Below are 144,179 nucleotides of genomic sequence, written 5' to 3' on the forward strand. Positions count from 1 at the left end.
CACAACTGTGCGTGCGTGCACAGCTAAGAAGACAGCACGTCATCTACTCTGATGAATGAAAAACCTGTTTCCACAGCAGCCTCCACAGATCCGAATAAAACAAGAATCAGAGAGGCTGTGAATAGCCCCGAGGCACGCTGTGCAAGCTGCAATGTAAAGCTCCAGGCTTGTTTTTGAACATTTTAAAGTTTTTTTTTATATAAAAAGCAAATACCCCCTTCCCTCATTGGGTGGGATACCCAATCGAAGGTTGGGAACCACTGGCCTATGGACTGACACAAAGAGAACAAAACAAAAAATCTACAATTCAACAAAAACTGTTTGATGTAAAACATTTTACTAGAAAATGAAGTCAGTGGTAGTAAATGCACCAAGCACTCCAAACACTATGCCGAGTGGAAACATGCAGACATATTCACTCTAGTTTGGCAAAATTCTTATTCACTGCTTTCCTCTTTGACTGCACAAGCTCACAGCACCTTAATACACAGATGGCATATCAAACAACACATTTTAGTATGGTTCATGAATGCATCACAGTATTTTGTGTTGTTTTGGCACAACTGGAAAAATTACTGCAAAGAGTTATATTAATTTTTGTGGAAAGTGCAACAGATAAAAGAAGGCTTGCTGTCACACTTGCAAAGATAGATATGTAGGTAAAATAAATGGCGATTTCATCAATTCAGGCTATCATGCAAAATGTGCATACTTCATGTTTTCTCATAAGAATTAGTTAAGAATTCGCAAGCTAAGAAATACCAGTCTAAATATGACAACACTGACATGGAATGTTGCTTTAAGAGTGTTGCTAATTTAGACAATGTGATTCACCAGTAATACCCTTGTCAGACTGGCAATTTAATGTCAGTTCCATAGAACGACATCTGCATGACTGGCGAATCAGCTCGTGATCTGTCGTGCGTGGAATGCTGTGCAACCCGGAGTGCTGCGCGCAGATTGGCCGATCGCACAAATGTCATTCGATGTTACTGACATTAGATTGCCAGTTCGACAGGGGTATAACGTTGTATGTGCAAAACTTTTTTGCATCTCTGCATGTATGCAGCACATTTGGAAAACAGTCAGTCATCCCTTGTTAGTTGGTTGGTACAGATTGTGGCCTGCCTCTAAATGCATTTTCTGATTGCATTGAATCATACCATTGTCCAGCTAGCTTAATGTTAATTCAAATTTTAAATATATCTAGAACTTACTGGCAGGGAATATTTTGCTTGAGGTGATTTCTAACTGCTAATCCCAGTGCATGCAGTCCTCCAAATGCTGTTCCGAATGTACAATATATCAGTAATATGTGCATGAAACAAACTGCCAACAGAAAGGTGGCAAGCTCAAGGCTCAAAATCACAAGTAATTCATGTTGCTAGTTAATGAAACAAAACTAGTTTCATAGTCATTCAAAGATATAAATGTTCATAGTTAGCACAAACGATTGGTGTAAAGGTCTCTAAAACACATGAATCCTTTCAGAAAATGGTGGTGCCAGTTTAAAGTATGTATGTATAAAAATGGTCTCTAAACATAATACAGAAAAGCTGCACAGAAACACAGTTCTGAGGTGAAAATAAAAGGTTTCACAAGGCTATGATAGGCTACAGAATTTGCAATAGTTTCAGTAACACAATTTTTTTTAAATAGCTCATGTAGAAAAATAAATGTTCTATCCAAAGGATGCAAGCAACAATGAGGCAGTAAAAGATGGGACCATGCCCATATTTTCATCTTGAAATTAATTTATAGCAGCAAATACTGCTGCATCGTAGTATTTACTGATTCACATTGTCAGTTCTTAACATCAAGATGAATATAGCTATTCACAATCAAATATATATTTATATATATATATCTATATCTATACAGGGTGTTTCTTTTAGGCTTTACAGATATGTTTTAAAAAAGCTGTGAAAGCTCCACTAGTGCGGTTTGTGCAGATGAGTCATACGGCCAGGGGAACATAGTATAGGGGCCTAATCGTACCGATAGGTTGAATGATCATCTAAAATTTCTTAAACAACTTTTTAATTAGCGAAAATAAACATATGCTTCCAATTAAAAACTCGTTGAGCATCTTCGAAAACCACTAAATCTAATTTTTATGAAAACTAAGCACTTTGGAAGCATAGTAGTGCTCTAAAGTTACCACTGGTGCAGCAGGCACAAGGATGGCGGTGAAAAAAGTCGCATGATAAGAGACGGAAGAACCGCGCGGGCACGTTACCGCGCCGGTAGCCTTGCTTTAGCTGCACGAGTAATAACTTTAACGCTCCATAGTGCTTCTCACATGCTCCAAGTTTTTCCTCAAATCGACTGATTTAGTGGTTTTGATGAAGCGGAGCAAGTTTCTAATTAAAACCATATGCTTATTTTCACTAATTAAAAAGTTAATTAACATTCTAGTTAACCTGAGGATTTAGTGTAACAATTAGCCCCTCTATAATGTCCCCCTGGTCATATAACTTACATGTACAAATCGCATATGTGTAGCTTTCGTGGACTTTCTTTTTTTTAAAGAAATCTCTAAAGCCTAAAGAAAAAAACACCCTGTATATATGATAACGTAACAACCATAAAAGTATCCAGAAACACTGCACAGAGGGCACAGGCAAGTCAGCGTATGTTTTAAGCGTCTCTCCCATGCATGTTTCTAAAAACTTGAGACCCATAGTGTCAAAAAATTAAAATCGTTTCGTCAAGGTGCAAACCCATAGGCACTGTCAGAGTCCGATTCCACACTTGGAGTCAGGCTGAGCTTGGACTTCATAGAATCCATACTGCTTGAACTGCAAAAGAAACATCCTTTGTTAATGATCTACCTAGCACAAGATAATTTAATTTATTGATTCCTTAAGGGCCCTTTTTCAAGGGCATTACATACAAAGAGGGCTAGCAAAAATAACGAAGCTCAACGAAAACAAACAAAAACATAAGCATAAAAAAAAACAACAAGACACCCCCCCCTCCCCCCCCCCCCTTTTTAGAGAGAGAACCTAAAAAAGCACTAAACAAGAAAAACAAACACCACTGAGCAAACTATAAATAAGACATAATAAAAAAAAAGCAAACAAGAGAACAAAAGAATAACTCACACAGCCGTATATCTAACATCAGAAAGGATGCAAACACAAAATCTAGTTGCACCTGATGAAATATCGAATAACTGAATTTCTAAGAACCTCGGGGTCAGTACACGACACGAGAATGTCAGGAAGATTTTTCCAGTTCACACTAGTGAGTCGTGCTGCTCTTATCAATAAAATTAACTATATGACCATCGCTTTTTGTGGAGATCAAATTCCAGAACCTTATAAGGTTGTTTCAAAGGATGGCTGGCAAGCCCTCAATAAAATCTTTCTTTTGATGATTTGACAGTTTGGGTATTTCCCTAAGACGAAGTCACACTCTTCCCAGGTGCTTGGACAGTTAGTCAATTTTGACTTTCGAAAAAGGCACTTTTTCTTATTGTCTGACAGGCCCGAGAGCCATTGCTTCAAATATGTGCAGTGGGCATAAATTCTTCCACAAGGTCATTAAGTTTGGCCTTACAACATTATACAACATTAAATTTTCTTCCACAGTTCTTGCATGAAAATTGGTTGGATATGACTGGAAGAAAGCTGACAAATGTAGAGTCATAGATTAAAATCTTCTTTATTAGAATCTCCAATTACTTTTCCAACAGATACTTTAACTAAGAAGGGTAGTGACATTGATGGTGTGCAGAAACTTGTGGTCACTGAATTCATTGCTACAGATGATAGACTGAATGAGATCAAAAGAGGATGTAAGGATACTGTCACCACAGGTTGGGCTCTCAAATACCTGAGCTAAGTTAAACAGTAGACATAATTCTAAAAAACCACTGAGCTCCTTGATGAAGTTGCTAAGACAGACGAACATATGTTGGAAATTTAAAATCACCAAATAAAAGAAGGCTTTCTTTTGGAAAATGCTTAATGACATTTTTTTAATTATTCATTTGTAAAAGTAGTCACTACTTAGAGGCCTATACACCAACTCAACTCTCCTACGTCACGCCGTGGTGGTGGCGCGCCGGACGCACTTCCGGTCTGGGGCGGTGGGCAGAAGTTGCCGTGCCAGACATGCATTCCTGTGTTCCTTTGGAAGAAACGAGACAAAACACCTGCCTTCTCGTCAAATGCTGCGATGGGGGCTTTACAAAGAGAGTCTGGGAAGGTTTGAAGATCAGTTTTCATGTGTTTTTGCGCCCTCCGTTCGTCCGAGAACGTCGATAGCAGCCGTGAAAAGGGCAAACCTGACGCTGTCGAACTACGATTGCGTGTGCGGGCCACAATTTGTAGTCGCCAGATGTATTTGCTTTGTTCCAACATGACCGAGAGAAAACCCCCAAGTTGTCCGGACCACCCACGGATTCAGTGCGTCTTCAAATTCACACGACCGCCTGATCGTTCGAACTTTCGTCTGCTCTTTTAAAGTTGTCTGTTTTTTGTCGTCTGCTCGTTCAAACAAAAGCGGCCCGTAGACCAAACTTTGACCCGGTGATTGCAATAAGAAGTAATTGAAGGCCTCAAAAGACTTAAGTAGGCTCGGTGTAAGCAGTAGATACAAGATGTTGATCATTGGTACCGGTGGCCATCACCTACTTGTTACGCTTTGTCTGTTCCCGCTTCCGATTTTCAGTATCGACGTCGATCATCGCCGCTACCTTCTACACTTTTGCAGCACGAGGGTCGTCGCGACCGAAAATAGCTAGAAGAGTCTCATCATGGTTTTGTACGTCCATTCTGCGGCGGTCATGCAAATACATCGCCGCACGTCAAATTATTTGTGCAAAGTTTAGCAGCGTAACGAGCCTTGATGATTTCGCTCAGGCGATTAAAGTGGTAAGACATTGCGATGAGGACGTAGAATCGACAACTCCAACGCGAAAAAGAGTATGCAGACTCACACAGACGCCGACAACGTGACATTCGAATGGTTTGTTGACGCGGGACGTGGTGCGTCTTGCCCGTACTCCATTGCGCGTGCGTTCCAACTGTCGTCTGCTCTTTCAAACTTGGCTGCTTTTTGTCGTCAGTTCGTTCAAACGACAGCGGCTCGTAAACCAAACATTGACCCGGTAATTGCGATAAGAACTAAGTGCAGGCCTCAAAACACTTTTGAAGGTTGGTTGGGGTAAGTCGGCTAAGTGTAAACAGATACAAGAAGTTGTTGATCATTGTTACCGGTGGCCATCACCGACTTGTAATGCCCGATTCTACTTGAGGTTTTCAGTATCGATGTCCACCATCTCAGCTACGGTCCACGCTTTTGCAGTCCGAGCGACGTCGCGACTGAAAATAGCGAGCAGAATCTCGACGTGGGAGTCAGGCTTTAGCGCCCATTCTGCGGCGTCCACGTGAAATGAATCGCCGCAAGTCACATTATTCACGCAAAGTTTTGCCTCGATAGTTTTGCTGAAGCCGCTCAAGTAGTCAGACATTGTTAGGAGGACGTAGAATCAACAATTACAACGCGAAAAAGAGCACGGGGACTCCCACCGACGCCGACAACAACGCAATTCAATGGTTTGTTTATGGGCGACGGCGGGCTTCTTGCCCACCATCCACGGCGCATGCGCGGCGCCGGTGACGTCCGCTAGGGGCGCTCCGGTTTGTTTGTAAACATGAGTTGGTGTATAGCAAGCACCAAAAAGTAGTTTTACTATGAGCAGAACAAAGACATGGGCAAACGAATTTCAAATCGCAATGTAACTCAACTAAAAAGAAAGAAATGTGACTTTTGACAACAATCAGAACACTATACCACACTGACATGTACCACAGGTATAATATACCTACTAAGATTCAGATAGGAGGGAAAAAGCTTGTCATTGCAAATACTGGGTTTCAGTCACGTTTCAGTGAGTACAATATTTGATGTACTACCTTTCGCAATACTACTTACCACCACACTCTTTAACGTGAGCCTGTAAATGTTAGTGAATGAGACAAGATATAGTTATTCTGTGCACTCTCGCTTGGAAAACATTGTTCGGACGATTTATAGGCGGGCATAGCTATGCAGGGCACTCACATCAGTGTCTGAAGACATATCGTATATGAACCATTTGCATGCAAAGCTCATTGAAACAAACTTTGAATGGGTTGTTATGTGGTGCTGCGAAATATTATAGTTTTTTTTCTGAACTAATCAGATGGACAGGGAATAAAGTAAAAAATATTGAGTAAAGCATTAATGTAGCTAGGACTTTTTTTTTTTTTTTGGTGGGGGGGGGGGGGGGGGGGGGAGATGAAGCTTTACAAGTTTTCCCCTAGGAGCACCATTGGAGTGAGAATAAAATAGAAAGCTGACCTTGGAAAATCTAGTACTTTCTTGGATTTCTTCTTCTTAGCCAGACCTTTTGGTGGGGGCATGGTTGAGCTGGCCTGTATAAGATGAAAATGAAATGAAATGAAAATAAAACCACTTCAAAGTAATGTCTGCACATTTCATAGAGGGAAGAGAGTTGCTGGCATTTGAATTTGCCAATCGCAACACCCAGAGTTCACAATTAACTGTTCTCAGACACCATTTCAACTCTGAAAGAAACAGTAAATTCTTGGCCGAAAGCGAAGGCAGAGCATCTGGCATTCAATATGCAACACAACATTATTTGTCCTGAATTAACAGCTTCAGCACTTCATGTCAAATGCTGAAATGGATGGACCTAGGGGACCTCTGATAAGGCATTACAGATTAAAGAAGTTGTGCAAAACACAGCTCTTTGAAATTTAACATAATCATCATTCTAATTTGGAATGTAAAAAAAACACACTGATGCTATCTTTCTAAACTTTTCAAAAGCCATTAAAAAGTTCTTCATAACTGTCGCCCACCTTCCTCGACCTTTCAAAAGTCATTGAAGAAGTGCTTCATAACTGGCTCATAATAAAACTTTACCATTCCAACATTGGTTCCTCTATCTTTGCTTGGATTCCTGTCTTTCTTTCTGATTGCTCTCAATAAGCATTGCAAATAACTCAGTGTCGTCTAATCTAACTTAACATCACGAGTTCCTCATGAAAGCATGCTCGGACCTCTCATTTTCTGAACGTGCATCAACATTCCCCATTTTCTTCTTCCACTATTTGCCTTATTGCCGAGGATTATGTAATTTACTGCTCAATCTCGAACATCGACAATCCCTCATCCTTGCAAACCAACTTGTGATTTGTTGTACATTGGTGTAACAAATGGCTGATGTTCTTGAATGCAAAGAACTTAGATTTCCTCATCTTTTGCCGTCTTATGCCTACAGTATCAACGACACTGCACACAGCATATCCTTGTCTTATAGAAATATCTATATATAATCTGCAAATTAACTCCTTTTTATCCTCAAAAATATGCTCCCACTCCATAGATCACTAAATTGTTCAACATGCCGTAATGCTGTCCAGTACTGCTCCTTGTTTTTCTTATGATTTCACTATTTGTTACTTCAATGTTTCTCAAAGTATTCTGCAGTGTGTCAAAAGAAAACAATTAGTTTTTTGCAAGCTTATATATAATAGCAAACTCAATGAATCAACATTACAGTACACGGGCAAAGGCATCGGAACTATTTGGCAGGTGGGGGGAGGGGGGATGATGGGGGTGGCGGTAGAAGGGTGAGAGCGATTTTCCACCCCCTCTCGCATATTGATTACCGTAGAATACCATGCAACCGCCCCCCCATTCCACATTAAGCACCCATTACCAAATTTGTAAGATCTGAGAAAATATGCACAGTACATTTATATGTAAAAATTGATGACTGGACAAGCGCCCATCCCCCATTTTTTTGCAATTATCTCCAAAGTTTGAGTGGGCGCGCTTGCCCGGTATTTTACGGTACAATAAATTTTTTAAATATCTTTGAGGAAAGAAAAGTGACCCCCCCCCCCCCCCCCCCTTGTTTTGATGCCACTGTATGCGGATGCCATAGAAAGCAGTGTATAAACAAGCAAAGAGTTTAATGTTACTGTGCATGTGCAATAGATTTGCTGTTCCAAAATTTGGTGACTGCATTGGCCAAGTGCCAAGACTCAAAAAAGTCAAATTTGGGGGTTTTACGTGCCAAACCAACGAAGGGCATCTGGTATGCCCCAGCGGAGGACTGAGGATTAAGTTCGACCACCTGGGAATCTTTTGACGTGCAACCGAAAGCTCGGTTATGTGGCGGCACCTTCTCTGCAATATGCCCCCATCAGATTGCGGGCACCTCCGCCGGGATTCAAACCCGCCACCTGGGGATCCGTAGGCCGGCGCTCTGCCTCGGAACCCTCGGGGCGGCCAGTGCCAACACTCAAATCGTTTTGTAAACAATATGCCCTCCTGAATTCAGAACTCGACAAGCACAGACGGTTTTAGTGTCTGCGAAGACCATTTGGGGTGTTATTCCAGGTCTGCTTCATTTTCTGAAACACCAACTGATAGATGTGCATATAGCACAAAGCATTTACTGTTTTCTCGTTAGAAAGAGGACCTGGAGGAAAACTTGAAAAGTTTACAAGATATATTTTAGAGTGTAGTGGAATATAGTTGATACAGTGGCAAAGTTTTGACGAATTATTGATGCCTGAAGAGGCATCACAAACTCCACCTCTGAATATTGTAAATGGTGTCCTTCGGCAACCGTGAGAATCGCCACGGCTACATCAAACAAAAGAAAAACAAAACATTCAATGGTGTCGGTCTAACTTGAGAGTTTGTACATATCACATAGGAAGAATGTGCACTTCTATGTTCATAGAAAATTTGCTAAAAAAATAAAGGCATAATTATATATTTACAAATATCTAAAAAAATTCATAAAATAAACTAGACAAAGTGTGTATATGTATATGTGTATATATATATATATATATATATATATATATATATATATATATATATACAGGGATGGGCAGTATTTCAATTAGAAGTATTTGAAATACATATTTTAAATACTTTGTGTATTTTGCATTTGTATTTAATTACAAATTGGGTAATGTATTTGACGTATTTAAATACTAAAACGTGGGTATTTCAAATACAATTGTAATTAAATACAATTTTGTGGGCGAAAATACATCCCTCAAATTTATTGTCACTGTCCAGAGCAGGAAGAAAACTATGTTTTGCACCAAACGCAGTGTCTCTCAATCAAGCACAAAAGTTTAGTGACTTTGTGATTTTGGCGCTAGTCCAGGGCAAGAATAGTGACGAAATCGACGTTCACAGGCAGACTGGCTAAATAAGTGCCTGTGACAACTTGTGATGCTTTCCAGCCTAATTTCCATCCATATTTTTGCCTGATTTTTGTAACTGGTGCGAGTTGCAACAATAAAAAAATCTCTAGCTAGTGCTGCGCGTCTTGGTCGTATTGGTTCTTTGTTGGTCTATACCAAAATGTGATCGACAAAAAAGCTGCTTGAAGCTCTGTACTTTTTTCACCTCTACGTCCAAGCTGATTACATTTTTTTATGATTATATTTCTATTATGTTACTAGAGCCTTGCACACCAACTCCCGAGTAGGCGATGCAAAATTAAAATGAGATACCCAGAAACCCCTTGCAGGTGCCCTGAAGTCGCTGACGCAAATTTTGAGGAATGTATTTGGAAAAGTATTTGGAGGAGACCAAATACATTTGGTTGTATTTGTATCTTGTACTTAAATGCTTTTTTGGAAATGTAATTAGATTTGTAATTATATACATTTTTGACGAAGTATTTTGTATTTGTATTTCGATACATATTTGCATGTATTTTGCCCATCCCTGTATATATGTGTATGTATGTATATATATATATATATATATATATATTAGAAGCCTAAGTATACTAAGGGCAAGGAATAGATAAAAGGCAAGGGACACAGAGGTAGGAAAACCCTTACCACGTCAGTAACACTGTCAGCAGAGCCCCAAGGCTTGAGTTTCTGCACTCCAAAGGGATATGTGAGGACAGCTGCCGTGCGCTTGACTCGACTGTTGAACGACCCCATGCGCATGAACCCGGCGTCCTTCTCTGAAGACCTGGAGGCTAAGAAAGCAAGAAAAAAAAATAGAAGAGCCACACCGATGAAGCCTGCTGCCAACTGCTAAAACTTTCACCTTAACGCCTTAGATCGCAAAAATGAAATCACACTTCTCACAACTATGACGATCTTGAAACAGGTGTCATTTAAAGGGTAGCAAAAGACAACCCCTAGCAATGCGAAGATATCAGTTGCTGTCGGTGGACTCTAATTTAAGTATAGTACTTGAGTTTTAGACACTACATTTTTGTTGGCTATATCTTCAAGTTGCAAATATACTATGATACCGTTTATGACATACAAAAAAAAAAAGAAAAAGGAAAAAAGTGCACATGGTGCCAACGAATGGAGAGGTGGTTCCTGAAGTAATTCCTTTTCAGAAATCTACATACTAAGAACACAAATCCCACCCACCCTGCCATATAATTATGTATAGTAAGCATTATAACAGACAGACAACAAGCAGAAATGCAACAAAAAGCTATGAAGGCAAAGCAAGAAACCTTCTCCAATTGCCCAACTACCATCATCTTTCATCAATACATGCTCAGTCATTGTTTCTTTAGTCAGTGGTGTCAGAAAAAGGGGGGGGGGGGGGGGGGCTGTCCCATGTCTCGAATAGTTCAGACCCCTCTGCCCTCAGTGTTATAATAATCAAACCGTCAGGAACCAATATTTCTGTTATATAGTATATAATAGTATGTATGACTAACGTTTATTAGCAACTTGCACATTTCTTTTTTGCATATGTCTTTAAAACAGGAGTGTTCACATTAGATAAAAAAAAAAAAACACACTGTATACAAACTGAACAAGTCACCTGCCAAAACCATCTCACTCTTACAACTTACAAATCTAGTACCTATGCCCTGAATAGAGGTTCAGAGCACACCATAAATTATAATAATTCAAGTTCACTGTATCAGTAACTAACACAAGAGTAAAACCCCAAGAGACCATGGAATCCCAAGGTTATAAAAATAAAATAAAAACAGGTTTAGTAAATGTCAACAGGTGCAGTGCAGGGGAAAATCCAGGAACACAGATGCTTCCACCCAACACAAGCATGCAAACAATCCCTGTGCAGACACAAACTAGGAAAAGTTTTGTGCGAGAACACATCACACAAAGCCAACATCAGGAATGACGCAATCCAAGGCTAAGATTGTTAAAAAAACAGAAAAAGCACCCGGGGCAGGAAGACAGGTACCAGACCACTCAAACCTTGAAACTCTTACCTCGACATTGCTGCGTCCTCAGTTTGGTTGGTGCAGCTTCCAATCAAAATATTAAACAACACACTGCTTGGAATCACACCGAAAAAAACTTGGCTAGCATGCTGCCATTGGTTCAGCAAGTTCTGCACAGCCAAGGTGAGCCACAAGGTCTTTTCACTAAAAATTGCACTTTATTTTGCAACAGATGCTGTTTTACACAATCACAACCTCTTCAAGCCATCTTTACTAGAAATTAAAAAAAAAAAAAGACACAGCTCTATAAAAGCATAAAGGAGAGCAAACCATTTGTGAACTTGCAATATAAGACTGCCAGTGTGAACTTTCATGTGTTCCCTAGCTACTTTGACAGGGGTGGTCTGCAGCACACTTAAAACAAGCTTTGATGCAGCAAATGTCTTAAGAGCATATTTCCGAATGTCACAACTGGTACAAAGAACCCCCCACTGAACAGAACCTGCTAAAGCATGTAAAGTTTGCAATAAACGGGCTGCACTACATACAAATCAGTACATAAATGAGTCACGTCTCGCTTATTCAGCACTTTGCAAAGCAAATTTCTGCTTAACTAAACAGCTTTGGCTTGGGGTGAACATGCTCGGTGCTCTTCTAGGCCGACTCGGTTAACCAAACAGCTAATCTGATTTCATCAGAGGACATTAGAGTCTGGATAAATGGGACCTGGCTACATAGAAGACTTCCGCTCAAGACAACAAAGATTTTCCAACACCATCTGGGAAACAGCATGCTAACACTACCTGTGGTCGAGATGTTTGCAAACATCCATCTCTTTTCCCCCAAGGAGACTTCCATTCACTCGACTTAGCTATTCTGACTGCACTTGTTTCTGCCACAAGAGAGTAGCAAATGTGGAAAGACTCCCATAAAAAATGCCCGTCAACACACTAGAGATGACCAGTGGGCTTGTTTAGCGATTCTAAATTCTCCCCAACTGACAGCAAGCTCACCAGTTCTGAAGGAGAAAGTAAGGCAAACTGGTGTGAGATATTTTGCTCAAGGGTGAAGAGTAATGTTGCCAAGGAATGCTTTTATCTTGTTTGTTCAGCTAGAAATTTCCTTGTTCTGAAGCACCCTTTTTGGGATTTTCTTCGTAAAAGCTGAAAGGTGGGCTACAGTGTCCCAAACATTTTTTATACAATAAGATTGACCCGAAAATCGCCACTGTGTCTAATAGCTAAGTGAAGCTTTTCTGGAAAGTATATAACAGAGGTCGCTTTGAATTAACCCGGTACACTTTCCAAGTACAACTCTGTTGCTTTAAAAAAAAACTAGAATTAATGCCTTTCATTCTCATACAGCCAGTTATCATGTAAAGATGCAGAGAGCTTGTTTGAGATATCTGTTCGTTTCACAATTTTAGCAGGTGGATATGACCACAAAGACAGACCTTAAAAAAAAGAAAGCAGTTCCCTAAGGGCCGTGGTTTTCAAAGCCCGTGAAACCCCAGGGGTCCACACGATTCGGGGATTGTTTTACCGGGGACAGGTAAGGCATTGAAGAGGGTTGAAACCGTCGGACCAAACATCCTTGCATCTATGGTTAGTAGAACTCCCACTGGTTGCAGTGCGCTCTTGCTGGTTTCAAGTTGTGAGTGCATTTTTACTACGGCTTTCGTGGAGAATGCATTTGGATGTTTGGATGTGTGTTGCCATTCTGGCTTTCCTCTGCAAAAACTGCAATGTCTGGGCATGTCTGCAGGATGCCAAAGTCAGTAAGCATTATTTATATAAAGCCAGACTGACGACTTCAACTTTCTCCGATTTATGGCGACATACTTTCCTTGGTGTATGCAATATACTGTTGTCATATAAACATATTCACAGGGAGTCCGTGAATGACCCCTAAGATAGTTGGAGGGTCTGCAGCGACAAAGTTTGAGAAGTGCTGCCCTAGGGTGAGATGCTAATGTTTAGGAATTATTTGTCAGTATAAGTAAGATATGTTTTTAGAAATTCTATATATATGCTGAGACACTACGGCACCCATTCCATCTGTCTGCAAATCTGAAAGATCTACATAATTAACATATTCTGCCATAATGTGCCATCTTAACTGAAGCAGACAACAATAGAAGTCAACATGATACAACATAAACATATGCTAAATCCAATCTGCTTTCACACACCATTCCAATCAAATGCTCACAGTATAATAAGATTTCTCCCAATGCTTAGAATTCATGTCAAGTTATTTAGCTATGAAATCACACACACAGGCAGAACATCACTCTATAGCATCATTGCCATTATAATCATGAAGAATTTGATTCATTCAATGACAACATGCCAAATTTTTAACATTTCTTTTTCTGCAACATGTCAGACACTATGAGTTCTAAAAATTTGCTTAACTAATAGCAGCACACAAATGATAAAGAGCGTTCTCAGACCAAGGAGTAGCACAAAAAACATACAAATGGTCAGCAACACAGAATGCAACCTCAGAAACAATTAAAATCATAAAAACTAAACCCCGGCTTAGAAAATGCTAAAAGCACTGTGTGGCCCACATCAAGAGCATGGCTTAAAACACAAAGCAAGTGTCCACCCACATTGAAAAAATTTGTGGACCAAATGAAGATAACTTCTTCAACGCATCAGTTGCTAAACGCTGAAGTACAGCTGAACAGCTAAAAATATGACAGAACTTTGTGATATGGGAATGTAAATACTTTATGACATGGGAATGTATAGTAAAATAGTAATTAGAAGACAATATACTCCATATTGCCTGAAAATGGACAGCACCCAATGCAACAAGCCATCCTGCCCCAATCCAGTGCTGTGAGTATGTCATGTGGCTTCAAGCTCTGCACCTCACTGCACTCAAGCCAAAGGTCACATGACACACTTTCAGCACTGGATTGACTATGATGGCTCATAGCATCTGCTGTGCTTCACCTTACGGTGACATAGAGTATAGAATATGGAGTGCCCTGATAATATCTAAACAATCTTCTGGCCATATGATATGTGAATATTTTACCAATAATTCTCCTATGTAATGCCACTTTTTTTATATAAAATCTGTTAGGTGAAGTGTTTAACAACTCATATAGTGCTTCTAGGTATGTTACATATACACTCTGAATAACAAAAAAATACAAAAAAAAATCAGGCTCGCATAAATAAAAAGAGCCCTTCTATCAGTAGTAACAGTTAGCATACAAATACTATAAAATGAAGATGCAAATGGTGGTATCGGCTTTGAATATGTCTTGAATGCAAGCAACCACACACAGTCTTCCTTTAAACAATGCTAAACCTGGGAGCAATCTGTACAACCCAAAATAAAATTACTGCACCTAAAATGTTTTTCACATCTGATGCTGAGAGGAAAAACTTCAGGTGCAGTAGAACGGTCAACTGTGCACCGACGCTTCCGTCAATTTTGTGCGTACAGAGCACAACAAAGTGCAAACATGCAATTGGTAATCATTCCCATTTCACTCTCGTAACTAAAAGGCTGCCAGCAAAGTCGCTAGTGCAGTGGAATGTGTTTATATGGGGAACCAAACTAGTAAAATGTGGCGTTTGATACCATCCTGTATGACTACAATGTGGAAAAGCACAAATGTTGTGTTTGCACTAACTGGGATAGAGAGTGTACATTATTACTTCGTCCAATCCGTGCAGCCCCTCACGATTCTGTTCTTACGTAGAACTATGTCACGTCATCATACTTGTAACATTCTTTGGTTTGGTTTTGACAGAACATAATACATTTGCATGGACAGACAAGCCCAACTTGAACCAAAATGTTAAAGTATGACATTTTAAAAAACTTTTCAAACAGAACTAGTAGAAGGGACTCTGAGAGCCAAGTGAAGTATCGTAATATCCTGAGATAGCCCACCTAAAATCAAAAGCAAATCGGGTGAAAATAAGGCGTAGGCTAACTTTCGGCGTACGATAAAAGAAGCTGAAAAGTGCTCGTTTTAGATTTTGTGACCTGCAAGACTTGTGATCACAGGAAGAAGCGATGAACCAAATTCGGCTTTCGTTCCCAGTCAGCAATGCTCGCTTCCGCCGTGGATAAGCAACATTATTTCTACCAAGGTCACCATTAGCCAAAGCCCTGCAATTACTACAAATAAACAATGTTTCAATGCTCTTGAAAAAAAAAAGAAACAGAAAATCATATTTAAATTTGTAGTGGGTTATCCCGGGATATTATGGGGACAGGAAAAATATAAATTTAGAACAAGGTGGTATACAGTAACAATACCCTAATACATACATAGGATAATGCAGTTCTCCTTTGTATAGCCCACACACACCACAGCAGAAAGCCGCTGAATATTGTATCAATATGTGCGCGTGCCAATGTCCAAACGTACCGTAAAGTCATTTTTATGAAACCACCTCTCCAATATTCATCTCTTATTTTAATTTTTTGCTAAATACAGTTTACCCGTTTTTTATTACCTATAGACAAACTGCCTCAAAGTTTCGTTATAATACATGGTTTTATTATGTTCTCAAGTAAGATACTACTTTGAACCAGACAATTTAGAATTTATTTATATATTTATTTAAACAATGTTCCCAAAATGTATGTGTGCCAAATGTGCTTGCTCAAGTGCCCTTAGTTTTTGTTGTACCTTGTGCGAATCTCCAGTTTTGAAAGGCCTGAGCTGAGGTACATAAGGTAGGTGCAATTTAAAAAACAGTCCTCTAACTCCATGTTGAGTTTTTCGTCCTCAGGTAAAATTGGAATGTATTATTTGTGCCTCTAAACAAGTTTGATAAATACCAGGTAAGACCTTTTTCTTGCCTGAATATGAAAAAGTAACATTCTCTCGAGCCTAATACCGAAAACGATACCGCTAACCTTGTTCCAGCTCCACAAGTGGTAACTTTAGTGCACTACTAGGTTTCTCACGCGCTGAAAGTCGTTCTGAAAATGCCCGATTCAGTGGTTTTCGATACAGTGAAACCCGTTTAGAACGAACCCACGTACAGCGAATTATTGTCGATATCAAACTCACGGAAAATTCAAATAAAAATCTATGTAAAAAGTATTTTTTATAACGAACAACATAATGGCTATATCGAACTTTTTACCCAGGAAGGCTTCCAAAAACGCGCAAACGATCGTCTTCTAGCCTGTCCCTACCCCCCCCCCCCCCCCCCCCCAAAAAAAAAAAATTAGGAGGGAAAGAAAAATCCAAAAGCTCAAGCCGCAAACAAAATTGACAAAAAGAAGCAATTCAGAAGGGGACAAAGCTAAAAAATACACTCTGCACGCACACACAGAAAAAAAAACGTCATCCCAAAGTGGTTGCTAACGAAGAGACGTGATTCAGAAGAAGAAATAGGCTAAAAAAAACTGCACGCATGCAAAAAAATAAAAAAAAATCTTTCCAGCGTTTTGTTACAAGGTTGAAGCGAAAAGATGAGAAAGAAAGAGAAGCTCTCGCCTTACAACGAACGCATCATTGAAGTTCGTTGTAGATGGTTTTTGCTATATCAAACTACTTGCTATATCGAACTGATCGTAGCGTTTCCTGCTGTTCGTTATAAACGGGTTTGACTGTAACGCTCAGCAAGTTTCTAATTGGAACCATATGTCTATTTTCATTAATTAAAAAGTTAATTAACATTTTAATTAATTAGTCGACTGATCGTTATGATTAGCCCCCTATACTATGTCCCCCTGGCCGTATAACTCACCTGCACAAACCGCACGAGTGTAGCTTTTACAGCTTTTTTAAACAAATCTGTTAAGCTTTAAAAAAAAAACTAAAAAAACAGCCTGTATATATACTCAAAGTGCTTGCATTTAGCTAGAACAAATTTTTAAAAGGGAGGTTGCCCATTGAGTTATACTAAATATCAAATGGCAGAGCACAAACCTTAACTTTAGAAAACAAATTAAGCATATAAACCCAAAGTTACTTTTCAACTGCAAATCATGCACAACTCCAAAAATGTATAAAACTGCATGAAGCTGCCTTTAAAATTAGTTTGGTTGGTGATCTTAATTGATCTGCCTCTTGTCACACTCAAGGATATATTTGCAAGACTGTATCTAATACCAAGTAGCTTCAGAACCAGACTCGACCTGCCAGCGTCCCATTTTCTGAGAAATTGGGCTTGAACCGAGTTCAATGAAAATACAAGGCAAGATCAAGTAATAACCGAAAATAAAAAACCCTTAGTAAATGTCACTTTGTGCTCAATCTCGCAACATGAACATTTTGTGGGACACATGGTTTCTGGAGCTCAATTTTAGTTACTGCCATACTGCTAGGCATTTACATCTGCTTCCATAAACACACAAACAAAATTGAAATGGAAAGAAACATATATGCTTCTGCAGGTATAGAATAGCAAAACTGATTCCTTCTAAACACTGCTATTGATGCTCAAAGCATTACTACTGCCATACTTTGAAAGGGCACGTGGGAGGCTATACAAAGAGAGAACCAAGACGGGGTAAGAATAACTGTACACATTGAAAGAAATAAAACCTTGGTAACAACATTGCCCTCAAGAATACTGCTGTATACCATATGCAATGCCAAATACTCTACAATAATAAATGTTCACCCATATTAAACAAACAGACTTTCTTTTGGCACTCGGCTATATGGCCACATAAAAGAATTTCTATGAATAGGTATATGCTCGATAGACTTCAGCTTGCACGTATGCAGGTCAATGCACAGAGACTGACACAGTTAGCATGAACAAGCCATTGCCAGTTTTTCTACTTACAATTTAAAAAAAAAAACTCATTAATACTTCTGGTGTGCTCAAATATGTTTGTTCAAGGCATCAATTTGAGCTGCAAAATTTGAGGTTCCAATACTCTAAAAAAAAGTGCTGATGTCGTGTTCGCGCTAAGTGTGTCATACAATGTAAATTTTGCAACACAACCTCCATCAGCCAACATTAAAAAGAGGATCATAGAACACTGTGCCAAACACCAAGCAACTGAAGAAGCAAACAAACTTTTTAACACTGTCCCTCTTCCAACACAAAGCAAATTGTTTTTGTTGGTTTTCTAAGCAGACGACTATAAGAGAAATGTGTTTTTAGCTGAACCTTTAAGCACAATTACTAAATCAATAAAGAGAAATTTTATGTCCTTCCAATATTGTGAGATGGAAAGCACTTTGGATCAGTTTAAAGCAACTGCCTTAATCGTTTTCCCCGTCCCGGAACGCTCTCCGCAACTCACTGCCATACCCGGAACTCTACAGCCAAGGCCACCGGCGCGCAGGCGCAGTAGCCGCTTCTTCGTTGCGAACGGCTTAGCGGAGAGGGAAACGCGGTCTTCGAAAACTCCTTAATATAGGTTTAGAGTCAACCATGAAGCTGCAAGCTTCAGATCCTGGCAGTAATAATTTTGGGGCAACCAATCCGTTGTTTTCAAATCCTGAACGTGTTCTAGCACAATGTGTACCTGTAACTTCACCTACAGCAACTTACTGAAAGCCCAGTAGAGCAGACAGCAAAATTAAAAATATTTCTTTAATAAAGTAATCTAAACATGGTAAACCCATACAACCTTCAAAGAGGTATGTGATCACAGTAGCACCATCCACACAACCATCAGGATATTAAGGGGAAATCTCAGCAGAACATTAACAGAGAAAAAAAAAAAGAAAAAGAAAAACAGCTACAATTTATAAGTGAGAGCACAAAATGTATGTGCTCAAGTAAAGGCATGACTAAGAACCGATACCCCTACACTGCAATGAAAATCCTCTTCTATCACAGTGCCTGGATAATGATGATTCCACAGGTGGGAATATAGAAGGTAGAGGAAAAGAAGAGAGGCAAGAATGAATGTGAGTTGTTCCCTGTGAACCGTGTTAACCAGCGGCGCGACGTCACGAAAATACGTCACATCCGCAGCCGCACGACCTACAGGCGCAAAAAGAAGTGTTGGTTTGGATCGCGCTTTAAGCGCGAGACACATGCGCGAAAAATCCATCCGATCCGACGTCCGATCCGGCAGTACGACTGCCTGATCCGAAAAATTTGGTCGCTTCAGACGTCGGATCGGCGATCCGACGTGCGTCCAACGCGCCAGATAGTTGCGCACGGCGGACGGATTGTCGGATGCGTCTAGCCAATGACAGCACAGCTAGCGCGAACGTCATGATGACGTACTGGGTCTGTCGGGACGAACAAGAAAACGGGACGGGCGACGGGAAGCCGGACGCGTGGATCCCGCTGACCCATTCGAGAAAGATGGCCCCGACAAAGAATGCACGCGCTAATGAGAACGAGCTTCTAACTTCGCTCGTGTGAGCTAAACCGTCAATCTGGGACCCGAGATCTATGAACGCGGACCTCCGCTGGGGTGCTTGGATCTCCTAGGAGGAGCCGAACGGATCGTCGTGTCGCATGCAAGGTCGGAAGTGTGTGTCTCAAACTGTCGCGTGCGGCGATTCGGAGCGGCGTTCGGACTGTCGGATCGGACGATTCTGCCGTCCATGTGTCTCGCGCTTTATTTTTAATCGGTCCAGAATTAAAAAAAGAAAAGGTGGGGGAGAGAGAGAACTTGCATTAGGGTTTTTCTAGCCCTGAGGTCAAGTTGGTAACCATGGCGGCAACTAGGAAAAAGGCAAAATGGGTTAATAGCTAATTAATTAAAAATATTGACTTATTTCAACTTTTGGTGGCATAATGTAGTTGGAGAATTGACACTCAAACTCATTATGGTTTAGCAATGACATAAAAATTTGATAAAAAAATTTGCAGTGGGCACTAGGGGCGAGAAATGACATCCTTCTACACGGCTTCAAGCTGAAACTATGCCGGCAAAGGGCATCCGTGACATCAATCCCTCCTCTCTGCACCTGCGCCGCACTGCTGATGTCCCCTGCGCCACGGACATGCGAGTTACGGAGCTGGCAGAGGCTGGAGGGATCAATGACACGGATGTTCTTTCCTCACTTAGTTTCGGTATTAAAGCCATGTAGAAGGGTAAAGGGCAGTCTTGAGTAGTAACGCGTTACTGTATTTTTGTTACTTTTTTGGTAACTTGTAACTGTAACAAGTTACTTTTTAAGAAAGTAACTTCTAACTGTAGTTCTATTACTTTTTCTGAGGTAACAATGAAAGTAACGATGTTACTTTTGTCGTTACTTTTCAGTTCTTTATGAACAATATATCATTGAACGAGTATAATCTAGCTATTTCTTGCACTTTCCAGATTGTCTGTTCCGACATTCCGACATTTCCGTGAAACAATGAAAGGAACAAAATGGCGGTGAAAGAGGGTGTGGGAAAGGGAAACAGGCAGTTGGCATCACTCAATGCGAAGCGCACATGAAGGCACCCTAGCCTTGCACAAACTTGGGAATACGTTCTTTCTCGCGAGTCACGACCAGAATATAGCCACGTGTAGATTTGATGGAAAAAAAGAAGAAAAGAAGAATCTAGTTATCTTTATGCACATGCTTGTACTTTGTGACTGAACACTTACATCTTAGTATCTTAAAACAGTATCTCTGTTGCGTTTCTTTTTTGTTATTTTTTTTCTGCGCACGTTTTTTAATTGGGTGAATCAACCTTGAAACAACAATACACGCAGAGGGTCACTTTGTATGTTTCATATTTTGATTTGCTCCGGTGTGATTTACTCCGGCGTGGTGTCAACAGTGGAGGCAAAATTTACTGTTTGCGCGGGGTTTGTTTCTGGCTTGCCGTGTACTTACTGAAATATGTCCAAGAACTCCATGAACCCAGCGCAACCGTCAACGAGCAAGGAATGTGCTAGTGCTACCAAGGATAGGGATATTGATGAGAACGAAGAACTAGCATGAACGGCGTACAGACAGTATTTTGCTGTGGTGAAGGGGGTTGCTAACAATTTGACCGCAGTATGCAAACTATGCAACAAGGAGTACTCCGACAACAAGCCTTCGTGTTCAAATCTGAGAAAACACATTGAGTTGAATTTTGGACTTTATTATTTTTATAATATTGAGTAATTTTCCAGCTAAACTATAAAGTTAGAATTTACCGCTATGGTGGAAGCCTGACTGATTCCTGTCTATATATTTTTTCTTTCAGACACCAGTTTTTCCTAACTTTTTTTTTTTGTGCTATCGAAAAGTAGCTGAAAAGTAACGTCGTTACTTTTTGAAAGCAACTGTAATTGTAACGAGTTACTCTTTTGTTGCGGTAACTGTAACGGTAACTTTGCTACTTTTTTCTGAAAGTAACTGTAACTGTAACGAATTACTTTTTAAGAGTAACTTACCCAAGACTGGTAAAGGGTGACATTTCTTGCCCCAAAGTGCCCACTAGAAATTTTTTAATCAAACTTTCACGCCACGGCTAGGCTTTAATGAGGTCAAGCATCAAACCTCCAACTACATTATGCCTAAAAAAAGAAAAAAGAAGTTTAGAGCTAACCTTTTTTGTTAATTAGCTTAAAAAACCCTAATGTAAGTTCTTTACAAAAAAAAAAAAAAAATTCTGGACCCACAAAAAAAACATTACCATAAAATCCCGTACAAACGCCCTACCCCGAGAGATCGCCCACTCCGATTTTTGTCGGACATCACACAATGTCCGATAGGAATCGCACAAACCGTGCCATCTGCAATACCAGTATGCGAGACGAGCGAGCTCGCAGCGGATTCCTGCGCTTTTGTCCACGATCTGTGCGTGCAATATCTGCTCCCGTGATACGCAAGTTTGCAGCAGGTTTCCGCTTGTTTATCGCACAGTGAAATGCGAATCTACTGCAGCCGCAATCTGCGGAATCCTTTCCCATTACACAGGAGTTTGCTGCAAATTCTCGCGTGTTTATCACGCCATGAAACGCGAATTTACGGTGTCCTCGACCTGTGGCATTCCGTGTCACGTGATTTCTAATGGGTGCCTCTGTGTTTAACATTAGGTTTTGCTGTCTCATCCCCAAAGATAGCCCACATCCTGTTTTTCACCATTTATCTCTTCATTTTGGGTGGGTGCCCTTACGGGATTTTGCGGTAGATATTGCAGACGGACATGTAGCTGTGGCACTGCATTTAGTACTAAATGCTGGCTTAGGTTAAGCTTGAGCTTACTGCTTTACACCCACAAAAACAGTCAAATCAAGACAAAATGAAATCTTTGAATTTTTTTTTTTTTTAAAAGCCAATTTCCTTTTGATCGCAAATGCAGATTATTAGCCACCAGTTACTATGTTTACTGGGCAGGAGTTGCAACCCATACTTATCCCCACAGCCTAGGCATTCACAGATGATATTTGGCTGAACAAAGTGGATACATTATCAAGGCACAATCTCTCATTAGATCAGTAAGTGGTTGAAAAATCAAGGCACAGAAACGTCAGTCGTCTATTAGTTCTACAGTGCTGAAGCAGCACAACCTAAAAGCAACATGGATGTCAAGTACTTTTTCACACTAACTGAAAAAAGCAAGGACCTTTGAAAGTGAGCGTCAGCACAAACAAAATAAACTCTGGAATTTTCAATGAAGAAAAGAGGTGTCATGAACTGAATTATGATAACAAGAATCTAATACAACAGCACAATACTGATGACATCTGAAACTCAAACAAAACACAAATGTGTTCCCTCCAAATCAAGAGTGCACTTGCAGGGAAGCCATGCTTCACCAGGCCAAGGCCCCTTTCCTACTGAAAGATGGACTTGATACGTGGCCTAGCAGAGGCCCTAAGGCCAACATGGGGTCTCGTAGCCCTGCGGAACGTCTGGCTGAGGAAGGACTGGCTCCGAGAGACGCCCTTGGGGTTAGAGCCCGCTGGGGCAGCATTTGAGGTGGCTGGACCAAGCCCTGTGCTCAAACCAGGGTCCAGCTGTGAGGGAGCATACAGGTGCTTACGTTGTTGAAAGCTCTTGTGGTTTGTGCTTGTCTTGGAGGCTTGCGCTGAGCTGTTGAGGTACTGCGCCGGTTTACGGCCACTGTGATCTCGCACGTTCGGGTCTGCACCTGCAAAGTTTGTAGCAATTACACATTTAGGTTTCATGTTATGGAATATTGTGCTGCTGAAAAATGTTGCATGTATAAAGAAAAATAGAGTTTGAGCTGTACTACCCGGAAAAAAAATATAACAAACAAGACAAAAATTTTTTTTTTTTTTTTTTAACCTTACACTTTGTTAACATCTTGTGCCTGTTAGAAGTGTTTGAACGTCAAGCCATCAAAATGAATGGAAACTTTCAAGTTTTAATTTGAGGAAGGTTGTCAGATTCTAAATCAACATGTTTGAAACCAAACTAATTTAGAAAATCCAAATTAAGGAAACAGAATAAGAAAAAAATAGTTTCTCTGCGATTTGACATTTGTTTTTGTCTCAACAAAATTTAATGTCCCACTTGTGTTTGCATGATATTTAAATGCCTAAGGGAAATAAAAAAACAAGTGATATGCAACCCCCCCCCCCCCCCCAATCTCCCCCACTTTTTGTGCCTCTGCCTATGCAATGGTTCCAATACAAATTGCCAACTTCACCAAGTTTGGCAGAGTTTTCAAAATATATTGGCAATCAAAGCAGGCTAGTGCTTTGTCTTCAAACAAGCTGTAGATTAGAAGTGGCCAGGCTGACTCAGCCTAAGAGCTGCAAATGAAAACTACAAACTTCTAATAGCCACAGGGGGGGGGAGGGGGGGAGCGGGGGCAGGGGGCAAACGTTTGTGCAGAGCAATACACGAAACTCGAACTACTTTCAATCTATCCGAGTCAAAAGCAGTTCAACTGTACTGTGCGTATGGTAGCAGTAGCACAAGACAACCAAACCACAACCTGACTTTCATTTTAAAACATGTTTCATTTCTCTTTTTGGAGAAGTGCTCGTGTAACCGGGAGTTTATGCAGGGAGGGGGGGGGGGGGGGGGGGGAGTTGGGGAGGGAGCCGCAAGCTGCACCTGACCATGCGAAATGCCGCAGCTTGGCCACCCCTGCTCTAGATCATATGCATGAATCGTTGTAAGCAGTGGCGTGCCAACTTGTTTTTGAGTAAGGGGGCAAGCCAGACCCCCCTCCCCCCCCCTCCCCCCCCCCCCCAGGGCCGGGGGGCAGTGCCCTTGGTATCCCTTGGGTGCCGCTGGCCAGTGTTTACCCTACCCAGTGGCGGCTGTTTCAGGGGGGAGCAAAACAGATGCCTCGCCCCCCCCCCCCCCCCCACTCTGAGAACTGGGGGGCCAAGCATTCCCCTTGCCGCCCCCCCCCCCCCCCCCCCCCTTCCCCCGGTTGGTAGGCCCATGATTGTAAATTTCCATCTGCGAGATGATGAAGCTGAAGAAACCGTTTAAAATGTGTCACTTCCCCGACACCGAGCGCAGTACCCCCGCTCATCATGGTGGAACCTCTCGGAGTTTACAGCGCGCCTGAAAGAAGAAATTGTGTGGTTAATGGCTACGCTTCGATTGCAATTGACCGGGAAGAGCACAGCTAACCCCTACGTAAGCAACTGAAGAAGCCAAAAACTCATTAACAAGTACCTGCATGGGCAAACACAAAACTTAAACGAGTTCTTCAACCGTGCTGCCTGGTACCATGAGCATCTGGCTATTCGCGACTCCAGCAAAACGGACGCCACCAAGCGGGAAAACCGGGAACCAGCCGGACCAGGTCGCTCCGTGCCCCTCCGCATCTCTGGTGGCTTTCGCGGACACATGTTGTCGGCGCGGTGGCGAACAATGTGATTGGACGAAGGTTCAAAATTTCTTAAGTTTGTCTGAGTGTTCATTAGTGTGGTGAAGCCTAAGTAGATTGTTTCCTTCCATCACGTGTTTGAAAACCCGTTTACTGCACAACATACGGTCGCATGCTTTTGATTTCTTGGATGGGGAGAAATCACGGAAAAACGTTTTGATTTCTTGTCTGTCTCGAATCAGATTCAAAGTGACGACTACTTGGTAACTGATAAGTGGTTTCTTTATAAGGATGTAGAACAGTGGACTGAGGACGACAGACGAGGTGTTTCACTGGAGGAAACACCAATGTTGCAGTCAAATGAATGGGAAGGTTCGATAGCTGCTTTTCTTGAGTTTGGTTGCGTTCGGTTGGCTTCAAGTTCGGGCCACCCACGCCGGTCGGTGCGTTGGCTATTCATCTTGGCTACTTTTCGCCGAAAAAGCCTCTGGACCTCTCTGAAGGAGTTGGGCTGATTTCGCAATTACTTGATTCGGGAAAACCTGCTCGCTGCATACGATTATTGAGGGAAATTATCTGTTTTCAAAAGGTGGGGGACGAGTTTCGCGACGTTAGACGCTGTCACGGCATTTTGATCTATTGCGCCTCCCAATATTTATATTATACCCCCGTCGAAGCCAGCAGCAATATCCGTTTACAATGCTCAGGTTGACCGGCCACAAAAAATACACATTTTCTCCGTTCAGTATTCGAAGCAAAGTTCAATGCAGAGAGGTTCTGCGTGAATTTCCGATGAAGACTCTTCAGTTTGTCTTGGTGCTGCCGGCTAGAACTATATGGCTGAGTTTAGGTAGTATCTCTCTGTCTGTCAACTATACTTTTATTCAGCAGTTCACCTTATAGCTAGTCAACTAAGTTCATATTTTAACCCGAAGAATATACTAATATCGCTTTAGTGGGACCCCATAGTATGTAATATAATACATAAGCCGTTCGTCAATATGACTTCTCGATTGCTACTAAAACCTGAATTGAAATACGAGTATCAGCTGCTTAGCGGGGCGCCGGCTGGTTAACATGGTCCTTGGCTCAAGAAGCGCCAGCTTAATTTTCGTAATTTTCCTGCAGCCTGTGTTCTTGACCGAGCAGACGACTGGAGCCGATTCCTAAACGGAGGTACGCACAAAAGCTCGATTTCTCGGACAGTCGCACAGTCGAGGCATGCGAGTTAGCTGAAAATTGCTCTCGGTGAAACAATTCTGTAGTGCTCGCCGCTTTCCTTAGGTGATCAAAACTGATTAGAGTCTCTTACCGTCTCTCCGGTGGCCATAGTTTCAGTTTTGAATGAAATCTCCGAAACTAAAGTTTGACATGAAAAGAACAAATAACACCGGGAAAACAAAACTATGCTTTCCAAGTTTATGTGCACCGGCTACACTTCACTGTCTCAGTTCAAATACCTATAAAATTGGGCGTTAAACAAAAGAAAATCTGTTAAATTGAACGCGCCACCTGTTCAGGCCGCCCGGCCGAGCCGACGTGAACTGGACTCAGCCGCCATGTTTGTTTGGTGGTGGTGCCCTCTATAGGTCGCTGGAGTCGCGAATCCACGGCAAATTTACGACACCATCGGGCGGAGATCAGGGGGCCACACATCTGGATGCGGTAAATATCCTAGTCAGAGATGCACTCCAGGCACCATTAAGCAGTGGCCGAATGATATTAACAGCCGTCGAATCTATTTTGTGAACTGAGCTGCACGACAGACGATGAGAGGTCTGTAAAGCAAGGCAACAGACGGAGAAAAGAAATAGCGATTGCGGTGATGAATATCTGCCTGGTAGCTATTAAATAAATGTGCCAGGGTACATCAATAAAAAAAAAAAAGTATTGCGGTACTTTTTTTTTTTTTTTAATGCGAAAGCATTAACTGTCCCTCGGAGCGAGCTGACGTCATTAGTTTGAAGCGCGAAAACGACACATTAAATCCTTTCTCAAAGTGAAGCAAGCTCCCAGCTATGAAACCACGCGAAAAGCCTAGACTGCGGCACCTAGTTTCCCCGAACTAAAGCTAATGGATTTTCGGCTTCAGTCCCATTGGCTGGCGCGTGTCGATGAGGTTCCCACTGGCCGCTGCGTCAGTTTCAACGACCACTCACCCCATGGCGCTGCGTGTCCGTCAGCGCGCCGCGGAGAGCGCGCGTGCTGACCGGCGACAAAAAGTATGCAGCAGACGTAATAAGGGAGCGGATGAGCGGCGTGCAAGCTTTTGTATTCACAACTCATAAGAAGTGCTTAGGTGTACCTCGAGCCTTTTTTTTAAACTTTAATGCTAATTTTTTTTTAAAATACAAAGTTTTTGTTGAATGTGCCTATTGTTTCATGAAGTCTTCATTTTCCAGCAGTCATTTAATGAAAAGATTTTGTCACCGACCGATTTTTCGGACATTGAAAATTCGGACTAGTTTGATATTTCGGACCTAAAGGAGGAACCGTGACATAACCGATAAAAATAGAGCATATTCACGACTGATGTTTCGGACAGCTCGGAAGTCCGAAAGTTTGGTTTTCCGAACTAAATCGTCGCAAGCAATCAGCAGGAAACACCAACAAGAAGTAATCATTTTAGACTCTATGTTGGCTGCACATGAATTGGCTTGGTTTGGCAGCGCTACTTGAGTACTGCTGCGTCTTACCGCTAGGTGACACTGTGCTGTGGCTTTTCTTTCTCTAGCTGCACATTATTACCATCACCATTGTTACAATTTCGCTTTGTTCATCCGCCATTCTGCAGTTGTGGACTTGAGCCCCTTATCTCGTCTCTGGTGAATCGTGTTTTCAGACTAGGCTGACTTGGACGTCATGGATCTATCTGTTCTTACGCCGCTGCGAAGTGTCGTTAAGAAGCGTGGAAATACTTACTCGACCATAAAGCTAGAAAAGAGGGCAGCAATTCTCAAGCTAATAGAAAGTGGCCGAACGCAAGTGGAGGAGTAACCTGAAGCAAGGCACTATTGACGGCTTTTTTAAGCTTGCTTAGACGTAATAAAAGTAAGTTTTTTAGTCTGTTGATTTTTCTAACTGCTTTATTATTCGGACGTTTTTTGCAGTTCCTGCAAAGTCTGAAAAATCGCTTAGCGACTGTGAAGTGCTTAGAAAAGCTGAAAAAGAGCTAGAAAATAAAAGCTTAATGAAGAAAAGTGAAAAAACAACAACAGAAGGGAAAGTTATAAAAATACAGTTTTAATTCAGTTAAAAAATCATAAAATGCTAAACAAAATAATACCAATATTAAAATTATATGCCTCAACAGTTACCAATTAAATGGGTCCTAAGGAAAGTATAGGGTCTACCCTGTCCCTCTCACATGTCTTGAAGAATTCAGAAAGTCTGCAACCTCAATATTGAGCAGCACAATTAAAAACATTGCATATGTGGCCAGGAGGCCCATATTGCCACTACATAATTCCAAAGAAAAAGGCTACCTACATATATCCCTCATCCTGAAGTTGCAGGGGGCCACTAAGAGAGGTGAGGACACCCTAGTTTGTGAGATTCGGTAACTGACTAAGGTTGTAATCACACTGAGTGGGTGCAAAGAGCTACTGGCAGCAACAGCGCCTCTCATTATTTTAGACGTCCCTTAGAAGATCAAAATGCATTCCATTTCGGTGGAGGAGTAGGTCATCTGCTGCAGGCATCACTTGAAAGTTTCCTTCCACAACCTTGTTTTCAAAGTGTTCTGGTTTGACCACCTTCACGTTAGATTAACTAGTTTCGAAAAGCGTGAGGTCAGCTCCCAATTTCCACTCAACTATTCTTTTAAAGTGACGACCATCACCATGTATTTTCCCACAGGAATAAAATTTCAAAGAAAGGCCGAGTTCTAGTCTTCCTTTCTCTTGTTGTCACTGTCAATTTCACTGATTCAGAAGTAACCGAACAACCAAAAGCATGGAAGCAAATCCGAGTTCGGGGAGATGGGTGGTTGAGCACGTTAATGCACTGCAGCTCGGCAGCTGATGACGTCAAGTAGGCAAATATGAGCAGACTATGACATTGTCTGCTGCCAATGCAGGCATCTCTCTAGGTTGGCTACCCTGATATTTACCCCTGAGAATACAAGCAAGCAAATAGCATTTGTGCGTAAAGGAGAAGCATGTTGGTAAGGGTACTAATATGAGGAAGGGACACAGGGACGGACAACAACGACAAGCGACAACTTCCAAATAGCAACAAACATTTATTAACCCGAAGTCTGTCCATACAGGGGTAGAGAACAGGGGGGAAGAGGAGGAACTAAATCAGAAGAGGGAAACGGAAAGGAGGTGGCCTAACCTTCTAGGACGCGTCACCGTTCTGAATGCCAGGAAGGAGTTCCGGACTGAGGCAGCTTATCTCCTTTGCAGATAGGCTGATGGAGGGGGAACCGATCTTGACCTTGCTGTGGTGCATCGCGAAGGCTTCTATTATTTTGCGCCCATACCGTGAACTGTGACCACCGATTCTTTCGGTTGAGGGAAGTCGACTGAACAAGGTCCGCATTCTGAAGAGTGCTTCGCGATCGGGTCAAAGGTGGACTCAGTGACGTTGGTTGCAGCCTTCTTGACCTCATTTGCGTGCTCTCGCAAGTAATCATTGAGGCAGCACCCCGTTTGTCCAATGTATCTTGCACGGCACGACATGGGAATAGAGTAAATTCACTCTTTACAGCAGGGCATATACATAGCTGGTTTCGTGCTTCTTCTGATATGAAGGCGCTGGTCCGGGGTAGCTCACTTTCTTGCAAATGGAAGCTAGCTTGAACTTGTACGAAAACATCACGTTGGTGTTGAAACCGAGAGCGACAGATTTCAGGCAGTGCAACATGTTGTAGATGTATGGGGTGCTGGCAAAGCGGGACTTTAAAGGAGGTCTGTTTGATCGTGGACCCAGAATTATCCTTTTGATGGTAAATTCAATCATGTCGTGGGGGTAGCCTGCCCTAAGAAGGTGCCCGATCTGGTCGGAGGGGCTGGCAGCGCTTAAGTGCTGACAAGACTTTGTTTTGGTGGACACGATAAGGTTCCCAACAATGCCTTTCTTTACGTTTTTCAAATGCGAGCTGCTGAAGTGGAGAACGAGCTTTGAGGGCTTCTGCCCATGGGACCAGCAGACGCCAACGCTGGTGGGGACAATTCTTAATTCGAGAAACTGCAGCACTTCACCCGACGGAATCTCTTTCGTGAACCTAAGCCCAAAGGGCTTAGGTTCACGAAAGAGTAAGAGTAAATTGAGAGTAAATAAATGAAATGAAAGGAGTTTGCCTGAAATACGTTCTCAATGACTGCGGTGTTCGATACGTTGGAATGAAATATTAAATAATCGTCGACGTAACAGAAAACCTTTACCTCGAGAAACTCCTGCTCGAGGATGAACTGAACCTTAGAGTCCACATAAAAAAGAAAATTTCGCTGAGAAGAGGGGTGAGGCAGGATGCTATAGAGACACCCGATTTCTGCAAAAACACCTTACCATCATGCTCAATTAGAGTTGAATGGAGATAAAACCATATCAACTCGAGAAACGCTGACAGAGAGATGCCGGTGAAAGACCTCTACTACAGCCTTAACAATAAGACTCTTCTAGAGTTTGTGTCCGACGCCATCTCATGAGAGGCGTTATTAATTTCCAAAATTCCTCCGGCATCTCCCTGTCAACGTTTCTTGAGTTGATACAGTCATATCTCCAGTTGACTCTAATTGAGCATGATGGTAAGGTGTTTTTGCAGAAATCAGGTGTCTGTATAGGATCTTGCCTTGCACCCCTTCTCAGCGAAATTTCTCTGTTTTATGTGGACTCTAAGGTTCAGTCCATCCTCGAACAGGATGTTCCCGAGGTAAAGGTTTTCCGTTACGTCGACGATTATTTACTTCCATTCCAACGTATCGGACACCGCAGCCATTGCGAAAGTATTTCAGGCGGACTCCTTTGGGCTTAGGTTCACGAAAGAGGTCCAATCGGGTGAAGGGCTGCAGTTCCTCGAATTAAGAGTTGACCCCATGAGCGTTGGCATCTGCTGGTCTCATAGGCAAAAGTCCTCAAAGCCTGTTCTCTCCTTCAGCAGCTCGCACTCGAAAAATGTAAAATACGGTGTTGTTCGGACCCTTATCGTGTCCACTAAAACAAAGTCCTGTCAGCACTTAAGCGCTGCCAGCCTCGCCGACCAGATCGGGTGCCTCTTTAGGGCCGGCTACCCCCACGACATGATTGAATTTACCATCAAAAGAATAATTCTGGGCCGACGATCCAACAAGTCCCCTCCAAAGTCCCGCTACTCCAACACCCCTACGTCCACAACACGTCGCACCGCCTGAAATCTATCGCTCTCCGTTTCCACACCAACGTGGTGTTCTCGTGCAAGTTCAAGCTAGCTTCCATTTCCAAGAAAGTGAGCAATCCCAGACCAGAGTTTTCATGTCAGAAGAAGCACAAAACTAGCTATGTGCCCTGCTGTAAAGAGTGCTTTTACTCTATTCCCATGTAGTGCGGTGCAAGATACATTGAACAAATGGGGCGCTACCTCAACGACCGCTTGCAAGAGCACACAAATGAGGTCAAGAAGGCTGCAACCAACGCCACAAAGTCCACTTTTGACCCGATCGCGACGCATTCTTCCCTTCAATCGAAAGAATCGGTGGTCACAGTTCAGGGTACGGGAGCGAAATAATAGAAGCCTTTGCGATGTACCACAGCAATTTCGACATCAGTTCCCCCTCCATTGGCCTATCTGCAAAGGAGAAAAGCTTCCTCAGTCCGGAACTTCTTCCTGGCATTCAGAACGGTGACGCGTCCTAGAAGGTTAGGTCACCTCCTTTGCATTTCCCTCTTGTGGTTTAGTTCCTCCTTTTTCCCCCTTGTTCTCTACCCCTATATGGACAGACTTCGGGTTAATAAATGTTTGTTGCTATTTGGAAGTTGTCGCTTGTCGTTGTTGTCCATCCCTTCCTCATATATAGAAATAGCATTTTTTACATTCTTAACAGTGACACAACAAAATTGGAGAAGAAAGAACATGGCTTTCATAATAAAATTTGAATCCCAAGATCTGAGTAGAAAATCAAAACCAGGTTAGAAGAGGGTCGGAAGAAATCATGAACTGGTCATAGGCAAAATGAAATGTGCAAGAGTTTACCATATGTGTGAAGAAGGAGCTCAATGATATGCTGCTTTTGGAACATGGAAGCCAAATGAAGTGGTGTGTAGCCCTGGAAAAAGCAAAGCAAAAAAAGCAGCAATTGAGGAGAGGGTTTCAGGTCAATGCAATTGAGGTTGAGCAATAGTTCTATGGTGACACTGTTAAAATTAAATGATCACTTCAGCCAAAAACAATATCAGACATGGCTTCAATGTAGTGAGCAAGTTTAAATAATTTTGCACACAACAATGAAATTGCTAAAAAACAAGGTGCAGCTTTTCAAACAAAAATACCTCTAGAAGCTGAGAACTCTGAACCCAATATCACTTCATCACACAACTAGATTCACAAATGTCATTGGCTGTGTGTTGCCAGCTTTCACTTCCTTTCCACTTTAAGGGGGAGCCTATTTGCAGCAAGCAGACGTGAAATAAAATGCACACGAGGAGGCTCACGGCCACACGTCTTGTCAGGTAGCGTCTCTGGAGGATGTCTAAGAAGACTAATTACAGAGGCAATTTATATGCCCTATTCATGAGGTACTGCGGTGGAATTGCATGAAAAACTGTATTGTATTTTTAAGAACACAGCTGTGAGTCCTTAATTCTTTAACCGCCATAAATGATCGATTGTGCCAGTATTTTGTGTAACATGGATATGCATGTGAGCTGCTAGCTCTGAAAGAAGATTCTGCTCTGCGTGTGCTTCTGTAGAAACAGTGTTTTATTCTGCAGTTCCCTTAACCCTCTCATGCATTATGTCCACATATGAGAACAGATACTTTTCTTTTTCACACACTCTCGCTCTTTCCCACTCTCCAATTTTTGGTTTCCTACCTTAAGCCCCTGGCCCGGACACTGGGAGACTGACATTAGGGGGGAGCTTGCCTTGCCACATGGCATCCTCAAATGAGGACAGAAGACGCAGTCCTTTGTGCCCGGTAGATGACAGCACTCGTCAGCTGCCACCGAGCTGGCGTGCAACTTCACTTTCCTCCATAACAATGTTATGTAGTGGGTCATAAAAGCAAGATTTTGTTACTACAAATTTCTTGCATTTACATATGAATAAAAATTGTTTTCAGGTTGTTTTATATTTTATTGCTTTAATAATTAAAAACAAAATGTATGGCAAATTGTTAGTCCACAGTGTTGCATGCATGAAACAAACGTTTAGCGATACTCCGAGTTTCCAATCGCCAGATGCCTACGTTCATGGCGCTCTTTATCAGATAGTTCAACACATACCATGTGAACATTATTGATAGTTGTTCCTAGAACAAAGTGATAGTACAGCCAATCGGGCTGATAAACTTGGCGATCTTCCAGAGCCTTCCATAAGTGCATGCAGGTGCTTGAGCTCCTCCTCGCATACCCCTCGGGTCACATGACCTCCCTGTTAACCAATCAGCGTTGAGCACTTCACTCATGCTCTCCCACCTGTCAACCAATCAGTGTCAAGCCTAGCGGCCATGCTTTTATCCAGGCTTCACGAAATGCCGAACACCTAGCCAATGAACGTTTCACCTTAAAACGTGCGACAGGGTGCCAAATTGTTAACTGCCGGATCTAGAGCGGATGCCCCACAGGGCCTTACCGCCAAATAGCACCTCAACTCACGAAGATGTTTCGCGACATGCAGGAAAGACACTCGTTTAATAATCTAAATGGTCTGGGTTCAATTCCCGCTAGGAGCAAACACTCTTTTACTGCGATAGCCTCTTCCCCCCTTAACTCAAAAGCAATCAGTGTCGGGCCTTCCAGCCACACTTTCATCTGGGCTTCACGAAATGCCGAACACCTAGCTAAAAAACGTTTCACGTCAAAATTTCTTTTCTCTTTTTATTTTTTGGATGTTTACTAATATCTCTCCTCATATGGGGACACCACGCAGCAAATCTACCACCTCTATGGTGATCTCATTCATCTTTGCAGGCTTTGGCACATAAAAACGCTGACTTCTAACACCTGTAAATAGTTCATTTTAGTGAACAAATTGCTGCTTGCTGTCTCCACACCTGAACTAGAAGATCTAGAGAGATGTCTTCCTTGGTGAGGGAAGGAACTGATACCATTTTAGAGATTGTGCACGATTCTGAAGGCGATCTTGATGCCAGCAATGAGGAGGATGCTGTACACCTGTGTGCCCAAATGTTTTGCAGAGTTTCATGCGCCCTGAGGTGTTCCCATTCTTTCTTCTGAGTAGCTATTTTTTTGTGAGCATTGTGGAACAGAATTAAAACAGCATAATCAAGTTCTAGCCAGATACACAGATAATTTTTAAGCGAGAGAAAGTCACTGCACAAATATCAAGAATGAGAGATGATTACTCTGACCATCGAAATGCACCTGACCACCTAAATGCATGGTGTCCTCACGTCAATTCAGTGATGGAAGCGGCGTTTGACCCTTTGTAGCAGGCAAAATGTTGGTTTTGAGCAGCCACTGATGCTTTTAGAGCAGATGTCAACATCTGTTAGCACATCACTTGAGAATGAAAAAGATATTGCATCTCTAAATGAGTTCATTTATGTTAGTGATTAAGGGTTCCCCTTTGATACCCAAGCATATTACTGATCATTACCGTTCGTGACAAGAATAGATAGGGTGTAAAAGGAACACAGTCTTCTTAAATAAGGCTCTAGCCAGAGTAGGTTTAATTTACAATGGGTATTATAAAATGGTTGAAAAGTGAATCACTTCATTGGGATAAATCCTCTTTCCCTTCCCCATTTTACACTAGGTGGCCTGTAAATATAATTTCCGTAAAATGCCAGCAAGAACCGGCATATCTGCTAACACATCTACCAATAAAAATGTGTCCCACAAGTTTAATGAACCTACCAAACTCAAGACTAATATCATAAACTGCAAAAACCACCCACAAATATTATGAAAGCCTACACTTGTGCATTTAAGGCGAAACTGCTCTTTAGCGACGTAGGAACCAGAGTTATGGTTGAAGTTCGCAGCTCTTTCGATTGAAACCTACACGGGAACTACCGTGACCACAGTATTTATTCCAACATATATAGACCCATGTTTTCTTGTCTCTCTCCTTCTCTGCTCAATTTTCATTTTTTAAATTAGCAATTAACGTTCAATTAGGACAAAGAAGATCGAGCTGTAGTAATTTTGAGCATAATTTGCGTGCCTATTGTGCTAAGCCAGGCGCAACCCCAGGTCAGCCGCTGTTCCTAGCGCTCCGGTGCCAAGAGGTGAAGCTCAATGCACGCACGCTGGTGACAAGCGGTGAAGGTTGACTCGAGCGGCGCAAAAGCCACGGTACTCTGCAGCCATAGAACGAAGGCATGTGGCAGACATGACAATCAAGTGACCTGATCAGGAGTACAAGACCCTGGTTCTGTTTCATCACGGTAGCCGCATTCTGTAATCCTACTATTTTGCAAAGTTTTCGGGGGACATTTAGTTCCTGACATCGACGACATCGTCTAGAAATTAAGACAATGTTGGCAATCAACCAGCCAGCGCATCAGCCGGCCAGAGCTGCTGATGCATCAACGACTCTGGCCGGTTGATTCGCAGAATCAAAGTGCGACATCATCAGTCGTCATCTCCTTGTACGTGTTCTTTCATCGGCTAAACCAATCAAGTGCAGCAAATGTCCCGTGACTTGCGCTTTTAGCACGTGTGTTTGTGGTTGTATGTGTTTGAGCCTTCGACTGTGCTCAGACCTAAGACGAAACAAACTATACGGTGAGTAGAGATGCTGCAAAATTCATATTTGTACAATTTTTCTTTCCTCCTACTTCTCTTTTTATTATTTTATTATTCATAGACCAATACGTAGTATTTAATTATTTCTTTGCTCAGAGCCCATCTTGGTGAGTGTGACGCAATTCTCAGCAAAAATGGCATTTTGACGCAAGATGTAGCAGACTTTCGTTCATGGTGTAATATAGCGCAAATGGCGCAGCACTTCCATCACTGTCAGTTGTACTATCAAAAAATAAAACATGTGTATGAAAATATTTTTTCCACAATGAATAATTTAAAACAAAAGGAAGTGAAAAGTCACTTACCCCCTGCCAAAGCCAGCATTCATGAAAGAGAAAAATAAAACATGAATTGTTAGACATTGGGGACACAGCCCAATTTTTAAGTTATCCCAGCATCCAACATTAAAAAAGGGATAGCTCTTCAGTACAGTCGACCCTCTTTAGTCGTAACTCTGGATGCAACAGAAGCAGACATCAGTGATGTGATTGGTCTAAACCATTTTGGAGCATCTTTTGAAGCAGCAAAAAGAACTTTTGGAGCAGAGGAATACACTTCCTCTTCATTTCTACCACTGTTCGCCTGTCCAACTAAAGACATAGTCCACATTGCCTTCCAACTCCTGTGCAACTTTTTATCAGCATCAATTGCACAGCAAATATGATTCCCTCAAACAGAGGACTGACTAGCAGTTCAGTTGCGAATGAGACACCAGGCACAGTAACAAGATGCTGACTGATGAAGGACATTATGAACCGCTGTGAATGCTGTTTCAGGTATGGAGTCATAAACCAAATAATATATTCCATGAAAATAATGTTAGAACAAAAAAATATTAAGAAATTGATGCTAGATAAAAGTTATAAAGGTGGTAAAAAACTGCAATTCTTAATTAAGATAAGAACAAAGCTTTTGTCATTGGATTAGGAACAACAATGACATTCTATATTTAGAATTTATAATAAAAAAATTGGCACCAGAACAATCAAACAGGCATGTGAACTCACTAAAGTTATTCGGAAGCTTCCACCTATGGCCCCAGCTAATTTAGTTTTAATTTACTCTATTCACTGTGTCATTGCACAGATGGAACCTATATAGAGATGATGACTAGAGAGAGGAAATAAAAAATAAACGTAGAGAACAGTTCATGTACACCTTTTTTACAATACCCAAATATCCTTGCTAAATTACAAATTTAAAACAGATCTAAATATTGTTGTCTACCATATATACTAGCTGTTGTTTTATTAAGAAAAGTTAAATGAAAGGTAGAGTTGTTAAATCAACCTTCACTGAGAGCTCTTTTTTGCTATCCTTCTTTTATATGAGACACTTATTTGATGTGTGCAACCTTCCGTTCTGGAGGAGAGCTTTCCCTTTAGCACATGGGTGTGCCGTGACAAAGCAAGATAAGCAAATTTGCCATGCCTCCTCTGGTTCTTGCTTCACCACAGTGCGACAGAGCGCAGTGAGAAGCGCACTCAACGAGGCCAAATGACTTGCCAGAACAGACAGCGGACATGAGAAACATTGCAAGACAGCGTGACAGAGATGAAAGTGAGTAGTATGTTATTTGAGGCAATATTCAAAGGTTCTGAAGATTCGCACAAGGCTACCGTAACGATCCAGCTGTGTAGAAGGGACTGAGCCATTATATTTTCAGTAGCAGGGTGTGTTTAGATAAGGACGGTCATGGGGTGTTTTCAAATAAATTTTCACATGAGTTAGAAAAACATTTCCATACAACGTAATAGACGTTACGTTTACAAAAACACTTCAGTGTTTTCGTAAAACAATATTGTGTCCGAGAGGAGGCGGAACTGTGATTTTCCCAATTGCGAGCAGACGCGACTTTGAGGGGCACAGGAATAAAAAAATAAAATTTTTTACAATGTAAGTATTTTTATGTATAAAGCGTGACAACTAGTCTACTTGAAGCAGTTAGATTTGGTTTATTTAAGTTTATATTTCAAGTAAAATAAAATGACAAATTACAGAGAAGATGCAAGCGAGCTGGTGAACTTTCAACATTGTAAAACCCGAGACGTAGGACGAAAGGAGAAGAAAAAAGGGGACAACACAGACACAGGTCTGTGTTGTCCCTTTTTTTTCTTCTCCTTTTGTCCTACGTCTCGGGTTTTACAATGTTGAAAATGACAAACTTGGCCTCTTGCACAACTCTTTCAAATTTATAGGCATTTTTCGGCGAATTTTTAACCTACTTCAGAAACAAGTTGAAAGGCTGAAATGTTTTGTACAAATTATTTCATTCTTTGTTCACATTTAGCACAAAAGTTAGTGGTTAACTATTATAAATGCTTTTTGCATTGTGCCCTGGAAGTTTTAGAAATATTGAAAAAGTAAAAATTATGCAATTTTTGTTCAGCAACTAAAACAATAATCATCCTCGATTCCCTTCAAATTTCCCTCAATGAATCTTTGGAAATGGATAATTCAGAATCTGCAAAAAATATGTTGCATTATATCGTTTTAAATTAGAATAATAAGCATTTATCAATGCCTGTGTTGCAGTCAATTACTGTTGGAGGCTTTCCCGTTTTTTATGCGAAGATGTTTTTGGATTTATTTATGCGGCGCGCAAGTTTGTCTGCTCCTTGCACACCCTGGGTGTTTGTTTAGCCCCCCAAATGCACCCATGTGCGTTTGTTTCTCCCGACCTCAACCAATCACAGCATGAGCTTGGCTGCTTCGTCATTGCACTTTCTGCGTATGCTTTATCTATGTTGCCATTTTATTGGCCTTTGCGGTCCGATGTGCCAAAGACGCATTTTAGAACACTTGCTCGCTGTATACTATAAACTGGGCAATGACATGTAAAATATCAAGCGAATTAAGAATGTTGACCATTTACCCACTGTTCAATCCCATTTGAAGTCACCCAACACCATGCTGTTGGGAGATTTCAGCCTTCAGTTGCGTGGTGTAAACCTCAACCGGTGTGCAGTTGCGTTACAAACGCCAGAGACATCACTTGTGCGAAGGTGGAAAGCCGGTCCAATGAAGCTGCCTATAGTCGGTGACAGGCCAAGAACGAAGTGGAAGCTCCTTCCACCCCTTTCCACTTCAGCGGAGCGAACAGTAGAGAGGAGGTTGCCTTTTGTCCAGTGTTTGCTCTGCTAAAGTGGAAAGAGGTGGGAGGAGCTTCCACTTCTTTCTTGACCTGTCACCGACTATAGCTTTCCACTTCTTTGTCTTTATATCTTTTCTTTTTTTTTTAGACGCAACCTGCTACTGTTCTGCCCCCGCCCCGCCTACCACCAGTTGGGGCATAAGATTCCCAACGTCTCCTTTTCATGTACTCCGTTTTACCTTACGATGGACCACAGACAACGCTACAAATCACACAAGTCAATCCAATGTTGCACGGACGTCATGTAACCTTGGAGAAGGGCACAGTGACGCGCTGTTACATCATACGCTACATTGGTTGAGATAGCTCGTAACGTCCGGTACAACCCTTCATAATTAGAAACGTAGTATAGTGATGTCTAGATAAAGGAATTGAATCTTTGTCAACAGGCTACCCTCATTAAATACTACCCAGGAAGAGTAGTGCAGTGCAGCACAATCAACCAAGCACAACACCCTAAGGACAGGATGTGCTGCAAAATTCAGTTTTCAAAAACCATATCAACATCACTTAAAAAAAAAAACAAAAAAACTAACAGATTTTTTTTGTACAATGTTTCATGGTGTCTGGGAGATAATACAGCCAACTACGGCCACCGTGGATGCAGTGCTCAAGTACCACTAGTCGTTGAGACAAAAATCCTCCAACCGTAATTGTCCGCAGCATAGACCTGGCAAAACGCATATTTTTCTAAATTAAGAAAATATAATGCAACATGTTTTTGAGGATTCTGAAGTATCCATTTCCAAGAGCTCCTCGAAAAAAATTCGGAAAAAATCGAGGATTATTTTTTTTAATTGTCACACAAAAGTTGCACAATTTTTACTTTTTCAATATTTCTAAAACTTCTGGGAGCAATGCAACACTCACTCACAATAGTTGAGCCCTCAATGTTTTTTTATTAAAAGTGAACAAAGCATGAAATACTCTGTACAAAACGTTTCAGCCCAAAAACTTAATTGCAAGATGTGCTAAAAAATCACAAAAAATCCCTAAATATGAAAGGGTTGCACAAGAGGCCAAGTTTGTCCTTTTACTTCACTCGAAATATAAACTTAAACAAACTTAATCTAACTACTTCATGTAGACCAGTTGGCATGATCTAAAAAAAAAAAAAAAAAAAAAATGTTTATGTTGCAAAACTTTTTTTTTTTATTATTATTAATCTTGTGGCCCTCAAAGTTGTGTTTACGTGCAACTGGAAAAATTGTAGTTCCACTTCCCCTCAGATGCAATCCTTTTAACAAAAACAATTAAGTTATTATTATTATTTTTTTTTTGCAGAAGCAAGGTTTATTTTATAGTACGAACATGTTTTGCTACCTCCTATAAAATTAATTGAAAACGAAAAAAAAAAAAAGGCATGCCACCCGTATGACCGTCCTTATCTCACACCTGGCAATAAAGTGAAATTACGTTCTGGCGCAATGGCGGCGCAAATTCATCACATTTTGGCGAAATGTAGCCAGCTGTAGCAGGGTAAGCACTTTGGTGCAAATGGTGCAACAACCCATCACTGACACTTTCACTCACTCACGCGGTTATCGCGCGAGCGTACGTACGCACGCACGGACGATAGCGCATCGCGGGTCACTCCCAAAATGTTGTTTCTAAACTCCCTCCAAAGTCAACCATAGCAAAAGCTTTTGGCTCTTAGTGAGACGATCGTATTAACAAACAAGTCTGAATTTGTAACACAAAGCCTGTCAGTTCGTTACGTAACCTTTTGCGCGCGATTGTTCACGCCTGGGCCTTTGTCGGCGCGTAATTTAGGCCCGCTTTTTCCCGCACCGACAAATGACGTGCTCCTCATAAAAACAAATAAACCAAAAGTCCCGCCATAGCCGTCCGCTCTTACGTGCTAATCCGGCGAAGGGGGCGGCAGGCACGTGATGCCAGTCAGCAACAGATGGGCGCAGGGCGAAATGGAAGTGACGAGCGTGAAGCAGATATCCCAGGTTGACGAGAAGATGCGTGATGTCCGGAACACAAATCGTCAGATAAGAAAAAAAGGGGGGGGGGGGGGGGGGGGGGAGGAGAGAGAGAACAAAGTCAAACACGTCAGATGTGCATTTTCAGAATGAAAGCGACACTCCAAGCGCAACGAAACGCAAGGCAAATTTGTGTCCAGCTGACGTTACGGATTTTGTCGTTATTGCTTTCTGTATTTTTCTCCCCCCTAGACAGCCTACAAAAGGTCGTCCAGTATATTTTATTTTCCCCAGACAAGAAAACCGACGATGATCCAGAGAGCAGAGCGATCTTGCGCTGGCAGATCATATATCACGCTGGTTTGCGCGCACACGCACGCGCTCACCGTTCTTAATCTCAAGAGGTTTGGAACAACCGTTGCAAAGACGGTTTCCCAGTGACGAAATAGCACCCGACTACGGAACCAGTACGCACGTAAAATAAGATCGTACAGCATTATGGAGGATCACTTCGGTCTCATCAGTCGAAACTACCAATAGCTGAGCCCTTAGCAATCAAATCGAAATCGTCGCATGAGGAACACGCAGTGCTCTTAGAAACACAGGAAACTATAAAAAAAAAAAGTAATTACTGGATGAACACGTATGTCATAAAATATACTTCACCTGAAAAAAAAAAGGACATATTTCAGTCGCGAGACTCATTTTGAGTATCGCGACTTGCTTCTATTTCGGGACGATCTAACACGCTTCAAAATAGCCCCTCACTTAAAAAAGGTATCACAACGTACATGTAAAAACTAAAAAAAAAGAAAAAGAAAAAAAAGAATTGTTGTTTAATGTTTTTACAAGCAATTAAAAAAAAATTTTTATTTCGGGTTAGCTTTTTGAAATATCAAAATAAACCCTAACTCAAAATGTGTCTTGCGACGTATATATTTCACGTATATAAATAGTCGTCTTTCTTTGGCCTCCAGGATTACGAATATCAAAATTATATTTCAGATTGATGCACAAAGTAGCCACAACAGCGCTTCCCAGACAGCGCCGAAGTCCCTCTTCCCGTTGGTTTTTCGATTTTTCTCGTGTCTATTCATACGTTCTGGTCAAATGCTTGTGATGTTCGAATTCACAGGAAAAAACTAAGCGGAGAATTCGTCTCTAACCCGTTTTTTTTTTTCCAAAGCTCCCCTTAACAATTTTGTTTATTTATTCTTCAGTCTTTTTCTAAGGACATATCCCATTCGGTACCGTAACAAGTACATCACGAGGTGGTTAAAATGCAAAGCCGGACTAACTGCACACATAGTCGCAAGCGACGTGTCACCGATAGTATTCGCGAGGAGGAAGGGGGGATTTTCGGTCTTGTTCCTCGAGAGAGCAGGCGCGTCACTGCACGGACAGTGTTACCAAGGCACTAGCGGTTCGATCGGCCGGCAAAAAAACGTACGAGCCCCCAATCGGCAGCACCGACTCCGAGCCGTACGAGCCTCAAAGTTCCCCGAAGGGCTCCTCCGTGGTGCTAAAGAATCGCCGCGGCGGCGTCCAACCCGGCGCAGGCTGACAGCCACACGCGGGCAGCTGCCGCGCAACGAGCTCGAACGGACAGGGCGCGATTCGACAAAGGAGAAGACAAACAAAACAAAGCGATCCGTGGGGGGAGGTTTCCAATGGGGGACAGGGTCCTTCTTTTCCGACAACGCACAAACGAATCAAAGCAAATCGAGAGAAGGGAGTTGCTCTCCCGCAGCACGCGTTGTCACGACCGGCGTGACGCAGCTCATTTAGACGAACACGAGCTGCGGCTCGACCGCTGCGGTCTCCGGCAGGCAGGTGCGTGCATGTGCCGGCGGCGTGCCCGTCTCGACGCCCGCGTTGGCCGCCGAATGCGGCGACGACCGCGCTACGATTTCGTGTTCGAAGCGAGACCCAGTTCCACGGCCGCTATTTCCAGCCATCTCGAGAGACGACAACGCGGTCACAGCCAGGAAACCCGGGAAGAGTATACGCGCGCGGCTCAACTCTCGGAACGGGCAGACGCATTGTTCTCGGAGACGAATTAGACACGCGCGGGGAGCTGCCGAGACTAGCGACAAAACGGATTTGTCTCTCCGTGTCAGCCGCGATGTCGCCCTAAATGGACAAACGTATACACCGTGAGAGAACACAAAGTGCAACCTCGGCGCTACCCGAAGGCCGCCTGGCGGATGTCCCATCGAAGCGCGCGTGGTTTCAGATCGCCGAGGTGGAGTAGTCGACTCGTGTCGAGGGCAGCGTCCGATCTACCCATAGAGATCATACATACTAACTCTAGAGGAAAAGGTCCGCCATTTTCCCATGCATTCTGGCTGCCGCAAGCGGCGGAGCTTGCAGGCAGACCTTCGGGGTCCCACACATGGTTACCCACCTGCCTACGATTTCACGAATATAATTATATCATCAGAGCGGGAGGCACTCACTTGATCGAATGACGTTTTAGCGAACGCCCACGTTTCACCGAATGACACTCTAGCGAATAGTAGGACGCCGCGAAGCAGCGTTTTCGGGTGGGCCAAATGGGTTCACATTTTTGTAATGAGCCGCCGCAGACTGTCGCCGCGAAGCGGCGTAAAGCGCAGCGCGGCGGATGGGTTAACGCGCGCCCCCGTTATTCGCTAAAACGTCGATTCGCTCAAATGTCGCTGTTCGCTAAAATGTCATTCCAGGGGTGGAACTCACAAAAAGTACTTGGGAGCAGCCACGGGAGCAGCTGAAGCAGCTGTTTTGGAGCAGGTTGGGAGCAGCTAAAACTACGTTCTGGAGCAGGCTAGGAGCAGCTCAGATCAGTTTTCATTAAACTTCAGCTTGTCTCTTAGACACGTACGGGAGCAGTTTCAATCGTGCTTAGCAGCACAGATGAACCTGAGTGGTTAGGGACCTAGGTAGATGGGATAACAGTGTAACAGATGCGAAAACTTGAAACTTTGTGAGCCTTAATAAGAATCAAAAAGCAAGTATACTATGTTGCTAAAGATAGCGTCTTTGATATTTTCTGAGTGGCTTTCAGCTGCTCAAAATGCAAACCAGCACTGCTTATCGCACAACCCACACGTGCTCGACATAGTTATTATATGTGCGAACCACGTGACGTGCGTAAGCAACGGACGTGCAGTTGCACGGAGGAACAGAGCAACGGATTTCGAGTTTATGCTATTGTGCAACTCAATATCGAAGCAGCAGACTACGATTAACGAAGTTATTGTATTTGAAGCGATAAGCGGGAGTAAGGTTAATGTACACCGAGTAGATATACTACTCGCGTAAGAGCTGCTGACCGGCAAGGTTTCGGATCGGACCGCGTTTTAGTTCTATCAAATCACGGTTTATCTTGCGAGAATGCGGTTCCAACTTCTAACGAAGAAGTAGGAACTAAAAGGAATAATTTGCTCATTTTTTCCAAATAGCTGACGTCAGGGTCCCGGATCCAGGGCCGCAGAACCTCAGGCAATCTGACGCTTAACGACTCGACCTCACCTCAGCCGACTTGCTTAAAGGCCGACCTACAAAGCCATTTTCCGTGGGAGAAGAGGTTTCCTCCTTGCCACCCAGAAAGGAGGAAACCCCTACTCCTTTCCACGGAGACAAGCTTCCGGACCCGCCCTTTTCGGGGGAGGAGGAGGAAGGAGTGCGAGAGGGGAGGGAGCGAAGGTCGTTGGGGAGCACTTTCCTACCCTGCGGAAAATGGTTTCGTAAGTCGGCCTTTAACTGCTTATGATTGAAGAATAACAATCCAGTCGCAGGTGGTGTAGCGCTTAGAATCCGACTTTTTTCGCGCGCTTCCGACTCGGGATATCCAGAGAGAATAAACGGAAGAAAGGATTGCAAAGCCGACCAGGATAAACACGCTCATTGTTTCCAATCGAGTCAATAAAACCCAAACCAAGGCAAAATAAAAGGATTTTTGCGCACGTTTTGTGATCTGGCGGAAAATGGCGCGAGGTATTGGCTGTGGCGCAGGTTCAGCAACATGGCGCAGGATGGCGCGGGTCCATATCACATGAGCGAATGACGTTTTAGCGAACAGCGACATTTGAGCGAATCGACGTTTTAGCGCAGTGGTTCTCAACCATCAATGTTTCGCGGACCCCTTGCGGATCAACGGAAATGATGGAGGACCCTGTTCGTGGCGAGGAGGAGGAAAATTTACTGGTTAAATATAATAATGATTTAAGACATATATATAACTAAGGGCTAGTGTGAAGTAGACCTCTGTTATTGACATACACACGAGAAAACTTGCCCGAAAACTGAAACATTTATTCTCGACCTCAAAAAGAGACAATTCTTATTGCCGTGCTGACTAACTACGCGGACCCCTAGAATGCCTTCGCGGACCCCAGAGGGTCCGCGGACCCCTATTTGAGAACCACTGTTTTAGCGAATAGCGGGTGCGCGCGTTAACCCAACTCCCCGCGCTGCGCTTACGCCGCTTCGCGGCGACAGTCTGCGGCGGCTCATTAGAAAAATGTGAACCGATTTAGCCCACCCGAAAACGCCGCTTCGCGGCGTCCGACTATTCGCTTAAGTGTCATTCGGTGAAACGTCGGCGTTCGCTAAAACGTCATTCGATCAAGCGAGTGCCTCCCGTAACGATTCGCTGCTGCAGCTGCTAACGGTTGCTTCCGACTCTAAATTACCGTCCGACTCCTCGAGGCGCGACGCGACGCTCTGATATGACACCGATTGCGTTCAAATGAAGTGACGAATTATATCTCGTTCCATTAGTATCTCAAGCGCTACGAGGTTACTGGGCAAGTTAACGGGAAACACTTCCGTTCCCAGAGTTTAGGCGCGAATACCACGCGTTTCACTACGCTTTAAATCACGTCAGAAATAAATCTGGAGCTATAGCTACTTGCCGCTGGGCAGCTTTCACTTAATGGGTGACCGCGGCAAATTTAATTGTCCGGACTCCGTTGAGGCTCGTTCACACAGTTGCGTTTGACTACGTTAAGGCCACTTGCGTCGAGCTGTTGCTATGGCGACCCTTACGACCAGCCAATGGAGAGGCGCTGTGAAGCACGACGCAACGCTGCGCAACGCAGTCGACTAAACTGTAAGTCAAAGCGAGAGCGAACATCAATTCTGCGTCAAACTCGGCAAATATAAAACAGAGACCTTGGAAATGATTCAGCAGGTTTGTGACAAAAAGCAGCAAATTTTGCAAAGTGCTTTAAGAAGCATTCAAGCTTCAGGAACGGCAGAACATCGCTGGACGACGAAGAGAGGTAGGGCGACCTTATCCGACCGCTCATTGACTTCAGTGACGTTCTGGCATTCTTGAGGCGCGAGTTGGCACTCCAAAACGCCTCGCACACCTCACTGAATTTTGACATAAGCCTTCGAAATCATATCAGAGGCCTCTGTTCTCGATTTGCCGAGTTTGACGCAATGACTGATGTTGGCTCTAGCTTTGGTTTGACGTCTATGGAGAGATCGCCACTGTGCTCGTGCATGTGATCAAACAAAGTCGTGTAGCGCAGCTCTAAACGTTCACAAAGCGACGCCCTTCGGTATATAACGAGACACAAAGGTCCCTCCCTTGGAATGCTTTGCGCGCATCACTGTGCTGCCCTCTCCTTTTACGCTACGAGACCAGTACCGGAACTTTTTGATCACACCTCGTATATACAAGTTTACAAGCTTGTCTGAGACTAGATCCAGATTGTCTTAGCCTTTTGCGACCATCGTTTAGACAACGAGCGACATCTGTCGTCAACGGTTCCCGAAATGCGGAGGTGACGACGCGGCACATGGCTCAACTTCTACGCGTGCAGATGTAAGGAGAACTTTCCCGCTCAAGAGAGAAACAGCCCGGGCTGCGTCCGCGCCGCGGTTTCGAAACCGAAGCAACAAACGAAACAAAAACGCAGAAGTGCCCCCCTCTCTGCCTCCCCGCTCTTTTGCACCGTGTCGAGGACTTTCAGCAATTCCGGAGCACCATTTCTTCCCTTGTCGACAACGATCGCGACATTTGTTCAAACAGAGCGATGTACTTTTGCAACGCACTCGAGAAGCAAAAAAAAAAAAAAAAAAGAAGCTTGTTCATTTTGGTGTGTTTTTTTTTTTTGTTTTTTTTTTTGCTGGCGGCGAGGGGCCGCTCGACCTGACACGAGTCGCGAATCGCATCAAGAGAAAGACAAAATAGTCGAGAGAGAGAGAAAATGAAGAGCGAGAGAAAGGGGAGCAAAGAAGCGACACGGTGAAGTAGCGCTACACAGGGGGGTTGGGAGGGGGACAGACTTGACGCCTGTCAATCAAACGTGATCGTCGACGTCACCGACAAACTCGATCAAACGTGTGAGCGTTGGGAGTCACGAAGAACGGGCGTGGATTCAGCGAACAAACAAGGAGACCGCCTTCGTTTAGAGGAAATATCGCTACCACTCCTCCTCCTCCCAGGGCTGTCGCGCTAACGCTGTTCACGACATGGCCGGCGCCACAGTGCGCCAGTCCGCCGGCGAAATTCAATGTGGGATGCGTCGTGAGGCTGCCGCGGGACCCGACGAGCGCACGAATGCGAAGGACCGTGAGCTTCGCGTTGGGATCGTATCCTGAAGGAGACAATACTACTCTAAGAAAAAGAAGGCACGACTTCGAACTCAACGCTTAGGAGTCGGAGTCCATACGCCATATCGCGTCAGGGAGCTGCGAAGGGCAGGAAGGCGAGTCTCCTCTTTACGTCTAAGCACACCTCCATCGGCCCCAGTATATACGCTCTGTCAAATAGGGATTTCACTACTTCGCGCCCAAGGTCTGGCTGCTCGCGTGGGGTGTTGACGACCCGAACCAGGGGTTCCCTCATGCTCGAAGCGAGCAGGCCGACCTCACGCGTCCCTGCAGCTCGCCGCGGTAGCCGGTGCGCGCACGCCGAACCCGAGCAGTATCTCCCGACGAAGACAAGACCTCCCTCTCCGGCGGCCGGGCCCGGGGCTCGGCAATCAAGCAGACCCGTCGGGCATTAATGAAGCCCCAGCGACTCCGCGAGGAGGCTGCCGCCGTGATGGACGGCGGAGGGGGGCGGGCTGCCGAGGCAGGCCGTGTTTGCGCAGGGACGTGTGCCAGCGCATGCAGATGCGCCCCGCCGGCGAGGCCCCCACAAATTAAGCGGGCCAGACAAAGCGCCCCCGCGCATTCGTTGCTGCCAAGCGCGTCTCGAGAGCGGGCCCAGACTCTTTGGCCCGCGTGCCTCCCGGCGGCCCTCCTACATATGGATGCCGCTGATTAAGACTCCGGCGACCAGCAGCCCTTCTTGGCGAAAGATAAACACCCGCCGCGGAGTAGACTTGCCGGACCCTTCGACAGCGTCCGAGGTTCGCGGAGGGCCGCTCCCATCTCCTCGCTTTCGCCCCGTCTTTCTTTTTTTCTCCTCCTATTTTTTGGGCCGTTTCAGTGCCTCTTTTCTTTCTTTTATTGGGCACCGAAGTTGCTTTACTTCCGCGCTTCAGACAGGAGAGCTTATCGGAAGTGCCATTCGGAGCCCTCGGGGGAGCTGTAGTTACGGCAATAATCGCTTCGGGTCCGCACAGCCCTTGCTCACGGCCGCGTGCGCACCCTGAGACTAACCCAATGTGGCATCCGCACGCGCGAGCGCGCTGTGCCGTGTGGGCCAACTCCAGAAATCCGCCCAAGCTACCCCGCCGCCGTGTAACGTGCAAGAAAAACAAAACAAAACAAAACAAAAAAAAACTCACCGATTTGACGTTGGGATTGAGTCGGTGCGTTCCGGCAATTAGCTTGACCATCTCCGAGCTCCCGTGCTTGGCAGCCCAGTGTAGCGCCGTCTACGAAAAGCGAGGAAAAACCAAACGGAAACGTCTCGAGACTGCACGACGAAGCACGGCAGTCTCACAATCAATTTGGCGCCCCGCCGAACCCCCCGGGGCACCACAATGGCAGCAACACTTCCACTCCCCCCCCCCCCCCCCCCCCCCCTCCCCCCTCGGACGACGCGTCCTGAACTACATCTCAGAAATCATCGAACACAGCCTTCCTTCACTCTCGCGCGAGCCTCGGTTCACCGCACCGTGTTCAAGGGCAGAGTCCACCACCCGTAGACGTGAAGGTACAAAAATGGCGAACTTACACGCGTAATAAAAGAAACTGGTTTGGTTTAACGAATCCGCGCGTCGGCTTCGAAAGACACTCTAAGTGACTTCCCACAGTACATCCTTCCTTGCCCAAACAATCACGGACGATAAAACCAACTCAAGCAACAACTACCGAACCCGCATCAGGGGCCACAAACCACTTTCCTACGGTCAGAGTCTCACAGTCGTTAGGTCACCGTCATCGGACGACGCCCGGCAAGCGACCTCGTACATACACCACCAGATCAAGCGCACGAGGTTTATTTTCGACGAAAAAAGCGCGACGCAACAGAACACGCTGTCCTTTAGAGGGGTCACGATCACGGACGATCCGTTCACGAACTAGTAAGCAGAGTCAACAACTGCGGGAACACGCGAACCGGCGTGTTGTCAGACCGCGCGATTCCGTTTTCCTCTTCTCGGGATGTCAGACGGGAGAGGAGCGGGCACTACCTGGAGAGTCACTACTAACGCCACCGCTGCACAAACCATCTCCCTCCCCTTCCTTTCCGTTAAACAAAAAAAAACACACACACACACAAAAAAAGGAGAGAACACACATTGTACGGGCACGCGCGAGCGAGCACACGCGAACGCACGCGACTAGAAATAGCAACAAAGTGTCCGCCCATTCTCTAAACTACACTGAAAATCTCCCGAATATAATGTGATATATTATACCCATAAAAGAGCAAACGAGTTACGATACATGCGTATACGCACACACTGTTTGTTCGTTATGGATCTCGAAGATAGGAAGGAACCCAGCATCGATGACAACGCGCGCGCGCACGCGCACACACACACAAAAAGAACAAAACACACACACACACACACACACACACACACACACACACACACACACACACACACACACAAAAAAAAAAAAAAGACTTCGAGAACTAAACAAGAGAAAAGCAAAACGCCGAGATAGAAGGGGGGGGGGGGGGGGGGGGGGACAACCAAACGCGCTGGCAACAGCTTTTCAAACTTTACCAAGTCCTTGCCGCCGAGCGTTCCGGCGAGTAGCCGTGTTTAATAACGTATATAATACGACGGACCCAGCGCCACCTCGAGGGGGAGGTTAGGGAGGGAGTTACAACGCAAACACAGCAGCTTGCAGCGTCCAAAACATACCCTCTCTCTCCGTGTTTCTCCTCTCGGCGAGGACTGGGCCAAAACTTCAGACAAGTCATATCGGGCCCCAAAGTAATCACAAGGCGACGCAAACAAGCGCGCTAGGTGTCGATATAATCTTACAAGCGGGGGAGGGGGCTTCTCGAAAATAAGAAAGAGGCAACAAAACAAAAACCTATCAGTCTTCTTTTCTTTAATTTGTTTTTAGGCCCGTTTCTCCCACCGCCTTACCCTCCGGCGTATTTCGAAAAGTTTATTTCTGACTTTAGTGCCCTCCTCCTCCCTTCGAGCGTTTCTTGACCCTATTCTGGCTTTACGATCAATTAGTTCGGAGGTCGTTACGACTGCCTTCATTTACTTGCTCCAGTTTGTCCAATGCCATCGCCTTTTCAGTCTAGAGTTAACAGCTCGAACCCGGCGTTTTGGCCCACAAAAGGAGGGGACAAACACGAAACATGCGTCTCAAATACTGTGTGTGGACGTGGTGTGTATAAAAGTGCATACGATGGAATAAAATCCTTAGCTGTGTTTGAGACGTCGCCTCCTTGTGGCCTCTTTTCTTCTCGTCCCTTTTCCGAAATACCCCAGTCTCGGGTTAAACAAAACTATGGTTAACTGTTTCTTGTTTTGATTGCCCCCCCCCCCCCCTCTCTCTTTCCCCCGACCCACCCACAGACTTACACAAACACACCCGAACCTCTTTTTTTTTCCTTTTAGCCAAGGAGTTGGGCATAAAATAGTGTTTTCGTTTTATTTATTTCTTTTTTTTTTTTTAGGAAAAACCAATGTCACGCGTGTGGTACGTCTGCAGACTAGTGGAAAACAAGTTTTTATAGTTGTCCTCCAGATGACACGAAACAAAATAATGCGTGTATAAGGGTAGACCGGGCAGCAGTCATCGAAAGGGACAAAGTTTGGTGCTATATATGACGGGGCTTGAGTTCTGCCAAATCTTGCCGTCTCATTATGAAATATCACAAAATTGCGACGTGCCTTACCTCATCAAGAAACCCACCCGCTTTCTTGTACGCCGATGACACAAAAGCAGCGCGCACAGCGTTTGATTTCCCCTCCGTGAAACTCGCCACCAGTAGTTACTAGAGTGTCGGCATCATAATAAAGACTTTCCGAACTCTCCCAGTACAGACGACTGCGGTCGGAGTGTACAGTGTTTTTTTTTTTTTATTTTTTTTACGTCATCTACTACGACGTAACAGACCCCTCCCTTCCTTACTTGGTGGAGGTTATGCATGAAGCAGAACTATTCAATTACGCTACCGCACCCCACAACTCATAAAAAAAAAAAAGGCAAAGCAATGCGACGAGGTTGAGGGTGGAGCGCGAAACCCGCAGATGGAAAAGACAGAGAAGCGGTGCATCCAGTCCAAAAGACGAGCTTCCGAACAACCGCGCTGGAACGTGACAGAGAGCGAAGGGAAGTAGTAATATATAATTTGCACAAACCAGCCCTCGCGGCCTCCGCTCATCCAATGGCAGCTGATTTAACCGCCTCGACTAGCCTCCTCGGCGAGAAGGCGAGCAAAAGAAAACACGGGCGGACAAAGTTGGATGTTACAACTTTCTTGTTGCTCCAGCTCCTGGAAAACATTGGCTCCGTCTACCCGCGCCTCGAGACACCCGGCGAAAAAGAGCGCAAAAACAGGGAAGCCCCGCAAAGAAGGCGGGCTTCATTAGAGCCATAACCATCAATAACCATAGCCAAGGCGCATTAACTGTACGGCATACTTTAACAGCGCGTAGCCCAGCCGTCGTCGTCGTGGCTGGCTGCTCTAACCCTAACAGAGCACTGGCTCGGACTGTAGCTCTTTAGCGGCGCCACCCCTCGCCCGACGCCAAACACCCGTTTTGTTACGCGCGAGTTTCGCCAAAGGAGTAATAAAGAAGGCGGGTTTTGACGCTGGCTGCCAAATCGCGTCCCAAAAGCAGCGTACACAAGCACGCGCGCTCTGTAAAGAACCGACCAAAACGCCGGCCAGAGGGAAAAACAACAAAACAACAAAAAAACAAAAACGCCAAGAGAGCCAGCCCCAGCCAGCCAAACCTCCCCCAAATTGGGAAACTGGCTTGCCCGATCTGGGAGACCCAAAAAAAGAAATCGCGCGAGACGCTGCAGTCCCTCCAGCGCGGAGCAGAAAGATGAGGAGCAGAGAGCAAATTCGGGAGTAGCGAAGAAAACGGAAGGCGGGATAAAAGAAGAGAGGGAACAGAAAAGGGAGGGAGAGAGAGAAGGAGAAAAAAGAGAGACACCAGCGACAGCTGGTCGAGTGTGAACGATTCGGGTCGACGTAGATATATAGATAGATGGATATCAAAACGGATATTTTTAACGCAGCGCCGACACGCCATTGAGAGCTCGAACCGCTGCGCGCTCCTGCGTGCGTCTGTGAAGAAAGGTGGAAGAGAGCGAGAGGATGCCAGGGAAAGGCCTCGAGCCAGAGTTTGGTGCCCGAACGGTCCCTTTTAATAATACCAAAGAACGGAGGACCCGTGTTCGGTGGGAGCGGCGAGGGAAGAAGGGATAGGGAAGAAAGATAGCCGGGGAAGTCCAAAAGGGTGCCGACAACGACGCAAGGGAGGCAAAGGCGCAGTCGGGATCCGTGTCGGCCGCGTTCCCAGATCACGTGCGCACAAACAACAGACCAACACAGGGTTCGCGCGCGGAGGGAAGAGAAGGCGATACCGTGGTTCTCTCATCAGAGTCCAGCCAGGCGAACAGACGCACGGCAGGCGACTGAGCGACGATGTTCGCGGAGGGCGCGCAATATTGGGAGCCCACCGGTAGAGGAGGCCGACCACGCTTGTTTCGGCAGTGGACGCGCGGGGAGGGCCCATCATAACCAGTGGTCGGATTGGCGCTCCCGCTAAGATTGCTCGGGGTGCAAAAATGAGCGAGGTCCAGCCGTCCGGAAGCTCGAGTGAAGGGGGGGGGGGGGGGGGGGGGGGATCCAGCGAGATGCTGCGTGCGCGTGTGAAACGAGCGAGGAGCTTGGTTGGCATGGCCCCCGACTGACCGGCCGGCCAGCGAGCGACCGAGCCCCCCGTATGTACGCAAATAAAGATACAGGACCACACGCGCACACGGCCAACACAGCCCGCGCTAATCTGCGGACCGGAAAAACGAGCGCCAACGCGAGCACCCGGGAAAGTCAAATGATGGAGACGCGGGAACGTTTGGCGGTGTACCTATTCAAGGGGCACCCTACCAGCTTTCCGGACTCGGGACCAGAGGTCAGCATTTTAGGTCGCCCTCCCTCACCCTCACCTCAGCCCCTCACTCACAGCTACACTCACCCTCACAGTCACACACCTTCAGCCTTTCACTCACCCTCACCGAATATCAAGACCCTCGGGGCCCTAACACCCCTCACGGTCCTCACTCACCGTCACACTCATGAATTTTCGGGGTTCAGAAACTCAATCACCCTCACCTCACCTGTGAAGATGAGGGTGAGTGAGGGCTTTCATGAGTGAGGTTTGCCGAGGTATGGCCTCGAGAGGTCACAATACCCGCGCGACCCCTCACAAATTCTCTACGCCATCAAGCAAAATCCAACCTCACAAAGAACTTATCGTCTCGCACAAGCCCCACACGCAAACACTTCATTTGAGCTCAGATCCCTCACGAACTGCTGACCCTTACTCCCCTCACCACCCTCATGCCCTTTCCGCACTCACTAGCCTCACACCCCTCACGCACTCATGCCCCTCACCGCCTTCACGCACTCATAACCCTCATGCCCTCACAGTCCTCCCTGCCCTCACGCACACACCACCCTCATACCCCTCATGCAGTCACGGGCCACGGCCCTCACACCCCTCACGCACTCACCGCCCTCATATCCCTCACGGCCCTCACAACCCTCAAGCACTCACCGCCCTCACGGTCATCACATTCCTCACTCACCCTCACGCTCATGAATTTTCGGGGTTCAGAAACTCACTCACCCTCATCTCACCTGTGAAGATGAGGGTGAGTGAGGGCCCTCGTGAGTGAGGTTTGCCGAGATATGTTCGGGACACTTAAAAAGCGCGAGAGGAAAGTTGGTGCATTTCCTTTGAAATCGCAAAAATGCTAAAAACACGAGAAAAAAATTAAGTAAAGCGATTTGCGCAGATAACAAAACGAGCGGACAAAGGAAAATCGAACTTTTCTATTTTGACGATGCGCATCCAAGGCTCTTCGTGCGAAAACCACTCTCCAACCCTCCGCGTAAGATCGGCCACTATATCGAATTAAGTAAACTGGGTCGGTGTAGCACACGCCCGCATAAACACACACACATAGAGATCACTTCATTCGCACCTCCTGCACGACAAGTCCGAAAACACACATTAGCTCGAGCTGGAGCACTCCATCCGAACCGAAAGCAGGTTGGTTGTACGCGGCCTAAAATTCAGCGCGCGACCGCCCAGAACAGGGGAGGGAAGTGCATGGAATAACAAACGCCCCAAGAACATTCCACTTCTCTGCGGGAAAGATGAGACGGGCGAATACATCAAGCGGACAAGCGGGCAGCCAAAAATAAAGGCGAGCTAAAAAAATACAATTATAAGAATAAAAAAAAAAAAAAAAAGCCTCCGCTCGAGTATGTGCGTCTGTGCGTCACGCTGGCGGAGTCGAATCCGCAGGAGGGGAAGGCAGGGAATCCGCGGACCATAAAGTCAGGCAAAAGGACGTGGCCATACTTTACAGGCTGTCACAACTGGAAACAAGCTGTCCGAGGGACAAGCAATCAGTTCGCAAATTGTCCCGCACCCGAAACAGCGATGGTAATTGAGCTGCATAACGTACGTAGTTTATACGCCTCTCGCCACAAACAACCGATCTAAACAACCGAGGAAAAACGGACGGGGATAGGAACATAAATGACAAAAAAAGAGGGAGAAAAGAGTGGACTTCCGTCTTCGCCTCGGCTGTACCAAGTGGTCCGACGGAGCTAGTCTCCCGGCTATAGCGCAAGATCGCCGTAATTTATGCGTCCGCATGCCGCCGAGACGCGTGCCGGACATTCCATATATCGAGAGAGTAAACCAGACGTTCCCGGCGACACTCGTGGCCCAAGAAGGAGGACCCCGTACGTAGACGGGTTCAAGCTCCATCCGCGGGCATTCTTTGCTGTGCTCTGATTACACGTCCGCGTGAGCTGGGCCTTCGGAGCTGAACGTAACGTCTTATTTGAGAAGCACACTCCATACCTGATCGAGTTATGGATGACTGAAAACACCGGCGAAAAATGCCCCGGTAGACGAACGGAGCTCTGAGTCTGAAGCCTTTTGTGTCTATGTAACGATACAAACAACGTACTACCTAGCCGTAAATCGGAGGTTCTTCATGCGGCGGCTTCTTAACGCGTGACACACAGCAGGTTCCCCATAAAACGTCCCTAAAGGCGTCAGCTTCTTTTATTGTTGACAGACGAATATGTTTTCAACGTACTCTAGATACGTACTGTAAATGGATACAATGAAGCTAAGACGATCGCACCCTCGCGGCAAACAAGAAACTACGTTCGGTGTCTTCCCAGGAAGAACTTAACCAAGAAGGCTCCAAGAAAGCTCAGGTTCAACGTCCCGAAGGAAATAAAAACGCACGAGAAAGACAACGAGAAGGAGAGAAGTACGAGACAGGACAATTATGGTCAGACTTGGATAAAAAAAAAGAAAAAAAAAGGCTACCTCTGTTCCGCACGCCGCGCTCACGAATGCCTCGCACCAATTGCCGCAACGACATCGAAACACGATTTGTTTTTCGTCCATTTTCCGCGCGAGAAGAGCCCACACGTGTTTTGGTCCCAGCGCTATTCCATTAGATTTGACGAAACAAATTCCGAGAAAAAAAAAAAAAAAAAAAAACTATATTCATACATTCGCGTCGCATCGCCGAGTGGGCCCGGTTATTCAGAGTCAAACGATGCCCCACCCCGGCAAGTCTGCTGTCCGCACCTGTTAAAGAGCAGCTCCAAAACAGTGATACGCGGTGGCTGCACATGAACGAGAAACACCACTCCCCGTTCTTGGCTCTTCTGTGCCGCCGCTCGCGAACCCGTCACCAGCAGGTTTTAGCAACAAGGTTAAAAAAAAAAAAAAAAAAACGATTGGACAGACCCGGTCTCCAAAAGCAACCAGCACAAATTTATGTTTAATTGAAAAGGACCCGAGTCAAGATGTCGAAACAACCCTTGGGTAACAAAAAAAAAAAAAAAAAAAAAGTTGCCTCATCCGGGCATTTATTAATTTCTAGCTATACTCCGTTTCGCCGTACGATGAACCGCGGGTGACACTACGAACCATACAAAGCCAATCGAATGCCGTGGAAGTGTCACGTGACCCCTATGAGGGGACGCGTAGTCATGTGACAGTTTCACAGCTCTAGATTGGCTGGGGTAGCCCGTAGCGTCCGTCGCGGTCCATGGTCAGGTAAGTTTCTCCCTTTCCCAGCGACTCCTGGAGCGTGGAAGAGTATTAGGGAAGGGGAACCAGGAGGGATGGCAGCGGACTTTGGAGTCCCTCGTGTACTTACATACTGGCGAGCCGGAGCAGAGACGAGAGAGGCGTCCAGGCCCGAGGAGTCCACCGGCGCACGCGCAGCAGAGTCAAGGGTCCGGCGGAGGCGAGACAATCCCGCAAACGAAGCACGGTGTTCCGCAGCGGGGAGCGGAGGGAGCCGGTCGGGTGCCGCAGCATGGAACCGGGAGGAGGGGGGGACGGGGAGACGTGGCCGTGAGCTCAGAAACACCAAAGACCCTTCGGCGGCGGCGCCACGCCAACACCCCAAACAGAACAAAAATTGCTCGCGGTAACGAACAGCTCTCTGACCACGACGAGTGGAAGAGGGTGGGTAGGTATACGTTGCCCGGATAGAGCGAGCCGGCCGCGTAGGCACGTCACGCCGAAAGACACGGAACATCGTTCACGAGGGAGCTCCCTCCGCATGCGGTCAGTCTAGGTGGGGAGACCGCGTCGGGGCTACGGGCCGTTCCGACGACCGGACAGTGTCGGCCGGGTTTGCTTGTCTCGTACGCCATCTCGGCCACACTTGGCCAAAAAACAACACACAAACACACACCAGAGTCCAACTTGAACAGGCTAAACGCCTCAAGGTCCAGTCTCTTCGTTTGAAGGTCGAAAACATAAACTGCTTCCTATTTTTTAATCTATTTTTTTTTTTGCTCTATATTTAGGAAACTACACGCTCAAAACTTCCCGGGACGGCCGGTGAAACAGATTGCCCGCTTGCTTCGAAGTATCGCGTTTCAATGGTGTCATTGCGATTGCGGATAATAGAACATTACAAATAAATCGAAAAAAAAAAAGAAGAGAAGATAGAAGTGGTAAGTTAATTTCACGAAGCACCAGACGACACGAGCAACGCCCTGTCGAAAAATTAAGCTACAAAACAAATAATGTAAATTCTTGCTCGACTAAAAGCCGGTTCAGACACTTGCGTTTGAGTGCGGTTGACTGCGGTGCGTCGAGAACCGAAAGCGAGTCACCGACACATCTGTGCTTCGTATGAAGCGTGGAATCCAATTCAAGGAATCATCTTGGCGCGCGATATAAGCAGCAGGGATGTCCTGGTTTCTCGTTGTTGCAACGCAGCCAAACGCAACTGTCTGAACCAGGCTTAAAGGGCCGTCAATCCCGAATCCATTGCACTGTGTATTATTATTATTATTACGCTACATGGAACGGTGCTGACTGAAGTTGCCGTAAAAATATCATCAACCAGGTTTCGAATGCGCATTCGAAACCTGGTTAAAGAAAAAAAGGCGGTTCATAATTAAGTCATTTTATGTTCGACACCGGTAAAACAATGTTTCTCAGACGTATCAAGAACAAACTCTATCAAAAAATTATGCAAATTTAAAACCATACATTACGGCAATGACAGGAGGCGAACTGACTGCCGAAACTTTGGCATACACCCGCGTTAGTTTGGGTGCAACTATACACCACCCCAATATTTGGAACTTCTCAGCCCAGCACGCACATGTTCGTCGCTTCGGAGAGCGAGCAAATAACGCACCATACGCACAAACACTGAAGATAGAACCGGCCAGGAGCCCTCTTTTTGGAAAAGTCTATAGACGAATGCAAGCACGGCATCTGGCCGCCGCCGCGTCTGCTCGCGCGTGCAACTACACCCATAAGCGATATGAAGGTGAAGAGCCCTCTTCTTGTTTTTGACGCTCCTGCAAGTGTTGGAACAAGCCCTGTTCCAGAAGAGGGCTAGAACGCAAAATTTAGACCCCAAGCCACGTACCATTTGAGATGTTGAGTTAATATAGCTTTAAGGAGCCGTAAAACAGGCAAGAAACCAGGTAAGGTGTTCACCTTCATATTGCCGGCGGGTGTACGTGCAAGTACGTGCCGCTGCCAACTTGCCAAAGCTACGTTCACGCGCACGCTGCACATGATTTCAAGCATGGGACAGTGAGGCGACATGCTTTCAGTTGTCTATAGGAAGTATTCACTGGCGGCCATAGCTGTGTGCGCGACGGCTGAGCGCGTGCTGATGGCTAGCTTCCAGGGTTCTTTTGCAACGTGCATTCCACACCGTCAAAATGGCCGGTCTTAGCAGCCTATGAATGGGGGCTCGTTCTGAGCATGCGCTCTAGACAGCACCCACAAATATGGCGCCCAGTGAATACTCCTTATAGACTGACAAGAAGAACGAACAGAAGCGCAAAGAGCGAGCGCGTAGCTCCGAACAAATCAAGACCACGAAAACTAGACTGGTGACGATCTTCGGAGATCCGCGCAGCAAGCAAGCAACGCAGTTACAAAATGCGCGTGCTTGGGTTGACCGTGTTCGCAATCCCGTTTTTCACGCGAGTCTCGACGTGCTAAAATTCGAACCACCTTAAAGAATTACGGCGCCAAGATAAGACCAAAGAGAAAATACTCACGCCCTGGCAGCAGAAGATAGTGACGATCATGAAAACGAAAAAAAAAAAAAGCGTCACGTTAAAAACAATTAAAATTCAAACATCAAGCAGCGTAATTTGAAAGAAACTTACCGATGTGAAGTCCTGGCGAGTGCAGAAGGAAACAACATGAAAAAGGGAAAGGGGGAAAACAAGTTAAGTCTCAGGACGAGTTACGACGACTCGAGCAAATATTAGTATCTCACAACCGGAGACTCGATTGCCATATAAGGCTGCTACGAGGATCACTCAGGAGAGTACCACGAGCTCGAGTGAGCAGCTCAAATGCAAAACAAATGTAGCGCGACTTAGTTGCACTATACCTCAAGCAGCAACAAAAGGTAGCTTTTCAGCTCAAAAAAAAAAAAAAAAAAGACACACCCAGAGACACCCATGCAACGTCGTATACAAAAAGCACCGCGCGTGTCGCTCCCTCCCCATCTTTACCGAAACACTTGGAACAAAGGAAAAGGGCTGGTGCGGGGAACCTGCAGCCAGCCAGACAGAAGGCTTGATGCCACCCTTGGGAATTCATTACCTCACCCCTCCCGCTCAGGGCCAGAGTGCTCCACTTCAAATCAGAGCCAAGTTTGATTAATAGCCCCCCGCAACACTATCTTCCAATCGTTAAGCCGGAGTAGCTTTTTTTTTGTTTTCGTTTTTATGCGCGCGTAAACCAGCTGCCCCGACCCTCCATCTCGAGCCGTCATGGAGCACCCATCGACCCCGGTCAGTTTCCCGGAAGGGCCACTCTAACCCGCCCTAGCGTCAACAGCTATCTTTTGTCAGCTGGAGGGGTATTAGAGGATCGCGAGGGAGTTCTGGCTCCACGCAGCGTGATGTTCCAAAATAAACGGGAGAGTTCGCAGGTACGACTTAAGAAAAAAGACAATAGGTGACGTGTAGCAGCGTCTACACTTAACGAGGGATTTCGATGAAGGTCATCGAAGTGTCCAAGAGTACTATACATAATGTTTTATTTCTCATCAAATAATATGCTTTAATAAAACCGTTAACTACATACCAATTCCCATCGTTCATTTTTTTTTGTTCCACGTTTGTGTTTGTGTTGTTTCTTGTAAAGTATCGCTCCAGCTCTCCGTAAAGCAAACACAAATATGTCCTCATCAATCCTTGCTCTGTCCGTTTTTTTTTTTGGCGCTTTTGGTACGAAAGTACATAGAAATATGTTCCCGACTTTTGAAACCCGCGCAAAGGGTCAATGTGGAAGCGATCAAAAACAACGCAAGTGTAGTCATCGCTTATTCACCGAACAAAGCAAACTCGCAAAAAGCGCCGATCAAAGGATTACGGCAGATTTCACAGTGACCGTGCACCAACTGAGAAAACCCTATTTATCGGAGGGACAAAAAGATGATCTGAAAACAAACATTGAACAAAGCGTCGAAAGAAAACGCTGCCAGAAAAAAAAAAAAAAAAAAAAAAAAAATGTCGTTTCGAATATTGCGACAGCAGACTGACTGTTAAACCCACGCGGCTTACAGCTTACAGCCAAACTCAACTCCCGCCCGGCAAGAAATGGCCCACCAACAAAAACGTAAAATAAAAAAAAGAAAAGAAAAAGAAAACAACAGAGTACTGACCTCAACCAAAACAGTTCTGGTCAAGTTTCGATCTGTCGGACGCGGCGCCAGCTCGCAATATCACGAGGCTTCGCACACGCACAAAATTGGCCAAAAAATACAAAAAAAATAATAATAAAGCTTCGAAAAACAGGAACACATCGGCAAACACATACACCGGGCACACGCAAAAACGAGCGAACACGGAATTTCATCAACGACACGGGGTCTACAACACTCCATCTTCCAACGCGCCCGACATAGCACGGTCACCGCGCAAAAGAAGACCCCAAAAATATGACGCGGAAAAGCGACAGATTTTTCGGCTCTCTCGGAAACACAGTTGCAAAGGGGGGCGCGCGCAGCTGGCCGAACCCGAGCGCGCGCTGTCCGGCATATGAGAGCCACTCAAAGCCGGGAACAGCTGCCAAGATTGCCGCCCGGAGACTTCACAGAGCACCTTCCGAAAATCCGGGCCACGCGCGAGCGCTAGGGACAGGCACGCGTATGCCAGCAGCGCGATGTAACGAAATGACTCGAGAAGTAAATGGAAAACGGCGCCTCAACAACGACGGTGAAAATTTCAGAAAAGAAAGAAAGAAAACATTTTGACATTGTCGGACAGTTGTGTTCGTTCAGTACCCTCAGAAGCCGTAAAAGCACGGACATGAGCCCGGTCTTCAAAACAACGACAAAAAAGCAGCAAAAAAAGAAAAAACAAAAAAACAATTTTGGAGTTGAAGCACGCACTTCAATTTCATTAACACCAAAGCGAATATTATATTAAAATTCATGTGCAGGTCTATCCCAACTACAAGACAAAGTTTTCCTTGCCTTCGGACTTCTGTGCTATCTTCTGTTAGGGTCAACTGCACGGAGGGTTTAATGGACCTTTTCCACATACCGACGGCACCAGGCGGTGGCTGCACGAACTAAAAATCGAGGAAGTGACCTACCTGCGCTACCAATCGATAATGGGGGCTACGCTACCAGTTTCTTCGCTCTCTGAGCAGCGGCGCCTGCCCAACGCGACTTGAAAGAGGGGCATCCGTGGCGTCCACCCAAACGTCGTGTTTTCCTTTCCGTCGACGTTCTTTTTTTGTGTAACACAATTATATATATGCCTCAGTTACGTGTTCTACTCGCTGATATGCAGCCTCCTTCCGAATTTCCTCGATTTTTCGTTCCGACTTCCGCCGCTTGGCATCGGGCGCTCGCGCGTGCGCAGAACGCTTCTCGGAAAAGGTCCATTCCCTCAAACACAAAACCAGCTGTTTAGATGAGCGTAAAAGCGCCAGGCAGGGCAACAAAGTGCTGAGTGATGAAAAAGGGCATGAAGTGTTATGGGTGGTTATTTTTGGGCACGAAATCAAAGGTAAACCAAATGCTATATTACACTGAAATAATGTCCGAATAGAATAATTTTGAGCACCCAAATCGCTATCTTGCTCAAGTTCTAAAACTTAATCAAGTTAATTAATAAACTTACTAACTAAAGTTTAATCAAGACTGCGAGTCTTAAATAAAATAAAAACAAAGCTTTTGTCATTTGATAAGAACATCAATGACAGTTTACACGTCAAACTTCATTGTAACGAAAATTGGCACGTGAACAATAAACATGCTCCCCATCCACCGCAATAGCTAATTTAATTTGAATTTACTCTGCTCAGTGTGCTATGCAACAAATGGAACGTAAAGGTGAAAATCAAGAAGTTGTGATAAGAAATCAATCTATAGGGCAGTCCATCTTCTCGCAATACCCAAATGTCCTCGCTAAATCCCGAAATTGAAATGTTTGTATCGCCAAAATGTTGGAATACCTTTCCCACACTACGCGAGTGCGCTGCGGCGAAGCAAGATGCGAAAAATTGCGACGCCTACTCCGATGTTGACATGATAACCCTGGAGCCGGAGAAAAGAAGGGACGTAGGACAGACACATAACATGGAGTTTTCTGCCTATCCTACGTCCCTTCTTTTCTCCGGATCCAGGGTTACCATGTCAGTATTGAACCAGCTCGCCTGCACCCTTGCTTCAGTTACTCTGATGTCGCTTCACTGCAGTAGAACAGTGTGCGATGAGAAGCCCACTCCGCGAAGCTAACCAACTAGAATAGACCATAAACGTGTGAAATATTGCAAAACGACTTCGTAGTGTCAGTGTTTGATAAAGAGATCAAATCGAATAGTACGCTATTTGAAGTGATGATCGAAAGTTCTGAAAATTCGTGCAAGCTGACCGTCACAATCCGGCCGTATATTACATTTTGAGTATAGTAAATTGAAATTAAGTTATGACGCAATGCTCGAACAAATTCCTCACATCGCACAGCTAGCAATCAGGCACGTTGCCAGGGGGGGGGGGGGGGGGGGGGGGGAGCATGCCCCCCCCCCCCCCCCGAAACAAAATTTTGGCTACGTGCCTGACAGCAATCACATCACTGTCCCAGGTTGGCCGGACTTCACTAGCCAAATTTCTCACCTAAGCGTAAGCGTCGCCGTACCTAAAAAAAAAAAAAAAAAAAAAAAAGCCTCTCGTTGTTTTTTGTTTTTTTTCAGTTTGCCGATTGAACTTTTTTAATGCGTTTAAGTTTACAATTGGAGAGCACTCAGGGTTTTACTCTGATGGGTTTAGAATCGATCCACCATAATGATGACATAATGCAGAAATGGTGAAACTCCCAGTAAAATACTTTACTATGGAGAATGCATTAAACTCCACCCATTGCTAGACAGCTGGGGCCGTTTGTCTAGAGAGATTGGTAATTAATTGGTAAGAATTGGGCGAAAATAAAAGCACGTCATTGCCCGAAATTGTTTCAATGACCTTGGGCACGATGATTGACACCTCTTGTGAGCTACCACTAGCCTCAAATATTCCCCTAGCGGAGTCAATGAGCCTAACAAATACCTTCCAATAACAATATCTAGGTAAGGATGTATTCAGGTATTTCATTTCGGCACGTTAGAGTTGAAATTTGCGACTCTTCGTAACTGAAAGGGCAACGCACGTGACGTTGCCGCCACGGCGACATTCAGAACACAATAAAACTTTCTTCAGACTGCACTCGCGGCCGTGGCCACGAAGGAGTGGGCAGTAAAAACTGCGGATGCGGAGTTTTGGCCCAAACCCCGAACGCGCATCCCACATTTGCAGAGTCGCCTGATGGTTCAGGAATTTTTTCTCGTCAACGTCAGCCCACTCAGCACCTTGATACGCCCCCTTTCCAGCAATATCTTACAATTCTACATTTATGCACCTTCAGCCAGCCTCATCCAGAAACAAGAAATACCTGCGCCGCGCTACGCAAATCCTTCAAGGTCATCTGAGCTCATTCTTACTTCGCAAGTTTATCACGGGGGGAATATGCGGCGCTGACGGCGTCGCCGCTCTAGAGTTCCTGTATATGCTACCTACGGTGGCAGAGTTGCGCATTCAGCCTTGGCGCGTGGCCGTAGCGCCGGCTTTCCCGCACGAGCTGGATGCTTTGCTCCTCACGTGACTAAATTTGGCGAATAGCGGCGCCGCGCGCGCCGCCGCGCATGGAAAACAGGAGAGGAGGAAAAGGAGGCGGAAAGCAGGGAAACATACCCCGGGGCAAGAGAAACGTCGGCGGAGCGACCGTAAAGGTAGCTTTCTTGCACGCCACCGGATGCTTTGCTCCTCACGTGATGGATCTCGGCGAATAGCGGCGTGGCGGCGCGGGGAAAACAAATGCGCAACTCTGGCTCCCGTAGGGAGCCTATACAGGAACTCTACGCCGCTCCACTCCGGCTCCCTCCGGACGCCTACAGCGCCGGATCCTCCCCCAGCGGTGTGGGCGTTTCGCGTTCGAGAGAACGCATACGCGTTGCGCTGTCCGCGCCTCAGGAGAGAGGATAACAGCCAGCGCACCGAGACACCGGGTTCGCCCAGACAGCCAAGAGAGTTGACTGGCGCTAGAGAAGCCCCCGACGGTAGATGGCGCCGGCCACCACTCCGAATTCACACAGAAAACCCCCGAGGCTGCGGCACATCCGACCGTTCGAATGACGTAAAACCTGTTCGCGGGAAGGCCAGTGGATTTTCGCGGTGTGATATGTGTTTCCACAGTAAACTATCCGCTGCAGTCCTGCGGCTCGCATTTATCGCTTCAGAGTAATTTTCTTCTTTTACATTAGCCACTTTCTCCTATCCCCCCCCCCCCCCCCTTTTTTTTTTCCGAACTACGTGATCAGGTCACACGTTTACTTATCACATAATCCGGGTAGCGTGACCATACTATGGAGAATACGGTGTCAACCAGAGCAGAAGCACCTGCTGGGAGACCACCTAACGTGCTACAACTTGCCAAGCAACTCCGATGACGTGACCCGATTTACTGCCTCAACCAAAGAAACAAAACGAGAGAGAGAGAGAGAGAGAAACGTTAAAGGGCTTGTGCAATGTTTCGAAAACTTTGCTTGCGAAGCGCGGATTCCGAATTACGAGGTCTTATTTAGCACATCGTGACACCTGTATCTTCCAATATAAAATTGTTTTCCTGTACGAAAAAAAAAAAAAAATTGCGAGAACCGTTTATTTGCGGCTTTGCGCTCTAAAGAACAAACAATGAAATATATGCGGTGAGTGTTTACATGTAGACTTTGTGTACGTATAGGGTGTACTCTCGAGGCTCTACGAATTTAATGCGAAGGAAATATACAGCACCACGCACTAGGCGACAGCCCACCGTTCTCGCTTGAGTCGGAGGAAGCTAGCCTTGTATATCTGTAAGGTGTGGGTGTGGGCTTATCTGTGATATTCAATCACTATCACATCTACCGATAAAGGGGAGCATCGCGATCTCTGATCCCGTTTTAATAGAGAAATACCTAGGCCGCGCATGACCGCAATTTGGGTTTTTTCAAGGGTGTTTAGATGCTAGAGCCTACAAACCGAATTAACGTGACAAAAAGACAAGCACAAATACCTCTTTAGAACACTTTCAAGGCCGCAGTGTTTCCGCTTATGTTTAGTCTACATTCGCCATTAATTTACCGCACTTCTTTTCGCTTCCATGAAACCGAGTGACGGTTGAATTCAGTCAAAACAATACCTACACGTTGCTCGCCACACCCATACACGAAGAAAATAAAGTAACCGGATGATACACAAAGCATAAACAAACATAAACAAAGTAAGTTCAAACAAAGAACAAAAAAAAAAAAAAGAACGATTTAAATTAGCGCTTTAACAAAGGCCAGTTTTTCATAAAACGAGGGCTCCCTAAAATTTCCACGAACTTACCAACTATCCCAAGTACGTGCCTCGTACAGCAGCATGCGAGGCAAGCCAGGCACCAACCCTTTCGAGACAAAACGAACAAAGAAACAAAACCCCGAAGAATCGCACGAAACAACACGGCACACGCGACCGGCGAACCGAACCCGGAGCATGCCGCGTGCACAAACACACAGGCGATCAGTCGGTCAAAGTCCAACGTGAGCACGGCGACCCTCGCTCGCGCCGCCACTTGGAGAGCCGGAGACACCGTCTGACAGAAGCAGCAGCAAGAGCAACAAAAGCGTCGGCCATCCATCACGCCTCCCCTCGTCTCGACAATTAAGTCTTTTCTCGCTTGTTAGCAGCCTTATTTACACTGAGCCACCCCGCCCGTTGCCCGCGCAATGCCCCTTTAAAAATAATAGAGCACCTCGGGGCTCTCTCCCCGTGCGCGGTCCCCTTCCAACCCCCGGCGGCGCACCGGGCTTTGCAGCGCACACCGGACGCTTTTAATGCCGGAGCACTGAGACTCACGGTCTCTCTCTTTTCCCCCTGCATGAGCTACGCAGTGCACGCGAAATGGATAGCCTCGCTCTGTTTTTTTTTTTTTTTTGTTGCGTTGGTGTTGTCGCTGCCAGTTCGCGTTCGGGACCAGCGGTGCGCCGCGCTGACTGGGCTCGTGATGAATCGGCACGGGAGGAGATACCCGCCGGTAGGGGACTACCCTCTGCGCGGCCGGTCTCCCGAGAACGCCTGGACCCTGGACTCCGGCGAGAGATCGAAGCAGACGCTTTCCACCCGAGGCGACCGAACAAGCATTGAAATGCGGCGCTGACTACACGCTGCGTGTTTTCCTCCCTGGCTATCCGTGCCAAGAAGGAAAGAAAACTATGTAGAATGAGAGAGGACACGGGTTGGAAGCAAAAGTGTAAAACGGTGCGACGAATCACGACACTCAAGTTTTAAAGAGAGTGAGTGAGTGAGAGAGGGGGGGGAGAGAATCGACCGCACGAAAGTGATATCCAGACAGCGTAATATGCACGCAAAAAAAAAAAAGGTGCGTTCGATTACTTTTTTATCTTGATTTTCGGACGCAAATGAGCAGTTACAAGGCGGTAAAAATACACCTTCATCACAATCGCCATCAAGGTGAAACAACAGCGTTTCTCAGGCTGCAGCATATAACGGGTCACGTAGAAAGAAGTGCGTTGCCATATATCCTTTTGAGCCTGACTTGGCAACAAGGTAAACCCCACTTTAAGAAAAAAAAAAAAAGGAACACAAAATGCCCGCAGAAGGAACATCGGAAGAACGGCCTCTGGAAAGCCGGGGAGGCTGCCCCGGTATATCCCCCACCCTCCAAGCCAAGGACCTCGGCTGCCCACCGCATCGTCGTCCAACAACCCCCCTTCCGCGACGCCCACCGTCGTCACGCCCGTCCGCGACGGCGCGTACGGCCCGCCTCAAATAACGCAAACGCCACACGCAGCTGTCTCTGGCAAACTTTCTTCGCTCAAGCCGTTCCAAACCCCCTCCCTCCCCTGGACAACCGCTAGATGCCGGTATTAAAAGGCGTCCCCGCTGGCCAACAGCGCGCGCGTGCCGAAAGCAGAGCAGCAAGCGATCGACAAGGCCAATATGAAAGGAAGGGGGCGGACGGACATGTCCCCGCGGGCAAGAATGCAGGCGGCAAGGGTAATGCGGTCATTTCCATGCGCGTCCGGGCTATGCAAATGGAAACAGCGGGCCACGGCGCCCCGGACAAGACGCTCACGCCGCTTCCACCGCCCCGCCCCCCCCCCCCCCCCCCCCCCCTCCCCCCCGGGGCAGCGACGCGTCCTTCTTGTCCGGCTGGCCCCCGGTGCGTCAGGCGAGCTCGAGGGGCGGCCGCCAAAGGGGACCCCGACCCTCGGCGGGGGATATACCTGTGGTACGACGCGCTCGGCCTCGCGGGCACGCGGCACAAGGGGTAGCCCTCTGCAAATCAACCCGCACTGCATTCACCTCCCGACATTTCTTTACGCATCCTAGAGAAAAGTACGTGTAGGAGGAGAATGCAGTCGTCGCGCCCATAGGGTCTAAGCTGAGAACTAAACCGACGGGGACGATGACATGAATTATGTATTTGTGTTTCTGACGCAGCGCTCGGCTGAAGTAAAAGCTGCATCAGCGTCCGGCGGCCAGCCAAACGATGACGCTGCAAGATGACGTCGAAAATCCAGTTCACAGGCCTTGCGCTGGGTAAACACCCAACTCGGTAGAAAACAAGCTGCACAAAGCGCCCCTTTACACACAAACCCGCGTATGGCCACACCGGGTTTGGGCATTGCGCGAGGGCAGAAATCAGATTCCGTGAGGCGAAACATCCGCGCATGCGCAGAACCGACAGCAGCGCCACCGCAGTCGCGTGACGTCAGAGACCTTTTCCACAAGGGCGCCGCCATCTTGAATTGTCGTCACTTCCAGTATGGGCGAAAACATTACTTAGCCGTCACCACGCCAATAAAAGACATTTAGGATATAAGCCTAACCGTCACACATTCTCGTTTTGGCTCCCCTCTATTTTTTTACTAGTTACAGGTTGAAACGTTTTACTATTTTGTCGTCGCCCATACTGGAAGTGACGACAACTCAAGATGGCGGCGCTCCCGTGGAAAATGTCTATACTTCAATCTCATCGCCAAAAAGATGCCAAACAGTCGGGTTTTCGGTGCCAATATGTTCACTAATTCATTAGAAAACCAGTCGGCACGCATTAATTGATGTTTTGTTTTCCCTAAATTCGTCGGAAACTTCAAATTTCTAAATCGCGCCTTGGTATTTTTTGTTTTTCCTCCAGTCAAGAGCGAAACGGGGCGCACCAACCCGTAAACGCGTCCTCCTACATCAGCGCGGACGGGAGCCTCAGCGGGCGATTCGCGGCGGCCGTAGGCGGGGTGCTCGGCGGCGATGGGCGCTTGCCCGCAGCCGCCGCCGGCGCGGCGGACAAGGGGGCCCCGGCGCCGCGGGGAAGGGTCCAAGAAGAATGACCGCTGCCAGTCCATTGCTCACGGACGATGCCTCGTACACCGAGGATTACGGCGGGGACCAAATTCCGCGGTCGCGTGGCTCGCCCGGGGGGGCCGAACCAAGCGCCGCTCGCAAGGGCGGACAGGATTTCCCTCTTGCCAAAGAGCCCGCGATCATTTGCCTTACGGGTCTGAGGAGACTGTTGCCAGGTAGGGAGACACAGATCTTTGGAACGTCGTTGAATCACGGGTTCGGACGGTTAGTATAACTCGATGAGCGTCCTTGTTCATCTCTGTGCGCGCGAGTGTTACAAAGCGATCGCTTTACATGGAAACCCTGCTAGGACCTTCCTTGCTCATGTTGGTGTTGATCGCACCGTAGGAAACCCATGGGGGAGCGTGTGAGTAAAGGAGCATAGCTGTCAATTGGTTTGACGCCATAGCGCGCGACCAACGGCGTCGCACCGCGGGGTGTGCTAACTCCCCCCCTCTCTCTCTCCTTCTCCACTGCGCAGGAAAGGGCGCTGCGTATTAGTTTAGGAACTGCGTATTAGTAGAATAACCTATTTTTAATGCATTTCTAAGTGTTGCTCGTTCAACACCCCATCAAACGCTATCGCGCTTTCATTATATTTGGCGGAATCTCTAAATCACAGAGACGTTTTACTGTTCATTTCTTGGTACCCGCCAATCTGCGAGAAAAGGATTACTTTCGAAAACCTCCGACGAACACGTCGTACGTAAAAAAAATATGCGTTTACTGCCGGGGAAGGTGAGGTAGGTCATGTCGCACTCGCTTTAGGGGTGACATCAATTGAGCGTACGCGTCTGTGAAAGAAATGATCGACGAGCCCGTGGCTCAAATACGTTTATGGTCCCGGTAAAAAAAAAAAAAAAAAATTACATCGACGATCTGGCAAAAGGCAGGGGATTACCGAGACAACCGAAAGGGTTTCTTTTTCTTTATCGCACTGACGCAGCGATTCGTCAATGCGCATGCGCGCATTGGCGGAGGGGCCACCGGCGACTCGCTCTCGAATCCACGGCGCCCCCAGCGATCCATAATAGAAGCCCGTGCCGTCCGGTAGCCGACATGGAAACCGAGCCGTTCCATCTGGAGAGACAGGCCGAACACGATTCAACACGCGAGTACAAATGATCGGCGGCCGCATAAACGGCGCTCTTACGGGGCGACGTCCCGGACAGAGGAGGCAGCAAAGCAGGAAGCCCCCGACGCGCGTTCAGAAGACCGCGCCAGAAAACACGTGCAGAAAGCGGCAGGCCTACCCCCCCAAAAAAAAGGCAGAGAAAAAAAAAAAGAAAAGAAAACCGGTCGCCACAAGTCGGGGCACCCCCCTAATGTAAAACAACAGGGCCTGACGTGGCTGACAGCAAAGAGCCAAACTGATTACCGAACCTCTCGATAATTATGCGCGCCAGAAGGATTCTCTCAGGCCCGTCCCGCGGCACCGCGTCCGAATGGGGCAGCGCGCGGGGATGCCGCCGTCCCACGAACTGGCCCGAGCGCAATCACCGAGGATCCGACCATCCCGGATCCCGCAGCGGGGCGCGGAACCCCCGCGGTCCCGCTGTTTGTTTTAACGGCGGGGGGGCTGACAGGGAGCCCCACGGCTGCCGTCCGTCGGTCCCCGCTCGGCCGCTGCACGCCGCGTCCCCGACCAGGCCTGACACAAGCGCCGGTCTCGCCGAAGGAACGAGGAAGTCGTCGCCGTCGCTGCGGCCAAGCCTCGAGGAGGGCTTCGCCGCGCCACGTGCCCCTCGGCACAAGTTCCGGCGGGAAGATGCACCGAGGAACGCCGTCGGCCCGTCAGTCAGACCAACCGGCGCCCGGGGCTCGGGAAGTCGAACAGAGCGGCAGATGAACACTAGCGATGTTCCGTAAAGCACCTCACGATACATCACCTCGAGTACAAATCAATCAAAATAAAAAAAAATCATTTTATTCAGAGAAACGTCCCCCGCATGGTGCCCAGAACGGGTATTCTGAGGCCTTCGATTAGTATAATTAGGGTTATGATGCCTTCGCCGACCTATATGAGCTGCAATATCCTCTCCATAGAGAATCTAGAGCGAAGTATGGCGCAGTACGACTTCTAACCTCCAACATACGTCACGCAGATAGCGATCACAGGAGCGCTTACCGTCGCAACGCCCGCGTCGCATATTAAAACTAGCGTCACGAAGGAGCGAAGTCCGCAGAGCCCCGTGAGAGTGCGTGCAGCCCTGGCTGTGGACTGCCAAGGGGCTGCACGTCCCCCAAGCCTCTACTCCCTTTTTCCAAGAACTAGGCCTAGTGTTAATTGGCCCGAAACCCCCCATCCCGACAGCGAGCAAGGTTGAAAGATGTCGCTTCGGCCAGGAGGGTGGACTCGGTAACCGATCCGAGCGTGTCCTCCGGCGCCGCGCTGGTCATACCCGACTGACGCCCCCGCGCCGGAAGCCACCGGACTGCAGGAAGTCCCGAAAAGGAGTTCGCGGAAGAGCGCCCATCCCAGTGATCCCCCTCCCCCTCCCCCTCCCCTCTCCTCCTCCTCCTCCTCCTCCTCCTCCTCCTCCTCCTCCCCCCGGTTCGCATCTTTGAGAAGAGCATTCCTACGCACGAGAAAGTAGTCCGCAAAAGTATTTTTTTTAATAACATGTTTTCTGCGTAAACATTGCACAATATTCCAGGTGCGTACTGCTGAGAATGATTTGCAACTAAAGGTATTAAATAACTGAAGTTTATGTTTTTATTAATATATGCACATGCATGTGGTTTGGTGAAAACACGTATATCCGCTGACAGCACGGCTGCAGCGCTCGGTTTTTCTGTGTGATTTCGTTCCCGTAATTGGCCGAATCATGTGCGTCGCTGCTTTCCTCACCGAGTCGCTTTAAAACGTCCTTTCGCAGAGGCACGTTTGGGCGTCAGGCGCGAGATGTCGTGATGAACGCCACTTTCAAATTCGGATGGAGACTCCGGCCGCGTCGTACCGCGAATGCGCAGTAAACAAGAAAAGCGTCCGGGCCACTACAATTCACTGATACGCGGCGAAATCAGGGCACCCCTTTACCTGCCGATCACATTGAACGCCGAGAAGCTGGTGGACAAGACCGCGCCTCCAGTCCTGGTATATCCAGACAATGCAAGGAAACATCAACGGCCGGGTCATCGGGAACCTTCCAATGTGTACTTACATCTCGAAACTATGCCGAAATGCCGAACAGGTGGAAAGCTCGGACACAAGCACCAGCGGCCAGCCTACGTACTGACATCCCCTGTGACTAAATTTCAGAACGTGAAAGGGCACTTCTTAAACCTGTAGCAGACGATACCGTTGGTACACCCGTAGCAGACGAAACATTCGGCGAGCGCGGGCGGCGCAGACGACCAGAGGCGCAGCGGAGCGATACAAAAGTGCAGGCGAGATCGCGTGACCTATTGCCGGAGTGATTGGCTCCGGCCACACGTAGCTTGGGCTGCGCTCGGACGGAAGCTGAAACGAAGGATAGTTTCTCTGAGGGAACCCCCTAAAAAAAATCTACCGCTGAACACGAAAAAAAAAAAAAATACAAAAATATTTTGCGTGAAACCGTTGTTTTCTTGAGCGCGCTGGCTCAAAAGTACAGACACATGAGCACGAGCCGTTTCGTCAAATCTCCTCCGCGCTGCTTAGCTCCCAGCCTCCTCCCATTGACGTGAAGGAGAACAGTCAAGAGGTTTGCCCATGGAATATATATTCGTTATTGACTCAATGGGGTGTCACAGCATTGATACCGTGACTGATATTTTCTGACGTTGCTTTTTGCTTTGCTTTGTGCTTGCATTATTAAATGTTTATACTGAATGTAGAGTTCCAGAACTTTGACCTTTGTTAAACACCATGCATGCATCTCTAAAAAAAAAAAAAAAAAAAAAAAAAAAAAAGAGAAAGAAAACGAAAAAGCGGCAAAAGAGCGAAGTAAATGGAGAGAAAAAAAAAATTCCCTCCGTGTGCCTCCCCCTAATTTTAATTCCTCGGGGAACCCCTGGACCATATCCTTCGCTGGCACGGATCCAGCAACCAAACCATAAGGACCAAATGTAACGTTAGAACAGAAAGGAACTGTCTTGGAGAACGGGAGCAGAAGGCAAACAATGGCCTTCTGCGCACTGCGACCTATCCCAACTCAGTTCCTTTTCACGGACTCCAGCCGACGCTCCGGTACATCTTAGCCAATCCAGCGTTGTGAATGCATCAAGAGACTAGGATTTTTCCACGTGTGGCTCGAAGAGTTCATAGCGCCGTAATCGCAACAAATCCCGTTCACCGCTCTACTGGACGCAAGAAGAGCAGCGCTCCCTCCCAGCTGCGGCCTTCATCGGGGTCATTCCATGTCGAAGGAGACGCGACCATTTTTTTCATGTCTGGGATTTGTACAAAACAATTAATTGGAATAAAAAAAACCTTGAACCCCTAAAAAAAAATTTTTTTTCTGAAAAAAAAAATTAATGTTATTTTTGCTGATATCACGCTCTAAATTTTTGGAATTTGCATAAAACCTATTAGTTAAGAGAAACATTGTAAAAAAAATACTTGCGTAACACACAAATTTAGGTGGGAACCTAATAACCTTATAATATGCATGTTACATTAAAATAGAAACATTGAGAGACGCCATTTTGAGTCCGAATAGGAGCTCTAAAACGAAGAGACTGCGATTTTTTTTTTAGTCGTCTTGGATTTGGGTGTTAGCTACATTTTTTTTTCCACTTTGTTCTCTTGCGAGTAGTAATTGAATTGCTTGCATCAAATTTACACAGCATCTCTTTTTTTTTTGCGTTTTAATTAAATGACAAAAATTGCTGTTTATGCAGAAACGGCTACAATGAGAGTAATAAAACACAAAGTGGGCAGGCGCGGTGCACGGACCTATAAAAAAAAAATGTTAAATTTACTTTATCTGTTCCAACACATCGAAAAATTAGAAAAGTACTTTTTGTTGTAGCTGAGAAATTATTTCTTAAAGATGAGTCTCTCTGACCATGTCGCCCGGCGTCAACGGTCTCCAAGGTCTTCAACGCTCTCCTGAAAACGCGTTTTATTAAAGGGACACTGACAGGGTATTTATGCTCGCCGAGGTTTTTAGTTGTACGTGACATATGAGAGCCCAACTACCCACAACAGAATTTGCGGCTTGAAAATCGGTTTCTTTCCGCCCAAAAACCGCCAATCGAGAACTGGCCGGTTTGAGTCGCGCTCAATCTCTTTTCCGTGGTCACGGGCCGTTTTTTAAGGTTTAGACACGACCATCAAATTTAATCAAAGTCGTGGGTCATTGAAGGCACACCGTCAATACTAAAATAAAAAAAAAATAAAAAAATATGAAACCCATTTTTTGTGGCTTCCAAAAAAAGCTGCAAATACGTTTTTTTGAAAAAAAAAAAAAAAAAGAAAAAAAAGAAAGAAGGTTGCACAGACAACCGGAAGCCCAATCTGTGCATTCACTGCATACCTAATTCTCAACATGGCGTCGTTTCGCGTTTCGCGGGACCCGCGGATGGCAGCGGACGACGGGCGTGGGACCTCTACTTCAGAACTGTCGTTCACGGTATCGGCGAATACTGTCTTCCTTTGAAAGATAAATTTTGGATCGATCTGAAGAACTGGTATTCATCCCGTACGACACGCCCCACCAGTAAAACCGATTGCACGAAGACGTCGCCGAATCGTCGTCCTTTGTCGTGGCTGAAGACATCGCTCACTCAAACGTCAAGCACTAAGTGCGTACTTCGAGTTGAATACGCACGCGTACAGTTTCTTTACTAGGTGCGAATGTGGCCAATGCGTGGTGCTGCCCGACTTCAAGCTGGGAGTGCATGTACTGGAGGGAAATCGGCAGCAAACTTTCCGACATACAGTCGACCGGTTGCATTACTACAAACGAGAAAGTTCCTTCAGTATCCCAGTGGAAAGATGCCTGCTTCACACGCAACGGGCACGGGTTCGATCTGCAGTGTGGGCGTACCATTTTTTTTTTTTCAAACATTTCACGATGTTTACATTTTTTTTACAGTTATCACTTAAAAAACAATTGTTGTGGACGATACGTCACTGAATTAAATGGTATGGGATTCCATTTCTGACACATCTGCTACACAATGCCACTTTCAGATGCAGGACAGGTGAGGCAGCTCTTCACGCAAAAATCTCGGGAGTATTCTTTTCGGAGGCGATCAGGGGAATTCACCACCGGGCAGTCACTACTAATTGCCAACACTTACATGTACAAAACAACTCATTTTGAAGTACAGAACAGAGAGCGGAACAAACATAACTGCAAAAAAAAAAAACGCACGGCGAACGGATCCCGCAAGGCAACTCTCCCGCTGCGCTAAAAAAACAACAACAAACAATTGCACGGTCGGGTGTAGTTACGTTATTTCCGCCACTCCCTCTCTCCTCTCCACTCCTCTGTGCGGTGCGGGGGTTTCGGTTTCGAGAAGTTGCGTTTTTCGGCTTTATTAAAAAAATACGTGACGCAGTAGCGAAATATTAATTGCGTAATATTCTGACACCATAATAAATCAACTAACAAAAAAATGAAAAAAAAAATAAATAAATAAATTAGGGGGTGTCAGTGTCCCTTTAAGTTGAAGTGGACGATATCCTGACTTCCATGCATCCTTATCCTCTTTACATTGTGTAATGATACTGGCGTCTTAATGTTACTCTGGTTCTGCCCAGGTAACTGCCGACGAAAGCAGATCTGCATCGTCTGCTTCCCGCGTTTGGGAATGCGTACTGCGCGTCGGCCTCGTCTGTCGTGTGTTCATAAAGAAAAAAAAAATCAGACCGGATAGTTTTTTACGATACGAGTTCTCGGCACCACGGGGCGACGGATCGGATCGGACAAGGCGTCCAATACCTACCCCCCCCCCCCCCCCCCTCCTCCTCTTTCCAACCAAACGCAATTACAAGGAGGTGAATCCGCTACAGAGATACCACGAAGGAATTGAGGGCAGCACCGCTTGACTCCAAACAAGACGCGAACATCGATAACAGTTTTGTACGAAGCAATGCGGAACCACACAAAAACAACAACAAAAAAGGAACCAGCGATGTTGCTTTCCTTTTTTTTAACCTTACTCGTTTGTTTCCAGAAACGCAATCGTTCGAATAAGCAAACTTTCATTCCTTCGGAAAAGCGCACACAAAGTAGCGCGAACGCGAGCGTTCTACGAGAAACGGAATCGAGTTGACCCGAGGTGAGACCGCCAGCCGAGCCTCGAGGGGTCACGGCCGGCACACCGCGTGTACGTGTGTAGGCGTGCAGGCTCGCCAGTTTGTTCCTCGGAGTCCCTCGATCGGCTCCCTCGCCTTCGGCAACCGATGTAAGAGCGGGGAAACGGCCGAGACGATGAGCACCCATCTCCGGGCAGCGGGACACGCGAAGAGACTCCGGAAAACGAGACAGAGCGCTTCGCCCAGATCCAAAAAAAGTCGAGTGAAATTTCTGCATCCCGAGACGATAACTGCGCGACGATAATCGCCGAGACAAGCGTGAAACACGCGAGAAAAAAAAATCGCGTCGCGCCGCATCGCTGAGACGAGTAACAACAGTAAACCGCTAGTGACGTGCCAAATGCCGCGTCGCAGCGACGGTTGCTATGGTTACGCCGCCGGGCGGCGCGACAGGACGCGGGTTTTGCTCACATATGTGTTTCACGTCTAAGACAGTAGTGTTCACGAAGGCCATCCCTCGCAACGCAGCTACGAGGTAAAGTAATAATAAACGTTCAAAAGAAGCTTGTACAATTTGTGCATCGCTATTTTGAGCAGAACACGAACAATTGCAAGGTATTTTTCATGTACTATCGGGGAAAAATGAAATGCGAACAGAGGAGCGCGTGTCTCGCGGTACAGGCTGCGCCGCCTGGAAGTGAACCTAGGGGCGAGGGTGCTTGGCCTACTTCGATGTGTTCACGCCCCTCAATTGGCGCTCCCCCAGCTTCGGCAGTGCGCCTCTCAGTGCGCTGAAAGCTGTCACCGCATCTTTGCCTGCTCGGCGAGTGCGGCGAGCTTCTTTGCACCGCACGCGCTGAGCCAGCAAAGATAGCAGTGATAGCTTTCAGCGCACTAAGAGGCGCACTGCTGAAGCTTGGGGAGCACAGAGGGAGGGGCATGAACACATCGAAGTAGGCCACGCACCCTCGCCCCTAGGTTCACTTCCAGGCGGCGCAGCCTGTACCGCTTGCCACGCGCTCCTCTGTTCGCATTTCATTTTTCCCCGATAGTACTTCCTGCTCGCGTGATTGCCTACTGCTGTGGTTCTCATATGGGGGTCCTTGAAGGCCTCCTTAGGGTCCCCGAAGTAGTCAACCGTCAGTCAAGCTGAGCAACAAATATTTCTTCTTATTATTATTATTATTATTTTTTAATGTTGGTTGCCTCACAAAATATATCTAGACCAAACCATGTGTGCTGAGTGAGTGTAATCTGCTAGTTTAATAACCCGCCTCCTCTCCGGTGGATGGAGTCCCCCACTACTTTTGCTGATCCACAAGGGGTCTCCCCAAACATCACTGGTTGAGAAACACTGGCCTACTGGATGCATCCTCGTAATGCGACGGCGCACACGACGAGTACTCCACTACGACACGTTAGGCGCACCTCGGCTGCCACAGCGACCAACTCGTCGCAACGTGGTCGGTCACACACAAACGGAAATGCATGAACCAGCCTTCAAGGTTACTAATGGCTACCGCTCGCGACAAGACGGAGCGACATCACTCGGTGTTTGTTCACACGTCTTCCACTTTACTCCAGAAGAGTTCCCTCCACAGTATGGCTTCAGGTACGAACAATATTTCCTTCTCTTTTTATCATCTCTCCGCGCACAGAAATATGTATTATTGCGCAGATCTTCTCCACTTGGGGAGTTCCCCCTAAATCACTAAGGTCATCACTCTGTGTAATGCCCTTCGGCCCTTACAGGCTTGAGTGCCTAGACGACCGAGAGGCTCGCCCCTTCCAACCAGCGATTCCACACACACACACACACACACACAAAACAAAAAAAAAAAACGCAATGAAGCAAAGAAACGCCAATATATTTCTTCTTACACTACAGAGCAACGCTACAGGAACCGGGTGGACCTAATTCAAGCCCCGACCTGGGCGCCCCTAGCGGCGAACGAAATCGTTTTATCGGGAAGGTTCTGGTAGTCGCTGCGTTGGTTGTGCGTTGCAGCGGCAGTAGCGGGCCTATTCCGCACCAAAAAAAGCCGCAACAATTGCTGCGTGGTCGGCTGCAGCAGTACGTACAAGAACGCGCACGGCACGAAGTTTTACGGCTTCCCTTCGAAGCCGTACAAGGCGGAGCTCAGCGCAACCTGGGTGCGACTTGTGCGTCGATGAAAGTAAGTGGCGTTTCTCATCTAGCAGTTCGCATTTTGCTTTAAGCTGCAGACAAATAATACAATCACCTTTTTCTAGCGACGATGGAACATGGACACCTGCGGCAAACTCTAAATTATGCAGCAAATACCCCACCGGGAACGAGAAGCGGAACGTGGTCGGCCACGTAAGCTACAACCTACCCTTAGATGTTTACATCAGCCTAAAGGGAGACAGTAGGGCTGAGAATCGCGGAACGACGCGAAAACAATCGCCCGGTTGTCAAGCCGATTCGGAAAGTAATAAACGTACATCACTAGCGCAGTCCACTCCACACCTACTAAGAAAACTCTCTTACGTGAAGCTAGACGTATTTTTGCGGGCGCACTCAATTTCGTCTGCGGAGTACAGCGTGCCGCGAGATCCACTTGTCCGTCGAAACAGACCTCCTCCACGTCGTACACATGGCCAGATTCATGAAGGAGTTTTTCCTTCGTCATATTGGCACCACAGAATAAGCTTTGAGGAATCGCAACCGCCTGAAAAACCATCGTAATCATTAAGGGGACACTGTCCACTGTGCTGTTCGTCGCCATTGCTTCCCGATGGTTCTGCGCCGGCTACCAAACAAGCTTTCCGGATTCGTAACCGCCTTAAAACCCGTCGTAATCACAAAGGGGAAACTGTCCGCTGTGCTGTTCGTCGCCATTGCTTCCCGATGATTCTGCGCCGGCTACCGCTAGGTGGCAGCTAACACAAGGCGACCGCCGCGACGCGGCCGGTCCGCCCGCTTCCTAGAAGACCACACGGAGGAGTGCAACCAAAGACGTGCACGTTTAATGCAGAAACCTCAAACGAAAACTCGAACCGAGTGGTCATTTCCCGCTCCCCGAGGTTCCACGACGAATTACAAAAGCGCACAAACATCTTTAGCCGTGGCTGCTTGACATGCCCATGCGTAGTCCGTACCCAAAATGAGCCGCGCACTGTTCTTGAAGCGGCGAAAAAGGAAGAGCCTACCTCAAAGCGATAGAGATCGGGGTCCTCTCGAAGCAACCGGACGAGGCTGTGGTAGTCCGCCTGCGCTGCTCGCAGTATCCACTCACGGCGACGAGGGTCCAACTGGAAGGAACACTGGACTCTTAACCTCAAAAACAGAGACAGAGATCATGGTGATTTTTGTGACGCATACGGCTAGGGATGAAAAGTTTCAGGTGAAGGCGCCGAAATTCAAAGCGACATTCAAACCTGTAGAACTTTAGAAAAGGGGGGAACGTTGACTACAAATAACCCTTCTCAATATATATTTTCAGCTGTCAAAACCCGCACTTCTGAATAATAATAATAATAATAATAATAATAATAATAATAATAATAATAATAATAAAACAACTTCGAGGACGCTTAAGCTTCGCCTTAAAGACTGGAACGCAATAGCTAAACATATAAACTCCCGCTCGGTCCCATACCGAGCAAGCGTTCCACGAGTGGCCCAGTCAGTAGCGTGTCCTGGGTTCGAATCCCACCCAAAAGTCTTCAAAATTTTCTTTAACGCAAGTGTATTACTCTATGAAGTAAAATCATTTGAGACCTATGGCGACCTTTAATTCGCATTACATGCGATTTTTTTTTTAGTTACTCATTTCACGCGTGACGTCAAGTTTCACGTGAGCGTTCTTGGTTGTTTAAAATTCCCGCGCGAGGTCATCTCCTATGACGTCACGACCCTATCGACCAATCAGGATTTTCCTGTCACAACGTCGCCGACTTTTTTGCAACACGAGCTACTTAACGCTGTCGCGTTAAATAATAATAATAAAAAATTGGCACGACAAATTTCGGGGGTTTGCGTGCTAAAGCAGCGAAGGAATCTAGCATGCCACATCGAAGAACTGAGTATACGCCTCGCAAGTGGGCTCATTTTCGTCTTCTGCGCATGAGAAAGGAAGTAGTGGTGACGTCAGAACGCCGAGCCCTGATTGGCTGATCGCGACCCCCTATCTCAGCGTCGTCTGCTCCTTTGCAACGTCGTCTGCTCGCAACGTCGTCTGCGCCTGTCTTACCTTTCCTGCGACTTTCGGAGTGAACTCGACTTCGCCTTTAAAGGGCAGACGAAATAATTCGAGCGGTGCGTTGTTTTTGTCTAAAACTAGCAGACGCGCATCAAGGAGGGAAGTCAGAGGACTCACTGGCGAGGTGTCCCGGGGCGCCGAGGTTTGTTTGCTTAGAACCGAGAGTGAGCGTGTTAGTGTCCGCAAGTTCCCTCCCAAATACTTTTTCCCTCCATTCGTGTGCGGCGAGACCCCTCACTCTTTAACGGCGTCGGCGGGTTGGCGCTTTTAACGTCGTCTGCTTTACGTCTGCTAGTCAAAGCGATGGCTGCTTTACCTTTCCTGCGTCTGTCGGAGATTCACCGCTTTTTCACCGGCGAGAGTCACTGTTGCCTCGGGAAGCAAGGAGATAACAAGAGGAAGAAATTGACCTCTTAATCTAAAATTGAGGTCAGCGATCAAAGTATAATACGGGAAGGGTTCACAAGGGTCGTGCGGGCATGTTCCATTCAGCACGCCAGCCGGTCGTGGGCAGACGGTCGCCGAGTCGCGAAGCGCCTGCTAGGCCTAACTGCCCAGCTCGTTTGGTCGCGTTCGGTGGAATCGAGGCCGTTGGAGCTTTTCCTGGGTGTTTGTGGATCCAGCGTTCTTGTTCGTCGTGGTCTGTTTCAAGTACTTCTTAATTTTTTCTTGCTGCTTGAAGTCGGGACGCGTCAGAAGCGCAGGTAGAAAAATAAACGTCCGTGGGTCGTCGCGACCGCAACGCTGTCGGCCATGCTGAAAGACAGCTTCGGAGCTGCCGTAGGATTTCGTCGTAACCTGCGCAAAACTTACGAAAATTTCGTTTCGTGAATACGATTTTGTTCTTAAGTGTTGTCTTACGCACATTTTTGGCGTAAGATCGTTTCGTGAATCCGGCCTCTGCACTTCCGAAAGTCGCAGGAAAGGTAAGACAGACGCAGACGACGTTGCAAAGGAGCAGACGACGCTCAGATAGGGGGTCGCGATCAGCCAATCAGGGCTCGGCGTTCTGACGTCATCGCTACCCCCTGCGCAAGAAGCAGACGAACTTGCCCTCCGTATTGATTTAGGCCGCCTGGGGTTCTTCTGACGAGCAGCCGACCAGTTGCACGGCGTCTGCTTTGCAGTAAACATCCCAAAAACCGTACGAGAAAAAAGAAAAGAAAAACAAAGCTGTACGTTCTAAAGCAATAAAGGGCCAGCGTACACATCTTACCACTAATATAAAGACGATCGGTTGCTTAATCGTAAAAAAAGAAAAAAAAAAAGGAGAAAAACAACTTATTAAGACTTCCAAAAAAAAAAAAAAAAAAAAGAGACTAGGCGTTGCAGCTTATCAATGCGAAATTCGGACACAGAACACTCACCGTATTCAGGGACGTTGTGTCGTCATCAGCCGCCTGCAAAAGGAAGAGCATATCGATGAAATAAACGACAGCTTCGCAGGAAGCCTCAGGCGATCCCACAGTGCGCCCCACGCAACACCAGCAGGAGATCTAAGAGCTGGCTCATCTTAAACGCGATAAGCTCAACGAAATTTTGTCGACGTGTTCAACGGGCGCAGGACAAACACAGCCTTTGTGTCAACGATAACGGGACAGTGCGGAGAAAGATAATACATTTCCACTTCCAATCTAGACCGATTAACAAGAGGAAAATAGCGCCGCAGGAGTCCGCTTTCGCGCGTGACATCTGAGCCGCGAGAGAGAACGTTTGGCGCAATAAAAGACGCGGCATCTAGCTGTGAGCGTGCGAACGTACTACGCAATAACGTCGTCGCTAATATCCAGCTCCTATAGGCATCGAATGCGCCGCTGCGGCGTGGCACAAGTGGGAAAACATCAGTCCGCGCAACTTTTATTTATGGTACCAAGCTATAGATATAGGCAAACAGGAGGAGATAGCCAATTCATAACCTCTCTTTTCGTAAGATAGCCTCAATAGGGCTAGAAACTCCCTAAAGCAGTCATCCGTCGCGTTCTTACTACAAACGCTTCGCGCTCGCGTTGTAGTAGACGCACTTTTTCCCTGTCATGTCATGTCATCGAGATCTCGGCAAGACAAAAAGGAAGGACTTTGAGGGAAGCACATCAAGCGTGAAAAAGAAGACTCGTGTCCGACATAAACACGACTTTTTTTTTTTTCTTTTCTTCTTGCCAATCGTTTTTGTTTAAAACCAAACCCCCCCCCAAAAAAACCTTAGCTGCGAGAAGTTACCTTTCCTGTTAGGTCTTTCTTCGTATTTGTGTTTTTTGGCGGGGCGCTTTTTCTAGTAGAAATAGCACTGGTTTATTTACAATTGCAAACATTGTATTTTCATAGATTATGCACGGAGTACCTTCCTGCAATCTGATGTGCACAACAACACACAACAATACGAGATTAAACTGAAAAAAAAAAAAGCGAATGGTGTAACCTTGAAATGAGGCTATCTTAAACACAAATATACATCGCTATAATGCGCACATGAGATGATAGCTACGTTATTAACAATTATGCTAGCACTAAAGGGTCGAAAGCAACGATAATTGAAACTCGCTGTTATCGATGGGAGGCACTCACTTGATCGAATGACGTTTTAGCGAACGCCCACGTTTCACCGAACGACACTTTAACGAATAGTCGAACGCCGCGAAGCGGCATTTTCGGGTGGGCCAAGTGGGTTCATATTTTTGTAATGAGCCGCCGCAGACTGTCGCCGCGAAGCGGCGTAAAGCGCAGCGCGGCGGATGGGTTAACGCGCGCCCCCGTTATTCGCTAAAACGTAGATTCGCTCAAATGTCGCTGTTCGCTAAAACGTCATTCGCTCATGTGGTATGGACCCCTTATCGTTGGACATCGTGTTTACAAACACTCACAAATACTATACACTCTTTTTCAACCCCCGGAGCACGCTTGCAAACGCAACGTTTGTCTGTAGGATGAGTCCCCTATTTAACTTGCTTAGAGTCCGCGAGCTCAGCAACGAAGGCAGCCTTTGACAACTGAGTGAATGCTTCATCTGCGCTTCCGACAGGGTCTCCAGCTATCCAGTTTGTCTTTCGGGTCAAAATACTGGCAGGGTCCCGCGACCATCTTGCGGTGGAATAGTGTCACACAAATCACCGCAAAGAAAACCTTGCCATGTATTAAACAACCGTGACTCAAAAACTGGCCAAGTCAACTTTATGCAGGGCAGTTTCACCAGGTCTCACCTGCTGTTTTTAGGTATCGCGATCGCACTACGCGCGCAAAGTACATTGCCTGGCTAAACAGATCATTAATTGTTTTAAAACATACAAACATTGCTTTCAGTTCACACTCAAAAAGCTACAAAAAAAAAAAAAAGAAAAAAAAAAAAAAGGCCGCGACAAGTGTTACACGACAGGTATAACACTTTTCTTAAGCAGGAACCTGGGGGGACCAGGCAGGCCGAGGCGGCGCTGACCTTTAGGAGGACATCGCCACCTCGCGGAGAGCGACAGAGTGTGTGCAATAGACCCTTTGCTAAATCACCCAAGCGCCCCGGCCCGCACTCGAAGAATCATGGGAACGGTTCAATTTCCTAGTGATCGGTAACTTCGACCAATTCGATGGTTACAGAGTTTAGAGGGTAATCCGGAGTCACCCTGAACAAGCGTCGTGTAGTGTCCGAGGTCCTGTCATATCACTTTTAAAATTTCGCGTCAATGTCAGCGTTTTTGATACTGTGCATGCGATCCACCATTCAACCTGGTTGACCTGCAAAAAATCTCTTACAATATTATAATTCTCGTAAGCGCGAAAAATGCAATAAACAGCCCTGTGGACTTCCAAGCTAGATCCTGGTTTTGCTTGTGAATTCTCGGCTTTATAAACAATTCCGGCTAAAACAACAATCACGAGATCTGATAATACAGTCAGAGATTTCTGCAAAAGGCGGATCGCATGCACAGTCTCAAAAATGCTGACATTGACGATAATTTTTAAAAAGTGATATGACAGGTCCTTGGACTGTACATGACGCTTGTTCAGGGTGACTCCAGATTACATTCAAAATTACGGAACCATCGAATTGGTCGAAATTACAGATCACGAAGAAGCTGAAGGACCACCGCTCCCATGATCTCTCGAGTGCGGGTCAGGGCGCTTGGGGGAGTTAGCAAAGAGTCTATTGGCTGCGTGTGCGAACTACATACAGGGGGCGCTTTTCTAGCTATCATAATCATCGTTTATGACGTCACGGGGAGGACAGACTGGGACAGGCCGCGCAGATCTTGGATCCCTCAGCTGGTCAGCTCGCCTCATGCGCTGTTCGGGTAACGTGCGGCAAAGCCTGCTTCACGGGTTGTGATTTGGTAGGTAATCATCATCATTTATCATCATCATCATTTATTTTCCTTGAGGGCCCGTGGGGCATTATACAAGGGCGTGGCAATAGAACAAAAACAAATAGAACAGTAAACACAAATATAACACTGTAAGCTAGCTAGGTAGGTTAGATAAAGAGAGGGTAATGGCTTCAACAAATTTAGTAGTATCATTAATAGAAACGATGTTATGAGGTAGTGAATTCCAATCCTCGACGGCCAATGGTAGTGTGGAAGTCTGGTGAGAAACAGTTGATGATCGAATTGGACGTAATTTACATAGGTGATCTAGACGCGGGAAAATACGATGGGGAGGTGATAGCAGTGATTCTTTGAGGTGGCTATTGTGATAAAAAATTCGATGGAGGAGAGAAAGGCGTGATACTCGGCGGATTTGTAGTAGGACATTTTAAGAAAGCTTGAAACCGTGGCACGAGTAGCCGCGCTAACAAACGGTTTTGGCGGTGATGTGTCGAAGCGCTGGGATAGTGGTGTGCACGCTCTTCTCTACCCCAGTACAGAAAGCAGGATGATGCAAATGGAATATTCGGCACTTTACCCCACTACAACATCTACCACGGCGAATAGGGTGAATTTTTTATTATGATTCAGAGAAAATAAAACTGAGAAAGGAATGCCTCTTAAATTCAAACCAGGAAAGGTAAAAATTAGAGAACCTCTCGCGTGTGTAGTAAACACTTCAGTGGAAGCGACTCCATGTATCCTGTTTCAATCTGTTCTGCGAGTGGTGGTCTCTTATCAGTATTCCTTTTTGAATTTTGTAAACCAATAAACAATTATTTCGTCAAAATAACTGGCAGGAAGAAGCGGTGGTTGGCGTCCGGAGTCGTTTCAATTATATCTCAGTTACCCGGTGGACGCGAAACGTGCTAGACCCCCCACCACGATAGAAGTCTTAAATCTAGTAAGTCGGTGACACGTCGGCGTCCCAAAAAATGAGGAATACAACTGCTACGAATTACTACCATTGCGTGATGCATTTCTCAGAGCGCGATTTTAAATTTGAAACAATTCTTAGTAAAAATTGGGCAGAACAAATGAATTAATCGCTCGAATTTGCCGGGCCATGTCTGACAATTTCAGAATTTATGAAAATATCTGCTTTTCTTTTGAGCAGAAGTCGCGATGTGAAAAACTTTTTTTGCCACGTACGTATTCGATGCGGGAGGATCTAAGCGTCAATTGCTAACGAGCATTTGCTCGCCAGCAACTGTCGAGTCACACTCGAATAGAAGCGTCGGCGGTATCGGCAAGCTCAATGTAGCTAAAACAAGTGTGCGGCGCTTTGCAACACAACCGTGCGCGCGTGCACAGCTAATGAGACGCGTTATTTACTCTGGTGAATGGCTCAATGCAAAACATTTTTCTACAGCAGCCTCCACAAAAAAAAAAAAAAAAAAAAGAATCCGAGACTAGCCCTGAGGCACGTCGCGGAAGCTGCAATGTGAAGCTCCAGGCTTGTTTTTGAACAATATAAAAAGTAACTTCGAGGCACTGTTATTCATTAGAAAGATCACTCACAAAAACGTCATACATGTTTCGTTAATAAATAAACCCTTTTTATTCAGCACAGACGCAAACTAACATAGCCACCAAAAACATCTCGTCGTCCATTACGCTCGTATACCGATGGGGAGCGTCGGATCTCGGAGGCCGTCCTCCTCCGAAACACGTATGAGCCTCCGCCGCCAAGTGGGAGGAGAGCTCGCACATGCGCAGAACTCTTCTCGGAAAAGGTTCATTTCACTCACTTTTGTAATTTTACTTTCTTTCTTTTTTTTTTCTTCCCTTTTTTTTTTTTTTTTTGTACGTGTGTGCCGCATTGTATAACCTATTTTGAGATTGGAGCCGACACTAGCTACTGTGGCTATGGGTCCAAAAATTGTTTTATGCTCATTTCATTGTATCTGTTTAAAAAAAAAAAAAAAAAAAAAAAAATTTGAATCTGAACTTCAATCCCGCTGTCCTCGAAACTGCGCGAGGGCCGAATTCTCCGAATGGATCCACCAGCTCGTGTTGAGTGTTCATCTGAGAAATTACTATGCTCGCGCTCCCGACTTCCGCTGCAGTCGTGGAGAAGGACGAACAAAAATAGACCCCTTGCGTAAGTCCACTCTCTGTGGGAAGCTGTGGAAACCCGGCATAATGGCGGACACTACGGACACCACCCAAGTTGCATCTCTACAAATGCCACCAATTCCATTTAATCGCCATCTTGGGTAACATTAGATTTGCATGTTCCAAGGTGTCGGTTGTTGATACACGCAGAGATGTGATTGGTCAGAGTCGTTTTGGAGCAGCCCTCGGAGCAGTCAAAAAGTCAATTTTGGAGCAGCAAAAAGAGATTTTGGAGCATAAGCGCACACTTCTTTTTTTATGCGCAGCACCGCAAATATTTTATGAAGATTCATGCGTTGGCTTGTCCAACTAAAAGGCAATGTCTACTTTGCCATATCAGTTATGTGTGCACTTTTGTTAGCATCGATAGTACAGCGGGAGCGATTCCCTCAACACACAGAACTATGGCGCGTCTCAAACAGCGGCCAGGTTCTTGAAATCGACTGCTAAAATCGGTATCTTGACCTATTGCGTTACGATTTTGTGCAGCCCACAGGCGGTGCATTTTTTTCTAGAAAATGTGCAAAGAGCAAACTTACCCGAGGAAAAAGTAAAAAAAGGAAAAAAGAAAAAGGCTTAATTCCTATGGAAACGCAGTGAAACAACCGGTCTTTGAACAATAGAACGCCCTATAGTTTGAAGACCACTGGCTTCGCTGCGTTTCCATACGAGTTAAACCTTTTTCGTTGTTTACTTTTTTCTCAAGTAAGTTCGTTTTTTGAGAATTTTCTAGAAAAAAATGCACCACCTGTGGGCAACCCTGCACAAAACCGCAGCGCGATAGGATAAGAAACCGATTTTTGCAGTCGATTTAAAGAGCCTGGCCGCTATTTAAGACACTCCGTAGATATGTTTAGTTGGGTGTAGAAGCATCAGACGCGGTACAAGATGATTGATGAAGGACAGCACAAACTGCCTTTAATGGTTATATTAGGTACGAAGCCCCACTGAAATAACGTTAGAACACAATAACTTCCAGCACCCAAATTAATGTTTTCTTCGCGTTATGGAGGTTGTAATAAAACTGCAATTCTTAATCACAATGAACCAAAACATAAAAAATAAACCTACAGAAGACTCCATAGGAATCGTCTCGCAATTGAAAAAACAAAAAACAAAAAAACACAAGGATATTTCAGTCTATCGTATAGGAAGTATTCACTGGCGCCCAAAGCTCTGTGCACGGCTGCTGAGCGCGTGCCCATGGTGGGCATCCACAATTATTTTGCCACGTGCATTCCAAACCAAGAAGACTGCCGGTCTTCGCAGCCTATTAATGTGAGATCGTTGCGAGGATCCGCTAAAAATAGCGTACTCGAATATGGAGTTCAGACCGTTCCAATAAAGAGCTTCAGGCGGGCGTCATCTTCGGAGTTTGTGCATATGGCGCACGATGTCCTCGCTTTCCAAAAACGCGAGCCCGTGCGTGCTGGGCAGTGAAGATCGCTGACTAGGCTGTGGATTTGTATACATTGGAAAGGTGTATACAAGCCGAAGCTTTATTTTAGAAATTGTGCGACGTCTCGCTTTGGAGGAGTGCTCGCCCCTCAGCACGCGGGTGCGCTGCGGCGAAGCAAAACACACAAAATTGCGATGCCTACATTGCGGTTGCCGCTTCTCTGCTCTACCCGCCAGAATAGAACACGAACGCGAGAATTATTGTGAAACGCCCGAGTTCTGTCAGTCTTTGATATGAAATGCGAGGCCTGAGCTATTGCATTCCCGGAATGAATTGAAGTGAAATTAAGTTCTGGCGCAATGTTGGCGCAAATTCCTCACATTTTGGTCAAATGTAGCAGGATGTAGCAAGGTTAGCACTTTGGTGCAGTTTGGCGCAAATGGCGCAGTAATCACATCACTGTACACGACCGCACGCCGGTACGACGTTCATCCAGATCGAAACGGGAAGGGGTGGGGACTGAGCCCAGGATCCCTGGGTTCTGCAGCGCGAGCTTTCGCTCCACGTGCTCCTAACTGGTGTGCTCTCGCTAGCCCATTCGGCCACTCTAGCGTCCGCTTTAAATAGGCGCGTCTTGCGCTCTAGCGTCCGTTAGAGCGCAAGACGCGACTATTTAAAGCGATAGTGAATCCGAAATTAAAATATACCTCCCGCACAGAAAGAACCTTATCCGCTACTGACAATCGCACGCTTATATTTTGAACAGATGGCTATATTTTTTTTTTTTTTTTTCGTTCCGAAGGACCGATTCCAGGGAGCGCTGGAAAATCAGTTATCGGAGAGCGCGATGCATCACGGGAGACGTGACGTCAACTGGCCCAGCACGGACAAAGCCGTTCGGGGCTGGCATGGTTATGAGCTCCGCCACTTGGGTTCGTCAATGTGTTACACAACCTGGCCGTTTTAGATGTCCCTCCCCGCTTCCCGCAGGAGTTGAATAGGCCGGAAAGAAAAGGGAAGTCCAGTTCGACAGGGCTCGGGCGCACGCAGCTTGCCACCGTACTTCTGCGGAGCGGCGCTGCTTTGAAGTTCAGTGACATAACGACATTCGATTCATTCCTTTTGAAATAATGTTTTGGTGCCTTTTCGAACAAAAAAACAAAAGAAAAACAAAAAATTGGCGTCTCCGTGGTGTGGCCAGAACGAGGTTCACATCCAGACAATAAAACAGGCGCTAGACTTTCGTTCCAGCATCCCTTTAAAGGGGCCCTGCAATCATTTTTAAGCGTCTACCTTTCTTGCGGTTTCCACGTCCCTCGGGGTTCGGGCAAGCCAGAGGGCACGGAGAGAGTAACTAAATATCTGTGCGTCATATTTTAACCGGACGACACGGAAACCTCCTCCATTTACGGGGCGACCCGCGGTGCCGAAAGCGCGCGATATGTGACGTCTTTGGTCCTGGGCTTACTACTGGTCAGATCCGCTAAAAGATTCCGTTTAGTCGAAATACAAGTTATAAGTGGCGCGAACCGTTTCATTTATTTATAAAAGTAGTTTTTGTTCACTATTTTAGATCAGAAAAAAAACGAATGCAGTTTAGAAAGTACGGAAACAAGAAATGACCCGTCGACATACCCGCCACCAAGCGGTTGAAAAGGCGGCGCATACTAGAAAGGTGCAGTGCGATCAGGCGCCAAAGAGCGGCGAGCCTAGAAAGGTCCCGGATGTACGCGGCGGCGCTGCGGTCGTATGGACTGGAGGATCCGACCGGTTCCGAGCGTTACCAATTCCTTCGGCGAGCAGCATTGGCTTGCGGTTTGGCCTCCTTTTGGCGGTATGGCAGCGCGAAGTGGCTCCCGTTCTGAACTGATTTTTACCCCGTGTTTGCTGTCATTTGTGGCAAATGAAGTGTCATGCCGAATTAGTATTTAATCGCGCAGCAAATGCAATGCAAGCCGCCATAGCTGCCGGCTTTATACGGCCTAACCAGAACATGCTTTAGTGGCGCCCTCTCGAGCCGTCGACACGGAGTGCGGCAGCCGTGAGCGCTCGCTGAGCTCACTACCCCTCCTCTAGTTCACGGCCACTCAAGCAACCAAAGACGTCATGAGGGAGGTTATTTTTTGCTTGTTTTTGTAATTCTTAATTACTACGTTCAGTGCGCTCAGGTTCGGTGCAAATTAAAAACCAGTAAAAAAAGTCCTTGCAGGGCCCCTATAAGAGGAGCTGTAAAGTTACAATACACTACAAACTTTATTCTCACCACAGATACATGTGGTGAATGGGAGGCCGGAGAAAAAGCTGCAGAAATGCAGCTTGACGAGCTCCGGACCCCCCACTCAGCAGCTATGACGGAACACAAAAACAAATAAAATGCGTTCAGAAATAAACAATGCAAATATAGTGCGCACATAAGGAATACATTCTTAAGTATTAAAATACAAATTGAGTATACTGCTGTTTGACATTTTCACTACATCTATAGTTTGATCACAATATTCATTCAACAAAAAAGGTAAAGCATAACGTATTGCTTGTTTTCCATAATTTGTCCTGCATGTCGGAATTTTCCAAGGTTGGTGATGTCTAGACGGGTAATGATTCTCTGTTTCTTTTAATTCAGATAGTTGAAGAATTGTACTGGAACGGCCGTAAGTAGCATTTCTGTAAGCTATTGTTAAACGGTAGTTATAAATTTGCTGTATGTTAAGGATCCTATATAATTGAAACAATGATTCGGTGTGATGAATGTAAGAAACATCTGCTATTATTCGTATCACCTTTTTTTGTAATAAATGTATCATATCTAAATTTGAATCAGACGTATTTCCCCAGACGAGATTGCAATAACACAAATGGGAATAAAATATTGAGTTATATAAAACCCTTTTTACGCTTTTCGGTAGAACATGTCTATGTTTGTTCATAATTCCTACAGATTTACCCAGTTTAGAGCAGAGCTTTCTTATATGGTTAGTCCAGAGCATATTATCACAAAAAATAACTCCGAGTGTTTTAACACTATTTACAAATTCAATGTGCAAGGATCCAAAGTTGAGAGGATTGTATAATCTATCGCTCGAACCACGTGGGCGAAATATTATTGCTTTTCTTTTCGAGACATTAATAGTTAAACAATTTACTCCAGCCCATGTTTTTAATTTTATAAGAAACGCATTTGCTTTATTTACAAGACCCTCCTCGGATGAATCTGAAAAAAAATACACTGGTGTCGTCTGCATAGATAATATATTTGCAACTTGAATCGAGTTTCACTATGTCATTTATATATAACAAAAAGAGAAGTCGCCCGAGGATACTTCCCTGGGGAACTCCTGATAATATATTTAAAAGTGTTGATCTCTGATTTTTAATTTGCACAAATTGGGAGCGATGCTGTAAATATGACTTGATTAGTGTGAGTGGAAGGTCGCAAATGCCATAAGAAAATAATTTATCTGGCAGGATTAAATGATTTATGCGATCAAATGCTTTGCTGAAATCTAAAAACAACCCAAGCGTCAAAATTTTGTCTTCGAAATTTCTAAGTATATGTTCTTTTTGAACTAATAAGGCTGTTTCTGTTGATCTATGTTTTCGGAATCCAAATTGACAGTCAGTAATGAGCGAGTGCTTATCACAGAAATTAATAATGCGGGAGTGAATAATCTTTTCTAACCCTTTTGAGAATACTGGAAGAATGGATATAGGACGGTAATTTGTTCATCTTAAAGATACTGCAACGAAGGGATCTGGCGTCCGTAAGGTCACTGGATCGGAGCACCCTGACCTCTCCATTCTCGGTGAGTCGATCCAAATTAACGGTGACCGGTTGATTTATAATGACACTTCTTGTATACAAGGTTTTGCTATCCGCAAACCGGCGAAACAACGCACATGTTCACACTGCCACCACATGTGCGGCGTCGGTGCTTGGCGGCATTGAAAAAATAATATTCCTGCCTTGAAATATGCAACAAGAATATAATTGCAAGGTATCTGTGAAGATAAGCATGATTGATAATTTGACTGCATACACAGTGCCAAGGACGCTTACATAGGCGAGGAACGCCATGAGCCGCTGTTGTGTCGGTGTCTCTGTCTTTGAGTTCATTTTCGGTTGCTGACAACGCAACCGGCGCAAATGCGCTACACAGGCTTTAGATTTACTTATTAATACGGCAGTCGCCAACGCCTGCTACTCACATCCTTTAGCAAAATTGTCTACTTCAAGATCGAACAGACTATACCAAACAAATCCACCCCACGTAAAACGGCCTTCCTCAAATAAGCAGTGAGTGCTAAGATGGTCACCAAGTTCTGCAAACCCGCGTTTCCCTCCTACGGATTCAAGCACATCGCTCGGTAATATCGCATACGATTAATCTGATCTCTTACGTCAAGTCTTCAAATATTCCGTTCAGTATGCATATTAGGGAAGTTTAGAGTAGCGTATTGCCTTGGGCGACATTGCCACAGGGAGCTCGCGCTGGGATTTCGAAGCATGTGATCAAGCGTGGTGGCCGAGTGGGCTAGCGCACAGAAGCTCGGAGCACGCGGAGCGAAAGCTCGCGCTGCAGAACGCAGGATCCCGAGTTCAATCCCCAGCCCTGCCCGTTTCGATCTGGATGAGCATCGTACCGGGGCGTGCGGTCGTGTATCACTACTGCGTGATGCACGCTAAAGACCCCAGGTTAACGGTTGTACTGCGCTGACTAAATTTCTCATCTACAGCTGGGAGACTCGTCGCCCATTGAGGCAGACCAAGTTCTAGGCTGTATACACACATGCCCAATGTTATCAAGCGCGCGTCACTAGCGCTACCGTGCCGGTGGTAGCCTACGGTAGACAGCGGTACCGTTCAGCTAAAACTTCCCATTATTAGGGACTTCTAGCAAACCGTTACCGTGAGCTCAACTGCGCATGCGCGACTCGTACCGGCGTCACGTGCCTGAAACGCTGTACCATGGTCGCCTTACCGCGATGCCGCGGCCCTGTGTTCAACATGGCGGTGTCCCCGCTCCGCCACTGCAAGCGCCGACGACACACTTACTGCTTCAGAATGCTGGAGGAGCCCTCTCGAAACAATGGTAGCAGCAAATATTGCTGGACGAGCCATATTTAGTGGTGAGAGCTGCTTTAATAACGACCCCGGCACGTCTCAAAACGGGGTTGTTTTTCTTCTCTATTCGCGTCTCCACAGCTCGTTGCTCGCCCTCTCGCGGCGGAAATGGGAAGCGCTCTAGTGAGGGCATGGCCTCCGAGATCCCGAAACGCTTCGGGATCTCGGAGGCCATGGTGAGGGTGTTCTCCGGCTCAGCGGGCGCGGCAGCACTGCTCGTGACCATGGCTCACCAACAGACAATGCTGAATACAAACAACACTTGTCAGTGTCCCAATTTAGTGCTGGAGGAGGTATGGGATTGTAACTTACTAGAGAGTTTCAGTATTGCGTATAAAAACAAACGCAAGTCCTGTTCGTTTGCGTCAAAGTTACGTGTTCCACGCTGCACATGTGCGTCGTTGCCATGTGCCAATCCAAGACCGCAATTTCGGGCTCCGCGCACTCGCAATATGGAACACGCAACGCTAACGCAAACACCAAGTGCTTGCGTTCGCTCGTATAAGGCATACTAAACCTCCCTACTGTTTCACCGGTTTTCCAACGCCAATGAAACGTGCTGCAGTGAGCAGACCTGAAAGCGGGTGTGCGCTCCTTCGAACTGGAAAGGCTGAGATTTGCAAAACAGCGGCGCGTGAAATTAAAGAAAATACATACTCTGGGTAGTCTTGTAATTAAAAAAAAAAAAACAAAAAAAAAACAACGTGCTCTGAAGGAGCGACGTCCACCTTATCACTTGCACGGTCTGAGACTGGGCTACGTGTTGGGATAGTCCCCGAAGAAAAGTGCGAGCATTTGCAGCCGCAACGCCCAGTCTCGAAAGAAGAGCGCAATGTGTATCGTGTAGGAAAACTCTTTTTAAGTGGGTGTTTCTCAATGCGCTTTACAACTTTCCATGGCTATTAAATGAAAAACTAAAAAATAGCTAATTAGTCCTAATTAATTTATTAACTAGGCGCGAAAAAACTGCGCACTTTCCCAAAACGCTGCCCAGCAACATACCGTTGGCTTCACTCTCGTAAAGCGCCCCGTGTTTTTTTTTTTTCTTTTTTTTTTTTGTGAAGTTTGGTGCAACTTATCTGGGACACCCTGTATTAGCGGCGAGAAGTTATGGTGGCGCCCTCCTACGGTTCCCCCTTGTGACGCCATTACCTTGCAAACAACTAGTTCGATGGTGTTTGTAAATAGCATGGTGGAAGCTTGAAATCATTGCGCTCTCAAAGGAACACTTCCAACACCGTCAAAATTAAAGTTCTTTCATTCCTCTTATTTCCGTCGATGATATACCCTTTCCGACGTCATATGTCAGCGTTCGGCCAATCGTGGAAGGCCGACCACAGCGACGCTTTCGGGGGTCGCGCTCGTCGCCAATATATAAACAAATGCTTCTGATAGCACTGCGGCTTCCTCGGTGGCTCTCTTGTGTGTGTGTTTTTTTTTAGAGCATTTTACAGTCAGTGCCTTCATCACGCGCTCGTTGTCTTTCGCCGCGGAGAAAGAAATACGTCGGCAGGCTAGGGGGCGAAGAATGAATACCGAGCATGACTAGGCCTAGAATAAGAGAGCGTTCAACTATACGGTCACTATCACGAGGTTTATGAACACGATGATACGAGTATTGTGGGCAGGCACGTCAGAATTCCGTCGGGTTTGCCTGGCCGCCAGATGCATATGATCAACATTGAAAAATTAATTCTCGATACCACTACAGTTGGTGAGAGGCTCAGAGTTCAGGAGAGGCTCCTCCCACTTCTTTCCACTTTAGCAGAGGGAATGCTGGAAAAGGGACCTCCTCTCTGGCGCTCGCTCTGCTGAGGTGGAAAGAGTTGGAAGGAGCTTCCCCTGCAGGACTCTTATTCTGCCACCGGCTATACACCGACACGCGGGCTTGACGTCACGGAGCTGCGGCGGCGCTGCGATCGCGCCGGAGCCGGGGGGTGTGGGCAAAAGCGCGCACGTTTCGCATGGGCGTCATAGCATTTCAGCATGCCGCGAAGCTGTGTTGCCGTTAATTGCACCGAAATGTGCAAGAAAAGCAGCGGAGTGAGTTTCCACAAGTTCCCGGCAGGCTCTGAAAGGCATAGAAGGTGGATAATATCCGTGGATCGAAAAGAATGGTCGCCTCGCGCGAACGCCCGTTTGTGCGGCAAGCACTTTCTTGGAGGCAAGTGCGGCTTCCATTTCAATCTCCGTCCCGAGGCTTGCATATGTGCAGGGAAACCGTTGTCTGATCGAGACCACCCGGATTTTGTTTCCACGGTGTTCGCGCACAACGCACCCGGGCACCCCCCAAGCGCTCGTCGGAGGCTCGCTACGCCCGTGCTACCGAGCAGAAGGGGATCGACTACAGAACGGCAGTGTTATAGGCGTTACCAAAAAAAAAAAAAAAAACAACAAGTAACGAAATACGTTACTCGTTACTTGCAAATAAAAGGTACGTGTTACTGAGCTACGTTATCTAAAAATAAAAGGACGCGTTGCCGCTACCGATAAAAAGTAAGGCACGTTACTTCTGCGTTACTTTTTTTAAATTATGATTTAACACATCTGACGGTTTTGACGATGCAGGTCATACATCAAGAAACATTATGTTCATGCAGAAACTGAACATAATTACTTTATCTCTTTTCGCGGTTTCACCAGAATACTTACGAGAAAAAACGCAAAGAAAAACATGGCTTGACGCCTAAAACACGAAAACAATTGAAGTGTAATTTCTTTAAGACTTGGGAAGTAGTAACGACTAACGTAACTACGTTACTTGAAATAGTAACATAAGTACATTACCCGTTACTGTGTCGAAAACGTAACGAGTAGGTTACTACGTTACTGAAAAAAGTAACACGTTCCTGGTAACGCCGTTACTTGTAACCTGTTACCGCCAAGACTGCAGAACGGACAAACCTTTACTGGTTGTAATGCCTTGTGGTCATGAGGGTATGAAAAATATCATACCTTGACTTGAAGACGCTCTGTGTATTTAATCAATTAATTAATACACACACTTCCGCAGACCCACAGTCTGCTGATCCCGCCGGCAGTGCGGAAACCGACTCGAAGTAATCGTAGACCTCGAGAGTCTTGTACGCCTGCACCGTGTCGGCCGTGAACTGGCTTGGCGAAAAAAACTAAATAAACGACGACCTGAGCCGTCGACTTCCGTGGCAGCAACTTTACGTCGGAAGTCCAGCAGGCCTTGTTTACGGCGTACGGATCCTCGTAGGACACGCCGTCCACGCACAGTTTGTTTCGATACCGCTACCGTTCAGGCTTGGGCAACGAGCTCAAATAGTCGGGCATAGCATACGACATACGTTATGAGGAAATACGACGCACAAACCAAGATACAAGCGTCCCTACAACGTCAACAACGAGCGCACGCCATAGAGCGCAATGGCGAAAACACGGACAGCCGGGCTGCTTTTGCCCACATAGCTACCGCGCATGCGCGGCCTTCCGGCCGTGTTGGTAAACAGAGCCGCTCCGCGTGTCGGTCTATAGAGTTGAAAGTTCGCAAAGCTTTGAGCTTCGCGAACAAAGTAATCTATGTGCGTTTCACAACAATACAATTCACCTGTTTTATTTCCGTGTCCTTTAACGGGACACCGATCACTCTCAAACATCTTTTTTTGTTGTTGTTATGCTTGGAAAGGACACGCATTTCCCCAAGATGAACTAGTTCCGAAATTAAAAGAAATTTGCAGAGGAATACTTACGTTTTCGCAGCTCGTTCTGAATGAGGAGCGATTCCGAAACGTATTTCAATCAATCAATCAACCAATCAGTCAGTCATCTTTATTTTTCTAAGGTTTGCGTTTAATGTTTTTTTTTTTTCCAAGTCGCCGTGTAATTTCAAGGATAAAAGCGGACGCTTTCTTTCAGTCTCTCCTTCGCAAATCTCGATGACGAAGTTGCGAGGATCGCATTGTTCACAACGCCAACCATGCGATGCAAAGGATTTCGTCGTCAAGCTTTGCGATCCCCGCGGTGACGTGCTCGGGCTCGTGACAAACAATGCCTCGGCCTGCATTCGGGCTCGTGCATAATCGCTGCGATGACGGAAAGAGCCGAACCTTAACAATAATGAGTTGTAGAAAAGGGGGACCCCAACGTGTTCAATACGTAGCGCGACATGCTTGCGTTTCTCGCTTGCGGCACCAATACCACAGACAAGCGAAAGGAATAAAGTGAAGATTTCGACTTGTTCGACTTTTCGCGAATTCCGGTAGCCGCACTCGCGCTGCGGTGGACAAGCGGGGATGCGCGATTCATCAAATTCTCCTAGGGATCGGTGGTCCAGTCTGTCCGGTGCAGCTTCTGCCACATGTCAGAGGATCCAGTACACCACACCCGCTGTGTACAAAGCACAAACGGTCCCTCGTGCTGTTTTTTTTTTTTTTTTGACACGTGGATAGTTATTACTGTCAAGAAAGAAATCTAAGCGGTATCTACTAGAAGTACAAGCAATTTTTTCATCGCCCCTTTAAGAGCATGATTCGAGGTCTCAGCGTGAGCTACCCTAGCCATACCGCTGGAGGCGGTAACGCTCTGTTCAAACTCTCGAACGACCGACCCTTCTCGTACATTCCGGGCGGGTAAATGAAGGGACGAACACTCACCGCTCGCGCCCCGGGTCCGTCTCTCCGCTTGGCCGCGGGGCCGCCGCCGGGTCCGGCCGCTACCTTGGTGAGCAGGTTGCTTTCCGACATGCGATTGATGATCTGCGTCTTCTCCTTCACCGTGCCGGGGCTCACGGCCACGTCCTGGACGCTCTTTTCCTTGAAGTTCGGGCTCCCCTGCGGACCGATCAAGGCAAACACAAGAAAAACAAGTGTCGACAAACAATTCACAGCCTAAGAACTAAACCATACGGGCAGAGCATCGAAAGTCTTAAAAACTCACACGAACGAACAGAAAAAAATCCACATTTACTTGTTTGGTGTTTACGTTGCCACGACATTAAATGGGTAAACGCGAACCCGTTTAATTGTGTCCACCTCGCGGGGACCGAAATCATCTTTCCTTGGCCCGATCAAAAACCAACGAGTAATTGCTAGACAACGTTCGACAATAACATTTCGGATAACATACTAAACATCTATCCGATAAAGCGGGAGTGGCGGCAAAACTGCGGCTCTTCGCAGGTCGAAGTGCGGCTTGCAGCTTCGTGGTAATCCTACCCGCCGACAAAACCGAAACGAAAAATATATGTGAAATAAAACAGAGCGTGTACTCCCGTGGACAACATAAACTAAAACAGCCGATCTTTTTTTTTTTTCCTTTTTTTTTTTGTTTGCGTCTGTTATCTTTACAAGTTTTATTATCTCTCGCTTTGTCAAAAAGTCCGAAGTGCGGGACCTCAACCTCACATTCCATTCCTAGTTCGAACCTGGCTCTCTCAAGGTGGCATGGACGCGAAAGAAGCGTGGTAGTGCAGTTATTTATTGCATCGTCCTTACTAGGGAATTACCGTATTTACTCGAGGAATAGCCGCACTATTTACGAACAAGGCCCTTGCGTCTACTTTCCCGCAAAGCACATATACAGTCAATCATCGCGTCACGCATAAATAGCGAATAACGACATCAAGAACACGAGTCTCCATACAAATGTAATCTTCACAGATAATATCTTCGCGCGAAGACGTTATCTCTGTCCTGTAAACAGCTGGAATCATGCTGTCGATCGCGGTCATTGGCAATCCGCGTGCCCTGCGGAAAAGCGAACCCTCAGGTTTTTTTTGCCATATAAGGAAACAGACAGAGATATGAGCACAAAATATATTAATAGGGGTCAATCTAGCAATGTAACCAGTTGAACATTTGCAATGCTGTAAAAAAACGAGGAAGGAGGGACAGATACAATTTTATCTGGAAGGTTTTTCCACTCATGCGCTGTTCGGGGAAAAAAGGGTGTACTTAAATATGTTTATTCTGGGCGTGTATTCACGAACTTCCAAGTTTATTGTCTGTACTACCACGGACTCTGTTACCTGTAACACGCGAGCGGCGGCCGTCCCGTACCCCCAGCACCGCATAGCAGGCGCCTTCCGAAACCCCGCGCATGCGTCGTGTGGCGGCCTCGCTCTTCCCGCCAGCGAGCACACCTCCGCTTTTGTCGTCTGCTAGGCGCAGAGCAGACGTCACATCGCTTGCCAATGTTCGCTGAACACGGTTTCGTGCTTAGCGAACCACCGTGTAAGAGGTGCGTAAGAGGCGCCCACGGTTTCGTGGGCGCCTCTTACGCGGTGGTTGATTCCCTGACTCACGGATATGCATGCGTCCGCCTGACTGAGGAAAATCATCACAACTAATTGTAGATTATTTCTCTCGGGCAAACTCGCAGTTGACGGTCTATATCTGAATCACGCCTGCTGCGTCCATGCTAGTCCGCGAACGCGTATTGTTGAAACATGCATTGCGCACGACTGCTTGTAAAAAAAAAAAAAAAAAAAAAAAAAAAAAACCCGTAGACAGGGTTTTTGCCACAATGACTCTGCAATATGCCCCAATAAACATTGCCTGCCTAGAATGAGTTGGACACCAGCGGCGAGAAATTCGGCGGCCGCGATTGGCCAACGCCACACTTGACCTTGGCGCCGGCCAATCATAGCCGCCGAATTCAAAGGATTTTCTAAACAACACGATCAGGTAAGGAGCGACAGAAATAGCAGTTTTTGAAAGATGTAGTTCGAGATACGGTCTGGGTAGGGGTGTACCTTGACCTTCTCTAAGAGCAAAGTGACTCCGTGCCCTCAAAAATCTGTCATTCATTTGCGAAAACCCATTGTAATTCTGTAGGCCAAAACCCACACATATCGATTCTGTGAATGTTGACAGGAAATAGAAATGGATGCTTTTCGCTTTACCTCCTAGGTCAGCATCAAAGCATGTACCATCCATTACATCGGGAGTGGTGGCAGTAGGATTTTTCTCATTTTTTAACATATTTACACACTTCCTTGTTACTTTTTTTTTTTCTTCAGATAGAGATCCTTTGTACGCGTTTTTCGCCTTGCGCATTTCCTTTGTTACGTTTTTGCTTCGATCTTTAATCTTGGAATACAGCGCAGGTTCATTGGATTAACAATACCGGCAAAAGAAGTGTTTTTTTTTATATAAAGGTAAAGTACCCTATTTAGCCAAGGTTTGTCCTTTCTGTGCTTGGCCGACATGATACGCGACCGAACGAACGTTTGGGACAGAGAGAGAGAGAGAGATAACTTTATTGAGAAGCATGGTGATCCTAGGCGTCGGCCAATTGAAATGTGCAATTTGAACTCACCGAAAAACACGTGACAGCGAAACGTAATCTCCCCATTCACAGAAAAACACTGCGCGGTTGTGCATTGCGAGGGGACGCTGCAATACAAGACATGGTTGTGACAACTACTTCGTGACTGCTTATACCGGGTATTGTAAAAACATGTAGGATACCAAAATAAGGTCATAGCATAAAAACAAATCTAACACAATAGCCCTGGTAGAGCCAAGTCTCGTTGGCGTGTTCGCAAATTGAGATATTGAATGACCCCTGATCATTTCACGGAAAGCAGTACAAAGAAGAAAAGATGAAGTGTCAATTACTGGCTGAAAAGAGACCCACTCTATTCGCAACTTTCAGCGATGGTGGTACCGCGGTGTGAGAATCCCGCTCCCTAGCTCCTGGATGATCTGAGGCCAGATTCATAAAAAACCTCTTACCTACGACAACTTAGCTACGAAGTTCGTAAAGTTACGATCATCGTAAGATGAGGCGAGAACGGTATTCACAAACGCGTTCTTAAGTGAGAGGAGGAAAGTTACGACCTCTTACGGAGAAACGATGACTTCCGGTGCTGTTGCTATGGCAACGGCGTCTTCGGCAAAACGAACAACCAATTAGAGAGCTAGGCGTAGTTCGGAGCACGTGGATTTTTAATAACAAACACAGCCTAACCACTCGTTGACAGACAGCTCTGTGTATGTTCTGTCCTGTCTGTGTGTAAATATTTAGTGTTCACGCTGATTCTCATAAACACGGATGGCCTTTCCACCAGCGCTTGTCTGGGGTTCGTGTCCGTGCAGTGGTATACCGACGCTAACACGATTTAAACGCTTTGTTGACTGCTACAAACTCGATCGCTACGAAGTCAACACAACTGCCATCGTCGGTAAAAGCCCCGTGTCAGTCGTTTGCAAAGCGACGTAGATGGAAACAAACCGCCGCGGCGTTTCTCGCGGCCTCGGAAATGCAGGAGTGAGCCGACGTTAAAAAAAAAATACTTCGAACTACGAGAGTGTCAGCAAGAGTCACGCAAATACCTGTTCACACTCGGAGCGGACGCGTGCGTTTGATCGAAGTGCTGGATTCAGACTGCGTTTCGGTAAGCGCTTCGGGACCGATCTCCTACGATTGCAACTCGATACTGACGTGACACTCGGCAAAGAAAGGTTGGACCGGCATCACGTAGCTCCCACAAACTGATACAGCTCGACAGTTAAAAATGGCATACTAATAACAAAGTGTACATACCGTGTTGCGAAGGTAATCCATACGGCGTTTATTTGAGCTCTATATCACACAAAACAAGGAGATAGAATCGAGTAGTCCCTTTTCGACGACAGCGTTCGTCACCGCTGCCTCGGAAAACAAGGTGATCGAGATGATAAGGGGAATCGGTTGACCTCTGAAATTTAGTTCAGCTATCAAACTATTAATACGGGGAGGGTCCACAAGGGTCGCGCGGGCATATTCCATTCAGCAAGCCAGCCGGTCGTGGGCAGACGGTCTTGGCCAAAGACTGTCTGAGAAATGCTGCGCCGGAACGGGTCGGAGTGCCTGCTAGGCCTATATATTCTGCCGAGCTCGCTTGGTCGGTGGGATCGTCGCCTTTGTTGCCTTTTCCGGGGGTCTGTGGATCCAGCGTTCATGTTCGTCGTGGTCGGTTTCAAGTACTTCTTCATTTTTTTCTTGCTGCTTGAAGTCGGGACGCGCAAGAAGAGCAGGTAGAAAAATAAATGTCCGTTGGGTCGTCGCGACCGAGCAACTGAGCGACGTTGTCGGCCATGTTAATTTGATCGTAGAAAGTGCGTAAGACAGCTTCGGACCTGTCGTAGGATTTTGTCGTAACCTGCGCAAAAGTTACGACAATTTCGTTTCGAGAATACGGATTTTCTCTCAAATTTGTCGTACGCATTTTTTTCGTCGTAAGTTCGCTTTGAGAATCCGGCCTCGGTTTCCGAAAGAACGTGCTTGCTTACACCTTCCCAAGGTGGAAGTGTGAGGTACGGCTCTTATGTCGATCGTATTTCACAAAATTAGAATTACTTACGCATCACGGACCCAACGTCCTACTGCTATTCGACGACGAACATCCACTTCACGGCCATTTTGATAGGAACTAGCGCGCCCCCTGTAGGCCGTGAAAGTTGCGAATAGCCTGCCGGCAAAGGCCAGGCGGCGCCAGCAGGGTGGGAGCCCATGATTCTGCCCTGTCTCGTTGTAACTTGGCAGAGGGGTGAATGCTACGCCCTGCATCGCCTTCCGAGGACTTCGATATGCGCTATGTATACGCACACACATTGGAACATGACGCAGCCAGAAGCCTTTTCCGCAGTCAAAGCGCGCTCCGGCGATACGTAGTCACGTGCCTCACTCCGTTGTTCCCATTGGCCCGCAGGGGCCGTAGTTTCCGCCGTGCTGGCACCGTATACGCCCACGGCGTCCTGGGTCTCTAAACTCGTCGAACACAAAGTTGGGGCCGAAGTTGAGGGAGCGCAGCGATTGGCCCAACACGACGATGACTTCGCGCCTTTTTCGGCGACGTCCAATCGGGGCGCTTTGCGAACTTTCGGCTCCAACTTTGCGTTTGACGAGTTTAGGGTCCCTGGCCTACCCAGCATTTCTTGCTTCAGACACTAGGCTAAGCGACACCGCCAAAGGAATAGCTCACGCTTGACGCAGCCGCCACTTCCAGGCATACCTGCAGTGTTTCTTGGTTCAGACGCTGGATAGCGCCAAACCAAACTGAGTTGCAGGTTGGCTATATTTGGCAGATTAAAATCTCCTGCGAGAATTGTGCATGATGTCTCAAGACATAATAGAATGTTGCTTAGTTGAAGGAGAGGTTGCAAGGTATTTGAGCCGGATGGCCATAAAAGGAGCCAAACGCAATAGGGGAGTGATCACCAAGCACAACTTTGCACCGCACGGTATCACATGAACTGATGTCACCGTTAATAGATAGTTAATACATATTGAATTATCCAGTCAAGACTGTTTCAAGTTCCAAGGAACACGCGCGGCTTTAGTTTCTAAGAGGGAGGCGAATTCTATTGCTTTGCTTTTTAGACTCCGACAAAACAACAAATCGCTTTTATACGGAACTTTTTTTATTTTTTTAACTTAGAAGTTGGTAGTAGTTATTGGTCCATTCAAGGGTCACAGCATCTGTAACGGTATCACACACAAAAAGTCTGATTAGCTATTTTTAGTTTGTTGAAGTGCAATTTAGACTCCTCTGGACCGAAATGAAGCAGCTTTCGTCGTTCAAGACGAACTTTATTCGAGTAATCTTTACTACTCTCAAAGGCCGTAATTTTTGTTGACAAAAACACCCTGGTCTGTGAGCTCTTTCGATGGCCGCAGATTTAATTTGAACGTTTAGTTTTTCAGAGCAGAAAGAAACAACCCTTTCCTCTGACACAGCTCATGTTTAGTGTTGAGCATCCGAAAGGCCGAAAATGATTAAGTTACTGCTTCTAGACATATAGCCAAGGTCATCATGGCAGTCTCGTAGGTTTGCACCTGTAGAAGAAAGATTTGCAGATCCAGTTGCCAAGCGCGCAACCTCAGCTCTTGACGGGAGCACAGACGCCACATTTTCTTCGACCATATCAATCTTGTCCGTCAGTTCCGTCATTTTTGTTCAAGAGTCTGCTGGTGACTTCTAATAGAACGAACTTCATTAATAATTTCTGCGCGTGTTTGCTGCATCGACGGTATCGTCATGATACACCATCAAACCTCAGAGGCCTGACGTCAGAGTTCTATCGGTCTATAAAGAAACATAACGAGAAATCGTATTATGAGTAGAATTAGCTGTGGCCACCAACCGAAATAAAAGAAATTAAAAAAAAAAAGAAAGAAAAAAAAAACGGCCAGGCTATTTTGTTTTTTTTGCGGCTCTTCACTTAAAAGGGTGCTTCTTTTACAGCTCTTTGCATATGTTCGTCTGGCCACCCCTGCGATAAAGTATTTGGTGTCGTATAGCTTGTCTCACTTTATGTGAAAGCGAAGCCGAAGCTACGAACACGAGCACGCTACCCCGAACAATGCTTGCACTGCACAAGCGCACATGCTCGAAAGGTGCGTTGAAAGTCCGGAGCTCGGTCTCGTGTAGCTTCTCCTACGCTCGCACGCGAAGTGAGGCGGAGTGCAAGCTCAGTCAATTGTGCTGGAAAGAATCTTGAGCAGAGTGAAAACGTTCTTTAAAATGTAATTCAATTTCTTTCAAAGATACACGAATAGCTGACAAGCACGTGCAGCTATTTTAAAGACAAAATAAAAAAAGAGGTCCCTTCACTTCGCAGAAAACGCTTGTCCAGCGGTGATGTTTATAACGCGCGTTATTTACGACATTCGAGACACAATGGCCGACCCTGAAGTGCTGTAGTCACTATAAATCGAGTTCACTTTAAGGAAACTTGAAACGCGCGAGAGAAACGGGAAAATATAGGCGAGGTGAAACTCGAAAGAATTCCAGGAAAAAAGATGGCTCACGTATTGTACGCATGGCACCTGCTGCGCTTTGGTTTGCTGACGGGCCCGCCGCATTAAGTTTTCCGGAAATAAGTTAGAATCGATACGCTTAACCGATGCACCCTGAGATAACTGAACCTTAAAACGAGTGCAGAAGAGATCAAGAGAGGCGCTGTTGTCTTTCTCGTGGTCGCATACCTACGTTTTCCACGTACTAAGCTCTTGAAGCGCGCTGGAAGGGATTATTAACCCGTCTCGTTTGTGGGCACGCAGTGTTTTGCAGAGGAATACGTGCCAGAATGGCGAAAGAAACGAACACTCTGTCGAGAGCAAAATGAAAACAAAAAGTGCGGAAACGTTAGTCTTGCGGTGTCATTCCCACATGCTGAGAAGGTGACTGTATTTTGCACTGCTACCACATTGCATCCGGCTCGTGTTTAAGTTTTGTTTGCGTTGAGATGATCAACGATCCCCACGATCGGAAATCATTTCGCCGACAAATTACTTCGAAGGTTGGAAACGTATCCGAGATACCTAAAGAGCAGAAAACACTAGGATGTGTTTATAAGCTGCAGAACAAAATATTTTTATTCGAATACGTCTGCAAGATACTAAAGTACCAGTAAAACCATACGGTATTCGAAGTACAGAATCTGACTTAAGTGCAAGTCTAGCAGAAACGGTACACGTGAAAGAGGGCAAAACGTGACGACGACGAGACAAAAGCACCTGCAATTTCTATTATCATAGAACTGTGTAAGCAGGTGTTGAACGAACCTTGTACAACACCTGTTGCATGATTCATATCTACCGACACGAATCATGCACCGTTTCAATGATGTAATTCCGTTGTAAGCCGTGCAAAACTTGTAGTCTCGCTGCTTTTCGAGCGTCGTGTGCAGGTCCGAAATCTGGAGTATTTCACTTATTCCTTGAAACCAGACTATAGAAAAATTTACACTGTGACGATCAAACCGCGAAACAAAAATCATGTTTTAGCACGGAATTAGGTGTAGCGAGTCGTCCTAACATTAAGCTTTAAGAAGAGAATAAACAAAAATGGAAGGGTCTGCCTACAGACTTCCCAAGATGGATAAGAAACAACGGGGAAACACTGACCCTTCTCTCGACTTCCGTACGCAGTCCTACCAAGATAACGCCGAGCCTCCCACTCCCTGCCTGACAAGACGCGAGCTACCAGAGCAGCGTCAGGGATCTACCGAAGCACGAACCTCCCCAATTTGCATGTCATTGCCCTGAACCAAGCCTAAATCGAGCCGCCCGATACGATTCTTTTTCACTTCTTCTCAGTCATCTCTATGGAACCCGTACAGCCATTGGCCCCTAGTGCCTCTTGTTTACCCACATTCTCTAATGCTCGCTCAGCAAATGAAGACCAGGACATTCACCCTACATTAAAAGGTTAGGAGCACAAGCTCTTAGCATTGAAAGGTACGAGTTATAACATCTTCCAGGGCTTCGACATCGCAGCCATAACCTTCGCTCGAGGCGGCTCTGGAGCATAGTAACGAGTAATGCCAACTTGTCAAGAAAATTTAGACATTCGCAGCAATATAATATTTAAATAAACTCCAAAGTTGGCTGTGACTCTTGCACACGCTTCGAAAATAAAAGGATTCGAAAAGTAATTTACAACAAACTGTAGTAATTATATTCATCCCGAACAGAAGAAGTTGGAGGCAACAACGACCGAAAATTCGAATCCAACAATTGATATATATATATTTGCGGCTGTCGGGACAAGAATCCGCCACATGCGCTTTATCGCAAATCAGCTATGTGGAGCTCGTCCTGAATACAATAGTTGCTTCAGAAAAAAAAAAAAAAAATAAGTATTTGCGTGCGGGCACGCAGAGCTCTGCCCAATTTGTTTTACGAACGCAGCAAAGTCCATTTACAGTCCACAACCCGGTTACAGTGGCGTGGTTTAATTTGAAATCGAACACGCGTGTCGGGGTAAGCATGTTAATTTGCTTATATATATATATATATATATATATATATATATATATACAGTAGTGAACAAAAAGGTATGATATTTCGGTTTTACGTGGGTAATGTTTCTTTGAACTGTGAAACAAATATAACAACCAACCCCTGGTGGCTAAAAAGGCTGCATTATGGTGTGCCATATCAAAACAAAATATTATTGGCTATTCACTAGACGCCGAGCAATACTTCTGTAAAATAAACGAAATATATCTTTTTGTTCACTACTGTATATATATATATATATATATATATATATATATATATATATATATATATATATATATATGGTGTTTTCTTAAGCTTAACAGATTTGTTTAAAAAAGGCCGTGAAAGTTACACTTATGCCGCTTGTGGAGGTGAGTTATACGGCCAGGGGGGACATATTATAGGGGACTAATCGTAACGATCAGTGGTCTAGTTAATTAAAATTCGTTAATTAACTTTCATTTAATGAAAATAGACATATGGTTCAAATTAGAAACTTGCTCAGCGCCATCGAAAACCTCGAAATGAGTCATTTTTAGAAACACTTTCGGCGCGTGAGAGGCGTAGTATTGTACTAAAGTTACCACTCGTGGAGCAGGAACAAGGCTGGGGCTAGATGAGAGACGGAAAAATCGCGCGGGCGCCTTATCGGAACCGCTAACTTTGTACTTGCTCCAATACCTTAATCAAAAGTTATTAGTGACGTTCTGAAAACTTCAATGGGCAAATGGAGCCCATTTTTGCCCGTTTTCGGTTTCTGGTGCCATAGAGCCCCATGTGTTTGAAAACTCCGTCGGCCGCCATTTTCCCATTGAACTTTTCAGAAAATCACTTATAACTTTTGAATAAGGTATCAGATCGGGCTGAAACTTTGGCATCTGGTTGCGACCTCTAGCGCTACCTCTGGGCGGAGAATGAGCGTTCGGCAATGCCTAGTTCATTTTTGCGGTAAAGAAGACCGTGTAAATTTTTCTTTTGTGACACCCTGTAGTATGGCCCAAAGTGGAAACCGGAACAGTCGCTTTGGTCGTAACCCGAAAGAAATGTCCTCATGAACCTCGACGAGATAAGCGGTAAGATTCCTTTCGTCAATGGTCCGAGATTGGAAACGGGGTTGACATTTTCTCAACATCATAGACCAAGGGTGGCCAAACTGCGGCTCTTCACGTGTTAAAGTGCGGCTCGCAGCCCCTTCCCCAGCCTTCGTCTCCTCTTCCCCGCCTCCCTACCGGTCACGCGAGCACTTTCCCCAAAAGAGACTGGAACGTGTTTTAAATCGAAAGGTTGTGGTTTGGTAGTCTTGTGCTACTACTACCTTACGTGCAGTTAGACTGCTTTTGACCCGGATAAATTGAAAGTAGTTCGAGTTTCATTTATTGATCTAGACAAACGTTTGCCCCCTCCCCTCCTCCTCTCTCGTCCCCCCTCGCGGCTCTTGGAAGTTTCTTACTTTTGTTTGCGGCTCTTAGGCCGGGTCAGCTTGGCCACCCCTGTCATAGACCCTGCGCGGCGCTGACCAAACTTAACTGTAAAATAGGAAATACTAACCGTCTTTATTTTATTTCTTGTTGTTTGTGTGTGTGTGGTGGGGGGGGGGGGGTCTTTGGTTTATTGAAATTCGGAGCTTATCGGATAAATTCGAATGGCCAGAAATTGTACCGGCGGGTGTTTTTCGGCGACTTTCGGATTTATCCGAAAACACCTCTAGGCCTATACATGTGCTATCGAGTGGTACACTCGATAGCACACGTATAGGCCTACAGGCATATTATATTTAATAGGCAGAATGTATCATGAATCGTAAAATGCAAGGCTCCAAATCGTCAAAGATGCGATGTTTGGCATTTCTTTTATTTCTGGCATAAAATATGCCAAATCGTTCTAGTTTAAAGGAAAAATATAGGCCACTCGTCATACATTTACAAGAAAAATTACTAAGTGTTTGATCTATTTACAACAACCGACAGAACTGGGCACAAAAATCAAGCCGCCTAAACGTAGCATTTCACAGGGCTCCACTTCAAAATTTTTCTGGGGAAATATTATCCTTCTAAAAAAATTTAAGAAGTGTTTTTGTTTATTGCAGAAATGGGGCTATAATATATATATATATATTAGGCAAGTCAAAATATCTACTCTGACACGCGTGTTCGATTTCAAATCAAACCACCCAGTAGCATCCTTGCCGACAGACGACTTATTTCTTCCACAGCCGACAAGGTAATCAGAAGAAGAACTGCGGCTGGAGCTCCATTTTGATGTGGAACAATCGTATTAGATTTATACAGAGTGCCCTGAACGTCGTCAACAAACCGTTTTTGCATTAGTAACACAACTCCTATATAAAAAAAAAACATACAAAAACACGATCCTTTTTTATATCGCGTAATAAAGAAGGTAGTCTATTTTTAGAAATATTTCAGCGAGGAAAATGAGACAACAACAATTGCATCTCTGACAAACAATCAAAAGAAAACAGCAGCCGCAAACGGACAGCAAAACCCTACCTTGCCTCCGAAGCACCGCGAAACCTGCGCCCGTCCCGACTGCAGTCCATGCAAGAATTCGTGCTATAGGCAGACAATATGTGCATCTACCCCGGACAATTAGAAGCAGATGTTTAAAGGAACGCATACGCCAGAGGAAGGGGAGGGGGAGACCGGGCAGGGAGCGGAGGTTTGCACAACTGCCACACAGCGACAGGAAGCGCGGTACAAAGCCCAGGTCAGAAGAGAAAACGTACGGCAGACAGGAAACAAACACACACAAAAAAGTATCATCCATGTGTGCATTGAGCCCATTATCCGCGAAGCGTTTCGGCGAGAGATCAATCAGAAATGCCTACTACAAAGCTACATCGAGCCGATATGAAATGGCGCTTCAGTCGCCTCGTTTTGGGGAGTTGACAGCACCCGCTCCAAGAATCGTCGTCACCGTGCAAGGTGGAACCACGCTCCCCCTCTCGCGTCTTCCCCAATCTCTCCCTACTCACACACTCTACCCTCTTCCACGTCCTCCCTTTCCCGAACCATGAGTTGCACTCGCTCCCCCACCACCTTTCCACTTTTGCTTGGTCGACCGTCAGTTGCACAACTGCCCGCTAATTACCTAGTGGCCATGAAACAAAACAAAAAATTTACCCCATTTATAAATTACAGACATACTTAGGTAGTCATTTAATTAGAGTAATTTAATTACTTTCAGATTGAGTTGGAACTACAATTCACTACATTTAACTGAAGGTATCTTTATAGTTGTAATTTAACTATTTTAGCGAAAGTCATTGCAAATCTCAATTAACACTAAATTTCTCGTAATTTCGTCACGCTGGAGCCTAGTTTTATACAGGGCGTTTTTTGTTGTTTTCTTTTAGTGAGACCAGAATAAATAAATAATATTGTCTTAGGGCTTTTTTTTAGCTCTGCGGCTAAGTTGGGGGAGGGGGGGCTACTAGAAAACAGGCAAGATCGGCTAATTAGCTAAATCACATACACACACACACACACACGCACAAACAAACAAACAAAAACTTCATACATTTCTTTTGTTGTTACAGTTTGAGAAGTAACTAACACCAGAGAAATTACTCAAAAAATTTAACTCGGTCACAGTTACTGACATTTCATTCTAATTTTTCTCACTTTTCATTCATTCATTCCCTTTTAATTACCGACTCTACAGCTCTGTAATTAAGACTGGTAACGGGCACACAGAGATGGGATTTCTTAGAAAAAACCCAAATTTGTTCATAATGTTGCATTGATGTTAGTCGGTAGTGGTACTACGCCGAGTTCACCCTTCATAATATGACAGAGGAGCAGACTGTTTGAACCAGCTGGACAAATCAACAGCCAACACAGGACCTGAAAAAAAAATGTGCTCTCACGCTGTGTGTATGTGCAAAAAACCACAAAACATGGTCCCATGGTGCAATGCTGATGGTACGAGAAACACACGGCTTGCACTCAATATCAACTTCAGCGGAAAAGGGGGGGGGGGGGGGGGGGGGGGGGAGCGAACGTCGCTCTCCTGGGCCTCTCAGAAGTGCATGCGAGCGCGCGCTCGTCGTGGTCACAGCCGCTTTACGACTGCGGTCATGCTATATAAATAACGCATTTCAACATATATAAGTGGCACACACAAAGTCCGAAGGTTCAAGAAGCTTCCTGCTCGACATACTTCAGTGCATGATCTACACTTTGCGAGTGCGAACCGAAACATACATTATACCCCGAACCCAGCACTCCTCGAAGCAGCTTCCCCGCAAGCACCTAAGTCGAGTTTGGCACACATGACCCCTTCTCCGCCAACGAGGAGTTGGTGGCAAAAGAAAAAAGGAAGACAATATTCTGGCTCTGCTATTTAGTTACTCTAGTTTCCCCTAGCACTGAGAGCATACCATAGGCACTTTAATTTGTCCTAAGCTCTCCCATGAGTGACTGAAAGTTTCCAGAACATTAAGGACTGCATTAATGTTAAGGTAGCATCATTGATAAAATCTGACCCAACAACGACAGAAAAAGATAATGAAATTCACAGAAATATAAAGCAATGGACAATGGTATCAACAACCATCTCATTTGCTAAAGTTGAATCAAGTTATGCAGCAACAAGCAATGCTAGAAGCCAGAGAAATAACAGCAAGGCTTAATAAGGAAGACGCCAAAAAAAAAAAAAAAATTGAGGGTGACAGAAGACGTGGAGAGTTAGGAACATTAAGTAGAGTTACAATGTCTGCATTCAATGCACATTCTGAGTTAAAAAAAGAAATCAAACAAAATTGCACAGGATTGCATGCAATCAACCCAAAGGAACCAAGTCAATGGGACCCGGAAGAAAATCTGAGCATTTGTGGTATTATAGGAAAATGTAACGATTGTTCTGGATTTAAACCCAGCCACTCCCATGGATGATATCAAAGGGTACATGCCGCCTTGCCTAGTGGCTACTTGCAGAATGGGCGCTCATAGCACTTCGCATCTAGCAGTGCTTCTTTTACTATTACGCTATTAGCCGTTTGTAGGCACTATAAATAATAATGTTCTGATCTTTTGCTGTGAAAGTAGTCGCTAGGTTATAGGTAAGGTTCATGGTTTTCAAAGTTTATTTTTCGTCGAATTCGGAGGATGTTTTTCGGAGTTAATATTTTGTTGAAAATTCCGAGTTTATTTTTGTTAGATTCCTAATTCACCAAAATTCGGAGGTAAATTTTGCTGCGTTCTCCATTTTACGAAATTAAAAATAAATAATATCCTTGCATAGTAACGAGTGATAGAAGTACAAAAAAAATGTGACTGAATCAAATTTTTTTTTTTCAGTCGGATTTGGCGTAGGTGCCTTTGCCGTTGCCAATACCAAGTGTCCCACAAGCAATCTCGCAAACAAGTGCTGCTTCAATAACGTGGATACTTCTAAATCACTTAACTCCTGGAAACAGTCGCTGGGAAGCTTGTTTTGTCCCCATCCCACCACACACACAATGCCATAAAGTATACACTACAGGTTCACAGATTTCACTTTTACGAACTTTAACCCAACTTTCACAATCGGTCTTTCATTACTTTTACCCTCCTTCCCCTAAGGAGCACAAATATAATGGTTTGAACTAGAAACTGGAAGAGTGGCTTTAGTACTATGTACCAGAAGTACTATGAGACATTGATATGTGTTTGTCCCCTATTGTCATCCTTTTGTCTCCGGCTTAAGTTATGTGCACAATGACCAGCTGGCCTGAACGAACTTTGACAAGATAAACGATAAAATCCCTTTTGTCAGTGATTGGAGATATGGATGGAAACTGGAGTGGCCTTTTCCCGGGACCACTGACCCTATGATCTGAACAAACTTGGTTATAGAATGCCGTTTTGTTTTCTTAGATTGTGACGTCGAAAGTTTGAGCTCATCGAATTCCGATTTGACGAAAATTTTAAAAGTGAGTCTATTTGTTGTTATTTATTTTTTTTTTAAGTTTTTAGGATTTATCCAAAAACACAGAACCCTAGGCCACAGAATTTCCAATGTTAAACAAAAAAAACACATTTCTGGAAAAAAGGTTTTGAACAATAATTTTTTCCGTCAAAGCCCTCCCCCCTTTAGTCATTCCTCGGGCACATAATCTTACGTAGAATCAAGCACCCTGCCAGTCCCGAATCAGTGAAATTACTGCCATTAGAAACAGTGGCCTCAGGCCTGCCAGTTAGGTCACTCAGTCAGTCACCACAGGCGGTCACAATGTCTTTGTTCTATTCAGGTCAGGATTGGACGACAGTGTTCGAGACTACACTGGCAGTCGTTATCGGTTGAATCTCGCAAAAGAACTAAAACTAGCCTTTCTCGTGACCAAAAAATTTTGATTGAGGACACGACAAAGGGTAGCAGGATAAAAAGAAAATTAAAAGCTCCACATGATTGCGTTAAAAAGTACTTGGACTCTGACCCGTCTTGGGACTTGCCTTGCGTTGTTTGCAAGCACCGTTGCATTTCGATATGCATGAGGCGTTATAAGGTCTCTGTACCAACTGTAAATGACAGTTTAACACTCTGCCTTTCATTAACTTTTTTCGTGTATATCTGCAATCTTTTTGCACTTATAATCACAGTTTTCAGTGCCTGCCTGAAATGAATTGCCAAAATACACCCATTTTTTCAAAATAAACAAACTAAGAAACATTGCACACTTTTCTTATAAATAAACACAGGAAAACAAGCAGCCTAGTTATGCAGCATGTAGAGTGGCAAAGTGCAGCAGGTGGTGCAACCTGCTGATGCGATATGGGAGCACCACGCCACTGTTTTCTCTTTATGCTCCACATCCGCTTTTGCCGTTAAGCAGCTCCGACCGCAGTTTTGGCCTTTGATCACGCGCGTCCTTCAAAGGGCAACTCCAGTCTATTTTGAAGATTTCAGGATAATGAGTGATTTTGCATTAAAAAGCTCTAGCAAAGACACTACGTCATTTAAAATGATATATATTTTTAAATCTAATTTAAAACACGAGCAGAAATTGAAACCGAAACTTCGGCTACGTTCGGCAACATTGGCCTCGGGTCGCCAAGAACATGGCTATCACGTGGTATGAGATGTCACATGGTCCTCTGTGCAACGACGGGCGGGATTGTGGACAGGCATGTGCCAGGCGCAATCGTCGTCTGCACCGCACTCTTCACCACGTTTTGGTGACTACGACATTCGACGATGTCTGAACAACTGTGGCATAAGTCTGTGCACATAATGTCCGTAGTGTGAGACAATAATCATAAACGGTGAAACGACGACGGCGGTTGTGACGCGAAAGACGACGGTAACAGCGGGATCATGACGGGGCGGCCGGATGGCTCCCAAGAACCGCACTGCGCAGGAGTACCGAGAGGAAACATCGCTGACGACACCCATTACGCATGCCCGGGGAAATAAAAAAACAAGTAAAAGGAGGCAATGAGGTGACTTTTAGCTCAATGTTGGCTACACCCACGTCACAGCCTTGATTGCGCTGTTGGTTGCGCCTCAATTTTCCCGCTCGAGCCAGCCGATTTCAGCAACGTGGCGAATTGCAAAGTTTGCCGGACCGTTTAAGAAACACTTGGACAGAACTACGTCATAAAATTTGACGTGTGGTCTTCCTAGGGGATACTGAGGAGGACCGCATTGTTTTTTCAAAAACAAAACTGAAGCGGAGTTGCCCTTTAACAGCTATGTGCACTACACAATTGTGTTGCAAAAGAGAATGCACAACTGTGGACCAGCGAAGCAAACTGCACAGCATTGGGGTCCCTCCTAAAGCGTTTTCGACAAAAACGGACAGATATCTTTGCATGCTGTTTGCAAGCCTATCCTAGCTGGGTATGTATCGGCAACAAGGACGATGCGGCACTGTGACCGTCTCAACAGTTGAAGGCCAGCAGTCTCTTTCATATCCGAGAGGATTGTGCTGCCCCAGCACTGCTGCACATGCGTCTGCGTTTCAATACCAAATAAGTGCCCGCTGAGTACAGTGGCCCCCGACTGTTTATACGCTATAATAATAATATATGGGATTAGTGTGGAACTCCCACCCTTGCACTAAATTGACGTTTCACTCTCCGTGTTTCCTCTGGCATGTATTTACCTTCAGTTTCATGGGAACCGAGTTCCTCGATTTCCAAGTTTTGTGCAGCCACAAGGACTGCCATCACAGTGTACCCGTCGTGTACGCGAAAAAAGAAAGAGCATAGATTCGTTTCTGACCAACACCTCCTATATGCTACCATGCTGTTTACAAACAAGCCGGCGTTTGCCCACACCAGGTGTGTGCACAGCGCGTGCACAGAAACCAGATTTGCACAAGGCAAAGCGTCTGCGCATGTGACGTGCCGACGGCAGCACCTCCGCATCGATGTGACGTCAGAACTGCGTGTTGGTCTATAGTCGGCGACAGGCTCAGAACCCAGCAGAAGCTCCGGTTCCAGCACGAGCCCGTTGCCTTCCGTCGGGTGTTGGCAGCGCGTACGACGAAGTGTCATCGAAGATCGAAAGCTCGCGCTCGAGGCGGAGCGTCTGCTGAGTTCTTAACCTGTTACTGACAATAGATGGCAAGGCATAGTGCTGGGTTTTCTACGTCAACTACCGGAGGCCAATGTGAGACAAAGATAAGACACCAATGCTGCGTGAAAGCTCGGTTGGGACGCAGCACCCGCATCCATAGGTGGTGTGGAAAACCCAGCAGTACTGCCTTGCCCTAGGAGGTGTTGCTTCGGTCTGCACCACCTTCCATTCGGAATGCAGTTGTCCATTTCACTCTATCCACCGAAAGTTGTCACTGCTCACATACGAAAGACACGGAAAGAGAGCAAACTGAAAGCGGCGACCGATTCCTCGTTGTCGCAGGGTCGGAGAGCTCTCGGGCACAGTTTGAGTATAAGTAACTGAGCTAAAACCGTGATGTTTCAATCTATACAGTACTCAATTGAGGCCTCGAATACAAAAAAAAAAAAGGAAAACAAACATGTGAAGCACTGGTAGCCAATGAACCATTCCCAAATTCGTGGCCGAAGAGCGTCTGCAAGACCTGCGGCATTCTTGGAAACCACGTGTCTAATAGCGAATTCCACTAGGCGTTTTGGAGCGCACCGGGATCAGTTGACCAGATCCGGACTGGAGCACACGATCTGAACGGGGTCGCACTGCCTACGGACCCCCAGTGGAACATGACCACTGCTCCAGGATCAGCGGATGCCTTCCCATCATTCAACTGCCCGGGAATCCCCTTTCCGCTGCTGCCGCGGTCGTTTCGAAGACGTTTTCGCAATTGCGGCGCTAACACGTGTTCGACGCACGAGCGGCAGGGATGGCTCAGGCGCTTCTAGTTAAAGATTGCCGGAATGCCCGTAGCGCGGCAAATACCTTCTCTTCTCCTTCCTGGAAAACGAACCGGCTGTCGAGCCAAGGGGTAAGCAAACGGCCATTACGAATTCTTCTGATGTCGAGACAATCTAGGAGCCCAGCCCGCGACGTGCTTCTTCTTCTTTTGAGGTGAGATCAGGCGAGATGCCCCGCGAGAAAGGAAGTCACGTGTGTGCGCCGAGGGCTGGCCCGGGTGGCTTCCGGTTGAATCCCCCGAAATCATCGGAGCGACTTTTCTCGGATCCAGATCGAGATCTGGAGCGAGAGCTAATCCAAAACGACCAGTGAAACACGTCGGTCTCGATCCCGATTGCCGAGCGAAGTAGGCTCGCTCCAGAAAAGTCTATCCCGGCGCGCTCCAAAACGACCAGTGGAATTCGCCATAAGCTAGACGTCACAAGGTGAAATGCGGAGATCGCCGAAGGAACATTGGCATTCCTCACGTTCAATCTTCAAATGAAACGCATACAAACAGCTGCAAGGGTGACATGGACAAAACAAGCTGACCCACTCATAAAAGCAGGTAGCCTTAGCGAGCGAAGCTTACTGTAAAGATGAGTTTTCCATCAGCCATGCCTTTGACCACCAGAAATGACAATAAAGCACGCCTTGAAACTCTCACCTCAAGCTCCTTCTCGGCGCTGAACTGACGTACACGTTCCTCCACTTGCGACCCTCGGCGACCGTGACTCTTGCGTCCCCTCGGGGGTGGGAGGGGAACCTCCGGTCTTGTGGGGCTCCCGTTCAACGAGTGTTTCTTCTTGGGAAGGGGAGGCGGAATGTCTTCGTAGCTCCTGACATCTTCGAGCAAACATGGACTCGACCGGTTGCGTGGAGCCCGAGCCAACGCCAGAGAGGGACATTCGTTCGCTACCATGATGTTTTCTTGGGGAGAAAACTGCCGCCACTGCGGCGTTTGTGGAGTCTGTCCGATCGGGGGTGTGGAGTAACCGAGGCACGGTGTCTCCTGTCGTGAGAACCCTGCGGCACACAAGTCCGGCTCTGCTCGGGCAGGTGTATACGGCGGCGGGGGTACGTCGGGCGGCATCGTGCACAGTTCGTCCACATATTCGTTCCGCAGAAGCAGATACTTCACGCCCTGCGGGAGACAGGGAGCAGAAAGAAAACGATGATGCAGGCACGACAGTGTGAACGCAACAATCCGCAAAAATAGCCGTAATGAATTCACTGTGAGCCATCCTTCACATTGGTGAGAGAGGTATTTTGGACAACTCATAAGACCATGACATTGGTTTCTGTCGTGTCCTCTCGAGAGTCCGCTGTTAGCAGATACTGTCGATGTGTGTATATCGCTTTCCAATTTTGATATACCTGCACTGGGGACCGAACGGGAAGAAAGACGACGCTCTCTCGCGTGCGATCGGACGCCGTGTTCTTCGGACGATTTATGTACGGTGTACCACAGCGCAACACAACGTAAATATGCACGTAATAACTAAATCGACTAGTAAACAATGGCAACCCACTTTCCCCTACGAGGAGTTGCTGTACCTTGTGCCTTTAATCATTACATGCCTATTTACATAGTGTTACACTGAGCTATGCAGTACATAAATCGTTCGAAGAAGATGGTGTCCGATTGCCCCCGTGATCGCATGCGAAAGATCGTCTTCTTTCTTCCTGTTCAGTCCCCAGTGCTGATATACCAAAATTCGAAAGTAATATACACACATCGACAGTATCTGTTAAAAGCCGACGTACACTTCACGCTTTCCACATTTGCCCGCCCCTCCTCTCCTATATCCTTTCCACTTTTTACCTTGCCCCCAGTTGGCTCCCCTTGCAGCTGGAGAGGGGAGCTCTAAGGGGATAATCTTCCCTGCAGAAGACCGAGGCTGTATTTCGGCCTTTAACGGCGGACTCTCGAGCGGACACGATAGTTTCACTTGGACAGCATTTACTTCGCCAATCCCAAATTTACAGTGAGTATTGACAACCACAGAAACATTACGTTACCAACGTGATCCAAAACAAAACGTTACCAACGTGATCCAAAGTGTTATAAAAAGACTTGGGTGTGGAGTATCAACATTTTTATGAACTGCTGTTATCGACAGTATTGGGGCGAAACCGACATTCACGCAATATCTCGCGCCAGTTCGTGCTCCTTCGTGCATGCGAACGGCGAGCCTTCACCAGCACTCCTTTCACTGTTTTACACAACTAACATTGTCCGTTTCTGCAGCAAAACAAGTAATAGCACTCAAAAGCTACGTAACAGAAGGGTGGATCCAAGTTAGACAGTGCGTAACGCACCCTAAATTACTCCACAGAGGAAAAACAAAACGGTGGACAACAACCGGACTGAAACGAGCAGCATCACCCAGATTCGCTAGCTAGAGCTTCCCTCGGCGCAACGGTAGGCAGTGCACGTGGAACCGAGGAGATTGACCTACTAAACTAGAAGTGCAGGATTAACCGCCAGGCATCGGGCAGCCGGGCGAGCACAGAGCCGCGAAACCGACGGAAAGGAACTTCAGATCATACTCACATTCTGTTCTTTAACGCAGGCTAGCCGGTTCACGTAATCCTTGAACTTCAACCTGATCTCGTCTGCATAGAATCAATGAACATAAAAGGTGTAGGCAGAGCAATTTCCAACGAACTCAGATCAGAAGCGAGAAACAATACGCGAAAATAGACTAAGTTAGCTGATCGCCATTAGCGGTCACCGTTCCTTCGGGATCAAACGCTGAACAGTGAAGTTCGGCGTAAGGAGATAACAACAAGGAAATTCCGATCTCCAAAAACCGTTAAACAATGGCACCAAATAAGTCGCTTACCTTTATGGACAGGGTCGTTCAGGTAATGCCTGAAGTGTTTTACTAGTTCTGGGTTTGTAACTTTCCCGCCTCTATTGATTAGAAACTGTTTTACGAGGTCCAAATTAAATTCCCCGTAGTTAGTCATCTCGGAAAGAGACGGGCACCGCCACAGGCCACCTGTTTACAACTCCCTGACAGCAACAGGAGAGGAGGGCGCGTATGGTTGCTAGACGACGACACGAAAGTTAGCGGACGAACGAAAACAGGTTTATTGTGGCCGCCAAATCTAGCGAAAGCACAATAAGTGTCGTGAAAACCGGTTTCGGTTTCGGTTTGATGCTGACGCAAAGCACTGCGAAACTTGAGGCTGTTTTTATGCGAGAGTGCTCACTCGAAGCTTCTGATCTTATTCTGAATCTGGCCTCATAATCATTGTAGTGAAATTCAACAACTGTAGTGGTGTATTGATCCATGGTTAAAAGCGCTGGTGATCAAAAGACGCGTAGATCACAAAAGTTTCGTTCCCTATCTCTGAAGCATCTATTCTCAAACAGTGGTGCGCTAAAAAAAAAAAAAAAAAAAAAAAAAAAAAGGTTTATAGCGCTTTTGGACGCTGTTACTGGTGAGTTTGGCCGATTTGGTGCACAACCAGCCAAAAACGCTTTGTTAAATAAATAAATATATTAAATGAAATTGAGATGAGTTGGTGGTCAAAAGACGCGTAGGTCTCAAAAGTTTCGTTCCTTATCGCTGAAGCTTCTATTCTCAAATAAATCTAATTAAAAAAAAAAAAAGACTGGGTAAAGCATTTGTTCGAAAGCAGGGAAACGTCTTTACAATTCGGAGTTATCCGAAAAACTCGGAGTGTTGAAATTCTTGCTCATTGGCAAATATCGCGCGTTTTCCTGTGTACAGAATTTGTTTTCTATTGGCATACTTCGGGAAACTTAACTCATGAGGGTGAGTTTTCTGAACCCCGAAAATTCATGAGTGTGAGGATGAGTGAGGATCGTGAGGTCATAAGGGCCGTAAGGGCCGTGAGGGTTGCGAAGACCGTGAGTGCGTGAGGGCGGTGAGAGCGTGAGGACCCGGAGTGCGTGAGGGGTATGAGTGTGCGAGGGGCGGACCGTGAGGGGTGTGAGGCTAGTGAGTGCGTGAAGGGCATGAGTGCGTGGGAAGCGTGTGGACCATGTGAAGCGTGAGGGCGTTGACTGCGTGAGGGGCGTAAGGGCCGTGAGGGCGGTGAGGGGAGTAAGGGGCATCGGTTCGTGAGGGTTCTGAGCTAAAATGAAGCGCTTGCGTTTGCGCGCGGGTATTGTGACCTCTCGCGGCATCTCCTGGCCCCTGGGAAGTGGGGCCGACGCTTGCCGCGCAGATGCTTGGTGCGGTTTGAATATTGGGTAACGGGTGAGAAAGAAGGAGTTAGTGCGATCTAAGGCTCGCTGCTTGGTGTTATTTGATAGCGCGGTTTGTGCAAATAGCGTTTGGTTGGCCGTTTTCTTCGTTACGTTTCAGAGAAAAAAGGAAGCTGGATCTGAATGGTCGGGAGGGAGAAAAAATTATTTCCAACGTCATCTACATTGAGGCAGACGCCGGTGGTGAGGCGAGTTGATGGTCGGGAGCTCGCTCGCTCGCCGCTTCAGACAGAAAGGCGACGGTGAACGGGCGGCGTTTTGCTGGTTGGCGGTGGAGGAAATGCGGGCGCCGCGCTCTATTAGCCCCGAGAGCGAACACAAGCGTCGCTGCGGTCGCCGCGCCCGGATTGGGCGAGGTGTACCGTGACGTCAGGGGGAGTACTCCGCCCCGCGATCTTGCATCGGCTCGCTTCCCAGCACCGGTTTCCTGGTTTGGCGTTGTGTGCCGCAAGCTCTCCGAGGAGCTGGACTTCGTTTACCTGGTGTGCAAGACCTTGAGTTAAGCCGTATTGACGTGCTTCCGTACATTTTATAAGCCTGCTTGTCCCTTTTCACTTTAAAATTGGGTTAAAAATCCCGAAAGCTATCGGCGGAGGTAATTCCGCCGATGTACCTCCCCGTTCGTCCACACGACACAAGGCAATCTTGCGAGGGGTCGGTGAAGCGGTGGCGCGAGTGTTTCAGACGCTGGAATTCTATTCCTTGCACGTTTATGATTTAAGACGATATTACATCCCGCTTTCAAGGCATTTGAATTGGCATTTATATCATGGGCCTTTGGGTGGTCGGCGAATTAGCTCGCGACCCTGACTCTGCGCTGCCACTCTGCATGCGCTGGTTCGCAGATGTTTTAAAGGCCCTGCGTCTGATGATCTTGAAAGTGCTCGTGGAACAGGGTTGTTTTCAATAAATGTAGCTTCTTCGTGAATTAATTATATAGTTTACACACGCATGCAGGCATATTTCTTAGAAGCTGCACAGTTACTGGAAATTAGTTTGTATAGTAGCAGCAAAAACGGCCGAATTGCCCCCAGTTGTCTGTATGATATGTATTGAACTGCCAAACTATGCACGGCAATAGTGCCGTAATATGCAATGTTTATACTTTTTCCTGACATTCTTTATTCCAGCCTTGGGTATTCCGAAAATACACCGTTTAGTCTGAATTGTCATTTCCAATTAAAAGAAACACTGCTGCAGGTACCCAGAAGCTTCCTCAGCCTCCAAACTCCCTAGAGCTCTACTCTCTGACATCAGAGGCAAACAGGAGTAAAAGCAAGCATTCGAACGTCTGTCCAGTGGTAGATGCAGCACTAGCAGCAGAAAATGTGGAACCTGTGAAGGGCGACAGTCTGCGTGAGAAAAGATTCTGGTATTTTAGCTTCAGGACAATTCGATTTAAGTAAAATTTCAATTTTAGGGCTTAAGGGGCTAAACGAGCTAGACACCTTCGCTTACGTTTGTTATACATTACTTGAGAGTTGATATAAACAAGTCCACAGATACCACCCGTGTAGTCCATTGAAATACTATCCGAATCCAGCAAAGGTCAAATGCGAGCAATGTGTATAATAAATGTTCCCTGTTTTTTTGTTTTTTTTTTACTTTGCCCGTGCACTTGGGCTGTCTTACTTGTAATTCTCTCTTCATGGCCCAGACTGTATTTAACATGTTGCTCGAGCAGCATGCAGCTTTTCTGCTTCGGCGATCTTGTTTAAAAACAGATACAAAAAAAATAATAATATGCATATCCTGCCAATTCATTGAGACCATCAGCAGCATTTATTGTGCAAAATGTAAATCTATAGTGATGCTCCTGCAATTATGTCCATATTTCTTTATTTTCATATACCAGCTGTGATTCATGCGTTGCCTGCCCTGTCAACCATGCGTAAAATGTTGGTTGAAGTTTCGCCTGTAGCTACAGGCCATACCTCAATAAAGGCTCATATAAAAATTTCCACTTCCTACGAAAAACACGCAAAAGAAAATTAAATAGAAACGAGCGCGCTGTCAGCTAGCGTCGTCACAGCCTCCACAGGGCGAGCGGGCCGAGTCGGGGAAAAAATCTCTCCTCGCCGTGACGTCACCCCGGTTCGCCGTAAGGGGGCGCCACGCGAACTTCTCGGGGCTTATTGTTTGAAGCGCTCCGACTTTAGAAATGTTTTGCAGACGGCACATCAAAACGCAAGTTAACCCCGAGCAGTCGCTGTTGGCATCTACGTTTTTATTCTAATTAAATAAATTGTTCGTAAAAAAAAAATAAAAAAAACAAAAAAAAACAGGCACGATTTTGTGGACAAATACGCTCAAAATATTATGTTTATATCGGTAGATTTTTTAGCAACAGTACACTACATGCGGTAACACAATATGAAATTCGATTTCATTCATTATCAGCTCACTGCTTATTTCGTTGAATAACACTGCTGAAAAATCATATTTGCTTTATATGATCGACCGATTTTTATGATGTCAGTCATTCGGTCCGTACACACTACGTTTGCCGGGAGCGAAAACTTCCGACAAAGGGTCACCTGTCGATGAGCAGACTCCGGATCCTCCCTAAGAAAAGCAATAATGCGAAAACTAGCGCATGCGGAAAAGCTGGAATTTCTTAAAGAAACTCGCTAGCTGGTAGCTAAAAATTATAGACGTAGTGATTTAACTTCCCGCAAACGTTGTGACCCTTTGTAATCACGAAATGAAGGCTTAATTCACTTGTGATAAAAATCAGCTGCACTGCGAGTGTCCACAGCCCGAAACATTACTAAAAAAAAAAGGGGGGGGGGGGGGGGGTCAAGTTCTTTTTTTTTTTTTTTGTAGTTCTACTGCACAACAAGACAGCACCAGCGTCAACGCACCAACTACGGTGACAGCACGAACTATTTTTGAGTTTAAGTGAGGACCTGGCATTAGTTATGCGAAAAACGATCGATAAATTGATTATTGATACTAGCGATACTTTTACGGTGGTCTACTGTCGAACGTTTTACTATGGTGCCTGGAACCCGTCTCCGACTGGTGTGTTTAACGTCATATCCTGGCCATACATCAAAACTGGTCCCGAAGTGGCAACAAATGAAGTCACAGAGGCCGGAGCGTCATGCTGGTGGTTGTCGCGATCCTGGCGGTAGGCCGTAGAAATGCTGGCGAAAAGCACGAGCGAAGGCGAGTGTTGCTGTCGTCACGGCGTCCCAACTCTTGGCTGCTGAAGCTTCCGTGGACTGTCACACCAGAAAGCGACCTGCAGCAGAAGAGGCGTCTGCTACATCTACCACTGCTGCTGGAACACCGCCAGGATCGCGACCGGCGACAGCATAACACTTTTATGACGTCACCAGGCGGAAATCGAGGGACCACTTTTTTGAACGCGGTAAACCCACCAGTCAGAGACGCGCTCCAGGCACCATAGTTTTACTATAGACCTTTGAATCGCTTATCACCCGACCAAAAAATGCTGAGTCACTGAGTTGAGGACGCATGCGCAGCGTCTGATTTACCGCACAGCAGAGCAACAGCGCATGCTCATAGGGCGTTCCACCGCCCAGCAGACAAAGATGGCAGCGCAGAAGGCGATTTTCGCAGATGTCTATGTTCGGCTATCGACAGTACTACTGACAGTTTTCCGATAGTCGACTATGACTAGAATACCGATAGTTTTCCGATAGTCGACTTTTGATAGTACTATTTATAGTTTTACAATAGTCGACTATTGCTATCATTTTCAAGGTTTTTTTTTTTTTTCGATAATGTAACTTAGATAGTAATTAGGAAGTATACTATCGATCTAGTTTTTTTTCGGAAATGCTATCTATAGTTTATCATAAGTACACTGTTGATAGGTTCTCCATGATTTACTGTCGCTATTTTTACAACCGTATTTGTATCGCTTTTCTGTAGTTTTTTCATTTTTATTTTTTTATTGTTCCTTGATAAGCGTGCTGAAGGGGTTCCAGTGGCGAAATCTTATGAGCTTGAAAATGTTTGTGGGTTACCTCTGGCCTTCTTAACTGACTTTTTCGATTCCTATTACTAACTTTACTGAAGTCTATTATCAATGGTACAATATCAATATTTTCAATAATCGAGTGCCGTGCACACAATCGATAGCTTTGTATTAGTCAACCATCGATAGTGTCATCGATAGTTCTTACGGTACCCGGCTACTCACAGGGCAAATTTAGGGAGGGGGGAGGGGGTGAGCGACCGCTCCCCCCCCCCCCCCCCCCCCCCCCTTCCTAAGCTTTTTAAGGTCAACTTTGTTTTAATAAAATCATTGATTTACACCAGCCAAAAGGTTAGTTTTGGCTGACATAGCAAAGTATTGGGTCAACAAAATAGATCTGGGCAAGTTTAGGCCGTACCGTCATATCTCAGCAGGATGGTGGTGACTGTGAAGATGAGGGTGAGTGAGGGGCTGCGGTTGAGTAGCTGGGAGGGTGAGGGAGGGGCTGAGGTGAGTGTGGCTGTGAGGGTGAGGGTGAGTGAGGGCGACCTAAAACGCCGACATCTGGTTATTGGGGAGAAGATTGAGGAGTGGCGCTCCCTAGCGTCTACCTCGGGAACTAACGCTGTGTGGCAAACAAACCCTCCGACCGCAGTCGGTACTGCATTTGCCGTCATGAAAGACGATGACGCAAGGTTCGTGAAAGGTATGTAACACTATTATTTTCTCCTAAACGCATCTAGATAGAAGTAATCTTCTTGCGTTCTGTGTCATCGAAGTCCTCTCGGAAGGCAAAACAAGTGCCTATGTGGTCAAGCGGGGGCGCGGCCGATGCGGCTGCGTGGCCGGCGCGGCGTCCGTGTTCTGAATGATTCACAAAACACGCACTTAACTTTTCAGTTACCTTGTCTCTTGCCCCAATCATGGACGACCTTGGCGAAAGCAAGCGATGTCTCGTTGAAGGAGGGGCCGTACTCAACTGCGATCATGCCATCGAGTGTAGCGCCGCAACAACGCCTACCGCTAGTGCGCACCACATCGCTACAAACGGATGGATGCATGCACTGATACTAACGGCTGTACCCTTTATTCGCGACTCCAGCGAACTATAGGGGACGCGCTTGTCAGGCAACATAGCGGACGAAATATAAGTTCGTTTTCGTCGTTCAGCACGCGGACCACCATAAATGTCTTGCAGTACAGCGTAAAATAGGTGTTACATTTAAAAGCAAAGCGATTTTTCGAGGCTAGAAACCTTATTCCAGTCAGTGTGTAGGAATGACACGGTGAGAGCATAAAAATATTTTCTAGAAACGATGTTTGTTTATGTACTGCCTGCGAGAACCAAGCAGCGATAGCAGATCGACGCCGCGTAGCGGCAACGCTGAGAAGCTCAAAAGAGGCGCGTCGATTTCGCTGGGGTCACCAATATCGGGCGGTAGCTTGCGCTGCCTAGCCTAGAAATTTAGAACCAAAAATATGATTTCTTTCCTTCACGTATTTGCTTACCCTCTGCAAATTCGTAACTATATCACCAGGCGGTGTCGGATATCCCCAGAATTACCCTTGGGGGATTGGGCAAAAAACTAAAAACATTACCCTCGCCTCTTTCCCCCGGCGAGGGAGTCGCTAATTTTCCTCTGGTCAAACCTAGTCGGCGTTACTCTGGCACAGGGCCCACAGGGATACAGGGCGGAGACTTTGGGCCGGAGTCACCAGGGAGGGAGTCGCCAATTTTCCTCTGGTCAAACCTAGTCGGCGTTACTCTGGCACAGGGCCCACAGGGATACAGGGTGGAGACTTTGGGCCGGAGTCACCAGGGAGGGAGTCGCCAATTTTCCTCTGGTCAAACCTAGTCGGCGTTACTCTGGCACAGGGCCCACAGGGATACAGAATGGAGACTTTGGGCCGGAGTCAGCAGGGAGGGAGTCGCTAATTTTCCTCTGGTCAAACCTAGTCGGCGTTACTCTGGCACAGGGCCCACAGGGATACAGGATGGAGACTTTGGGCCGGAGTCACCAGGGAGGGAGTCGCCAATTTTCCTCTGGTCAAACTTAGTCGGCGTTACTCTGGCACAGGGCCCACAGGGATACAGGGTGGAGAATTTGAGCCGGATTCACCAGGGAGGGAGTCGCCAATTTCCTCTGGTCAAACCTAGTCGGCGTTACTCTGGCACAGGGCCCACAGGGATACAGGGTGGAGACTTTGGGCCGGAGTCACCAGGGAGGGAGTCGCCAATTTTCCTCTGGTCAAACCTAGTCGGCGTTACTCTGGCACAGGGCCCACAGGGATACAGAATGGAGACTTTGGGCCGGAGTCACCAGGAAGGGAGTCGCCAATTTTCCGCTGGTCAAACCTAGTCGGCGTTACTCTGGTACAGGGCCCACAGGGATACAGGGTGGAGACTTTGGGTTGGAGTCACCAGGGAGGGAGTCGCCAATTTGCCTCTGGTCAAACCTAGTCGGCGTTACTCTGGCACAGGGCCCACAGGGATACAGGGTGGAGACTTTGGGCCGGAGTCACCAGGGAGGGAGTCCCAATTTTCCTCTGGTCAAACCTAGTCGGCGTTACTGTGGCACAGGGCCCACAGGAATACAGGGTGGAGACTTTGGGCCGGAGTCACCAGGGAGGGAGTCCCAATATTCCTTTGTCCCGTCTGACCGCAGCTGTGCTCGTTAGTTGTGTATAATTCAATCTTCCCTAGCTAATTTCTACCAATCTTTTAAACGCCTCTTTCTGACTGTAATCCTTTTCTCTTCTGTCCTTCCATCGTCGCCAGCAAAACTCAGGGTCCCGGCCGAATCCGCCCTGCCCTCCCCCCCCAGGGAGGGCAGGGCGAAGCCTCGTGTACTCCAAAAACAAGTGCTCTAGTGTCTCGCTTTCATTATGGCAGGCGGCACATGATGTGTCTGTCTCCTGAAATTTGGCCCTATATATGTCCTAGTCCTGAAAACTCCCGTTCTCGCCTCAAACACTAAAGAACTTCCCAGTAAATTGACAAACACATTTCTATATCTTATCTCCTGTTTTTGTGACCTGTACATTGTTAGAGCTGACTTTTCCTGCATTCTTACCTCCCAAATTTTTCTTTCTGCCTCTTTCACTCCCTTTTCCTCTGAAGTAGTCTGCTTATCCCCATCCCCAGTGTGTAGGTATTTAAATGTAAGCTTTCGGGTTCGGTTCATCAATTCTGTGTTTCAACTTTTCATGCATAAATACATGATTACCTTCCGTGCCCATCCCGTATCATCCATTTCGGTCAACATTTGTTCGAATTTCAACCTACTAATTGCCTCCCTGCTCTGAAAAGACGACCAGCCCATGACCATCTGTACTTCCTCATTTGGTTTTCCAGGTGCTCCCAGTGACACTCTGCCCACGCGTCTTTGTCGAATTTTTAATCCTGATTGGACCTCTAATTTCATGAACAGTACCCCATTGCCAAAAGACAGTCTTGGTACCATCACTCGTTTCCATATACCTCTGACCACTTCATATATATTATAGTTCCATAGTGCCTTGAACTTAATAATCGATGAATTTCTTTTCCCCTTTTTAATTATATTCTCCTCATGTTCCTCTAGATATTTCCTTCGCTCCTTGAGTCAGACTCCCATATATATATATATTTTTTTTTATTTTCTTGCATGGTCGACTCTATTACAATGTCTTGTCTCAGGGGTTCCCTCTTTTCGTGGTTAAACACAATTACTCCAGACTTTTTACTACTAAAACTCACGCACAAGGTGTCCCCTCCCTCTCCACATATTCCAACTATAGCCGGTGACAGGTCAAGAACGAAGTGGAAGCTCCTCCCACCCCTTTCCACTTCAGCGGAGCGAACAATGGAGAGGAGGTCGCCTCCTCTCCAGCGTTCGCTCTACTTAAGTGAAAAGAGGTGGGAGGAGCTTCCACTTCGTTCTTGACCTGCCACCGACTGTAGTTCCCGTAGCGTATCCTTGTGGTCTGCCATGAGTACTATGTCGTCCGCACGCATCAGTCCTGGTATTACCTGTACTAGATTTCCCCCTGCTTCCATATAACTCTCATCAAAACCTAAGTTGCTCTGCTCTATTTTTTGTTCCATTTCACTGAGATATATTATAATCAATAGTGGAGGTGTCAGTGGACAGCCCTGCCTGAGCCCTCTCTTTATTGCTGCGGGTTGTGTAGTTTCTGCTTCCCATGTTATAAGTACCTTATTGCTTGTGTACGCCTGCTGAAGAAACCTAACCAAATTGGTATGTAAGTTATACTCCTTCAGCTGACCCCAGAGTTTTTCCTGGCTCACATTATCGTTCGCTTCCAAGTTGATGCCCAAATAAGCTAACCACAAAGGAGTTTGGTTCTTCATTGCTACTTCTATACATTGTGTGGTGACGAATAAGTTATCTTCCAGTCTTCTATCTCTTCGGAATTCGTTTTGGAACTCACCCTGCATTTGCACATCTTCTGCCCATTCCTCCATACAGCTGATGATCAGTGTTGCCATCCCTTTTGCAGATAGTTTCGGTACTTTGAGCCGTGATATTTATAAAACTACACAGATTATCCGGGGGGGGGGGGGGGGGGGGGGGGGGAGTAGACCTTGTAATTCAGGGATACTGGCTGAGCCCAGTCGTGATTTCCAATTAAAAAATATTGACCGGAGTTACCCTTTAAATTTACAGCAATTCTTTCTGAGCGGACGGATTGATCAATCACTCTGCCGTGGTTAAAAACCACGGCATGTAGTAATAAAGAGTCACTAGTTTTTAGCTACAGTTAGCTAAAGTGATTTGAATTAATCTGATTTAAATCTAATATTTGACTTCTAATTTTTGTTTTTACTTTGTTTAGCTCCTTTTATAGACAGCGATTGATTCAATCAAAAAGCTCCATAGCCAATCCTGGATGTACCACGCAGGACTGGATATTTGCGTGCCCTCGGTTTGTATTTGTTCAGTCATGGCCTCTCGATTCGCTCCGTCACTCTCCGCTCGTCCGGCCTGTCGCCGCGGAGGTACGCCTGGCGAACTGGTGTAACATGGCGGTCTGCCGGCTTTCCTGCTTGGATGCTCGCTTTATTGTGTGTTTTTATAAGACTGCAAGTACATCGGAGCATACATTTCAACGAAGCCAGCGCTGCACAAAAATTAATACAACTGCCTCTTAGCTGAGCTTGCGCAGATGATAGAATTGCAACCGTCACCCAGACTCATGGCGTTCGAGTAATTCAAAAAGGGAAATTAAAGCGGAAATAATTCGTTTCTTCTTTGCGCTTCCAAAATACCAATTGTTTATGTTTCTAACTAATCTTAATTAACCATAAGCAGAGCTGCTTTGGCTGTGTGAGACATAGTCGGGTAATTACATGACCCATTTAAAAGACAATGACGTTTGAGTTCCATTGGTTGTTTATTTACACTATAGAACATCGAGAATGCACGTAATAAGAAAGGAATACCTATACTGACAAGACAAAAAATTTACACTTTATACATACCAAGTGTACAACCGGAGTGGAATCACAGCTTTCTCAAAAGTGGCTTGTGCACGTAGTGCAGTGCCCTTTCCACCAAGATGTTTAGGTTGTCCGCCCAGTTGACATTGAACGAGGATGTTGCCTTCGTAGTTTTTTAGCTGTGGTCGGATGTTGTTGTTGGCTGTTCGGGGCAAAGCGAGTTTATCGCTAAGACGCTTCTCCCGGACTTGTCATTTCAGTCAAACTCGGTCTGACAACCCTTTGCCTCGATACTTGGTTTGCTGGCATCAGCTTGATCCCTCTCCGCATCATTGGTGACTCGTTGCGAAAGTTGAGCGGTGCTGCCATGTATAAACGTGCTCTCAGAAAAATCTCCAGTCTCACTTGGCAACTCTGGTTGAATTGCAGCGGAAGTGCTTGGTACATCGTGATCAAGTGGTCTTCGTTTTGAGGCGGTAGCTGGTTGAGTGTAAGGTGGATACTCCAAAAACACTGACAGCACAGCTGCTGGCACAAGTATCCTCCATTTAGGTCCACGCTTAAAATCTTCTACAGTGAAATGAAGTGAACAAATGACCGACCGAGAAGAAGGCACCCATTCCGTACCTTTTGCAATGCCTTGTCTTGAAATTTTCTTCAACCAGGCTGTTCGTAATTTAGGCTTGGAAGGAATATCGTGAAATGAAATAGCTGCATTATTACGCTCCGTGGTAGGACAGGGGGGAACGGAGAAGTTCTCAGGCATATTTCCGTCTTACGTTTCAGTAGGGCGTGTCGCATAAAATTATCAAAAGGAGGAATACATCCGCGAACACAACCAGTGCACACCACGCTGCAACACGACACGAATGCCAAAACTTTCTGATGACGCGAAAGCGGCATCTCTCTACCGATATTGTGTACATATAATTTGCAAACTCAAGGGGGTGCCTGCGTGCGGCCGCAAATGCATTCGTGCTAGAAAGAGAGCATTTGGCCGACGACCAAAATTTCTGCCACGCCACTCAGGGTGGTAGAAAAGAGCCCGTCGAGACACACGCCACCAACTGTCTTGAAAAAAAGGAAGAAAAAAAAAAAATGTCGTAAGCGCGACACATTTTTTCTTACTACCCATCTCCTCGGAACAGCTTTGCAAGACGTTTGTGCGCAGAAAAAAGCCAGGTCTGCCTTGAAGATGCGAACGCAAAGCCCGGCCCAATCCGGGCTCTTAATGGTCCCAGCTGTGAAGTCTGAGCCCAGCCTGCGGCCCGCGGGCGGACCGGTATACCCGCACGGACTATTCCCACCTCCAGACACGCGACATGCGTCCGTTGCGTCCGCGCCGCGCAGCGCACCTCGCGGAGACTCACTGAAACCGAGGAGAAACGAAGTTGCTATTGTTCTTCCCGGGAAGTGACAAGCCGGACAAAGGGACGCGGCGACGCGACGGCGCGAAACGAGGGGCCGTGGTACAATCATTGGCAACATGAGCTGAGTCAGTTTAGTGCAGCCGAAATGGGTAAGGGCCGAACTTTTACCGAATCGAACATTCGGCGCCGAATCGAACATTCGGCGCCGAATCGAACATTCGGCGACGAATCGAACATTCGGCGACGAATCGAACATTTGGCGACGAATCGAACATGCGGCGCCGAATCGAACATTCGGCGACGAATCGAACATTCGGCGACGAATCGAACATTCGGCGACGAATCGTAAATTCGGCGACGAATCGAACATTCGGCGACGAATCGAACATTCGGCGACGAATCGAACATTCGGCGACGAATCGAACATGCGGCGCCGAATCGAACATTCGGCGCCGATTCATTCGGCGCCGAATCTTAGGATGCGGCAAAACCGAAGGTTTGCCGAACTGTTTTGAACTATTCGGCGAAGATTCGGCAAAAATACATTGTTGCCAGACTTAAAAGTTGATTTTTCGCTTTTTCAAACAAGGACAGTTTTTAGGTTTATTTCTTAAATGCATACTTATAAAGTTATTACTAAATCAGGTGATAATCAACAAGACCATTATATCGATGCCGTTTTTGAGTGTTTACTGGAAATTTTAGTGATTTTTTTTTTCAGAAGTGGCGCGACAACGATGTTGGGTGGTAGCGGCCGCAGTCACTATGCGCGAGTTTTGGGTTTAAAGGCCTCGTCAGCGCCAGCCTGCAAGTGTGTACATTGTTAAAATACAAGCAGCAACACTGTGTTCTTACTTTCTCTACGATTTGTTATTTCGTGCCCGAAAATGAAAGCAACGGCTGTGAGCCTTCACCAGAAGAAATAACAATATTATTGTAATATGCCTGCTTTTTCGATTAGAGTCACTTGACGCCAGCTTTGCATGAAAATGTGCGTCCCATATTCGCAACGTCTTGTTTTCAACTTTTAAACGGAGTGTCTAGCGGTACGTCCGACGGAACCCGAAATAAAAATTAAAGTTACGTCCGACGTAACTTTACCCCGAGGTTTCGAGTTACGTCCGACGTAACCGAATATGAAAAGTAAAGTTACGTCAGGCGTAACCCAATCTGAAAATTCAAGTTACGTCCGACGGAACTCGGAATAAAAATTAAAGTTACGTCCGACCGAACTCGAAATATAGAGTAAAATTACGTCCGACCGAACCCGAAACCAAAGTTAAACTTACGTCCGGTGTAACCTACGCGTATGTTTCGCTTTACGGGCGATACATGACGTAAACACAAAAATATTGTTAATTATTACTGTGTTACGTCCAATACAGCATTCGTAATTCAGTTAAAATCTCAACTCTATCCGTACCTTTAGCTTTGTTGAGAGGGCTGGATTATGTTCCCCGCACATCGAAGATGCTGAAGCTGGTGGCCCGTCACATACATTTTAGTTTTCTCTTCTTTCCTCTCCTTTAAGACAATTTATTTATTTGTTTTCGATATAGGAAAACACTTGTTGCTATCCTTGCCGCGTTTGTTACACCTGCTTGTAGCCCTTGCTGGCTGCTGTAAACAGCACGTTCATGTAACCACTCTATCTCTTGTAATAATTGCTTCGAACGTCTGCGATTCTAAAAAAGTGTCACAAGAAATCGTCTTAAAAAAAAAAAAACAAAAAAAAAACGAGAAAGATTAAAAAAAATAAAATGTGGCGGGCATCTGTACCTGGAGGTACAAATGATTCGGCGTCCGCCACGTGGTTCTCCCCTCATCCGTTATCTGCCGCTCTACTTTTTCATTAGGCCTATTGCTAAATTACCCAAACATCAAGAAGAATGCAGGAATTGGTGTTCCACGCGCCGCACGTGCTGGTCTCAGCAGTAGTAACTTTTCTAAAGCAAATGCCTAAAGCAAATTGCTGCTTGCACGCGCGTTCGTCAACGCTTTATTTTGATTATTTACTTCGAATCTTTTATACAGGCCCGTGGAACACCAATCCCTGCATTCTCTTTGGTGCTTGGGTAATTTAGCAATATGTCTATTTCGGCGGCCACTTCTCGCGGCGATCTGCCAGGCTTTGTCAGTATAGACCTTTTTCATGACAAACGCCTCCAGGCAGTGCTCCAGTCATTGACGTCCCAGAGAACTTCCGGTTCTTTCGCCGCGCAGCCAAAGCGCGGCGAAAGACAACGAGCGTGGGATGAAGACACTGACTATAAAATGCTCTAAAAACAAAAGAGAGCCACCGAGGAAGCCGCATTGCCATCAGAAGCGTTTGTTTATATATATACAGGGTGTCCCAAATTCCTTGCACCAAACTTCACACACAAAAAAAAACAAAAAAACGGAGAGCTCTGCGAGAGTGAAACCAACCGTGTGTTGTTAGGCAGCGTTTTGGGAGAGTGCTTAATTTTTTCGCGCCTAGTTAATTAGTTAATTAAGACTGATCAGCTTTTTTTGTTATTCGTTTTATAGCCGAGGTATGGATTGGAAAGCTGTAGAACGGATTGAGAAACACCCATTAAGGTGTTTCCTACACGATATACTTTGCACGCTTCTTTCTATTAGCCTAAAAAGAAGGCCCGCGAAATATGAAAAAATACGACGTGGCAACGCGCCCGCGCGTCGCGCTTGCAGCGCTCTCAGACGTGATCTGAAGGAACGAAGTCCTCCTTATTCACTGGCGCGCTGTCCAAGACTGGGCTTTGCGGCAGCAGGTTCTCGTGCTTGTCTTCGGGGACTACCCCAACACGAAGCCCAGTCTCGGGCAGCGGGAAAGTGATGAGGTGGACTTCGTTCTTTCAGAGCACGTCTGAGGGCGCTGCAAGCGCGACGCGCGGGTGCGTTGTCACGTGGTCTTTTTTTCATATTGCGCGAGCTTTCTTTTTATGCGAATAGAAAGAAGTGCGCGAATTGTATCGTGAAGGAAACATTTTTATTGGGTGTTTCTCAATGCGCTCTACAACTTTCCTATTCACACCTCGGCTCCTAAACGAATTAACTAGGCAGACTAAAAAAAATTGTCCACTTTGCCACAACGCTTCTTAACAACATACAGTTGGTTTCATTCTCGCAAAGCGCTCCGCTTTTTTTTTAAGTTTGGTGCAGCGTAAAAACAACCCCGTTCTGAGATGTGCCGGTATCGTTGTAAAAACAGCTCTCATCACTAAATATGGCTCCTCCTCTAGCAATATTTGCTGCTACTGCTACGATTGTTTCTAGAGGGCTCCTCCAGCATTATGAAACAGAAAAGCGCGATCCAAACTAACGCGTTTTTGTGCACGCGTAGGTCATGCGCTTCCCGGAAATTGCGTATTTCGTGATGTTTCTGCTGTTTCCGATGAGCTTTCTGAGTCACAAGCATGCGCGTTGGTTTGGACGGTGAGCTTTCGGGCAAGCAGAGAGCATCTGCGCCATACGGCGAAGCAACGCGTGTCATATGGTAGAAAGTTGGGCGAGTTGATGGTACCATGTTTAAAAAAAAATGTAAAACAGCGCCAAAAAAGAAAAAAAAAAAAAACGAGGACAAGAAGACGAAGTGTATAAACAGAGTGCTTACTCTCAACTGATTTACTGGAAGATAACACACAAATCGACGCTCGTCATGGTCATCAAAATTACACCATCTTCTCGAAGGGAACAATGGGGTGATGCGGAGCATCGCGGATCGTTAATAACGGTGTTATTAACGGTGTTAGTAACGCCGCCGCTCGACGTTGACGAATGGACGCCGCTTCTCGTTGCCGTAGTTCAGGGTCTGCCGCTCGCTTCAAGCGTTTGCGCTCAGCGTCGCGTGCCCTTCGCTGCGCAGCTTTGTCTTCAGTGGACGTAGCGTTGCTGTTAGTTTGTGGGGTGGTGTTGACGCTTGCTTGCGCCAACCCACTAACTGACGGGGCTGTTGCTTCCATCACACTTTATCGGAAGAACGGAGTGAAGTGGAGTCAACACCGGACGAACTGAACGCGCGCAAAAAAAAAAAAAATTGGCTTGCTCTTTATGTTTATACAGCCTTGATGGAGATGCGCCTCAACGGGTAATCGGTCTCTTAGCTGTAGATGAGAAATTTAGCCAGTGCGGTACAACCGCTAACCTGGGATTTTTAACGTGCATCACGCAGTAGTGATCTCACGAACGCGTGCCGGTACGAAACTCATCCAGATCGAAACGGGCGGGGGCGGCGGGGATCGAACCCAGGAGGTTCCCAGCGCAAGCTTTCGCTCCACGCTCCGAGCTGAGACGCGTTAGCCCACTCGGCCACTTCCTCCCCTCTGAACGCGCGCAGCGCGCTACCGCTGCTTATATTCACACTTGAAGGAGAGGAGACTAGAGGAGGAGAGTTGCGCACGCGCGCGCGGTGTGAGTAGAAGCGAACGCACGCGAAGTGCACGCAGCTGGTAGAGAGAGAGAGCGAAGAAAGTAACGCGCAGCTGTTGGAGAGAGGGAAGGAGGAGAGTTGTGCATGCGTTGTGTGAGTGCGGACTACGGACGCCGCGGGACATAGACCCGAGCAAGAGATGCTCCGCATCTAAAACATCAAGTCATCGCTTCCCCACACGTATCAAGACTGCTCAAGAATGCCAACTCTTTGTCAAATATTGCGATAGAAGGCGAACTGACGCACCTATAATTTTTGCTTCGAAATGTAAAAAGCCTCCAAAATTTCGTCGACACTTGCAGTGGCGAAACGAATTCGTCGACGCTTGCAGTGGCGGAGCGGGGACGCCGCCATGTTGAACACAGGCCACGGTATCACGGTAAGGCGATCTCGGTACAGTGTTTCAGGCACGTAACGGCGGTACGGGTCGCGCATCCACAGTCGGGCCCACGATAATGGTTTGCCTAAAAGTCCCTAATAAAATAATTAGTGTTGTGGGAATAGTGGGTTTTAAGTTCGAAGCGAATTCGAAGCGAATACTGGTTTTGGCCGAATAATTTCGATTCGAATATCGAATAGTTTTTCCATGCCTTTCACTACAATTGCGTAATGCTTAGACGAAAACCCAGCTAACTTGTGAAGGTTGTTCCACTTGTTCATTTATAAGCTAAGTTTATCTATATTTTTTAACTGTGTCTTCATAAGGTCTGGTGTCTTGGGACGGCAAGTAAACAACGAATTTGGCATAAAATGAATCATATAGAGACAGCCAACTATACCCAATTGAGTGAATTTACAAAGTTTGCCATATAAAATATGCTTTCTTTAATCTCGAGTTAAAAATACATAATTGCACTTGTTGAACGCAGGTTGTAAGGGCATCTCTGCCTAATATAGTATACTCTTGCATAACAGTCAGCTTAATTTTAGAACTTTTACTACAATGTAGATATACACATTCACAATGTTTCCATTTATTCCCAAATAGGGCCGGCACGCGTGCACCATCCCGCTTTGAATGTATGCTTTTCTTCCAAGAACGCATTTGCGATATTCATACTTTTCCAGGTGTTTATTGCGGCGGGTTACTCCGTTAAGTGCGCTTCTGACCAAGCACGAATGTAATGCAAAGAAGCAACACCCGCGGAGCTCGCTTTTGCGGGTGTTGCTTCTCCGCTATGCACTAGTGCATGGAAAGAAGCGCACTCAACGGGGCTAACCCATTGCAATCAAGACTTCGAAAAACGCGAATAGTGCAGTTCTTCTCGAAGCGAATATCGTATAGTCTATTATTCGAAACTACTATTCGAAATTTCGAATATTCGCACAAGCATAAAAATAATAAAAAGTTCTAGCTGAACGGCAGCGCTGGCTACCGTACGCTACCGCGGGCACGGTAGCGCTCGAGAAGCGCGCTTGAAAACGTGCTTCGAAATCGCAGCGCGAGCTCCCTGTAGCAATGTCGCCCAAGGCAATACGCTACGGTAAAACACCCTAATACGCATACTGAGCGGAATATTTGAAGACTTGACGTAAGAGATCAGATTAATCTTATGCGATATTACCGAGCGATATACTTTAATCCGTAGGAGGGAAACGCGGGTTCTTTTAAGCAACAGCATCAGTAACCTCTTGCTTCTTTCTTCTCCTCCTTTATAGACTGTATTAAATGTCAGTTGTCAGTTAGTGCCCTTCCTGTCTATCTCGCCCTTTCTTCCTTGTTGTTTTGCGCTATTTTACCTATGAAGGAGGGTTCGCAGAATTTGGTGACCATCTTACTACTCACTGGTCATGTGAGTAGGCCGTTTTACATGGGATGGATTTGTTTGATGTAGTGTGTTCGACCTTGAAGTAGACTATTTTGTTGATGAGGACTGGAGACCTGGTAAAGGACGTCCTTGATGACTTCCAGATAATTATTAAATCCGAAGCCTGAAGGCTGTGTAACGCATTTGCGCCGGTTGCATTCTCAGCGACCGAAAGTCGAAGCAAAGACGGAGACACCGACACAACCGCTGCTCATGGCGTTCCTCGCCAATACTGCTGAGCGCGCAGTTGGCCAAGTAGACGGCGCGCGCTTGGCCTAACGGTTATTGTGCCTGCCTCCCACGCGAAAAGCCGGGATTTGATTCCTGGGAGCGACGCATATGTTCCTTTATTCCTGAAATTTAGTCTTGGGTAAATTCGAGAATCCTGTTGGCTTGTTCAGGTTCGAATGTTCTGCGAGACCCCGACACAACCGCGGCTTATGGCTTTACGCGTCTTTGGCACTGTGTATGCAATCCAATTGTCAATGATGCTTAGCTTTGCATATCTTGCAATTATATTTTTTGTTGCGTGTTTCGAGGCTGCAAAGTTATTTTTTCAATGCCGCCTACACCGCATGCGGTGGCAGTGCGAAGATGTGCGCTTCTTTCGCCTAAAGTCACTGGATCCTGGGAAAGTAGCGCCAAGCTAGCTTCCCCGTATGGTCGCCATTTTGGTCCGTAAAATGAGCAATTTCTCCTTGACCCCTCTGTTCTTGGTGAGCCCATCTAAGTTCGCAAGTGACGGGTAGCTTTTGGTTGACGTTTCTTGTATAGGGAGTATTCACTGGCGGCCATATCCGTGTGCGCTGCTGCTGAGCGCGTGCTGACGGCGAGCTTCCGCAGTCCTTTTGGAGCGTGCATTTAGCACAATCAAGGTTGCCGGTCTTAGCAGGATATTAATGTGAGCTCGTTCTGAGCATGCGCTCTAAACTTCGCCCTCAAATATGGCGTCCAGTGAATACCGAGATTTTACTATCCACACGCCGGCGAAACAAGCGTACATCTTCGTACTACCACCACAGGCTGTATCGGTGTTTGGAGGCGCTGAAAAATAAGTTTATTGTTTTAAACTACGCAAGAATAACAATATAATTGTAAGAGATCCGTGGAGATGGGCATGATTGATAAGTTGATTGCAGACATAGTGCCAAAGACGCTTATATTGGCGAGGAACGCTTCCAGTACGATGATGCTCCATTGTGATCTTGACGCGACTGGTTTAGAACGACCCTCTGGAAGCTTCAAAGATTAGAATGGACCGAAATGGCGACTTCCATGGCAACGTAAGGAGGCCCCTTGCGAGGTTTTTGTCGTCTTTATGTTAGTACCTGCTTGTGTCCGGCTAGCAGGTAGGGAAGGCAATAGCGCTACCATAGAGTAATATACACAAGGTAAAGAGCGGACACTGCCATAGGCCCCAGCGGCCCAGATAGACCAGTGACAGGTAGCGCTCCTAGCGGGCGGTATTAAGTATAATCTGATTCCGTTTCCGGTCAAGTTAGTTTCGGTTTCGGTTTGGGCGTTTCTGCTCCGGTTCTCCGGTACCCTTCTCTCTCTCTTTCCTCCCCGCCTCGCTCGGCTCTCGGGAGCTTCTTGACTCTCAAAACCGCCGTTCTTTTTTTTTTCTTTATTTTTTTTAATATTGACGCACTTTTGCTTTATTTATTACGATATAGTCCGTGCAAGATTTGTCAAACTATATTTCAACTTACTTCACAAAGCAGACGTATCTATATTGCTTGTTCTTTTTCTATTGTAAAACATTGAAGTTACACAATTGCCGCATTGACTGCTGGCTGGTGGAGCATTTTGGGGTCAACAACAGTAAGTGGTTCGAACACATTTTATTGGAGCATATTCATGTATACATGATTTACTTCAGAAGCTCTGTATGTTTTATACGAAAGAGATGGATACTCACAAAAATAAATGAATATAAAGGACTTCGGCATTTCGTACACTTCGTAATAGATTCTTAGCGGAACCAAGTTAACCAAACCTTTCCTTGGAGAACATGCTGTATGATACATTCACTTTCACGCCGACTCGGGTGTGGGAAGTAGGTGCAAAAATAAATAAGACATCGCTATCATTACCAGTCATAAGAGTATAATAACAGTGCGAAGCATACGCCGGATAGTACAAATTCCCGATTTCCGGCAAATGTAAAAAACACCAATTTGCATAGCCTCAAACTCACTGCGGGCGAGCCATTACCAAACAATGAAAGCTCTATTCAAAATCTGAAAAGATTGAACGTCCCTAAACGTTCCCCGAAATCGTTCAGAAAAGAAATATGGCTTCAGAAAAAAGCGGCTAAAAAACTATGGACAGTGGATACAAAAGTGGATACATTTTCTTTCAAGTATTTTAGCCTCTATACACTATTTTCTATCGAAATTTTGTAAAAAGTGGACAAATATTTTTGTTAGGGAGCCATGATACACATTCGCTGGAAAAAGGGGAAACAAATATTTGGAGAGCAAGCATCACCGCCCACTTAATAAGCACTTTTTGTTTTTGGTTTGGCAACCGGCAAACCAAAAACAACTTTAACTGTTAATACACTATTAACAGTTAAACCTGTCTCGTTCTTACTAGCCACTGAAGAGTGCAACCGAACTTTGTCCAAATTCCGGTTAAGAAATCAAACATGTCAACACAAGCGTATTCTGCAAAACAATTTTAAATACCCTTTGTGGTACTCCTCCGGGCAAAGGCTAAAACCACACAGACCTCAAAGTGTGCTATACAAGGCGGAACGCACTCCTCGAACATGTGTCACACTCTGTATTATGGGAAGAAAGTGATTTTCTAGTTGCTGAATGAAATAAAAGGCAGCCTGTGATGGTACTACTAAGTTCCCGAAGAATTTTTTATGCACTTGGTATGCTTTAGGAACAAGACAGTACTGGTGAGGCCTGGTCAAGTCATTAGACTCATCCGATAGTAGCTGAGAACAGCCACAGCTGTAAGTTGTCTGTTCAAGCAAAAGCTTGATCAAATAGCCCCACGCGTAATAAAAAAGTGGACGAGTCATCATTTATGTTAGACCTGATGTCTGATGCCAGCTCAGAAATATCCTCTAGTGGCGGTAAGTTATCAATTGGAAGACGTTCTACAATGTCTGAAATTAAACTTTCATGGTGCGAAGATATTTGCAACTCCTTTAGGAGGTCAGCCTTGTCATCCTCTACGTTTTCATTGTCCGACAGTTTGAACAGTTTCTTTATCCAGAGGTGTTTTAGTCCTGAGGTGAACTGATGCACATTTTGGGTTTGTGTTGCAGCCCAGCATTTGTCGTATATAGCTCCAAAAACGTTCTCAAGTGTGTCTTGCTGCAGGCGTCGTGTAAGTGAGAACTTAAAGTCATGGCTACTTGAAAGCTCATCCCGGAGCATGAGGACACTTTTTATAGTAACGTGCCAGCCAATGATGGCTTATGGCTGCCTCCTACTTTGGAACTGCCATGTTGAAATCCGTCCGAGTTACTGGTGGAGAAAATCAAATATTTCAGATTCTCCCTTCAGAATGGCATGACGCAACTTCTGTCCTGTCTTCTTGAATTTTTCTAGCTATTTAGACAATCAAAACGTATGCACATCCTATCACAGAAATAGGCTGTAGCCATGGTTGCCTCAGGAAGTTCCTTGGCATAAACAAGGGATATGATTGCAAGAAAGAGTGAGACACTCAGTACGTGTGGGGCACAATTTTCTTCCATGTTACAGAAAGGTTCTTGAAAAAATGTGTCTCTCAGTAAGTTTCGGAGCCAATTGCAAGCTCATCTCATGGATAGAACAATAAAGTTCAACAATAGAAGACCACTCAATGACCTCATTTCGAATGCAACGTTTGTGGGCTTGGAGACTGCTCTTGGTTGTTTTGCTAAAGTGCGGAGCATCAAAGACAAAGTAAACGTGCTCGTTTTTAACTTCAAAGAATGGCTTATCACCACACACACCAAGCTTACGTTTGAAGCCCCCTAACCACAGACCCCAGCCTTTACTGTGAAGCCAACAGTCTTAAGCTCCCGAATGAGAGAAATGAGGAGACTGCGTTAAACAGAAGACGTTGTTGGAGTGTGCACAACAGTGTATGCAAGGGGCTAAACGCATCTCCTGGAAATTTCAGACAGCATAACAATCAATGCTCTATCTGCAGTGTTAGAGGTTCGTTAAACGCCGTCATCTGTAAACCCATGGACAATGTCGCGTGCAGGGTCGAAAGTTAATTTTTTTTTTAAACAATCTCATCGAAAATCAACATGCACACGCGTTCAAGTGCAGCCAGACAGCCCGGCAGAAACAACAGCGCGAGAAGCTCGAACCGATCGGCTCCACGAATTCACGCCGAGCATGCGAGCACGCGGGCGGTCATGCGTCACCTTGATTGATGCAAAGTCGACCGAACATGATGCAGCAGAAAGCACAGATGGACGGCACGCACGGTACAGACGAACGACGCAGGGACGAGCAGAGGCCATGCAGAATGATGCAGAGGCGACGGCGTGCAGGCAGGCAGGCCATGGCAGGCGCCATTCATCACGTGGTTTTTGTGACGTCTTTGATTTAAACTATTTAGTCGTTTTAAGTACTTTAAACAATTTTAAAGCATTGCCATTTAAAAAATAAATACTTTTCACAGAAAGAGTTTTAATTAATTTTAACCAAATTGCAGAAAAGCGGCACGTAGCGGAGGGTATGAAACGCACTATCTGGGCCGCGAATCGGCTCCTGTGTCCTCTCTTTACGTTTACTATATTACTCTATGGCGCTACTTTCCAAGGTTCCAGTGTCTTTAGGTCGCCCATAGTGATATTAACCCGAGACTGGGTCAGAAGGGGGGAAGAGTTTAGAGCGGTAGAAAAAAAATAAATAGGGACAGACAACGTCCCCTATTTCTTTTTTCTACCACTGTAAACGTTCCAGACTCGGTTCAATGTCACTATGGTAAACTGCTACCACGCAGCTCGCCTGCGCACTAACTGTATTTTCGAGCACAGTCGCTCCGAGTAACCATTCGCCGATATTCTCCCATCTGCACCACATCTGAAACTCAAGTTTTCTCATCTAATTAGTCCCGTTTACGCTGAGGATTTGAACGTCCACCACAAAGGCAAAACAGAAAAAAAGAGCAGAATGTTGCTCCCTGTGGCTACCTTTAACACTCCGACGCTGGCTACAACACTAAAATTCTCAATACAGCGCCCCCTAAGCGGGTAATCCTCTCGTGTAGTACATACGTATGCGCTTCGTACAACATTTTTCGGCACCCCCCCCCCCCCCACACACACACACACAGACACACGCTAGTTTGTTTTCAGTCAGTCATACAACAACTTTTTGTTTTCAATTAAGCTACTTCCCAAAGAGAGAGAGAGAGAGCAAATTACGCGCGCGCACTGCCCGCGCGCAAACACAAATACACATACGCGGAAATAAGAAAGCGTAATTCAAATAAGAAAACTCAGAAGAAAAAAAAGAATCCTCGCCGCGTTCGTTAAGAGTGCTTCAAAACTAGAGAATGTGCGGTGGCCGATAGCGAGAGCCACTCCGCGAACAAGCAGAAGGGCCCAAGTAATGGCTGGCCGCGACGGCCACCACCGGTACCCAAGCGAAGGGAAAGAGAGGAGTCAGTCAAAATCTCGACAGAAATATCTCCAAAAGCGGCATCCTTCGTTTTTTTTGTTTTTTTTTTCTTCTTTGCTTTGAGAGATAGCAACCAGCGGCAGTCTTCACGTAGAAGCGTGGTCAGCCAGCGCTGGCTCGCGGCAGGGAATTCCTATCTGTCGCGCTTCTTTTTCGGGAGTCCCGTCCCAGCACAGCAGTAATGGCTGTCGGGAGGGCGAGCGAAGGCGTGGGCACACCACCACCACACAACGAAGAAGACGCCATCTTGTCGAGTCACCCTCTGGCTGGCGATAAATGACTTCTTCACGTCCCCCTGCGCAGTTTCCACCCCGTTTATTTGTTTTTAATTGACTCTCAGGCCTGTTCTATTCTATTTTTTTCGTCCTTCGTTCTTTTTTATTTGTGAGGCTTCATTTTTGGTTTTCGCCCTTTTTTTGTTCCTATGTCCTCCCTTTCTTTGGGACCCTCAGAACGACCTTAGCGATATTCGTATATCGGTCCCCCGCCACCCGCTACCCCCCAGTCCCCTTAAAAAAAGAAATAGAAAATGAAGAGGTTCGGTTCTGTAAATGCTATTTTCGTTTATTAAAGGAAGAAGAAGAAGAAGGAGCAGGGGGGGGAAACGAAGAAACCTGTTGCTTGTGGATTTATGCGTACTCGTTTTTACGAAGACAGGCATTACGTGACATTTTTTCGGATGCCGCGCGCAAAGCGTCCACAATGTTTCGGAACGTTGATTAAGTGCGCAGCTCGAGCGACGTCTTGAGGTGGCGCGACCGATTTATATATGCGTAGTCTCGCGATTAGAACGTTATGATGTATGTGTAGTAGTGCGGGTTCTCC

At 46.1% G+C, this 144,179-nt stretch overlaps 2 protein-coding genes across 5 annotated transcripts; both read right to left on the reverse strand.

The window, feature by feature from the left end:
• Nucleotides 1-318: 318 nt before the first annotated feature.
• LOC115312006 lies at nucleotides 319-56,875 on the reverse strand. 4 transcript variants are annotated; one of them, XM_040217084.3, is made up of 8 exons: nucleotides 56,701-56,875; nucleotides 48,627-48,716; nucleotides 45,224-45,228; nucleotides 32,069-32,142; nucleotides 23,122-23,229; nucleotides 9,903-10,048; nucleotides 6,355-6,428; nucleotides 319-2,801 (listed from the first exon to the last, which is right to left on the reverse strand). In XM_040217084.3, exons 2-8 carry the CDS (start codon nucleotides 48,675-48,677, stop codon nucleotides 2,711-2,713), a joined length of 549 nt encoding a protein of 182 aa, XP_040073018.2. In that variant the 5' UTR covers nucleotides 48,678-48,716; nucleotides 56,701-56,875; the 3' UTR covers nucleotides 319-2,710. The 4 variants fall into 4 exon arrangements, with proteins under 4 accessions (XP_040073018.2, XP_042143460.1, XP_040073020.2 ...); XM_042287526.1 differs by lacking the exon at nucleotides 56,701-56,875 and adding an exon at nucleotides 51,158-51,220; XM_040217086.3 differs by lacking the exons at nucleotides 45,224-45,228; nucleotides 48,627-48,716; nucleotides 56,701-56,875 and adding exons at nucleotides 36,114-36,116; nucleotides 40,821-40,841 and having other exon boundaries at nucleotides 32,069-32,141.
• A 1,980-nt stretch (nucleotides 56,876-58,855) lies between these two features.
• LOC120836627 (ankyrin repeat domain-containing protein SOWAHB) lies at nucleotides 58,856-119,506 on the reverse strand. Its single transcript, XM_042287525.1, has 8 exons — nucleotides 119,308-119,506; nucleotides 119,016-119,077; nucleotides 117,126-117,602; nucleotides 98,005-98,181; nucleotides 81,765-81,797; nucleotides 79,346-79,447; nucleotides 59,201-59,212; nucleotides 58,856-59,092 (listed from the first exon to the last, which is right to left on the reverse strand). Exons 1-8 carry the CDS (start codon nucleotides 119,432-119,434, stop codon nucleotides 59,027-59,029), a joined length of 1,056 nt encoding a protein of 351 aa, XP_042143459.1. The 5' UTR covers nucleotides 119,435-119,506; the 3' UTR covers nucleotides 58,856-59,026.
• Nucleotides 119,507-144,179: the final 24,673 nt, after the last annotated feature.

The sequence above is a fragment of the Ixodes scapularis genome, unplaced genomic scaffold, assembly GCF_016920785.2.
Source record: "Ixodes scapularis isolate PalLabHiFi unplaced genomic scaffold, ASM1692078v2 PGA_scaffold9__187_contigs__length_104089568, whole genome shotgun sequence".
Taxonomy (NCBI): Eukaryota; Metazoa; Arthropoda; class Arachnida; order Ixodida; family Ixodidae; genus Ixodes; species Ixodes scapularis.

Excerpts from the sequence above, each read along its gene's own strand:
- LOC115312006 (XM_040217084.3), bottom strand. The coding sequence starts at position 48,677 with ATGGTCAAGCTAATTGCCGGAACGCACCGACTCAATCCCAACGTCAAA. Across the intron at positions 23,230-32,068 it reads GCTCCTTCTTCACACATATG|GTGCAGACCCGAACGTGCGA; the intron begins GTAAACTCTTGC and ends CAAACTTTGCAG. Across the intron at positions 6,429-9,902 it reads CTGACAGTGTTACTGACGTG|GCCAGCTCAACCATGCCCCC; the intron begins GTAAGGGTTTTC and ends CATCTTATACAG.
- LOC120836627 (XM_042287525.1), bottom strand. The coding sequence starts at position 119,434 with ATGACTAACTACGGGGAATTTAATTTGGACCTCGTAAAACAGTTTCTA. Across the intron at positions 119,078-119,307 it reads GAACGACCCTGTCCATAAAG|ACGAGATCAGGTTGAAGTTC; the intron begins GTAAGCGACTTA and ends GATTCTATGCAG. Across the intron at positions 79,448-81,764 it reads ACACAACGTCCCTGAATACG|TTGGACCCTCGTCGCCGTGA; the intron begins GTGAGTGTTCTG and ends TGTTCCTTCCAG.